At 34.1% G+C, this 144179-nt stretch overlaps 9 protein-coding genes and 1 long non-coding RNA gene across 16 annotated transcripts; 5 read left to right on the top strand and 5 right to left on the bottom strand.

Moving 5' to 3' along the window:
• Positions 1-5418: 5418 nt before the first annotated feature.
• Positions 5419-10906, top strand: LOC131653886 (ABC transporter E family member 2). 2 transcript variants are annotated; one of them, XM_058924210.1, is made up of 12 exons: positions 5419-5658; positions 5745-5830; positions 5929-6026; positions 6098-6215; positions 6301-6390; positions 7360-7664; positions 7783-7978; positions 8681-8866; positions 8950-9222; positions 9823-10068; positions 10197-10330; positions 10423-10906. In XM_058924210.1, exons 1-11 carry the CDS (start codon positions 5556-5558, stop codon positions 10314-10316), a joined length of 1821 nt encoding a protein of 606 aa, XP_058780193.1. In that variant the 5' UTR covers positions 5419-5555; the 3' UTR covers positions 10317-10330; positions 10423-10906. The 2 variants fall into 2 exon arrangements, with proteins under 2 accessions (XP_058780193.1, XP_058780192.1); XM_058924209.1 differs by having other exon boundaries at positions 10197-10334.
• Positions 10907-31013: 20107 nt separating this feature from the next.
• On the top strand, positions 31014-32366 carry LOC131653884 (transcription factor MYB48-like). The gene is made up of 3 exons (XM_058924207.1): positions 31014-31236; positions 31345-31474; positions 31612-32366. The coding sequence occupies exons 1-3, from the start codon at positions 31119-31121 to the stop codon at positions 32063-32065; spliced, it is 702 nt and encodes a 233-aa protein (XP_058780190.1). The 5' UTR covers positions 31014-31118; the 3' UTR covers positions 32066-32366.
• A 1223-nt stretch (positions 32367-33589) lies between these two features.
• Positions 33590-35496, bottom strand: LOC131653885 (ATP synthase small subunit 6-A, mitochondrial-like). 2 transcript variants are annotated; one of them, XR_009299148.1, is made up of 3 exons: positions 35306-35402; positions 35172-35214; positions 33590-33811 (listed from the first exon to the last, which is right to left on the bottom strand). XR_009299148.1 is itself a non-coding variant. In XM_058924208.1 (2 exons), exons 1-2 carry the CDS (start codon positions 35424-35426, stop codon positions 35168-35170), a joined length of 168 nt encoding a protein of 55 aa, XP_058780191.1. In that variant the 5' UTR covers positions 35427-35496. The 2 variants fall into 2 exon arrangements, 1 of the variants encoding a protein (XP_058780191.1); XM_058924208.1 differs by lacking the exon at positions 33590-33811 and having other exon boundaries at positions 35168-35214; positions 35306-35496.
• A 30839-nt stretch (positions 35497-66335) lies between these two features.
• On the top strand, positions 66336-70848 carry LOC131653883 (uncharacterized). Of its 5 annotated transcripts, none has more exons than XR_009299147.1 (9): positions 66336-67423; positions 67575-67626; positions 67826-67918; positions 68008-68128; positions 68525-68615; positions 68726-68883; positions 69004-69070; positions 69167-69223; positions 69676-70848. It is a non-coding gene; the product is annotated as an uncharacterized LOC131653883 (long non-coding RNA). The 5 variants fall into 5 exon arrangements; XR_009299144.1 differs by having other exon boundaries at positions 69150-69223; XR_009299146.1 differs by having other exon boundaries at positions 66336-66679; positions 67347-67423; positions 69004-69223; positions 69676-70847.
• A 1040-nt stretch (positions 70849-71888) lies between these two features.
• On the bottom strand, positions 71889-73231 carry LOC131653882 (large ribosomal subunit protein uL23y-like). Its single transcript, XM_058924205.1, has 3 exons — positions 73074-73231; positions 72468-72831; positions 71889-72179 (listed from the first exon to the last, which is right to left on the bottom strand). Exons 1-3 carry the CDS (start codon positions 73084-73086, stop codon positions 72095-72097), a joined length of 462 nt encoding a protein of 153 aa, XP_058780188.1. The 5' UTR covers positions 73087-73231; the 3' UTR covers positions 71889-72094.
• A 3579-nt stretch (positions 73232-76810) lies between these two features.
• On the top strand, positions 76811-77278 carry LOC131651327 (secreted RxLR effector protein 161-like). The gene has a single exon (XM_058920992.1). It carries the CDS (start codon positions 76811-76813, stop codon positions 77276-77278), a length of 468 nt encoding a protein of 155 aa, XP_058776975.1.
• A 16923-nt stretch (positions 77279-94201) lies between these two features.
• On the bottom strand, positions 94202-98229 carry LOC131653880 (monofunctional riboflavin biosynthesis protein RIBA 3, chloroplastic-like). The gene is made up of 6 exons (XM_058924204.1): positions 97737-98229; positions 97419-97640; positions 97022-97347; positions 96737-96866; positions 96352-96648; positions 94202-96190 (listed from the first exon to the last, which is right to left on the bottom strand). The coding sequence occupies exons 1-6, from the start codon at positions 98079-98081 to the stop codon at positions 95999-96001; spliced, it is 1512 nt and encodes a 503-aa protein (XP_058780187.1). The 5' UTR covers positions 98082-98229; the 3' UTR covers positions 94202-95998.
• Positions 98230-99849: 1620 nt separating this feature from the next.
• Positions 99850-103392, bottom strand: LOC131653879 (pentatricopeptide repeat-containing protein At1g12300, mitochondrial-like). Its single transcript, XM_058924203.1, has 3 exons — positions 103245-103392; positions 101611-103166; positions 99850-100667 (listed from the first exon to the last, which is right to left on the bottom strand). The coding sequence occupies exons 1-2, from the start codon at positions 103262-103264 to the stop codon at positions 101621-101623; spliced, it is 1566 nt and encodes a 521-aa protein (XP_058780186.1). The 5' UTR covers positions 103265-103392; the 3' UTR covers positions 99850-100667; positions 101611-101620.
• A 12095-nt stretch (positions 103393-115487) lies between these two features.
• LOC131653878 (UDP-galactose/UDP-glucose transporter 5-like) lies at positions 115488-122572 on the top strand. The gene is made up of 11 exons (XM_058924202.1): positions 115488-115786; positions 116707-116820; positions 116953-117045; positions 117152-117217; positions 118195-118293; positions 119430-119509; positions 119985-120097; positions 121283-121371; positions 121568-121654; positions 121730-121798; positions 122023-122572. The coding sequence occupies exons 1-11, from the start codon at positions 115673-115675 to the stop codon at positions 122164-122166; spliced, it is 1068 nt and encodes a 355-aa protein (XP_058780185.1). The 5' UTR covers positions 115488-115672; the 3' UTR covers positions 122167-122572.
• A 4804-nt stretch (positions 122573-127376) lies between these two features.
• LOC131653877 (nodulin homeobox-like) lies at positions 127377-136341 on the bottom strand. The gene is made up of 20 exons (XM_058924201.1): positions 136195-136341; positions 136033-136095; positions 134108-134169; positions 133871-133996; positions 133629-133787; positions 133256-133339; positions 133050-133178; positions 132459-132677; positions 131783-131908; positions 131582-131677; positions 131099-131254; positions 130546-130834; positions 130309-130434; positions 130154-130223; positions 129705-129768; positions 129507-129581; positions 128743-129282; positions 128631-128665; positions 128155-128288; positions 127377-128040 (listed from the first exon to the last, which is right to left on the bottom strand). The coding sequence occupies exons 3-20, from the start codon at positions 134147-134149 to the stop codon at positions 127760-127762; spliced, it is 2751 nt and encodes a 916-aa protein (XP_058780184.1). The 5' UTR covers positions 134150-134169; positions 136033-136095; positions 136195-136341; the 3' UTR covers positions 127377-127759.
• Positions 136342-144179: the final 7838 nt, after the last annotated feature.

Raw genomic sequence — 144179 nt, 5'->3', positions numbered from 1 at the left:
ATAAGTTTGATTTTAATCTTAAGATTTAGGTTGCAGGGGGATATTTAGATAGTTTATAATATTTTGACGGGCACTATCATATATTTTAGATTTTTAAGATATGTAAATTTGTAATTTGACGGGGAGCTGTTATACATTTTAAGTTTAAAAAATTAGGCTAATATCTAAAATAGGTTTGGTAATTTTTTAGAATTAACTCATTTGAAATCATTCGAGGTTTGTTAACCCATCTGGATTCACGGGAAGAAACTATTTTTTGTTGTTGTTTTATATAATGGAAGTTATGAAAATGGTTGTGCGATTTATTATAAATAGAATGCTTAAAAGTTTGTGCATATTATTAGTATAAAATTGAATGTGAATATTTATGAACTACAAAATAAGTTATATTAGGTTTGATATTTCAAACACATGAATTATAAGTTATAACTAGGGGTGTAAGTGGATCAGAAAAATCAATTAAACCGACAAACTAAACCAAATCAAAATGAAATCGAATGTTTTTTGGTTCGGTTCTAAAATCGAACCGAACCAATGAAAACCAATGTGGTTCGGTTCGATTCTCGGTTTTAGTTTTTAGGAACCATCAAACCTATGAATCGAACCAATATAAATAATTATGCTATAAATATTTTATTTCACTCATTTATTAAGCTCAAATTTTGTATCGGTCCAACCGCTCTCCATCTTTGTTTACACTTCCTCCCTATCAAGAAAACAATCATCTAGAACCAAACTCAAAAACTTAGAAAATAGAAACTATAAATCACAAAAACTTCTACTCTCACTGTCTGCCACAATTATTGCTCTCTACCGTTATTATTATGGTCGTATTCTTTGTGTTCAAATTCTTTTCCTTAATTTTCATTTTTTTAACTTTTTTGTGTCTTCTTCTTCAACAAAATTCTTTATACAAAATAGTTTTGATGTATGTTTGAGGTGTGAAACATGTTAATTGATGTATGATTTGGTGTGTTATATTTGTTAAGATTTTAAATCCCTTTCTAATCTTCTAATGCCAAGTGTCAACTTTTATATATGACTGTGGACTTATTTCATGATGCAGTGAAAAATCATGCCATTGTTTCACATGGATTAAGAGGAACTCGTAATTTATTTGAAAAAAATAGAGCATGAAATAAATTACATGAAATATATTATTTTAAAAACCAATAGCATAAAATACACTAAAAATATGATTATGGAAAATACACTGATGAGGAAAATGTTTGGAAAAACAACTTTGTAAACCGATCAACCGAACCAAACCGATTAGGTTGATTCAGTTCCATTTTTGAAAAAGGTTAAAAACTTAGCCAAACCAAACCAATGGAGATATTCAGGTGATTTTATACTTCTATTTCTTTCCAAATTCATTTAGGTAAGATTGATTTATCTTTATTACACTATCTGTCATATCCCAAATTTTGACCCTAAGATCATACATTATTTGCATTGCAATCATCAATCAAGATCACACTCTTGAGGTTTCATTTTTGGTGTTATGCTCACTTCATCTCTGAGGGGGACCATCAAGCACCAGTGTTTGTTTAGCTTGTATATGTGTTATACTAACCAAAATACCTAAAATATTGCTTGTTCTTTTTGTATGTTTGTATTTTGTAGGTACCAAGCCAAGGCATCCATTAAACAAGGCATTTTCAACATTTCTGACAGATGAAATAGATTTCCCTTTGGATGAAATAAATTTCATACAGCTGATGAAATAAATTTTCCTCTGGATGAAATAGATTTTTCATGCAGCTGATGAAATCAATTTCCCTCCTGGGTAAATCGATTTCCCTCCTGCAATTTATGCCAGATTCTCATTTTTACACTAAGGAAATCGATTTCCCTCCTGGGTAAATCGATTTCATGCAGCAAGTTTGGCAAAAATGAAGAATTATCTAGTTTAGTGATCTTTGGTACCATTTTTGGGAGAATATTCTTGATCTCATAATTCCATGCCTCCTCATGATTAAACCCTATCATACACCCTCATTTGATGACATGTGCACCATTTGATGGTTAGCACCAATTTCATTTACTTGATCATTTTTATTTCCCACTAATTTTCACCTCATTACTATAATCCCACCCTCTTACTAATTAAATTCTAATTAATCTCCAAGAGACAATGACCAATTTTCCACCACCCTCACTCATAATTCTATAAATAGAGGCCTCTACCTCTTCATTTCACAAGCTTTGATAGCCAAACTTACCTTGCTAGAATTTCTCTTGAATTCGTCTTCTCTCCAAAAACCCTCTCACCCAAAGTTCATTTTCATAAGATTAGTAAGATTCATATTGAATCTTACTAATTCTTGAACTAAACCTTCATTCATTCACTCTTTTCTTTCATTGTTCATCATCAATTGTGGAAGATCAAAGCATTTGTTGGTTATTCTTGAAGTAGATTTGAATTTTTGAGCAAGAAAGTGGTAAATCTCTATATCCATTCCATTCTTCAAGATGTGATCTATTATTGATTTTGTTTGCTACACCTTTGGTGTTATATTTGTGCCAATTGCTTGTTATTTGATGGATTTTCGTGCACAAATGGATCCAAGATTATAAGGTGTTTGGTTTTATGTGTGAGCAAGCTTTTCTCCTTTGAATGTTGTTTTTGCTGAAAAATGCACTCATGAAATCAATTTACCTCCTGATGAAATCGATTTCATGCTGATAGAATGTGGTTTTTTTTCCTTTTAAATTTGTTTTTGGTTCCAACTCTTCTCCCACTCAATTCTTTTGATATTTTCTTTGAATCACAAGTTTAGAGGTCTAATTCCTCTTCAAAGTCAATGGACTTAGAGCGTGAATAAGATCAAAATCCGAATCCGCAATATTAAGTGATTGAACTTGAAAATGGAAGGAAATTTTGAATGTGATTCCATATTTTATTTTTTATTTATTTTGCTGGTCGATGAAAGTCTTCAATATCATTTAAATTCTTTTGGATTCTTGATGAAGATGAGACCGCTACCTATTTTCTTTTCGTGCGGTATTGCTTTCGGAGAACGATCTACATATCGTTTTTCTCGCATGCATTAGCACAAAAATTGATGACTGGCCTCGTTGTTGGGTAACTTCTACATAAGTTACTTGGTGATCTGCTTAACATAGTGCAACATTCATAGTCCCGAATCGAAAAAGATCAATTATGGCAGATATTGTATGCGGTTGATTTAAGACTTATGGAAGTTTATTGTGTAGTCGCTATGATTTTATCAAGCTTCTGATAAACTTTCATCGAATTTAAATCCGAAATCATCATTCACTCACCATCGATCTTCATCTTGCTAACAATTAACTTTAATTTCCGCATTTTATTATATTGCTCTTTATATTTCTCGCTTTATGCTTTATTTTATCATTCATCATGTTTATGTTTCCGCTATTTTCCCTTTGTCCATTTGGACGTATTGTTTATGTTTCCGCTATTTTCCCTTTGTCCATTTGGACGTATTGTTTATATTTCCGCGATTTTCCCTTTATCCATTTGGACGTATTGTTTATGTTTCCGCCATTTTCCTTTTGTCCATTTGGACCATACTCTATTTTTGTGTCAAAACACTAATAAACAGCTAAAAAATCATAAAAAACACTTAAGGATATATGGACTATTGGTTACTATCCCGAGCATTGTGGAGATCTTGACCTTTTGGCCTTAGCACCTCTGGACCTTGTTATACTGTTATTCTGTCTGAAAGTCCTTGGAGTTTACTCCAAGGCATTGGGTTGTTTTCTGTTTGTGTATGCAGGTATTTCCTTGAAAGTCCTTGATGGTTAATTCCAAGGCATTGTGATAAGGAATTCATCTGTACACACAGCCGTTACTCTGCCCGATTTTCGTCAAAATTTTATGATGTATTCCAAAGGCTTGGTGCAAGTCATGCTAAAGATAATCAAGTTCATCTTGATCCCCAAGTGGTATTGTGTTAGTGTTGGTATTCCAAAGGATGGGAAATCTACCTTGACTCTTAATGTCAAGTGTTGGCTTCTTATTTTGGTTAGATCGTTCTTTCCTTAGCTTTTATTTTACGCTCTAGGATAGTCCCTTCATCTCCTTCACCCTTCTTAGATTTTCAAAATCTTCTCCCTTTTTCCAACATCTTCTTATGTTTGCAAACTCTTTTAAAAAATCTTTCTTCAAAATATCTTTTGCCTTTATTGGCATTTCTTTCAAAGGTTAGACACAATTAATTGTTGTAGTGAGATGCGATACCCCACGATCTTGATAATGATTGATATGATGAAATCTTTTCCACTCGAGAGAGCTAGTGACATACTTGTCGATTTTATCCAAGTTGGAGCCTTTCTTTCATTTGTGACGCAAATGATCCATCTGTTCTCATGTTTAAGATCAATGGCTGAGTATTCTCTCCTATGATGATAAAGTGTTTATTCCTTTTAAAAGTATTTCCTTTTAAGTGGAACTACATTAGCTCTGACTTCTCCATTACACCGATGAGGTATGTAGGCACGAGATGTAATGTCTTGCCGAGCTTATTTTAAAAAAATCAAACAAACCTTTCTTTTGCACACAATAAACACAAATTTTTTCAAAAAGGTTCCTGTGGAGTACCACAAATATGAGGGGTGCTTAAAACCTTCCCCTCTTATAATCAACACCCGTACCTAAGATCTCTTTTTGTTGTTTTTGTTTCAAAAACTTCTCTTTGGGTTTATTTTGCTCTTTTGCCATTTTCTTTGGAAATAATAAAGCGCGGTGACGACTTTCACTGAAATAACGAGTCGAGTCAAATCCAATGGCTTCGGTCTCAGATTTTCCTGCCGCTACACTATCCTTTAAAAAAACCTATAGGATGATAAAATAGAATTTCTTATTCCACCTCATGCCTTTCCAACGCACTATGCGAAATTATAAAATTGCTTCTGAAAATAAAAAATATATTTGCGGTGCACACCTCCACACATGTAATTCATTCAAAATTCGTTTTTGAGATTCGTCCCATTTTACGCTTAAATTGATTCCGAAAATGCACATCCAATATAAATCGAAAATGCATTTCTGATTATTTCCACTTTCACTAGGACTTGTTTGTATGGTCCTAAATATCTTTTTTGGCTCACATAATTTAAAATTTAAAATTTATATTAATATTTATGTTGATTAACTAAAAAAATAATACACACTTTACTAAATTTTATATTAATTAAATATTTTTATATTAAATATTAAATTAATATATAATAATCAATTTTTTTTGTTATTTTACTAATTTGTATTAGGTTAGATATTTATGACTTATATTTTATTAATTTGTACATGTTAGATATTTATGTATTATTATAAAAAAAAAGTCAAAAACATGTATTTTATTTTTATTACACTATCCTTCATAAAACAACCAAAAATGTTAACAAGCCCAATAGAATACAATAAGATAGAATCAGACCCACAAACCCGATTCAAAGACATTGAAACAAAAACCTAACTTTGCTTTCTCTTCAGCTTCGACTCCTTCTGCTTCGACGCAATCTCACGCCACCTTCGTAAATTCTCGATTAAGGTGGTGTAGGGCAACATGTCAGATCGATTGACGCGTATTGCCATCGTTAGCAACGACAGATGCAAGCCAAAAAAGTGTCGTCAGGAGTGTAAGAAGAGTTGCCCCGTCGTCAGAACCGGTAAGATTCATTTTTTCACTTCAACCTTAGATTCAGCTTTTTTGTTGTTAAGTGTCTGAATTTCGATGATCTGAGTGTAATTACAGGGAGATTATGTATCGAGGTTTCTTCTCAATCGAAGATTGCTTACATATCTGAGGAATTGTGCATTGGATGCGGTATTTGCGTTAAGGTATTCAATATTCCTTGTTTACTTTTTTTTTGATAGATAAAGAGTGTTGGGTTTATATTGATGGGTTTGTTTTGTTTTGTTGTTATGCATGGGTGTAGAAATGTCCTTTTGAAGCTATTCAAATTATCAATTTACCTAAGGATTTGGATAAAGACACCACTCACAGATATGGTCCTAACACTTTTAAGCTTCACAGGTGCGTTTTTTGACAAGTTTGTGTTAGAATGTTTTTCTTTGGGTGTTGTATTTAAAGGGTTGTAATTGTAGGTTGCCGGTTCCGAGGCCGGGGCAAGTGCTTGGTTTGGTTGGGACAAATGGAATTGGGAAGTCCACTGCACTTAAGGTTTTGGCTGGAAAATTGAAGCCAAACTTGGGTCGTTTCACTGTAAGAATCAAATTTGTTTTTTGAATATGGACAGACATGTGTGAGGTTTTATTGCATTCATTTTAACTTAGCTTTTTGTTTGTAGAATCCCCCTGATTGGCAGGAAATTTTGACCTATTTTCGAGGATCTGAATTACAGAATTACTTTACTCGCATTCTAGAGGATGATTTAAAGGTGATGTCTATGTTCTTATTCTATATCATAATGTATATGTGCAGAGATATCTTAATGATTTTTACTTGGTGACTTTATGAAACAGTTATTACGTGTTTCTCTAACCTGTAATTTTTTTTGCTACAAATTAGTTTTTCTGTATTCTTTTTATTCTTCAACCTATTTTTTAATTATTATGAACTTCCTGGAGAATTTCTATAATTGAGAAGGGGTACACAAATTCACAGTTTATCATGTTGGCATTGACTGTGATTTGTGAGTGTTGCATTGCCATGTACAAGTGTAACTACTAGTAGAGGTCTGGTAAGAAATAATGTTTACAGACCTGGGAAAAATCCTAGTCCACCCTTGATACCCGTTAGTTTATTATTAACCATATCATCAAAGTACTTCACTAATACAGATGGGAAGACCTTATTAAAGTGAATACAACCATTGTTTGGAATCTTTGAAACCTGTAGTTTGTTACTACCTCTGTCCCTGTATGTTAGACCATCTTCGTCAAAGTCAAAACACAAGAATTTAGAAAACTAGTTTTTACATTAATTGAATTTGTCAATACTGGACATTCTCTTGCCAAAATGGTTGGTGTCTTAATTCTTGTTATTTAACTAGGGGTCATTTTTGTGATAAAAAATAATTAATTCATCTTGTGATATTTGAAGAGGGACAATAGAATTTTACTAGAGAGTCTTATATATGATTTCATGTTTCAGTACTGATTCTGTGCTAGAAGTAAATGTAGAGCATTATAACAACCAGATCAGATTCCCTTATTTTTTAAAAGCATTTTAATCTTTACTTGATAGCCTAGCATTTGATGTGCTTACAGTTTTCTGAATGTTCATTAATTTAAATTGAGCTGTTTTTGTAATTTGTTCTGATAAGATAGCCTGACACTTGAAAAAAGTTTTTCCTTCCGATTTCCAAATGTGCTCACTTCAATATTCAATATATATTATTATACAGGCTATCATCAAGCCTCAGTATGTTGATCACATTCCAAAAGCTGTGCAAGGGAATGTAGGGCAGGTTCTAGACCAAAAGAATGAAAGAGATATGAAGGAAGAACTCTGTGCTGATCTTGAACTTAATCAAGTTATAGATCGTAATGTTGGTGATCTATCAGGGGGTGAGCTCCAAAGGTTTGCGATTGCAGTTGTTGCCATCCAAAATGCTGAGATATACATGTTTGACGAACCTTCCAGTTATCTTGATGTGAAACAGAGACTGAAAGCTGCACAAGTTGTCCGGTCTTTGCTAAGGCCTAATAGGTTTGTTTATTTTCTCTCAGTAATTTCCACTACAAGTATTGTCAATAACACTATTTGTACTCCTTGATTTCTGGTTAAGATAAATCTTTATTTTATTTGCAATTTGTCTTTTTTGCAGCTATGTAATTGTTGTTGAGCACGATCTTAGTGTCTTGGACTACTTATCAGACTTTATTTGCTGTTTGTATGGCAAGCCTGGTGCTTATGGAGTTGTAACACTTCCCTTCTCAGTCAGAGAAGGAATTAATATCTTCTTGTCTGGTTTTGTTCCAACAGAAAATCTTAGGTTTCGGGAGGACTCTCTTACCTTCAAGGTATTTATATAATCTATCTCCCACCTCCCATTTACAAAATATAAAGCCAATTTGGGGGTGGTAAAAATGAATATTTCAGCACTGAGATTTATTCGGTAAATTTTGTTATTCAAATAAACCCAACAAATATTTCCTTTTGTGTTGCATCATATATATTAGATTAATTTGTATTTGCAAGTCCTTATATTCTGTTACAGTTTTCATTTAGGTCTTTATTCATATAAACGTATGGCAATTGTTTCCTGTGTTGCATCATTTATATTAAATCGAGTTATATTTGTATGTCGTTATATTTTGTTGGAATTTTTATTTAGGTCTTTATAGTTTAAAGTTTTCCTAGTTTTTCTTCTAAATAAGTCCCTAATCACGTGCCTTTATATTTTTTTTAAAAACTTTAATCATGTATAAGAACTTATTGGGCGATATTATATTATCTTTCAATAAGTTAATGAATCATTAATAATAGGAACTTACAGAGTAATAAGAAAATATAAGTCACTTATTTAGACTTTAATAAAAGAACCTACAGTGTAGTTTTTATTTGACCTTTTATATTATTTTATGATAAGACTTTCAGCATCTCAAAATGAAAATATTCTAATAAATTAATTTTTGTTAATCTGAATTTCTGTTCTATATTTTTTTCTTTTTTAAACAAAACACCAAATTTATCTAATTAACCTTTCTTTATGTTGTGTCTAGGTTGCAGAGACTCCCCAGGAAACGGCTGAAGAGGCTCAATCGTATGCTCGATACAAATACCCAAGTATGACCAAAACTCAAGGCAATTTCAGGCTTCGTGTAGTTGAAGGAGAATTTACAGATTCTCAGATTGTTGTGATGCTTGGTGAGAATGGGACGGGAAAGACAACATTCATTCGAATGCTGGTATTCTTTTAGCCTTTTTTCTTTATCAAACTGCAATACCACATAATTTTTATCATGTCTATTCACCTTCTCCTTTTGTTCAGGCTGGTTTATTGAAACCTGATGTTATAGAAGGTGGATCTGAGGTGGAGATGCCTGAGTTCAATGTTTCATACAAACCTCAAAAAATTAGCCCCAAGTTCCAATCAACTGTTAGACACCTGCTACATCAAAAAATTCGTGATGCATATACTCATCCCCAATTTATGTCAGATGTGATGAAACCCCTACTTATCGAACAGTTGATGGACCAAGAAGTTGTGAATCTTTCTGGTGGAGAGTTGCAAAGAGTTGCCTTATGCCTTTGTCTTGGAAAGGTATTTTAAGTTTCATCCATCAGAACTGCACGAGATTGCTTGTGCACCTTTACTCTAGTGTCTGTTCTGTTTTTTATTTCCCTTTTAATTTCGTGAATAGCTTCATTGTTTCCTTTATAATTTCCTTTCAGACTGAGCAATTTAGTTTTGAATGATGACAAAATTAAAGGATTATATCCTTATGAAATCTATGAATTGTTATAAATGTACGCATCAACTGTTTAATATTTTGTCTATGGTTGAGTTATACTTCCCACTTTTGAGAAGTCAAATTCTTGTTGGTGATGTCTGCTGGATTTCTTTCAATACAATATAAACAAGTCAAATGCTGTGTCAAGTTCCTGGCTTTGTTGAGACCATTCTTTTTATCTCTTTAGTGTATACATTCTAATTCAAAGTAAATATTAATTGAATTCCTGATCCATAACTGTTCTACTACAGTAGGCTTCTATTTATGCTGACGCTGTGGCAAGATTTTTGAAACTATATCTATTGGCTTTGTTGTGTTTGTTTTCCTACTTGAGATGTACAATCCTATTCGTTTCAAACTAAATAGCATTTATAGTTTTCTGACCGGTTGCCATCTTCTTGTCACAACAGCCTGCAGACATTTATCTGATAGATGAGCCAAGTGCATATCTTGATTCTGAACAACGTATTGTTGCTGCGAAAGTCATCAAAAGGTTTATTCTTCATGCAAAGAAGACAGCTTTTGTGGTTGAGCATGATTTCATCATGGCAACTTATCTTGCTGACAGAGTTATTGTTTATGAGGGTCAACCTTCAATTGATTGTCAGGCAAATTGTCCACAATCACTGCTCACTGGGATGAATCTTTTCTTATCCGTAAGTGTCATTATTTTTCAAGGGTTCCGTTACTTAATAAAAATTTAAGTATAATAGTGCATGCAGAAAATTAAAATGTATGTTGTAGTATTTGTTTGCATGATTGCCTAATGTAATCACTGTTGCAGCATCTTGATATCACATTTAGAAGAGACCCAACTAATTTCCGTCCAAGGATCAACAAACTTGATTCAACCAAGGACAGAGAGCAAAAACATGCGGGTTCTTATTATTATCTTGATGACTGAGTTTTACTCAAAAGGCAGGTTTGTTTATTTTTGCATTTGCTATTTTGCTTCCGGAACACTACCTTTTGCAGCTACTGAAAACTAACTCTGTTTTCTATTGTTGCAGTCTGCTCTTTTGTCAATGCAACCGCGCAACAATTCGAGCTTTCAAGTTTTAATTTATTTGATGCATTGACATATAAGATAGATAGTCCTTTTTCCTGTTGAAAGCATCTCTTTCTCGATGGATAGAAGAGTCTGTTGCAGGCAGAGGATATGTTGGTTGATGCATTTGTATATGTTTCCTTAACATTTAGTGATGTCGCTCATGAGCAGTTTTGGTATGATTTTGGTTGGTGCATCTGCTTATTACTCAAGTTTATATCGGTCATGGTTTCAGATACCAGAGAATAATGACACCACATATTAAGTTTATTGCTATCTCGGTTCTCAAAATATATCAGACGAACATGTAACGAAGTATACTTTTACTTCCCTGGTACTGATGTTTATTGCTTAGTACTTGATTTTGATAGATGTTTTCTTTTTGAAATATATATTGCTACTGAATGGATTGTTATTTTAATGGTTATCACATACTTTTTAGATTATCACTTATTCATTTTTATGGCTGTGTTTGATGCCAAATTTGAAATTGAATTTGATGCTGCGGTGTTTGATGCCAAATTTGGAATTGAAATTGATGAGAGCACATGTCACACGGTTTCACTTTGACTCGTAGTTAGTGGTTTAAATAGATATACGTTTGGTTATAGATTGCATTGTTGTAATTTGAATTTGCCATATTTTATTTATTTATATTTTAAATTTGAAAATTTCAAAGACAAATTAATATTTTTTATCATAATTTTTGTTTCATTTGAACTTTAAAATTTAATATATTTTAAAGTTACAAATAATTAACATTTTAAGTTCTTATAACAATATTTATTTTTTTAATTGAAGAGATTAATAATGATGTGTACTTCTTTTAGTCTCATCACTACTTATTTAAATGAAACATTTTTTTAAGTAATTGACAAAAATGAGACTTATGTGAAAACTAAATTTATTTAAATAAAACAAAAAATTTATTTAAATGAAACAAAAACTTTATTTCAATAAAACAAAAAGTTGTGTTTATGTGAGGAGTTTTGATGATGGCTCTTTTATTTTTGTTGTTGTTTTATGTTGATTGCTACCAACCACTTGCATGATGTAAATGAGTTGAAGACCAAATTGGGTAATGAGTTTGATAGAAGATTTTAGGGATGGAAATTCACAGGATAGGGGAGCTAATAAATTATGGTTGTCTCAGAAAAGCTATGATGAAAGTGTTTTGAGCAGATTTGACATGAGCAAAGCAAAGTCTGTGAGTACTTCATTGGAGAATCATTTTAAATTTTCTTTGGAACAATGTCTTAAGACAAACTCAGGGATTGAAGACATGTCTAAGATTCGTTATGCTAGTGCATTTGGTTGTTTGATGTATGTTATGGTTTGCACTAGACCAGATTTAGCACAAGCAGTTAGTCAAGTGTGCAAGTTCATCTCCAAGTCAGGGAAGCAGCATTGGGAAGCAGTCAAGTGGATCCTAAGGTACTTGAAGGGTACAACAGACCGTGATATCATGTTCAACATAGAGCGGGGTGTTCCATTAGTTATGGGATATGTGGATTCTGACTATGCAGTTGATCAGGATGATAGGAGGTCTACAACATGATATGACTTTACTTTTTCAGGGGGCTATATGATGGAAATCATCAGTTCAATCAATAGTAGCTATGTCTGCAACTGATGCAGAATACATGACAGTAGCCGAAACTATCAAGGAAGCATTATGGCTTATAGAGTTAGTGAAAGAGTTGGGTGTTGAGCAAGGTGGAGTTCAATTACATTAGAATAGTCAGAGTGCTATCTATTTGGCGAACAATCAGGTGTATCATGCTAGGACCAAGCATATTGATGTGAGGTTCCACAAGATCAGGGAGTTGTTAGCGTCCGGACAAATATTACTTCACTAGGTTCACACTTCAGAGAATACAACTAATATGTTGACCAAGACAGTCACTAGTGACAAGGTCATACACTGTTTGGACTTATTACATGTTTCTCAGTGTTAAGTAGGAGGTGTACCTCCCTAGTTTCCAGGACGAACTGTTGTGCAAGAAGTCTTTGTAAGAGTTTGATACCCGCCAATGTGGAGATTTTTGAATATAGCTCATATTGTTGAGATAATTAGGGTTGTTGAGATAACTCTGGGTTGTTGTGAGTATAACTCATATTGTCGACAAGAGAAAGGAAGAGATGTCAGCGATACAAACTCTTTTCCCAACCATGAATATTGTTATGGTGTCTTTCTCATTATCTGAAAGGTTAGAAATGTCTAAGATGGAAGAGGAAATGGTGGAACAAGTTTGGAAGCCTAAATTCAAGTGATTCAAATCCCTATAGGAAGACATGCAGATGAATAGAAGATTTGTGATTAATAGGATGACCACTGCAATAGTTTCAATGTTTGGTAACTCAAAAAATGGAAAACCATCCAAGATTAGGCGATTCACTCAGGATCTAGTAAGACAATACATTGATATGCAAGGTTCTGGATCATTTAGAGATACTTACACCAACCTATAGGGTAAGTTCAGGCATCCATTCTAACCGTCATGAAGCTGTCGTTACCCATGATAGAGGAGAATAACATGCCTAAAGAAAGAAAGAGTGTATCCATGGTTACCATGGAGAAGGTTTTAATGTTACTTTAAGTCACTATCAAGTACAATGGGGAGCTTACAATGCAAAGAAGGGTGATGCCCCCGAAAAACATATCTTAATAGAAGTGGGTACTAAACAAAAAGCCTGGTCTAAATCACCTCACATAAACACCATAACTAGAACTTTGAAAAGGAGGAAATAAAGGAAGCTATCTATAGAAAAGATGAAGCAAGCTCTGTAGCTCATTGCTAAAGTTAAGAATTAGGATTAATAAAACATATCATTGCTTGAGATATTAGAAGTGTTAGGCAAACCATTCCCTTTAATAAAAGAAAAAGGACAGTTAGATGACTCGAGTAAGGTTAGGTCCTAGGCTTACGATGAGGCAAATTTGAATTTGAAATAAACACATGAACTTTATTTTAAAGTGATTAAGGATTCTCTTGCACATGGAAAAAAGATCCTCAAAGGAAAAGAGATCCACAAAGGCTTTGGTTTTGGGAAAAAGAAGTCATAATTTCTAAGAAAATATGATCAGAAAGAAGAGAATACAAAGCTATAAGATATAGGATGCTCGACCAAGAATTTTGAAAAGAAGGAATAGAGGGTTGCAAATCAATTATAAGGGTTGATATTACCTTTAAGGTATTTAAGTTGACAAGAATGGAGGAGGTATTAGAAGGTTCGTAGGTTGAGACATGGTTTACAACAAATATTTTTCTATTTATGGCCCAATGATGACCATTATTCATGCACACTAGTTACTGGATACACAACATCAACTCACACCTCAAATTTAGTCGATAATTCAATGTAGAGATACATTTGCTTACTCCTAAAAATAATTGAAGTGTTAGCTAAAATCGACAGACAAACGAGTCTAGGGTTAGTGGAATATTTCTCAAGCTATAGCAAGTTAGATGAATATAAGCACAATTGAACGTGAGTTAACATAATCTTTCTCAATTCTTATGGGTCTATCGTGGTCTCCAAGACTATAGACTCACTCAAAACACAACGAGAGTGTAATTGGATTTCATGATATATTTCACGTTAAAAATGTCACTAATTTAAGAGGTAGAGACTGTGGAGGCACATAATATGTTAAAAAAAAAAGAAGACAATAAATCAAACATGAGACACCGCATATCACAAAGTAGAAGGAACACTTATACCTTACACGTATGACGTTATTCAGTAAGTCAGTGTCTGTTGTAAATTCGATGACTTGTTGTAAGATATTTAATAAATCCAATTAATAATTCCACTTATTTTCTATGTTGTTTTTGGGCAACTAGTGGAACTTTATGTTTTATAAATTATGGATTCGAATTTAAAGGATAGATTATATAGTTATATACTTATCTTATATTCTCGATGATGTCGTAAGTATAGTTGATTTTTTATAGTATAATCTTATCTTTATCTTGAAAACTTTATAGCATTACTCACCACCACAAACATAATTAGTGTGTTAGTATAAACCAAGACAAATGATGTAACATTCCACTTTGCATATATATCTGCTTATCATGTTAAAGTGTGGCACACAAAACTGTCCTCAATTTGTATGTAGCATTGTCTAATCACAAACTCTATATGTACAAGCATGCCTTAAATTGTGTATCCAATTAGAATTATAATGATTTTTCTTTGGTTTTTACTCCACTTGAGACACTGAATGAGACCTATTTTGGGTCACAAAAACTTTGCTGGACTAATCACATAAGCCAAAAAGTATATTTGGTTTATTCAATTGTACAAGTATTGAATGATTGATTAACCTGAATTAAATGGAATACACGTGAAGAGCAAATATAGATGGAGATTGAAATATGGTTAGTAGATCACTTATAATCAAGGTTATTAAAATCGCAGCTAAATTTTTTTTATGTAAAATCATATATTCTGGAACGATTTTACATGATTTAAATCTTTCTAAAATCGGTGAAATCGTATAAAATCGTTGGATTTTACGCTTTGCCCTGATTTTACTTTTTTCTTTGTCAAAGTTAAAAATCACATGTTATATTTTGGCCCATAAATTTTCTCTATGGATTTTTAATTTTATTCACATTCATATCTTGGTTATAATACTAAAGAATTTTTAACATTTGGAGATGAATTTAATCAAGTCGAGTATGAATGTTCTAATTAATGAGGATGATGTTGTAGAAGGATTGAACTTTTGAGTAAGTTGAAGAAGAAGATGAAAAGATTTATTTTTTTGAACTTGAAAAACTTATGAAACTATTATTTTTTTATAATCTTTTGGATGTTACATTTTATGATTTGGTGGACAATTTATGTCGTTTGATACATGTTTGTGAATATTACACCTTATTGATGATATAGTATATTTTTGTTTCATAATTAAGTTAAAATTATAATTAATGCATTTAGAATATTATATTAGTATATATATATATATATATATATATATATATATATATATATATATATATATATATATATATATATATATATATATATATATATATATATATATATATATATATATATATATATATATATATATATATAAATTTAATATAATTTTAATATGAGGTAAACTCTATGATTTTACGTTTCGATTTTACCTAAGTAAAACGAGTTAAGGTAAAAACTCGATTCTGACAACCTTGCTTATAATAGCTTTTCAGTCTGAAGAGAAATATTTGGATATAGATCCTCTCCTGTTGTTTATCTCCTGCTGCCATACTGCTGCAATTTCAGCCCTTCATATGTGTTTCTTCTCTCTCTTTAAAATATATTTGATTTATTTATTTGTTTTTCATAATTTTTTATCCATTGGATCATGAGCATGAGGGATGACGGTAGAGATTGACATGAGAGGATCCTTTTCCAAAATATTTGTTTTTGTTGGATTGTCAATTCTCAACAACACTATATAAAATGAATCTTTATCTGCTATTTAAAATTTCATAAACATTAACAACGATGAATGTCCTCTATAAGAGATCTCAATGTTAGAAAATTTTATATTTAAAATTTTCATATCATGATTTTCACACTATTTTAATTTTTATAAAAAATAATTAAATGTATCTGGATCTATGATGTCGATTCTTGTCTGGTTCTCGATTTTCGATTCTAATTGTTTTTCTCTCTTCCTTCTTCGTTATGTGTATCTTTGATGATGAAGATACTTTTGTGTGTTTGTGAGAAATGAGAGAAAAAATTGAGAAGAGAGAAAGATGTGAGAAAGAGTATAAGAAGAGAGAAATATATGAGAAATAATGTAGATTTAAGATATTGATTGGTATAAAAGAAAGAGACGAGAAATAAAAGAGAAAGAAATATGTTTGATTTTTAAAAAGACAAAAACATCCTTAAATTTAATTTTAATATTTTAATATAAATATGTTTTATTAAAAATATTAATATATAATTATTTTTATATTAATATACATTATTTTTTACAAATAGTAAAATAATATTTTTTTAATCAAAATATAAAATATAAGATTTTTTATTTATTTCAAAGAGTAGAGTTTTAACTTTAATGTTTATTAAGATTAATATAGAAATAGAAAAGCTTATCTGATATAAAAGAATAAATAAAATATTAATTTTAAACTAATACTAAAATATTATTTTTAAACTGTATTATTCTTGACGCTCAATTTTTATTTATGTCCAAAGATGTAAAACTAAATTGTATGAAAAAAACAAGACAACTAATTTTTCAGCAATGAAGATATAAAGATGTTTTATGTTTTATTTTAATTTTAAATAGAAGTAGAAATATAGGAGGATGAAGAAAGGGCAAACATGGAAAGTTGTAAAATTACTCATTCTCTCGGCTCTTTCATCGTTGTTTTAAGAAGAAATAAAAAATATGTGGGTCCCACTATATTTTAATTTCTCTTCCCTATTTCTTTTCTCTTCATACAACTTTGATATTTGCTCTCTCTATTCAACCTCTCTCTTAATGTGTGTTTCGTTGAGAGAAGAAGTTGAGAAAAAAAAAAGAGGTGAGAAAGAGAGTGTGAGAAGAGAGAAATAAGTGAGAAATATAAGGCTATGTTTGCGAGTTTGGAGGGAAGGGGAGGAGAGGGGAAGACTTCCGAAAACGAATTATAAGACCATTTTATGAGATTTTTGGTGTTATGAATAAAATCAAACCCTTCAAAATCCTCATACCCAAAATTATTTTATTCTTTTCACCTAATTCTTCCTATTTTCCAAAGTCCTCCCTGTAACATCCCAATTTTATTAGCTATTTTATTAATGATCTTATATGGTGTTTTTATTAATTATTTATTTTATTTAATTATTTGGTGTGATATTTATTTAATTTGAGTTTTGTGCTAATTAGATTAATTGGACTATTAGTAAATATTATGAGATAATATGTTATTGGGTCTAAGTGGTAGAAATATGACACTAGGTAGAATTATGGGTTAAGCCCAATTAATTAAGAGAGGATAGTAAGGAAATAAGGTTTTAGAGGTTACTATCATTTTGGTTAGAAAGAAGAATATAAGAGAGAAGAGAAGAAAATAGGATTTGTGAGATTCTTGAAGATAGAAGGAGATTAACTTAAGGTAAGGGTTAGAATCCAAATGATTATAGGTTTATATAATTGGGTAATGTTGTGTGTAAAGATATGCTATGTGTATGATCTCTTATTCTCTCAATTTCATAGATTTGGAAGATGTTAGGGTTTATGTTAATTCAATGAGATTTTGTGACTTGTTCATGTTTAATGTGTTATATAGATGACCCGTGACTAGAAACATGAATAGGAACCCATAACATGTGATAAGTTGTTGTTGGAATGAGTTTTGTTGTGTTAAAATCGAATTTGAGTTGGTGTTGAAAGTGCTGAAAACGCATAGTATTTTTCTATTTCTGGTGTTGTTCGTCGGGCGAGCGTTTTGCTTCGCCGCGCGAGTACGCGTCTTGTGGTCTTCTTCGGGCGAGCGTAGAGGGCATGAGAGTGGCCAACTTTCTGACTTCAAGCGTCGGGCGAGCGAGGGTCTTCGCCGGGCGAAAATGCCCTGTTATGGCAAAATTAAAATGTTCATAACTTTTGATTCGTAACTCCGTTTTATGCATCGTTCGAAGCATTAGGAAGCTAATGTAATTATCTATATGATAGGATAGAATTGATTGACACTTGATGGATTAATTATGATGTTGATATGGAAATAACATATAATTATGAGTTGTATGTTTATGACTTGATTAGAGATAAATGACAATTGTTGGCATGTTATGTGGTATGACATTAATAATATGTGTAAATGAATATATACTATTCGAATGTGTTTTGTTGGGAATGATTATTCGAAATATGTATGTATTAAAATGTGAATCGAATAATGATAATGCAATGCATGTTATGCTAGACTTGAATACATGTTATTGATTGATGTGTGTTAAGTGATGCATTGTGTGGTATTGAAGTCATGTGGTGTAAAGTTGTGCAATGTTGGAAAAATGTGATTATGTAGTTTAAGAGGTTGAAAATCGTCTTTTTTACATAATTCTTGTTTGTGACACACTTACACTAGCATGAGTCTTTGAAAGAGGGAATGTTGAGTAATCTCGTGGAGATTATTTGCTTGTCCCAAACCTAACGAGTATGGGGTTTGAAAGCTTAACGAGTATGGGGCTTTGAGGTGGTTATCTAGTTCGAGAGATGGACAATCGGCTTGCCGGAAATGATAACGGAGGGATCCACATGCATATCGCATAGAGTCACATTTGAGTCGCACTTGTCGGTGTGAATTGTTGTTGGGTGTGATCATGTGATATGATGGTGTGGATATGAGTTTTGGTTGATATGCATATATGTGGGTGTTGTGATTTGATATTGTATACTTAATTGTATTTCATTATTGGATTACAATTGTTAGTTTTGTAATTGGATATGATTACTCGAATTATGGAACTTTTTCGAATGAGCTAAACATGTGAATCTTGATATATGGTATATGAATGCATGTTTTTGGGAAGAGTGACGAATTTGTGAAATGTATTCTTGTTGTGTTTCACATTTCCCATTATTATGTTTATTTATAATGATTTTAATTCTCACCCTTCTGTTTGAATAATGTTCATCGTGACATTGTGTAGGTTCTGACGAGTAGTGAGCTTATCCGAGGATTTAGCCGAGGAGCTTTGGTTTATCTTTTGATTAGGTAGATAGTCAAATGCTCTGGTCATGTAACACTTGGGGTTTTATTTGAAATCTTGTTTAGGTTATTTGGATATTGTTATCTTCTTCGTATTTTAACATGATAATTTGGATATGTTGTTACAGGCTATGTTGCCTAGATCTTGGATTTCTTATAGCATAGTGATTATGTTATTTTGAATTGGTAGATGAATATAGTATGAGATATATTCATTGAAATTGTTTGAATTGTATTTATTCTTCCGCATGCGATATGCATTATATATGAAAGCATGAAGTGTCAAATTGTGTTACAATATGATTAGTGCATGTTTTGTATGTTTGTTCTAGGTTTTCATTACGGTGAAAATAACATGTGACGCCCTTTTTATTATATGTATATAAATACTCTGTGAATAATTGTTATAATTTGGGGTTAGAAAAGGGGTGTTACACTCCTCTCCCTTCCCCCTCAAACTCGGAAATAAAGCCTAAAAGATTTGTTGTATTGTTTGGAATAAGAGAAAGTAGTGAGAAATAAAGAAGAGAGATTTACAATAATTTTGTGAAATGACAAAAATGTCCATATCTAAAAATATTTCATATTAATAATAAAATGCAAAAATATACTTATTAATTTTTTAATTTTTATTTTACAATTATATATATATATATATTGTTGTATATTTATTTTATTTTAATTATTTTAATTCAAATTATAGATATTATTGCGTCACTTTTTGTTTTAATTTTTAAATCAATTTTTTCATCAACATGTTGTTAATGTTACGTTAGAATCTGGGCATAAAATATGAAAATTTCTTTATCAACCCCCATGTCTTCTTGGTCACCTCTGGTGAAAAACCCAAACTACCCCTAACTTCGGAAATGCATTTCCGAAATGCAAGAAAAAGGTGTTTTCGGAGATGCATCTCCGAAAACGCCTTTTTTTTTTGAAAAAATTGTCTTATTTCGGAAGTTCATTTCCGAAAACAGCATTTCGGAAGTTCATTTCCGAAATACTGCGCGTTTTGCAGATTAAGCAAAACAGCCCCCTCCCCCTAATCATTTATCCTAATCTTCTTCCAAACTCAACCCCAAGAGATTTTTGTGCAAACCAGTTCCAAGCTACCTCAAAGGCTCCATCTACTTGCTCTATTACATTCAAAAGTCCTCCAATCTATTCAATCGGTAAGCATTTTGATTTTAAGATCTATGATTAAAATGTATATTAGGGTGTTTACAAATAGCAAAAAATGTATTAGGTTAGGTTTATACTGATATTTAGGATGTTTAGAATGTGTAGACATAGGTTTGATGTTTGGTTTAGGGGTCTGCCATGGAAGTTGCAGAAAACTTCCTCGCAGGGGTGTTTCAGAAGTTCATTTCCGAAAACACCTTCATCCCAGTTTCGGAAATGAACTTTCGAATTGTATCAGAAGTTCAATTTTTTTAGTTTTTTTCTTTTGTCTTGCATATTAATCGATTTCAATTGTTTACAGGAACATGTCAGGCAGCCAACCAGCACGCATCAGACAGGGTAGGGAGACCCAGACTGCGTCGGCTAGACGCGAGCTGGCGGCGGCGCAGCTGGCGTCGACACAGGGACGGGGGCAGGGCCGGGGACGACGTGTGCGAGTTCCCGTGAGCGAGGGAGAGGGTACATCTGCTTCAGGATCTAGGAGTCGGCTGGCTCGGCTATCTTCTTCCCGCCAGCGAGAGGAGGAGGAGGAGGAGGATGAAGAGGAGGTGGCGGCAGTGCCCTACCACGAGCCGGAGGGGGTACCGGATGTTGACCCTCCCGCCGGGGAGGAGGATGAGCAGGAGGACAGCTATCCGGGAGGGCCCTTTGACACTTCCATGCTGATTCACTACCACGATCACGTCGCTCGGCGTATCTGGGAGGGAGAGGTATTTTTTATAAATTAACCGTTTATTTGTCACCCTTTTTTATAATTTAACCGTTTATTTGTCGCTTATTTAATATATGTCGCTTATTTGTTTTTTTTTGTAACAGGAGAGAGAGCCGTTGAAAATGGTGAACCACGCCCGGAAGATTTTCAGTCTGTTTAAACAAGCAGCTGAGTGGTTTAACGACCATGTGCGAGGTTCAGGGCTTAGCGGGTTCTGCATGACGGGGTACACCACCATCAGCACCGGCATGCAGGGGGCATTTGTGGAGCGCTGGCACAAGGAGACGTCCTCTTTCCACTTGCCGGTTGGGGAGATGACGATCACCTTGCATGACGTGCAGTGTCTTCTCCATCTGCCGATTAGGGGGCCGCTGTTGCACCACTCCCGGATCCAGAGGGTCGAGGCCATTGAGTGGATGACGCTCTATTTGGGCATGGAGCACGAGGTTGCTCACTTTGAGTGCGTCACGACATTTGGGCCTCATATCCGGTTCACCATACTGAGCGCTTATTTTGAGCACCACCTGGACGCGGCGGCCGATGCCGAGCAGGAGGGTGACGAGCTATTCACATAGTATCACCGCGGCTGCGCTCTCCGGTGCTGGTACATGCATGTGGTAGGCTCTGCATGCTTTGTGGACAAGAGTGCAAGGTACGTCGACGTGACCTACCTCCGCTACTTCATGGACCTGGATACCGTTCACCAGTGGAACTGGGGGGCAGCTACTCTGGCATACCTCTACCAGAAGCTGAATGAGGCCTCCAACTGGAGGACGAGGCAGTTGGTCGGATCCTGCACACTACTTACGGTACGTTTTATTTTAATACATTATCGTATTTATTTATTTATGTTTCGTATTTATTTTTAATACATTATCGTGTTTCTGTTTCAGAGCTGGATCATCTCCTACTTCTCCCACATCCACGGCTTTCACATCGATCCTGCGTACGTGGACGCCATGCCCAGGGCCGCCAGATACGTTCTCCAGAGGGGGAACGATGCGATGGGACCATACCGTGGATACCTAGACCGCACGATGCACGGCGACGTCACCTGGAGGTCGTTCAGCGACTACGCTCAGATTATCCCCTTTGACGGCATTGCTCTATATTCAGGCTGGCTGGCATGCGGAACTACCATCATGGTCCGGTATCTCCCTGAGCGGTGCATGCGTCAATTCAGATTCGTGCAGCGGATACCCAGGTCACCCTTTGAGGCTGCTCCCGACACAGTGACCCGAGTGCAGCTCACTGCCATATGGGAGGACTGGCAGCATCATGTGGTACCGCAGGAGTACCGTCTCACTCGGGTCACACAGGACTGGCACAGTGAGGAGGGATACGTCACATGGTTCTATCGGGTGTCACATCCTCTGCTGAGACCCGACGTTCCCGGCGCTCCTAGGCCAGCACACGAGGAGATCCTGGAGAACCAGCAGGCCGAGGACGACCACGCCATTGATCTCATGCCGATCTGCCAGCGGATAGAGATGCTTGGGCGGGACGCGTTGGATCGAGGTGTCGTTCAGCAGGGCGGTCCAGAGGCTGTGGCCGTGATGGAGATGATCGTCATTGATGCGGGCCGTGCGGCGGCATACAGGCGGCAGAGGAGGTCCCAGGGAGAGAGGGTTAGGCACACCCAGTAGTGGTCGGGTTTATTTATTTTTTGTTTTCGGATTGTATCTTTAGCACATTATTATTATTATTTGGATTCAGATCGGTTGTATATATTACTTTTTTTTATCATATTAGTATTTTCACCTTTATATGTCGTTTATTTTATTTCCCGGTTTCTTTTAATTAAAAATACGAAACTGTTAAGAAAAACATAAAAAAAATCTCTGTTTCTGCATAATTCGGAAGTGCATTTCCGAAACCCCTCAAAATCTGAACAAAGGTGTTTTCGGAAGTTCATCTCCGAACACACCCCCCATGAGGTGTTTTCGGAAGTTCATCTCCGAGCACACCCCCCATGAGGTGTTTTCGGAGATGCACTTCCGAATTGTGAAATTTTTTAAAAAAAAATCAAAGCTTCGGAAGTTCATTTCCGAAGCAGGGGTAATTTGGGTTTTTCGCTGGGGGTGACCCCCATAGGGAGGTGGCTAAAGAAATTTTCTAAAATATTAGTCATACAAATATTATATTTTGGTGTAAAAATCCTTGCAATTGATTTTTAAAAGGTTAAGAGAGCTATAATTGAGAAAGGAATTAATTCTATCATGTAGGGATCCTCTAACCTTCATTCCTCTAACTTTCTCTCTATCTCTCTCATGATTCACTTTCTCTCACATGTTTTTCCCTCCAAAATGAACACCATCATCACCTTTATTTCATCCTCAATTTGCCTAAAATTACTCTAACTTTCCTTCCTAAAAGTTAGTGAATCCTTATCCTATTTCCATCACATTTCTTCTCATATAAGAGAAGACTATAAAAAGGTGTGAGTCCCACTAAAATTTATTCTCCTATTTTATTTTTCTCCACACCAAATAAGAGAAGTTGAACATCTCTCTCCTATTTCTCCCTTTGCTAACTCTCTCTTTCTAATTTCTCTTAAAACAAACACAGCAAGTCCTATAATCATGAAGAGAGAGAAGAGGAATTTAAATATTATTTTGAATTTCAAAATAAAAAACTCATTAACTTAATTATCACATTAAGATATCTTTTATTTAAAGCAAAATTTTCATTTACATGAGTCATATTTAATGGATTAATAAATTAATCCAACACTCACACTCTCTAATAATTAAGAAGTAGCCAAATAATAATAATAATAATAATAATAATAATAATAATAATAATAATAATAATAATTTTGCTAGAGGTTGAAGATGAATTCCTATGCAATCTAAAATCTTGAGTTGGTGTATTTTGAAAACTAAAAACATTGTTTTGAAAAACTCTCAAAGTCATGATGTTATGATCATCATTTTATAAAAATAAACATATTATTTATAAATCTTCTTAAAATAGAGCACTAAAAATGAGTAAAGCACTAATTTAATTCGAGTCAAGTGCAGTGGACAGAAATTGAGTCAAATGAGGAAATGATTTGAATCAAGAACTTCAAATCCAAAATTTTCCATTTGATTTGAATCAGTGATTCAAGTCAAATAATCATGTGACTTGAATCATGCTAACATAACCAAAATCTAGGATTTAAAATGAATTTTTATTCTGGTTAGTCTTTAGTTTGATTCGAATCAAACTTGCTTCTGATTCGAGTTACGAAAGCTTGTGGTTCAAATCACCCTAGTAATGACAAAACCTGACATTCACATTCATTTATTGATTCAAATCTTGTATATTCTTGATTTGAACAACATTTCAAAAAGTTGTTATTTAAAGAAAAATGAAGTGTTTGATTGAATCTAAAGTTAGTATGATAGGAATCGTGAATTCATATATTTCTTGACCCAAATAATCAACCAATTTGACTTGAACTACTTTACAAATAATTTTATCTCTGAGTTCAATTTAATGGATGCAAAAGACGGTTTGATTCAAAATGTGAATTTCACTCAATTCTAAGATATACACAAAATTTAACTTAAAGGAGACTTAATAACCAAAAATGATAAACTATAAATAGTAAATAAGAAAAACATCAAAATCAAAACTCTAGAGAGGGAGAGCAACATCATATGTAGTTGTATTCCATTGCATCTCTTTTGTTATTCTTCTAGTTTAGCATCAAACTTCATGATCGATTGTGCATATAACATACACGACTGTCCTCTTTTCACCTAGAATATGATATACTGTTGGTTGTTCCATAAACCTGATCACAAATCCTACATTTTGACATATGTCTAGCTTAGTATTTCAAAGATATCTCATAGAGCAAATAATTTGTTTGTAAAGTGTAGCACCTATTTATTCTTCATATGAATATTTGCTTAGTTTTTCTCTAAGTTTGATTGGAGTGATTGCAGCATTGCAGTTTCTCGTATGAAATATTTTCAACACATCTACTTATTTTGGTGTATAAAGATTATTTTCATGTTTTCATGAATTCTGTGCCTAGAAAATATGATAGGCTCCCAAGATCAAGCATATCAAAATCATGCATTATGTCTATCTTAAAGGTTTCTAGATTTTCTTGATTTTCACCATTGATTAACAATTCATTAACATTTATGAAGAATGTTAACAGTTTCTTACTACTTATCTCCTTACCTAGACTCTATGTTTAGAATCACTCTTAATGAAGCCTATCTTAATGAGAAAAATGTCAATTCTTTTGTTCCAAACTATGGAGGTATGCTTCAAGCCCTTTCTTAATATGGACATTTTTTATTCTTGTCTCTTGAGTTCAAATCCATGTGGATATTTGACATAAAATTATTATTTAGTAGGTCTATTAAGGAAGGTTAATTTTGTATCTAACTAGTGCATTAACCAACCTATATAAGATGTTATTGCAACGATTTTCATTATTGTTTCAAGTATTATAACTAGTGCAAATACTTCATTGATGAAATCTAGGCCAGGTCTCAGCAAAAAACACTTCTTGCCATTAGGCTTGCTTTACATAAATTTTCACCATTAGGCCTCATTTTGATCTAGTAGTCCCATTTTATATTAATTGATCTTTTGTTGAGCACCTTGTGTATTATCTACTAAAAAATTTTCTTCTAAATTTCACTGACCTTTTCCTTCATGAATGCTAACCAATTTGAATCAGTTACAACTTGTTCCAAATTAATCAGCTTTAACTTTGCAATAATGACCTCATTAACTAAATCACAAAGACTACTCGTCAATGTCTTCTTGAGAAATTCTAACTATACCCTGGTCTCTCAAGGAACAAAAGCTCCTTGCTTGCAAGTTAACGAACAAAAGTTCCTTGCGTTTACAAAACAATACAAAGAATATATCATAGAGATTTGAGCAGCATTTCAGTGTAAGTTTTGTAGAGAATCGTTGTGATCTTAAATCTTCCAAGCCTTCCTTTTATAGACAAAAAGAAATCCGTTGGAGGGTAGAATAAGAATACTTAATTCCAGCTATTTTGTCCACAACAGTCAGTTAGGGAGTGATAGACAACATAGAACCATAGTACTGCCCTTGCGCCACCATATCAGGGTAGTGAGAACATTTGCACCTCATATTATTTTCTAACGTAAACCAATATTGATCTTATCTTTTAATATTCAAAGGCTTCTGATAGTTGTTGATGAATCATGCTTAGAAGGGCCAAAACTTGAATCTTCAGAACGTAAGTCATTAAAGTCTTCAGAACTTATTCATCCAAAACCTTGTCTTTAGATTCCTCAGCATTTGGTCTTCAGAATTTTTGTCTTTAGAATCTTCATAACTTTTTCTTCCAGAACCTTGTCTTCATAATCTTCAAAACTTGTTCATCCAGAACCTTGTCTTCAGGATCTTCAGATTTTGTTCTTTTAGAACCTTGTTTTTAGAATCTTCAGAACTTGGACAACATAATCACATAGCTAAAGAAGTCTTCAGAAGCTTTTCCACAAGAGTCACGATCAAAAGTTATATCACCAACACTCATCAGAACCGTTGTTATAGAAACATTTTGTAATTTGACTGGTTCTTTGTAAACACCACTGGTTTCTTCCAGAGTCAAAGTGTGTTGAGTTCAGATCCTGATGACATCACGCACCTTATCTTCAGAGTTAGAACCTATTAGCAAAAGATACACACTAGACAAAAATCGTTACCGTACATTGCTCTCTAAGATATCATGTAGTGTCATCATCAAAACTTAAGGCCAGATGCATAACCACATTTTGTTCTTACAATTTCCCCTTTTTCGATGATGACAAAACCATGTTTTTTGATGAATAATTTATACTAGGTTTAATCACATAAAACACATTTAGAGTTAGCTAAACAGCCCCCCGGAGATTTATACTACCAAAATTCATTTTAGCTTGTTTAGAGACTCCCCCTGAGCTCAAGACTTACAAAATAATTTTGAAGTATAAACAGAGTCTAACTAGTAATGCATGGTTCTTCATCTCAGATCCTGACTTGCTATCAGAACGCGATAAAGTATCATAATCGAGTTGTGAATTTGCACTAAGCATTAGAACCAGGTTCATCTTGAATCTTGACCATGTTCAAAACTTTTGAACTTGCTGGCTTCTCATGGATCTTGACCATGTCTTCTGACTATTCTTTAAAATCTCTGAATTTTGCCTGTCTTAGAAAAATTCAGTGAAATTTTATAAAGTTTCTGAGTCAAACATTGGTTAGAAACAAAAATCTCATAACATGTATGAGAATGATCTTTGCGAATAGATATATCAAAATTATATTAACTTCTCCCCTTTTGTCAGAAATCAAAATGACTTTAAATAGAATAACAAAAAAGGATAAACTTTATTGATTAAAAAAGATAAAACACATAATTTCTAACAACAACCAAAATGTTTGTGATAAATTATAGAAATAGATATTAAAATAAATCATAACACATTTTCCTAGAACAATAGGAAAAAAGAACGACAAAACTTTCATTAATAAATTTGATAGAAGGTACAAGATGGAAACAAAAAGACAAAACAAACAAACAAAAGAAACAACAAGAGAAATCACTCCACATATTCAAACATCTCGCATTGTTTTAAATCTAGAGCATCCACAAAAATTGCATTCTTGGTATTATCAACTATCCTAACACATGAGAAATGGTAAAATCTAATAAAGAAAAAAAAGAGAGATCAAAATCAATTGTAATAATAAATATTGGAATAATATAGATTTATTTAGTCTAACAATCAAAATTAATGATACATCAATAAAGGATTTAGTTAATGCTTCGCTCTAGAAGTCACTTGTTTATGTTATACGAAAAAGAAAAAGAAAATATATGAAAGAAGTATCATACATATTTCTTCATGTTATATGAAAAAGAAAAAGAAAATATATGAAAGAAGCATCATACATATTTCTTCACATAATTATTTTTTAATTGGTTGTGAATAATTTACTCACAATTTTTTAAACACATAAATTAGATCCCCATATTTTCTCATTTAAAAACTAATAATGATATCACATATATAATTGTATAATGATTTGCCTAAAAGTACGCGAGAAACTATTTGCAAACAAAAAGGTATACAAATGAAGTGGAACTTTTTCCCTTTAATTTTAGTATTGTTATGCCCTCTACCTTTATGTGGAGTGCACATACACCAACTTGGAGTATTCTATTATTTAAAAACCTAAAGTCCCAACATATTACGTATCACACTATTAGTGGAACCACACACGCTCTAAATTCTACATTTATCAAACAATATAGTTTTCATTTCATGGACTAATGTATCAAATCTCTCTCTCCATTTACATCATTATTATATTTTTGAAAGAAATGAGTGTGCCTGTAAACCACTTCAACGATTTCTTCAAAGTTTTGTCATCTTCCATATTTGTCTCTTGTTTTCTTCAATGGCCCCTCCTTAAGTCAAGGGACGTAATGTTCCATCAAAATGCACAATTGCAAGCAAAACTATTCATCACTAACACTTCAACTCCCACGTTTTTGTTTAGAATTTTGATATCATTTTCTTTAAAATCTGAAAAAATTGAGAGCTCAAACGAAAAAGAGATATTACATATTTATTTAAAGAAAGTGGAATTTATTTCTATTTTCCTTTTTTCCTAACTCATAAAAGGAGTTAAAGCACTTTACAAAGAAACACAATCTTGAAATCTTGTTAAACATACCAATAACTCATTAGATAAATGTGTAATGGCAATAAAAACAATTGTAGTTAAGTCTACTATATACTTTGTACTAATTAATTGTACCAATTCAATGTACTAATTACTTTGTTCAATAAAGTGCTCAACTCAAGAAAAACAATCACCCCATAACAAAGTAGTGGGTATGGGTACAAGTGAAAAAAACTTTAGATAAGATGAAAGATATGGAATGACTTTTTTTGAAATTAATCTAATAATTTATCTTTATTGTTGTTCTATGTCGCTTTTGGATTATTTACACATACTAAAATTATTAATAAGTTGTTATTTTTAATATTGTTATTTTTCTTTTTTTAATAACATCCTTGATCATCTATTATTTTATTTCATAATTTTTTTAATAATTAATGATATTTTTGACAAATTTTAAATTCATTATACATTAAACTTAGAAAATGACAAACAATTATAATTTTATGAAAATAAAACATGTAGAAAGAAACGGAAAAAATATCATATAACATATACTTTTTCACATATTACATATTAATAACATATATACAATTTTAATAAGGGAAAAAGTTAACATGTGCCCCAAGGACACAAGTTAATGAGATATTTATAGAAAAGTTTTTTTGGAACTCGTGCATTCAATGTATCGAAACTTTAAATATGTCTTTATTGTATTTAATTATATTTAACTTTTTCTAATTATAGTATCCTTAACATGTGCCCTTAGGGCACATGTTAGATGACCCTTTTAATAAATATAAAATCTAACAAAATTTATCAATAAAATTATGAATATTTAGATGGAAGTAAAGATGAAAATATGTTTGGTCAAACTGACCTACGATTAAGGGTGAAAATAGGCTAATTTAGGTTAGGTTTTAAAAAAAATCTGAGTTTGACTTACGATAAATTTAAATGAACTGAGTCTGACTTATGATTAATTATAGGGTTTTTTACGTAGCCTGACCTTTTTAAAAGTTTGGTTTGTTCTAAAAGTCTATTTAAAAATCTATTTTTTATTAAGATTTTCAATTAATCCATATTATTTAAGAAGACTTATAGAGTTATAGACCAATTTATATATGCATATATAGGCCGACCTATTTAGCTTTCTTTCTAATATATATGCATATATAGACTAACATATATAACAATTTTTTCCTAATATACATGCATAGGCCGTCATATTTAGTCTATTTTAATATATATGAAAATATAGGTCCGTCTATAAAGTTTCATAGACTTTTTTAATAGCCTAAATCTGACGTATTTAATTAAATAGGTTTTTAAAAAACTTAAGTCTGGTCTTTTTATTAAATAAGTCTAGCTTGACCTGACCATAAGCCACTGTAGACCGACCTAACATATTCTCATCCCTACTTACGACATAGATTAACCAAACATAGATCGAGTCATATTTTTTTAAATAGAAAAAGGCTAAGCTTTTTTAAAAATCTATTTGAATAAAAAAATTAGACAATAATTTTTTAAATCTATCAAATTGACTTATTTAAATAAATACAGATAAATTTATTATTATTATTATATTATAATTTTATTTTGAGATGAAACATAAAAATAAAATTTAGTTATCTTGAAATTAAAATAATTTTTTTTTAGAAACATTTGTCATAAATTTTTTTCATAAATTCTTATAAATAAATAATTTTATAAAATTTATTCTATTTCGAATAAATTAATGCAAACAAATATTTAGTCTTATTTTTTTTTAATTCATTGAAATATTAATTTAATTATTTAGTTATATAAGTTTAAATGAAATTTAATTTTAAGTAAGCTAATAAACTAATAAGAGTTTTAAAGAAACTAAACTCAGATATAAAAATAAGTCTGTTGACATGCTACAAATCAAATTAAATCATTATGTTTTAGCCCGTTTTCACATAAAAAAAAAAGGAAAAATAGAATATGTAATTTATCTAATATATTAAAAAACATAGTTTGTAATTTATAAATAGTGTGATGTTATATAAATGATCCTAATACTTATTGAAAGTTATTTTTTCTCTATAAACTTCAACACCTATATGATTATATGTCCAAGTAATATAATTATAATGGATGTCATTGTCTTCGAGAATTGTCCCATAGCAATTGATTAAAGTTGAATAAGCATGTGTAGCACTTGTACGGTTGATATGCAAAGTCACTTATTATTATGATTTTTCACAATAAAAAACCAAACATTTAAAACACTACAACTCCATATATAAATACCACCACTTCACACATAGGTTCTCCCATCCCATGTACTCAAGCACAAAAAGAAAAAGAAACCATTCTCAACATTCCACTTGAAGAAGAACTTGAAGAAGAAGAAGAAAAATGGTTCAATCTGAGGAAGTACGAAAAGGGCCATGGACAGAACAAGAAGACTTCAAATTGGTGTCATTTGTTGGATTGTTTGGAGACAGAAGATGGGACTTTATTGCTAAGGTATCAGGTTTGAAGGTGGAGGGAGACACTATCATATAGGTAATGCTTATTTTGGACATGTTAGATTGTGTAAGAAGCAACCTTTTAAGATTAACCACCTCATTTTTTGTTGTAGGTTTGAATAGAACTGGTAAGAGTTGTAGGTTAAGATGGGTTAACTATCTTCATCCTGGTCTCAAACGTGGTAAGATGACACCTCATGAAGAACGTCTCGTCCTTGAACTTCAATCCAAATGGGGAAATAGGTAACTTATTGTGTTCTCTATATAGTCTCTGGACAAATATGTGTCTGGTGTCTGCCACAGACAAATATGCGTCTGATGATGATACTAACACATGTGGTTACGATACTAACACATGTGGTTACGTTTTATATATGTAGGTGGTCGAGAATTGCTCGAAAGTTACCTGGACGAACGGATAATGAGATAAAGAATTATTGGAGAACTCACATGAGGAAGAAAGCTCAGGACAAAAAGAGAAACTCATCAGCTCCATGTATAGAACATCATGTTTCAAAAGATGCTGAAGAAACAAGTTTTTATGACACAGGAGGATCAAGAGTATCAACACAAGTCAAACAACATGAACAAGAAGAGATTTCAATGGATGATATATGGAAAGATATTGATATATCAGAAGAGAATAGTGGTCTTGAGAATGAAGAATTTTGCAATGATAATAATAATAAAAATAACAACATATCATGTTCTCTACCAATGAGTTCTTCATCATGGGAGTATAATTCCTCAAACTCACTATGGGTGATGGATGAAGAAAGCATGTTATTCCCTAAGAGTGATGACCCTTATTTTTCTTACTATGCTAATTACTAATTAGGATTCTTTTGTTTGATTGTTCATATTATCATTTTGTGTGTCACTGCCACTTGTTTTAATTTAGTCTAATTAATAATAACTTTTGTATAACATGGTTCTAGTTAGTGTGAACCAGCTGTAATAATCCCCAAGGATAGATAACATCTAGTCTTGTCAAAGTTTTAGTGCTTTTTTTACTTTATGAAGAACATCCAATAAGATAGGGAGTTGGTATGTTTGGGATTAATGTAAAATATTAAGTGCTTGTACTTTAAGTTTACATCATAAAGCTTTAATCTCGTTAACACCTCTTTACTAATACAGCTGTTTTGTTCTTTATATATGCGTGTGCTTGTCTTGATAGATCGTTCAATAAAGTTTAATCAAAACCAATATATGTATAAGATGTGCTTATCATTCTTTTAGTACTATTAAGCATAATAAGTTGTCATAAAAAGCATTAAAACAATAAAAACCCATTTATATCAATAAAACTATTTTAACCAAGAAAACAACTAAGTATGTGTTTAGGTGAACTTTTGACAGGTAAAATTAAGTCTGCAAGAGATCACAAGACAAAAATACGTGAAAAAGTTTAAGCTCCAAATTGGAACGTTGAGAAAACATAGATGCAAACAGATGTTAAATCATTGTTGAACTGGAATCAGCTTCACTGATTGATCAACCAAAAATGATCGAAACAAAATATGTTGTGCAATTGGATACTAGAGAAGTAAATGGGTTTTTAGATACTAAAATAGTTGTACATAATTTCCAGCCAATAAAAGATTTTACAAAATTTAGTGACAAGATTTGCTTGGAGAAATTTGTTCTCTAATCTCTATAACTATAGTGTTGAATTTATTAGAAGACGTTTTCTAATCTCTATAACTCCAGTGTAGAGATGGAGAATCGCTACATGAAGATTTCAAAAGAAATTTGCAAAACATTTTTCACTCTTATAAACATTCTTCAATTCAAACAAATGTTGACACCTATGATGTCTTCAATAAAAAGTCAATAGCAACAACTAATTGGAAGCATAGACACACATTTTCCAATTTTGAGATTCTCAACATTTAGTGGACACTTTCATATGGTGATGATATCATTTGGTTCATTGGTTAGTTCTCAATTTGATTTGCTAACCCATTTTTAATGAACTTTTCTAGCCACATTCATCTTAAGAACTAGAACAATTTTGAACTTCAATAGTCAAGCCCCTTTCAAATGTGTAACTTAACCCACCTGCAACTTGTCTCCTCCCGCTCTTAAATCACTATTTGTGACTGTAACAACCTCAATAAAAATGGATGAAGAGAAAGAAGAGTATTGTATGAGTAGTGGCACAAAATACTTTAGAAGTACCTTGGAATTTTAAATCATATTGCTGACTTAGAGAGTATACAAGACAAATTGAAATGGTAATGTGATTACTTTAGTTTAACTTGCTAGCATTAAAAGCACATCTCCATTAGGTTGGTTTTTGTTTAGTTCTCAAGTAAAATGACAGGGTCCAAGTCCAAAATAAAAGAAAACTCATGATATAACACACGAATCTAATCATTCATTCAGAACTGCAGAGTATATGAATTTATCAGTCACATTTAAGTAAAATCAAATTTGATAAAATGGAACATGAAGAGAGTATGTAAATTATCTCCCTTCGGTTATTTCAATTTGAAAAACTAAAGCAAGCAAAGTTCTCTTGTTACATCTATAACAGCTTGCATAACCAAGGTCATTCTTCCCTTCAGAGATCACCTGGAAACACACAAGAAAAGCATACTATTCAATTAACAGAATCCAAAACCATGTATGACAGTGATAATTAGAAATGTGATTATCAAGCTCACTGATAAAAACTGATATATGGAAAATCATTAGCGAAAAAAAAAAAACTGAAGACCTGTTTTAAGAGAGATTGCCAGTCACTCAATCAAAGTGGTTATAGTTATTAGGCCAACCCAATCTAAAGCAAAAAATAAATCAAACTATTCAATATTGGTTCCGGCATTATCTATATGATCATTATAAACCTAAATTTGTTCTGAATTATCCCAAATTGATTTCTATGAAAAATGTCAAGACAATATTAAATTAAACTATGCACTAAATACCAGTGTAGTCAATCCTGTATAGCGGCGCGGAGAGGCAGGCCCTAAAAATGGGATAACGGGATAGCATAAAACGGGATGGACAATATTTGATCAGTTCTTGGACAAATTACATGAATGTTAATGATAAACATATCAAGTGCAAAAGGAAGACCAAGTGCTAAGAGAAGCGAGGGAGGAACTTGTGATCTTTCTTTGAAATGGCTGAAGTGCAGAACCTTCGATGAAGGAAGATTAGGGTGGAGTCTCAACTCAAATTTGATTGAAATACCCATAAACCATTTTAAATTTAAGGGTTAATTTTGGTTTATCAGAGGGGGAAAGGATGGTGGAACTGAAACCGCTCCAGGCCGGGAACTGTTCAACCCCTGCTACCCACTATTTACCCTATAGCAACCGCTATAGTGTTCTGCACCGATAAGGTTCTTCCCAGAGCAGCCGGCCTCTGCTCCGCTACAGCGGGATAACGCCGCTATAGTGTTCTGCCCCGATAAGGTTCTTCCCATAGCGGGATAGCACCGCTATAGTGTTCTACAGTGATAAAGTTCTTCCCATAGTGGCCGGCCTCTGCTTCTCTATACAATAGCGGGATAGTGCCGCTATTGACTACTCTGCTAAATACTTGATTCAGTAACATGAAAGTTTCGTAACCACACCGAATATAAGTTTGAAATTATAATAAAGTTTAAGTGCCACAGTATTTCTAGATTATCATCAAGGACATAAATAGAACAAGAACTAAGAGTAAGATAATACTGAAGCATGTTCTACCATATTAACTGATTATCCAAACTCTAAAAAATTAAATAAGATGAAACAACATGGAAAACACAAAATATATAGCATAAAAACACTAGAAAAATCAAATTCGGGCAAAAAAAAAACAGAAATTATACAATCGACGAATCAAACTTTCAATTATCAGCAATTGAAAAAACGAGATCCAAATTCAAATCAAACAAAAATCAACCAACAAAAAAGCTAGGGTTTGATAAACTGAGCCTTACCTCTTGTGAGCTTGAACGAATTTCGAGTTTTTAGCATCCTCCTCTATAGATATACAAGAAAACACGAATCAGATTCATAACTAAAAAACACAAAATTCACCATTCACAAAAAAAAAAATTGAAAAAAGATATACCAGTTAGACCAAGAGAAAACTTGGTGATTATAGTTCCGGTGATAGCGAATCCAACGACAAAAGGCCAATTCTTCTTCCATTCTCGCTTGAAGAAAACTGGCCATGGATCGAATTTCCTCATTTTTCTCTGTTTCTACGCTTTCTCTCTTTTCTTCGTAGTAGATCTATTAGCGTTTCATCTGTTTATACAACAGTGTTTTTCTTTTTTGTAGCTTAAGAGCTTACTGGGCTCAAATTATTGCAAGCCAATGATACTTTTACTAGACGCACCTACTTTTAAGCTTGACACCCCCTATAATGCATATTAAAAAAAAATCTATAACCAGTGTCCTTGGGTCACTCTTTAAGTAATTAAAGTAGTAAATTTTTGTACTTAATAAAAAGTAAGTAATATAATCTAAAATTAATCATTTTATTCACAATTTTTGAACATTTTCAAATTTTTCACTAAATTTTTATATTTCTCTGCAATCACTATACTAATCACAAGTAAATTTGTTTTTTTTTTTTTAATTTTTATATGTTACTACACTTTTTTAGTATGTATGTGATACAAGGATAGTCGCATTTCTTATAAAATACGGAAAAATAGCATGTTTTCTATATAAAAAAAATTGTGTTTTTCCATATTTTACTGTACTATATATTGAAGAAAATTTTCAAAGTGGATATTACATTTATCCTAAAATATGGTTTGTTGCATTTGGTGTACTTTATTGTTTGCAAAGTTTTACATTTATAATTTTGTTTTATTTTTAAATATCTCCATTTTATTAAATTGTATAAGTTGTATTGTCTATTTTTAGTGATGACCAGTGAAATTAATTGTCGTACTATAAGTTGATTGAGTGATAGTTATATTATACGCTCAACTGACGTACATGGTGATAATTAATAAATAAGGTCATATTCAAATAAAAATTAAGGTTACTAGACTTTCTTCTACTATCTTTTAATGTAGGAGGACGAATGTTGTTATGAACTCTTTATCACATAGTAGATCTCATACTAAGATGAAGATGTTCCTAATCAGTAGGATGATGAGGATGTTCAAGTCCATGTACAACAGGATGATGATTATGTTCATGAGCATGTGCCTTAGTGTGATGATAAGGACTAGAAAGGTGACGATGGATATCAAGGGGGAGGGATTCAATGACTTTGAGACATGGTAACTTTGTAACTTTGACTTATATCGCTTTTTATAAATATCATTCTCTCTCTAAAAATATAATATAATTTTTCATTACTCTAATAAATTGCCCAAAGTCATAAAGTCATGAAATAGTAAAGTCTTAGAATCCATTCCCGGATATCAGGTGGTAGATGGGTTTCTAGGAGAACCCTCTTACAATACCATGTTGACGTAATATAGTGACCAAGTAGGAGCGAGGTTATGGCAAGGAGAATTATATATTATTATTTAAATATTTAAATATTATTATATTATATGGAATATTTGATGATTAAATTAACTATTACTCTATGATTTTGTTCATGGCTGGCCAAATGTCCAAATAGCAAAGGCTGAATTTGGGGTGTAGATTTTAATTCAATGTTCTTAGGCAGTTTTTCATTCACGATGTAAACAGAATAGTTTTCCACATCCGGGACTATTCCTAAGATAGTCTTAGGATTTATTTCTGCATTAATTTACGTTTCGGATTTAAGTCAGCCAGCATATTACAATTTCAATTTTCCGATTAATTACAGGTTCATTAACTTTTACAACAATCTACTTTCTTGCTTTTATTTTCTGCTATTTATATTTATGCTTTATCCTTCAGCTATTGTTATCATTTCCAGCTTTTACCATATTTCTTCAAACATCGCTTTAAATTATATTAAACCGCCTGTCATGTTTTTGTTTGATCGCAAAACTCAGAATTTCTTTCTGTCATTATGTTTAGCTAAATAGGTTTGAGTCCGGTGTATGAGGACCGTCGTTACCGACGGGACTCGGTAGAAAATAATAGGTGCGAACTTATGATTAAAATTCTGTTTTGGTTTTAATTTCCAAGTCTAATTTAAATAGCTTTTGTCACGAGAGTGAGAAATCAATTAAGGTTAGAGCCGGCACCGCGAGAGTGTGGGGATTGAACCGGATAGTGGAAATTAGGCAACAAATCTAAATACAACGAGAGCGCTTTAGATGCGTTTAGGATATTATTGGCTTTCAAAATATATTTCTTAGTTATCGGGCGAGCGAGAGCAAAATCTTGAGATTATGAAGTATGGCTTTAGTTAATACCGCGAGAGCGTGAGGCGGAGTCTTTAAGTTGGTATAGTCTACGGAACTAAGTTATAGTCGTAATTAGTACTCGTTTTCTATAAGTCCTTCAGGAACGCGGAAATCATATCCTGGACTCGTTTTAGTACTATTTTCAAACCTTTAGCATTTGGTACTTTTATTCCCGTTCTTACTGTTTTAATCATTAGCCTTAGCTTTACAAAGCGACGATAGATTACAGTAGGTTGACATTGGTCTCTGTGGGTTCGACAATCTTTTATATTACTTCGATATTTCCGTGCACTTGCGGACGCATCAAGTTTTTGGCGCCGTTGCCGGGGACCAACAGTCAATATTGTTATTCCTTTGTTGCACCGTATAGACTAAGGCATTCTAGTTTCAATTACTATGTATCACCCAAATTTCTTCTACAACCCCCACTCCCAATATTTCAAGGAATCACAAGAATCCTATAAATTTGACCTCGAAATACTATTGGAGAATTTCAATGCGTCACTACCTGATTCTCATCCAAACTACCTCTTCAACCACCAATCCCAACATTTCGAGGAGTTTCAAGAATCCAATAATTCCAATCTCTAAACATTCATTAAGGATTTCAATGCGACACTAACTCACCCTCTATGATAACCACACTCAATATTTTGAGGATTCGCAAGAATCCCATAAATCCAAACTTGAAATATTAATGGAAAAATTTACTGAAATATTTATGATGATGAAGCGCTTTGTGGAAATACAAAATGCGACGCTAACCCACTTTGAAAAACCGCAAGAATCCCATAATTTCAACTTCGAAGCGTCAATGGAGGATTCCAATGAGACGCTAACTCACTCTAGGTTAGAATCTATGATGGAGCACTTTGTAGAGACACAAACTGTCCAAAATGAAGAGTTTAGCAAACAAAGTCTTCAAAATAATGAAGCCCTTAGGCAACTGACCACTGTGGTTGAGTCCCTCACGACTCACAACATTGCCTTGGATACTAAAATCCCCCAGCTTGAACAAAACCCTTTAGGACCCTTCCTCGAGGAGCATGTGGATTTTGTAACAACCAGTGGTGAAAAAATTGAAAATCCTAAGGAGAGTGATAATGAGGTTGAGAAGAGTAATAATGTGGTTGAGGAGAATTCTGGCGAGAAAAGAGTGGAAATTGAGAAAAATTCACCAACACCATCCAAAAGGGAGGTTGTAAAAGAGGTCGAGAAGGAAGTGTAACACCCCTTTTCTAAACCCCAAAATATAAAAAATATAATCAGAGTAATTAAAATTCATAAGAAAAAGGGTGTCACATGTTGTTTTCACCACAATGAAAATCCAAAACAAACATACTAAACATGCATTAATCATCATGTAACACAATTTGATACCTCATGCTTTCATAAATTATGCACATCGCACGCAGAAGAATTATAACTCAAGAACATTTCAATGAATATATCCCATATTATATCCATCTACCAAACCATATAGCATAATCAACTCATATATATACATATCATATGAATTCAACATTTGGCATCATAGCCCTCAATACATATATCCAAAACATCAAGTCAAATACAACTAAATAACAATATTCAAACATAAGCATAAGTTCAAAATAGAATCCCCCCAAGTGTTACATGATCAGAGCATATGACTCGCTACCTAATCAAACAACAAACTCAGGAGCTCCTCGGCTAAATCCTCGGACAAGCTCATTACTCGTCGAAACTTGCACGATGTCACGATGCACATCAATTCAAACAGAAGGATGAGAATTCAAATTATTATAGATAAACATAATAATGGGAATTGAAAAACACAACAAGAATACATTTCACAAATTCATCACTCTTCTCAAAACATGCATTCATATACCATATATCAAGTTTCACACAAAGCAAATCACATTGATTCAAAACAATCACATAGCACACAATGTGACTCGAATGTAATAATGTGACTCAATGCATGTGGTACCATATGTGAAACCAAATTTTCACCGCTTTTCGATTCAATATCTAGAATCCAAGCCACGCTTCCAATCCGAACAAGACCAAAGCCACAATTGTGAACCCAAAGTTTCACCGCCTATGTTTCAAAGTCACCAATGTGAATCCAAAGTTTCACCGTCTATGTTTCAAAGCTAACCATTGTGAACCCAAAGTTTCACCACCTATATTTCAAAGCCAACCATGCATGCATGTACAATTATCACCAAACATATGCAATTAAGATTATCATACAATCTTAACATACCACATACCATAATAATTCACACAAATGAATTATCCACTAATTGTACACAACACACATGTCAAATAACAATCACAACAAGGTACAACAACGAGTATATATTTAATCACACTCATCATGAATATCATACCACATATCATGCCAACAATTGTCATTCATCGTTTATCAACTCATAGCACACATAACGACATTTACATGGTTTTCACACAAAAACACCATAATTAATTCATCAAGTGCTAACCAATCCTATCATATCATATAGAATATCAAATTAGCTTCCTAATGCTTCGAACGGCGCATAAAACAGAGCTACGGATCAAAAGTTATGAACATTTGAAAATTTTCAAAAACAGGACATATTCGCCCGGCGCACACATTGGCTCGCCCGGCGCTCTGTGGAAGAAAATTGCCACCCTCTCGCCCGCTAAACTCTCCTGGAGAAGGCACAAAGGCGCTCGCTCGCCCGACGAAGCAACCCGTTCGCCCGACACTCCACACCAGAAACAGAAAAATGCTGATGCGTTTTCAGCATTCCAACACCAAACCAAATTCGATTTTATCTCAACAAAATTCAATCCAACAAAAATATTATCATATATTATGGGTTCCTATTCATGTTTCTAGTTATGGGTCATCCATACAACACATTGAACATGAAAAAATCACAAATCTCATTGATTTAACATAAACCCTAACATTTTCCAAATCTATGAAATTGAGAAAGTAAGAGATCATACACAGAGCATACACATAACATTACCCAATCATATAAACCTATGATAACTTGGATTCTAACCCTTACCTCAAGTTAATCTCCTTCTACCTTCAAGAATCTCACAATCCCCTTCTCTTCTCTTCTCTCTTTTATTCTTCTTACCAAAGTTATGTTATGAAAATGACCTAACTCTCTTACTACATTTTCTCTCTAATTTGGGCTTACCTCAAATATTACCCAACATCTTTATTCCACTAATTAGGCCCAATAACATTTTATCTCATAATGTTATTAATAGTCCAATTAATCTAATTAGCACAAAACCTCAATTAAATAAATATCACACCAATTAATTAAATAAACTAAATAATCAATAAAAACACCAAATTAACTAATTAATAAAATAACTAATAAAATTGGGATGTTACAGGAAGCACCTATTGTAATTCCTCCTCCCTATACCCCACCGATTCCTTTCCCGCAAAGTTTTATGGAAGCTACGATAAACTCACAATCGAAGATGTATGTGGAGGTATTGGAAAATATCAACACCAATGCACTCTTATTTGAAGTCTTGCATACAAAGAGAAAGTTAGAGGACCATGAAGCTAGGGATATCATTACTGTTAAGAGGATAAGATTAACCTTTGAGGTTGTGGATAAAATCACTAATCCCAAACTTGAAAAGCTGATACTCATGATAGATCCAAAACCACCACCACATGTTCAAAAGAATGAACCACCCCACAGAAGAAAGAAAAGAAAAGGTGAGGATGGCTCGATAAGTGGCCATGGAAAACGACTATTACTAAAATTTCAACCGAGGAGTCGTTCTCGAGAGAACCACCATGAGTGCTTGCACTTTTAAGCCGTCGAGCTATCAACGTTAAATCAAGCGCTGCATGGGAGGCAACCCACGGGCTTTTAATTTAATGTTTTCCTTTTACTGTGTGGATTTGCAGAAAATGAAGAGACGAATCTTTTATCACGTCTCAGCTACCTTCAGGCGAAAAATCTCTAGATGACAATCTTGGAAATGAGCCAGGTGTCCACGGACATTCCTGTGAATGTCGTTGCTGGTGGTGTCACCGATATGAACAACAAAAGCAAGATCAGAGAGGATTTGGCACGTAGAGGATTTAGCATTCACACAGGTTTTATTTTTTCCTTATTCACCTTTTATCAAAACATTGAGGACAATGTTTTGTTTAAGTGTGGGGGAGGAACTTTACCGCTTTCATTTCTTGCTTTATTTATTGTTTTCTAGTTGTGTTGTCGATTCTTTATACGTGATTTTCAGTCGTCATTGCATTTTATTTATACGTGATTTTCAGTTGTCATTGAATTTCCCCGAAATTTTAAAAATTTTAACCACCAATAAATATTTTCTTTTTGAAGAATGGCGCACACACTCTGAAAGTATAGAGGTTGTCACTCTTTAGGCTTTATTAGAAATACTTTGAGATGTTTCAACAACATCGATACCGTCCTGACACCCTAAACCCCCTAATTATGTAATATCAATTTGAGTACCCATTATGCCGAGACCTTAGCCTCAGGTTTTTAAAGTAGCTCTTAAGTAATTTATATTAGCAGTCGGCACCATCTTAAGCACAAACTACGTAGGGAGTCGTTTAATATAAGTGAATGATCATGTTTTTAATAAATAAATAATTTAATTGAAAAACAACCTTCTAAGTTAGGTGACGCTCACCCGATCATTTAGCCCAACAGTTGTTACGCCTATAAGGATTTAATAATTAGCACCCACTGTTGGTTGGCCCAGAGATCACTGGTACTGGACTTGGTAGGGCGGGCTACAGTACGATCCCCCACAACCACAGTTGGGAAAAATGGGACTGCACCACTTAAAAACCAGAACCCCGTGCTAAAGAAAAAGGATCATAGTCGCTAACTGATTTCCCCTACTATGTGAGTGTACGGATAATGGGCTTAATGTGATTGCATTTGAATGAAAAAAGAGCGAAAGAAAAAATGAGTGATGTAGGTTGAGTTATAATGGCATGATTCGAATCGGTTTGTATAAGGAGAGAGTCTTTGAACATTGTGTCGTTACGGTGTCCTTGGTATTGAATACTTAGTACCTATCGATCTAACATTAGCTTAGCGGCCACGTATGATTAGGAGTTGTGTCGTGCCTTTATTTAAAAAATCGCGCTTAATCATTTCTTTTACCGTGCTGGTTAATTGCTTGAGGACAAGCAATGGTTTAAGTGTCGGAGAATTTGATAACACGAAATTATATCGTATATTTGACTTGATTCGCATGAGTTTTATTTAATTTTTATTTGTTTATGTTTTATTATGCCGGTATTTTGTCGTGTTTCAGGTATTCAATTATAAAAAATGGCTACAAAAGAAAATGAGAAGAAAAGAAGAAGGAAAGAAAGAAGAAGGAGAGAAAATGAAAGAAGAGAAAAAGAGAGGAAAAAAAAAGAAAAGAAAAAAAAAGAAGAAAAAAAATATATAAACTAGGTGGGGCGCTCACCCCTTGCTTTGGTGGCCCTCACCCTTGGCACCACGTAAGCAGAAGAAAAGAAGAAGAAAGTGGGTGACGGGCGGTCATCCCTTGGCCATGTGGCCCCCACCCCTAGGAAAAACAAGTAAGGGGCGCCCACCTCTAAGGTTTGTGGCCCCCGCCACTATGTTTTACTTCTTCTCCTTCTTTTCCTCCACGTTCAGCAACAACGACTCATTCACTTCCTCTGATTTCTCAGCAAACCATTTCCTTATATTTTCTCAAGCAACCAAGTCATAGGCTCTGATATTTTTCTCAACTAACCGATTACAATGTAATATAAATAGAAGGCAGTTGGATGAAAGGAGGTCTCTCTCTTCTTTTGGGGTGTAGATTTTAATTCAAAGTTCTTAGGCAGTTTTTCATTCACGATGTAAACGGAATAGTTTTCCACATCGGGGACTATTCCTAAGATAGTCTTAGGATTTATTTCTGCATTAATTTACGTTTTGGATTTAAGTCAGCCAGCATAATACAATTCCAGTTTTCCTATTAATTACAGGTTCATTTACTTTTACAACAATTTACTTTCTTGCTTTTATTTTCTGCTATTTATATTTATGCTTTATCCTTCTGCTATTGTTATCATTTCAAGCTTTTACCATATTTCTTCAAACATCGCTTTAAATTATATTAAACCGCATGTCATGTTTTTGTTTGATCGCAAAACCCAAAATTTCTTATTTCTTTCTGTCATTATGTTTAGCTAAATAGTTTTGAGTCCGGTGTATGAGGACCGTCGTTACCGACGGGACTCAGTAGAAAATAATATGTGCGAACTTATGATTAAAATTTTGTTTTGGTTTTAATTTCCAAGTCTAATTTAAATAGCTTTGTCATGAGAGTGAGAGGTTATTTAACACAATTTTGTCACGAGAGTGAGAAATCAATTAAGGTTAGAGTCGGCACCGCGAGAGCGTGGAGATCGAACCAGATAGTGGAAATTAGGCAACAAATCTAAATACAACGAGAGCGCTTTAGATGCGTTTAGGATATTATTGGCTTTCAAAATATATTTCTTAGTTACCGGGCGAGCGAGAGCAAAATCTTGGAATTAGGAAGTATGGCTTTAGTTAATACCGCGAGAGTGTGAGACGGAGTCTTTAAGTTGGTATATTCTACGAAACTAAGTTATAGTCATAATTAGTACCTGTTTTCTATAAGTCCTTCAGGAACACATAAATCATATCCCGGCCTCGTTTTAGTATTCTTTTCAAACCTTTAGCATTTAGTACTTTTATTCCCGTTCTTACAGTTTTAATCATTAGCCTTAGCTTTACAAAGCGACGATAGATTACAGTAGGTTGACATTGGTCTCTGTGGGTTCAACAATCTTTTATATTACTTTGATATTTCCGTGCATTTGCAGACGCATCAATATATAAAACATAATGAATCCAAAAAAACTCTCATAATACTCAATATTTCTGGTAAATTGATGCTTTTGAACAAACATGCTTTCAATCTCCATTTGAGAATTACTTACACAATGAAACTTTTTTTAGAGTGGTGATTGTACATGCCAAACACAAAATATATTAGAGACAAATAAAAAGATTAAGATATATTTCCCCCTCGTAATTTTCAGATTCCATGGATATAGCCCCTGTGCATTCCAGATTGACAGTCCAGCTGGATTTTTATTTTATTTTTTATTTTTATTTTTTAAAATTAACAAAATATACATTGGTATATGTGTTTCAATAGCTGCCCACTTACTCTCAAATTATTTTTAATTCATTGGTATGTATGTTTCATAGCTATATAAACATTAACTCTGTTGTTTAACCAAATGATGTGGGACTTGTGAAGCAACACAATAGGTATGCCTGTGTCTAAACACATTGTTGCATGTGCATTAATAACTGCCTTGAATTTCTTTTACTCCATTAATATGCTAACTGTAACACCCCTTCTAATACCCCAAATAATAATATTAAACAAGTAACTCAGAGTAAACATGCATATAAATAAGGGGCGTCACAACGACGTTTTCAAAAACTAAAAGCTCTTAAAAACTAACATTCATACATCCATAAACATACAATTCATCTAGTCATCAATATAACACATCTTACTCAACACAATTCATAAGAAATATGCATACACAACGGAAATAACAATACTCATGTATTTCATAATGATCCATGTCCTATACCATGATCATGTCACAATAATATCCAAGACGGAATCATAACATCATATCCATAATACTTGGCACTAAGGCCTCCCACAACAACAATAAACATCATACAAAATCATAAGGTAGTATCAAAGCTCTTCGGCTAAGCCACGAACAAGCAACTACTCGTCTGAACCTGCACGTTACCAATCAAGGGTAAGATTCAAACAGAAGGGTGAGAATTCAAATTATTATAGAAAACATAATAATGGGAAATGCACAATCTAAACAAGCAAACATTTCACAATTTATCACTTTTCATACCAACACGATTTTATCTCCAATATAAAGTTATCATGTTGCAATACAATTACGAATCACAATCAAGTTCACAACATCATATATCAATGATTTACATATATACGCATATATCATCCATACATACATATATATATATATATATATATATATATATATATATATATTGCATCCCACATCAAATATGTATCTTTCATATATATCACATTCACATCACATTCATATCACTTAATCACATATAACAACATTTCACACCGACATGTGCGACTCAAGTGTGACTCTATGCGATATGCATGTGGATCCCTCTGTTATCATTTCCGATCATGCCGATTGTCATTCTCTCTAGACTAGATAACCACCTCAAAGCTCCATACTCGTTAAGCTTTCAAACCCCATACTCGTTAGGTTTGGGACGAGTAAATAATCTTCACGAGATTACCCAACATTGCCACTTTCAAAGACTCATGCTTGTGTACGTGTGCAACAAAACAAGACTCATGCATTTAAGACGATCACTCTATCGCTTAAACTACACAATTACATCTTTACAACTTGCACAACATTACACAACATGACATTTCATCCAATATTAAACACCAATTAGCATTTAACAACTAATCACATAATTCATGTTTATCATATCACATAATACATTCATGAAAATTGATCATAAACAATTCATCCATAACATACATTCATAATTATATGTTACTCTCAATCAACATCATAATTACTTAAACGAGTGCGACCAATCCCATTCTATCATATAGACAATCATATAAGCTTCAGTGTGCTTCAAACGGCACGCAAAAAGGAGTTACAGATCAAAAGATATGAACATTTTAATTTCCACAAAACAGGGCATTCGCCCGGCGCTCGGTGGCAGAAATGTGGCCACTCTCTCGTCCACTACGCTCGCCCGGTGAAGGCAAGGAGGCGCTGACTCTCCCGGAGAAGAAAAACACTCGCCCGGCGAAGAAAAAAAACAACACTCGCCCGACGCTCCACACCAGAACCAAAAAATGCTGATGCGTTTTCAGCATCCCAACACCCTACCAAATTCGATTCTAACTCAACAAAACTCATTCCAACAGAAAATTATCATGTATTATAGGTTCCTATTCATGTTTCTAACTATGGGTCATACATATAACGTATTAAACATGAACAATCCACAAAATCACATTGATTTCTCATAAACCTTAACATTTATCATTTCATGAAATTGAAAGATGAAAAGATTGCATACAAAGCATACATAACATTACCCAATCATGAAATCCTATAAGAATTTGGATTCTAACCCTTACCTCTTACTCTTAATCCGCCCTCTTCAAGAAATCTACAAATCCCCCCTTCTTCTCTTCTATGTTCCTCTCCTCTTTCTATTCTTTCTAATCAAAATGATAGTAAACTCTAAAATCCTATTCCTTACTATCTTCTCTTAATTAATTGGGCTTAACCCAAGCCACTACTCTTTCTAATAATTAGGCCCACCACCTATTATATTATAATCCTACTATTAACTAAAATAGCCTCAATTAATAATAATCACCCAAATCAAATAATTATCATGCCAAATAATCATTAAATAAAACCAACAATTACTAAAATATCAAATAAACTTAACTAAATTAGGCCCATTTAGCTAATTCTCTATTATCCTACCAATTAATAATTAGCTAAATTAACATAAAAATACACAATTAAATAATTACCATACCAAGCATCAATTAAATAACACAAACAATTATTCAAACATCAAATAATCCTAATTAATTAAATATCTAATAAAAATAGGGTGTTACAACTCTCCCCCACTTAAAAGATTTTCGTCCTCAAAAATTACCTCAAACAAACAACTTCGGATACGATTCCTTCATCTTATCCTCGAGTTCCCAAGTGATATTGCCATTGGCAACTCCTCCCCATATCACTTTCACCAAAGAAATCTCTTTACCACGAAGCTTATTCACTTCTCGATCTTCAATTCGCATAGGTGATGTATCTACCGTCAAGTTATCTGTTACTTGAACATCAACTAATTGAACAACATGTGATGGATCCACAATGTACCTCCTCAATTGAGACACATGGAATACATCATGAAGATTAGAAAGAGACGGTGGCAATGCAATCCGATATGCCACTTAACATATCCTCTCTGAAATCTGATAAGGACCAATGAAATGCGGCGTCAACTTACGCGACTTCAAAGCTCTGCCAACACCCGTTATTGGCGTAACTCAAAGAAACACATGTTCATCCTTCTCAAACTCAATAGCCTTCCTCCTCTTGTCATGATAACTCTTCTGACGACTCTTAGAAGCCTTCATCTTCTCTTGAATCATCTTAATCTTATCCGTAGTCTCTTGAATCAACTCGGGTCCAACCATAACAATTTCTCCCGACTCATACCAACACAAAGGAGTTCTATACCTTCTTCCATAAAGAGCCTTAAAAGGTGCCATTCCAATACTAGAATGAAAACTGTTGTTATACGAAAACTGTTGTTAAGAGAGGGTTGAGACAGGGGGACCCCGTCTCCCCCATTATTTTTGTCTTAATCATGGAATACCTTCATAGGTGCTTGGTCAGATTACAAGAGAACCCTGAATTTCACTTTCACCCTAAGTGTGCTAGACTGAAAATCACTAATATCTACTTTGCAGATGATTTACTTTTATTCTCAAGGGTTTACTCTGTCTCTATTAGTTTGATTATGCAGGTGTTTAACCAATTCTCCAGGGCAACTGGTCTGAAGGCAAACCCTAGTAAATGTAAAGTTTACTTTGGTCGTACTAGCATGGAGGAGAAAGGAAAAATTCTGAACATAAATGGCTATGATGAAAGAGAGTTGCCTTTCAAATACTTGGGAGTTCCACTCTCAAGTCGAAGACTCAGCATTTCTCAATGTCAACCTCTTGTGGATAAAATCACGGCTCGTATTCATCATTGGACTGCCCATCTTTTAAGTGCTGCAGGCAGATGCCAATTGGTGAAAAGTGTCCTTTTCTCAGTCGCTGCTTATTGGATGCAGGTGTTCCCGCTCCCAAAGAAAGTGATACACCAAGTGGAGAGTATCTGTAGAATTTTTCTCTGGAGTGGGAAATGTTCTGGAAGCAAGAAAGCCCCAATTGCTTGGGACAGAGTTTGTGATCCAAAGAACTCTGGTGGTCTGAACATAACCTCTCTAAGTGAATGGAATCAGGCGACAATGTTGAAATTGCTTAGGAATATACATGTAAAAAAAAGATAAATTGTGGGTAAAATGGTTAGATACGTATTATGTGAAAGGCAAGGATTTCCATGAATGGTCTCCACCTCAAGACTGCTCTTGGATTTTGAAGAGGATTGTAAAGAGCAAAAGTCCTTGTCTGCAGCAAATAGACTGGCAGAACACTCTCGCAGAGGAGAAATTTGTATTAGCAAAGCACTATCATAGGCTTAAAGGAGAAAAGCAACAAATGGATTGGCACACGATATTCTTTCATAATATGGCAAGGCCTCGTGCTAAATTCCATCTCTGGATGCTCCTCGTGGGAAGATTGGCTACAAGAGATAGGCTTCAAAGATTTGGCATGAATATTACTCCTTCATGTGTTTTCTATGCTGAGATGGATTCTATGGCCCATTTGTTTTTTCAATGCAGAGTGACTCGGGAAATTTGGAAGAACATCCTGCTTTGGGTTGGCTATACGCGCATGCCCCAGGATTGGGATATTGAAAAAGAATGGCTGATTCATGAAACAAAGAAGAAAGGCTGGAAAAGAAACTTGCTGAAAATGGCACTTACTGAGACAACATATGTTATTTGGAGGTCGAGAAACGATGTGATTTTCAATGATATCCCCATGGCTCAAGACATCAGTGATCGGATAAAGCAAGTAACTCTTACTCGCTACTACCTGCATAGCACCCTTAGGACCCATATTGAACATTTAAAGATTTTCTAAGAAGCTGGTTTTTTAGTTGTTTTGCTGTAACTTTATGGACTGTCTGGATCCTTGAGATCGACTGTTTTATCTGTTTTTGTGGAATAAAGATTTATCTATTCTCCAAAAAAAATTGAAAAATAAGGTTAATGAAAAAAAACAAAAAATTTAAAAAAGTTTCACATAAGCAGCTAGAGAGAATATTTGATGTAATGTGGCAGTCAGAGGTGTATCTAAAAGAATATGAAAATTACGAGTGAGATTTAAAAAAAAAAATTACCGGAACTAAAAAAAATCTCGCTAATATTACATGAGGTTTATATATTTAATCCTATATTTTTTTTATAAACAAAAAGAATCAAACTAAAGAGCATAAGGGTTGCTTAATTCGTGGCTACAAGAAAACGGAAAAATCCAGAGGAAAAAGAAACCAATCTGAAACAATCAACAAAAACAAAAACAACCATCTAGAACATTAGTTCAAAGTCCTCCTTAGATCAATACACTAATCCACCCATGAAAGTGGAAACATAACTTTAAAATTCGAAAAAAAAACTAATCTCAAGCAAATAATTTTATCAAATCCACTCGGTCTAAAAATTAAGGTATATTAAAAAGATGAAAATTTCTTCACCCACCTCCTAACCTTCTTGCCCACCCCTGGTGAATTTACCACAATACCCCTTGTTTCGGAAGTTCATTTCCGAAAAGGTACTTTTTTTATAAAAGGTGTTTTCGGAAATGTATCTCCGAAAACGTGTTTTTTTTAATATAAAATATTGATTTCGGAGATGCATCTCCGAAATAAAGTTACTTTTCAGAAAATGTGGTGTTTTCAGATAATATTACATAAAATTAAAGTTACATATTGTTGAACACGGGTAGATGGGGATGAGTCAACATTTTGATAACGTCGTCCGCCGATCTTTGAAGTTTCGCGTCCAACTCGATCGGGCCTTTCGAAGAAAATCAGTCGAACGTTGTCCACATAACCGCTAAATCTTCGTCGTTCTTGATCTCAAAAGGTGTGAACTTAATGCCTCCCTCGTCGTTAAGCGATGGCGAGCGGTACTCGAGCTTGACAACCTTTCGATTCTCGGGATAGTGCAAAAGCGTGTTGAGCGACGGTATCAACTCTGCAAACGGCGTGTCGCGCGAGAAGCGAAATTGGAACGGCATCGGGTAGCCGGTTTCAAAGTAGACGAATGCTAGGTGGGGGTAGGTTTGTGTCATTTGTGTTTTGTGGTGTGAAGAGGATGAAGAAGAGTATGTAGTATTTATAGACTTATTGGAGCAATGATGGCCCAACAAACCTTATCCTGCCTCAGGGAACTTTTCGGAAATGAACTTCCGAAAATTGGAGGCAGAGATGTATATTTCGGAAGTTCATTTCCGAATTATGCAGAAACAGACATAAATTTTGCATTTTGTTGATTGCTTAGTGTGTTGTGTAAATTGAACAAATGGAAAACAAAGATGACATAAAACATACTTATATTATATATGTATTGAATCGGTCCGATTTTACATGATAAACAACAATACATACAAAAATGGTCATTACAAACAAAAAACGATCCGGAACGAACTAAAATTCACCGAACCAATCGATGGATCCTAAGTCCAAAATAGGCACGTTCTTCGACCGCTCTCTATTTTGCTCGCTCTCTTGGCTCATCATTTCTTCAAACTCCGCCATTCTTGAAACGAAAGGATCCGGCTAAGTCTCCGCCTCATTTGAACGATGTGCGGTCCATTGACACCAAGTAGCCGGTATAGGACACCCCGGTTTCAAAAACACTTGGACGAAGTGCCGCGATAGTAGATACCAGATGCATATGATCCGGCCCGACGAGTCCAATGGCGGTCGACTATGAAGTGGAAAGAAAGTCTCACTTAGTCCAAACCTCGTCAAATCGACGTATACAATATCATATGCACTTGCTATTAGATGACCCATATCGGGGAATGACATCCACTTCGAAACCGGAGCGATACCGGTAAGTGATGGAACAAGTGAATCATGAATTTTCGCAAACTTTTCTTGATTTTCATATAGTCGGCCGTAGATGTCCCGATACGAAGTCAACTCCGCAAGAAGTTCCCGTCGGACTAAAGTGTGATTATTTTCCCCTTTACCGAGCAAACCCGCAATGGCCCGATATCCACAATTGCCGTCGCCTCCAACATCAACGATGTTATCGATATATTTGTGCATAAAAAGTGACATCTCATCAATGTAGACAATGGGTGATTTTTTTATCGGCGGTGTGCGAGGTGGCTTCGAAATACGGGCACCTTTGTTACCACTACACTTGGACTTCGGTGTCGGTGAATCCGGGAACGATGCATCAACATGTTCAAAGTAGGAAGGAGATCGTTTTGTTGACGTGTCATCTTGTGTAATTTTGGACTTTTTCGGTGCACCTTTCGTCTTAACCGGTTGAGATGGCGGTTTCAAATCGGTGGTCTCCGGAAATGCGATTTTTCGCAATTGTTCTTTTATATGCATTTTCGTTGTGTCATCCGCTTTAGCAAACTTCTCCATTATCACTTCCAACTCGTCGGAGATGGTGATTTTGGAGTCATTTTCTTTCGGCGGGTCAAAATAATCAAAACGAAGCTTCTTCCAATGGTCGGCTACCTCATCCATGCGTATTGGTGAATTCAACTTCTTCTTTTTTGCAAGTATACAAGCACATGGAAGGCCGTATGTCTTTCTAATGGTGCACCCACATAATGAACTATCGGGCCCCATGGTCTCCGACCGCTTAGCTTCATGAAACAAAAAATTCAAACCCGTTCGAGATATGTTGTAAATCAATTGGGAGAATAGAATTTGGCCCTTATACCGGTGTTCCATAACCGTCTTGCTCCGACCGAACGATGTTTGAATTTCATTGTGTTGATTTTGGAGCATTTGGTTGACGGTGTCCCATCCCCGACACAAATCTCCCTTGCTATCACCCAACCACCTCTTGAAGACCGCATGTGCGGATTCAACTCGGTTAGTCGTGGTGCAACCAAGATGTCTAACTCGATTTGTCCAAGCGCACACGACTTTTTCTCTAACTTTGTCAAGAATGGTGGATTCAACATAATGACAAAATGTCTTAATGGAACCACACAAAGACCTAAAGTGTACCAATTTCTCGGTATACACCTCTTCGGAGTATGCATCCAAAATTTCCCTCCATGCCGCCATTATCCTATCAACCACAACACCGGCTTTGACAACTTTACCATTTACATCCGGCCTATCTTTTGTCCCAACCGCGGGTTTCAACTTGCTTCTCACGTTGCAAGTTATGTGATACCGGCAAAGTAACGTGGTAGATGTCGGGAAGACGGTATCGACCGCATTCATCAAAGCATTGTCCCGGTCGGTGACAATGACGTTTGGCATAACCTCTTGATCAACTAACAAAGACTTGCAAATTCCCAAGGCCCATGTAAAGTTGTCTTCTTTTTCACACTCCAAAAAAGCAAACCCGACCGAATAAGTCTTGTCCGTCAAGGTCACACCGACTATCTCTAGAAGAGGAAGCCTATATTTGTTTGTCTTGTACGTCGAATCCATAACTAGAACGGTTGGAAATGTGTTGAATAATTTGATACTTTCGGGATGAGTCCAAAAAATATCACGCACCGTAACTTTGTCCTCGGAAGTTCGGAAGCTTGAAACATATTTGTTATCGCCTAATAGTTTCAAAAGTTGTTGCATTTCCGACCGAGGACCCATATTCAAAACTTTGAGATTGTGCCGTTCATTGTAAACTTGCTTGATATTTGAAACGCTATCCGGTTTCTTACGCTTCAAATCGGCAAGTATGTTGCGAGGCGCCACTTTGACTATCGTTAAGTCCGATATCTCATTTCTCTCTTCGCGGGACAAACGACACGCCATTGGATGTCCGTGTAACTTGACATCCAAGGCATGATTATGAATTCCACAAATTACGGTTAACCGCCACAAATCATCAACCCTCCTAGTAGCACGCAACTTAAAGGGACACCCGCACTTTCTCGATCCTGTGTCCTCGTGTTTTAGCACCCGGTTTGATTGTACATAACTCCCACCCCGTTCACAATTCAAAACAACGAAAGCTTTCCGCCTATTATTTCCGTTGTCTGACCTTAAAATAACAATTCCAAATCCATGTTTGCTAGCTTCCTTCCGAACCCAATCAATCAATTGTTCGCGACTATCGAAGCTCCGATCATTTGTAAATTCTTGCCGAACATCAACCGCATTGATCATAGGATTCACGTCGATAACATGATCGTTATTAACGTTGACAACTACTGCGTCATCGTCTTGCACAATGTTGTCCGGATGCACCATACCTAACAAATGAAAAAATTATCAAAAGTTGGCCAAAACAGTTTTTTTTTACTGCCAGGGCATATTTCGGAAGTTCATTTCCGAAATTTGTTAGGTAATATATTTCGGAAATGAACTTCCGAACCATATCAATTTCAGCATAAATTTGTTCAATCAATGTAGTGAAATAGAGGATGAAATGAGTGATGTTTACCTGAAATTGTAGCTTTCTATGCTCCCTTTAACGTGATCAACGGTTTGAAACTTGATTTTAGGACGAAAAATGGATGGAGATTGATTGGGTTTTGGAGAGGGTTTGGAAAAGTTTTGGAGAAAATGATGAAATAGTGAAGGAGAGAAATTTGTATATGCAGCAATATTTTCGGAAATGAACTTCCGAAAATATTCACGGTTTTGAATATTTTTTTATTTCGGAGATGCATTTCCGAAAACACCACTTTTTTGGTGTTTTCGGAGATGCATTTCCGAAGTCAAAAAAAAATTCAAAAAAAAAAAACTTCGGAGATGCATCTTCGAAGCAGGGGTAGTTTTGGTTTTTCGCTGGGGGTGACCCCCATAGGGAGGTGGGTAAAGAAATTTTCAAAAAGATTGAGTTTGTTTATCTTTCGTCCACTTCAATATTTTAAACTAGTTTAATTAATTTATAAATATTTTTATCTTGTAACCGGATTAGAGTACCTCTAATTTTTATTATTTTGTTTGATTGTTTTAGTAAATTTTTTAATTTGAATAGAAATTGAATGTTCACTATCATCACTTCCATTTTCAAAAATGAGAGTGGCTTTGGTAATCTGAAACTCAAGTATATGTAACCTATCTAAGGATTATTCAAAAGAGAGGTAGAATTTGGATATTTCTAATTAGTTGTCGTTGTTTTATCCTAGTTGCTTAAACGTGAGAATATTTTATTGGCTTAGTCGTGAGGATATTTTATAAAGAATTTTGGGCTCGAACATTTTCTACCCCCTCTAAATGGTAAACTAATTATGGGTTGTCCACTAAACTAATAGCAACAACTAAAAGATATTTGTATCGATAATTTAATTTTGAACTTAATTTTAATTTAGAAATTTAAGTGTTACAAATATTAATTAGAAAAGAATAAAAACACATTTAATTTATTATCTTCTAAAATGGATTCTCCTTTATTTCATGAATTAAATATGAGTCATTGAGCCATACACCACACCACTAATTAATTTTGTAAAAAAATAAAAATCTAATCTTTCATGTATTAAATATGAATCTGAGTCATGCATGTTATGCGAGAATAAATATTATATATATTAAAAATTCATATTACATCCTCATTCAATTATAAATTTTAATCTATATATATTATAAATATGGCATAAAAAAACACACAATTTATTTAATTATTATAAAAATAATAATTAGTCAAATAGCACTCTTGTAAGTTTTTTTTTTATAGAGATGTATTAGTCAATTCTAGTATCTAGTAAACAGTTTATAGTTAAAAATATATATATATATATATATATATATATATATATATATATATATATATATATATATATATATATATATATATATATATATATATATATATATATATATATATATATATATATATATTAGTTTTGTGTGTGTTGAAAAATATCTTTATAATAGATATTGATAAAAAAATCAAGCTTTATTTCTCAATTCCATTATACATTAATATAGATAAGAGTACCGTGTTGAAATTATAAAATAATTTAATATTTTGAACTGAAATCATACCATAAAATTTATATATATATATATATATATATATATATATATATATATATATATATATATATATATATATATATATATATATATATATTTATGTTAACTTTAAATAACTGATACACAAAGAATTTTTAAAAAATCTATAGTTAAATAATATTTGTGGTATACTGTAAATGTTAATTGAAGGTGTAAAAAAAAGCAAAATAATATATTTATTTCTTTGTAAAAATTTTTTTATGGTTTATTTAGATATTATAAAATTAATACATCAAATATTATGAAAAATATATTATTTATTAGTACACTATTTATATTCAAGTAATATATTTTTATATTTCTAATAACACACTAAAGTAGAAATGCATTTGACATTGTACCAAATAAAAAAGCGTTTACTTGAGCAATATATAATATTTCTAATAACACTTTAAAATAGAAATACACTTCTCATGGTTTTTTTTATTGCTTCCACCAATAAATGATTGTAATATATATTTTGAAGTATAATTATATCTGAGTCTTTGAAATTATAAGAAATATAATTTAAAAAAAAATTGCAAAATCACATTGGGCAAAACACCATACAACATGAGAGTAAAATCAAATTTTGTGATAATCACCAATTTTATATGTGTTACTCTTGATATATTCCTACTCATGAATACACCCTTCACCATTGGACACAAATTGAAAAAGATAAATTTCAAAATATTTCTCACAAGAATACTGATCTCTCAAAAATATAAGAATACTGATCTCTTTGTTTCTGGATGAAAGTCTCTGTCTTGCGTTATTATTTTAGAAAAAATTTCTCTTTCATGCTCACAATGTTAGCTACAGAGAAATTTGTATTACATGTTAAAGAGGAATTTACAGAACCATGTATTTTCTTCTTTATAATTAGTGTTGTATCAAAAATACAAATTATATTCTATATAAAAATGAATAATTAACTTTTAAAACAATTTCAAATAATAAAATAAAAAACTAATTGAAATATAAATTATTGATATATTAATTGAAATGTTATGCAATCAATATATTTGAGTCATTCTATAGTAAATATAAAAAAAAAACTATAATAATGAAAAACATTTAAATTTTAATTGAAAAGAATATTCAAATTTTAAAATTGAATTTGAGGTGGCTTGTAGGGTGGGGCATTAAATAAGTCCCTCACCATGGACCATATTTACCTACCGTTGGATTAAATGAGCTTATAGATTGTATCATGGACTACAATACATTGAATCTATTTTCTTTTCACCTTTTTTTCTCTGTTTTAATTCCCATGCCCTCTCCCTCATATACATTTTCTTCTTTTTATGTTAATACTCCTCAAATATATTCCCAACAAAGTCAAACAACCAAATACCCTACATTTTTTACTCAATCTCTGCAATTCCATCCAACCCATAATGGAAAAATGGTAACTATGGAAAATACACCCAACAACTTATTCATCTTTTTAACTCACCAATTCCTCAATCTCAAAACATCACTTTAAGAAAAACTCATAAATTTTCATAACATATTTGCAGTCACATTTTTAAGTTTTTCAAAATGAAAGCATTTTTTTTATCTTATCACTAATTGTTTCATCCACCAAAATTCCATTCTTTCCACCATTTTCTCAGATCTAAAACATCCAAACCCTTAAACCTAAAGACAACCTTCAACGTTTAAATAAACACATAATTTTTAACTTTTAATTGGAGTTAGTTAGGAAAAATGAATGATTAATGAATTTAAATTTAAAAGAGAGAGTATTTGATATTCCTGAATAATTCAAGTTGTTGTTGAATATGTGGGTGGTTGAATCTTAGATCAAAACCAGAAATTTTCATTTCAATGCTTGCAATGTTTATAGAAACAAATACTTGATTATTGTTATTTGATTAGAATTATGAGAAAAAAGTCAAATTTAGTGCGAATTAGTGGTGGTGGTGGTGGTGGTAAACCGGTAATGATACAGAGGAAAGCAGTTAACAAGACCTCTAAACAAGGAGAGAGAAAGGGAATTAAATCAAGTGTGGTATGGTACATGAGAAAATATGTGAAATTATTTAATCTAATGGTTACTAAACATGCTTCATGGTGAGGGACTTACTTAATACCTCACCCTAGAATTCACCTGAATTTGAATATAGACTAATTTTTTGTACAAGACTTTAAAAAAAGAGAAATGAAAAGCAAACTAAATACAAATAAAAAATGAATTCTCAATCATCACATGCAAGAGTGAGTTTAAGTCTTGGGAGATAAGTGAGAATTGGGAGATTGAGGCGTTGATTTTGACCATGAAATTCACACATTAATTTCCTGCGCACAAAGTATGGATTATCTTAGTTGACTATTCTCGTGTAAAATATCATTGATATCGGTGGAATCTATGTAGCACACTAAGTCATCATGTCAATTGCTAGCGAGATACTTGATGGATAACAGTGAGCTTTGATTGAAGAATGTTCGAAGATATTGGGAGGTATCTAGAAAATCCTCCAAGCACGAGGGAACTTTCATATGATTCCTCCATACCTGGGAGGTAGCCAAAGAAGCCATCCTACCAAACACCAGAGAAAATTAGGAGGATCTTCCATAACTCACTATAATACTTTAATAGGAGTTTTGAGGTAGCATTCATCAACATCAATCATAGTGAAAACAAGGTTGAAGGCATATCATTCGATGATCCAATGTGAGTGTGGTGAGAATTATTAAAACAAGGTAGGAATGATCCTACAATGTTGTGAGCGACCAAACGATATAGATGAACAATTTAATGGGTGATATTTGTCGAATTTCGATTCCTCTAAGCCCACCAAATTCATGCCGCAAACAAATTTTACTGGTCATTTTTAGCCAAGTGTTACCATCATGGATAAAATAGAATTATTATTAGAAAAGTAAATAATCGGCCAAAGACTTTAAATGTACTACAATCCCAAACACAATGAAGGAAGTCTTATCTTTCATATTACAACTGGTGAACATGGGCAAATTACTCATATTACTGTGGTGTAATATGGAAAGGATTGAGATTGAGGATGGTGATTCAAAGGAGGAAATGATTTTATCGGAACATAGAGCTTCCAAATCCATGATCAAAATATAGGAAGGTTATGTCAGTTGACTATATGTCGATACAAACTCAATTATGCAATCCATATTTTTTTAGACAAGGTTTGCAATAAGGTGGTGCATGATCTCAATGTTTGTCATCCTAGAGTGAAGTACTAGATTCTTAATGAAATTTGTGGAGCTAGTTTTATCGCACTTAATCGAGAATATTTTGGGATTAAATTTAAAATTATTTAACTGTTGTTTTATCTAGACTACATGTGCACAACAACTACTCTCAGTGACGCATTCTGTTTCATTTATGGATAATATGACACTTGCTTATTTCTTGCTATGCTAGAGGATAAGGGAGTTATCGATCATATGACATATATCGCTGGTAATTTTTTATCCAATTTACAATCAGCAAAAATGAAATTAGAGTCCCTAACTAAAGCATAATTAATTCATTTAGGGTATCATCAACCCATCACTGGCGTGCTAGTGAGATACCTCATAATATGTTTAACTATAGTGAGGTGAGATATTTAGGGTTTGCTTGAAAATGTGTACACATACAAGCAGAAAGCATGCCTATATAAAGAAGATAATTGATCATAACTTGATATTACTTTTCCTTTACTAGTTTTCCCCCTCATCTTTATCTAAATTACACAAAGTGCTCATGGGAGTTGAAATAAGTTGTGTTTTTTCTATTCCAAATATTTTTAGCATGTCTGTGCAAATATTTAGCTTGATTTATGAATGCTTCTTCTTTTGTTTGATGAATTTGAAATCCAAAGAAGTAACGAAGCTCGCCCATCATAAATATTTCAAATTCATTTTACATCATGTTAGAGAAATTCTTACATAAATAGTCATTTGTAGCACCAAATATGATATCATCAATATAAATTTGCACAATTAAAATGTCATGCTCGTAATTATTTTTAATAAACAACGTTATTTCAATCTTTTCTCTTCAAAAATTATTTTCAAACAGAATATTTTTCAAACAATCATACCAAGCGTTAAGGGTTTGTTTTTAAAATGTAAAGAATCTTTTCTCTTAGATGTAACCATTTAAAAATGTGTTCTTTACATTCATTTGGAAGTGTTTGAAATTCATGATGCATAAAAAAGCTAAAAGCATTTTATGGAATCTAATCTAGCTATAAGGACATATATCTCATCGAAATCTATGTTTTCATATTGATTGTATCCTTTTGTAACAAGTCTTTCTTCATTTTTTAAAACAACGCAAATTTAATCATGTTTGTTGCAAAAAGCTCGTCGATTTTGATAACTAAATTAGTCTTACGTCTTGGACAGGGGCGGTTCCAAGGTCCAGTGAGCCCGGACACGCGCTCGGACTCAACCCCTATTTTCTTCGTACTCACCCCAATTTAATAGCCGATTTTTAGACAAAACCAGGGGCAAATTTAGTAAAAATAGGATGTGAAAACTAAAACAGGTGAATAATCAATGGTGTAAAGTTTTTGCCCAAGCTACCTAAAATTCCTGGCTCCGCCACTGACTCTTGGAACAAGTTTCCAGTCATTTTTCTCTCGAATTGATTTAACTCTTTATTGTTTGTATTATTTAATTTTCAATTTGATATTTGTTTTTGTTTTTATTTGGATCATTTTCTTCATTTTTGTCCTTTTCATCTGGGTCCTTGTCTTCTAATAGAGTTTTCTTCAAAACACTTTTATAGTCAAAGACTTCTACCTTTATATATTTCAGGTTAGTTTCATCAATGTTAACATGAACTGATTTTCTACACTCATGATTCATTTGTTAAAAATCCAAAAAAAATTATTAAAAATGAAATATCCTAAAAAGAAATTACCATCAACTTTAGCATCGAATTTACCAAGACTATCATCTCCGCTATTAAGAACAAAGCACCTTTATCAAAAGATATAGAGGTGGAAAAAAATTTGCTTTCTTCCTTTATATAGTTTATAAGGCATTAACTTTAGAATTTTTTTTTATCAAGACAAGATTCATTTCGTAACAAGTAGTGTTTACTGTATCGGTCCAGAAATATTTAGGAATGTTGATTTTGTTGGGCATGATGCTCGCTAACTTTTCAAATGATCTATTTTTTTCTGTTTAACTAACTCGTTTTGTTAAGGAGTTCATAGAGCAGAAAAAATGTAAATTATGTTATTCTAAATACAAAAGTTCTCGAATTCCAATTTTAGATTATGTTCAAAATACAATTTATGTTATTCTAAATACAAAATGTAAATCATGTTATTCTAAATACAAAATGTAAATTATGTTATTCTAGATCCTTTATGGCACGCATCATATACTAGATTATGTTCAAAATACAATTTTGGAAGGTCGATTATCAATTCCTTGTGGACCAAATTGTTCAAATGGTTCACGTGGATATCTTATGTCATAACCTTGATTCGTTCTCTTTACTTAACAATCAACATCATTTGAAGGTAATTTATTAAAATTAAGAGTGTAAGTATTTTTACTTCTTAAGCTAGTAAAAGGAGTTTGACTGTTTTCAGTTTTTACGACCTTGCATACATATTAATCAAATGTTATTTTGTTATCTTTATCACATTACATAACTGATTAATACTAATTAACTTAAATATTAAAGTTTCAACTAATAAAAACATCCTTAATCATTGAACTGGGATGGTCACTAACATTGTCAGTTTGTTATTATCACCATACGAAACAAATCCGTCCTTTTTAGAAGAAAAGGAAGAAAATAGAATTATATTTCCAATTATATGCTTTGAAGAACCATTATCAATATATCATTTAATATTTGAGATCGTAAAACATACCAGCATTATAAATTTAAATTTTTACTTTAGGTATTCAAATTATTTTAAATCCTTTTACGTTAGTGAAATGCGAGAATTTCTAAGAGTCTGATTTAAACCATGCCATACATTTTCATTTAAAAGCAAGATGAAGAAGTGTTTTTCATGTTAAATTCATGGTTCTATATTAGTATAAAACAAGATAAAGCAATATGTCTAATTTTATCACAATAAATATAGAGTGAAGACCCATTTTGGTCCCTCACAAATATTACACGAGTCAAATTAGTCCTTCACAATAAAATAGACCCAATTTAATCCCTTATAAAATTTAACCGGATCATATAAGTCCTTCTGTCAATATTTTTTTTAAACCGGTTTGTTTCTAGTTTTAAACCGTGTCTGGACTGCCACGTTGGATTTTATTTATTTTTCATTTTTTAAATAATAAATTGATTTTTATTTTTAATTTCATTTTTAACCATTATAAATTAATAATATAAAAATGCTAAAATTGTTTCTTATAAGGAGTTGAACTCATGCCAATGTGGTTAATCTTAATCAATTCTAAATTTAAAATAAAAAATACAAAATTTGTATCAATATGGTCTCGAACCTAAGTATCTTCAGATTAAATGACTGTCAATTTAATACAATAGAAATTGATTTGTCTATTTGTAAATGATAGTCACTTTACTAACAATAGAAATTGATTTGTCTAGTTGTTATTGATAGTCACTTTACTAACCGTAAAAATTGATTTGTCTAGTTGTAAATGATAATCACTTTATAAACAATAGAAATTGATTTATCTAGTTGTAAATAATAGTCAATTTACTAACAGTGGAAATTGATTTGTCTTGTTGTAAATAATAGTCACTTTACTAGCAATAGAAATTGATTTTTCTAATTGTAAATGATAGTCACTTTATTAACGATAGAAATTGATTTGTCTAGTTGTAAAGTGAAAATCATTTAACTTGAAGTGACTTGGATTTGAAACCTCATAGGTAAAAAATTTATGCATAGAGTCCGTTAATATTAGTAGAAATTATGGAAATTACTTATTTAAAAATTACTTTAAGAAATAATTTTGGCTTTTTTGATATTATTCATTGATAACTGTTAAAAATGAAATTTAAAATAAAAATTAATTTAGTATTTAAAAAATAAAAAATTCAACGTATCAGTCCAGTCACGGTTTAAAAGTATGAAAAGAACCGGTTTAGAAGTAGGAAAAAACCGATTTGAAAAAAATATTAGCAAAAGGACTAATATGATCCGGTTAAATTTTGTAAGGGATTAAGTTGTGTCAACTTTTTTGTGAGGGACTAATTTGACTCGTGTGATATTTGTGAGGGACCAAAATGGGTCTTCACTCATAAATATATTTTGACATTAAATTCTGCTAGGCACAAATTGCTTATTAAAAAAAAAAACATGCTGGAATTGGTTTATGTTTCCCCAAAATTAATCATCTTGTAACAAGTGCAGATAAATGAGTTTCTATTAAGTTGGCAAGGTATAATATTTTTAAACTTTTTTAGAAATACTAAGGGTGTATATTTGCGCAAATCCCTTTTGTCTATTATTGTTTACAAGATTAAGAAGGAAAAATACTTTGTTACCCATCCTTCTATACAATAATTATGAATTTAAACATTGATTTTGGAGGAGGAGGTAGTTCAACTGTTTTGAGCTAGATCTATATAAATTATTGGTATAGTATTTAATCTTTCACAATATATATTTTTTGATTTTTTCTTTACCCACCTCCCTATCCCTATGGGGTCAGAAAACCCCATTTTACCCTGTTTCGGAAATGCATTTCCCAAAAAATCCCAAAAATTGGGATTTTGATTAATTCGGAGATGCATCTCCGAAAAAAACAAAAAAAATCTAAAAATCCCAAAAATTAATTTTAGGATATTAATTAATTCATATATCATAAATTTGATATAATTTATGAGTAATGAATAATAATAATTATATATTTTGATATAATTTATGAGTTATGAATAATAATTATTATATATTTATATTCTGATTCATATTTTAAAATTTAAAATAATTTTAATTAAAAAAATTAAAATAATTTCACTTATAAAATGAGTTATAATTTTTTATTTATATATTTATAATAATTATTATATATTTATAAAAAAAATTAAAAAAATTAGTGTTTTAATTTATATATTTATATAATAATTATTATATATTTATAAAAATTATTATATATTTATATATTAATTATAAATATATTTATATATTTATATAATAATTATAAAAATTAAAAAAATAGTGTTTTAATTTATAATAATTATTATATATTTATATATTATATATTTATATATTTCACTTACAAAATTAATAATTATTATTATATATTTATATATTTCTATTCTGATTCATAATTAAAAATAAGTTATAATTTTTAATTTAGTTTAAAAAAATTAAAAAAAGATTTTGTCTTAATTTTATTTAATAAATAAATTTTATATTTAACTCTATATAATTCAAAATTTACTTATGAAATTAAAATATTTTTTATTTATATAAGTTAGTAAAATAATTTTTAACTTTAAAATTATTTAGGAAATTTTGATTCACCTTGATTTTAATGATTCACCTTCATTTTATTGATTCACCTTGATTTTATACCTATTAATTGTATTGATTCACCTTGATTTTAATTTTTTAATAATTATTGATTTCTTTCGGATGTGTATATCCGAAACATTCCAAGACCAATTTGGTCTTGGAATATTTCGAAAATGCATCTCCGAAAACTCAGAAAACTCAAAAAAGGGGTGTTTCGGAAATGTATCTCCGAAAACTCAAAAAAGGGGTGTTTTCGAAAATGCATCTCCGAAAACACCTTTTTTTCGTGTTTTCGGAAGTGCATTTCCGAAAACACCTTTTTTTCGTGTTTTCGGAAGTGCATTTCCGAAAACACCTTTTTTTTTCAATAAAAAGTACGTTTTCGGAAATTCATTTCCGAAACAAGGGGTATTTTGATAAATTCGCCAGAGGTGTTTAAGAAGGATAGGAGGTGGGTAAAGAAATTTCCTATTTTTTATCTACTAATGGAAGCAAATTGTTGATAATTATAAATAACAACTTAAAAAATGATTTTAATTTAATTCAACCATTTGCAAGAATGATATGTCACATAAAGTATAAAGTTTAGTTAGAAGAATATTTGACCGACTTGAGAAATGGTGTTGTTATGTTCTCTTTGTTTTTAACCAAACAAACATCCTTCCATGTATTTCAAGTAAGTTTAACATTATTCTCGAATGAGCATACCAAGAATCTGAATTTTTTTTTTAACTTCGATAGAGTCTAAGGCAAGACTGATAAATCTAAATATCTAATACAATATAAAATCCTTAATATTATCTCCCACCTTTGCACTTATTGGAACCACATTGATTTTAACGTCCTCTATGGTGTACTATTGTCCTATAAATAAGCTTCCAAACATTCACTAAAAGCCTCTACAAACTACATCTACCTTCCCTTCATGTTTTCCTTAAACCTATGATGTCTTATTGGAGTGAAGAAGAAATTTGTTTAGTTCTAGCATTATGCTTTCTAGTATTCCTTACACTAAGGCAATGGAAATTTCTCAAATGTCTCTTGTGTAAAGCTATCACTACAATTTCATCTTCAAATTCAAATTCACCTACACCCCCTATAAATCTTCATGAAGGGCAATTTCAAGATGAATCCATTTCACTAAACTTTTCACCACAATTTCGAGGTAGTGAATTGGAATTATCAATTATAAACTCTCTTCCTATGTATCAATTTACAACAAGTGAGGTACAAGAGAGTCTAATTGATGTAGAGTGTGCTATTTGTTTGGGGGAATTTGAAGAAGGAGATTGGTTAAAAGTTGTTCCTAATTGTAACCATGGTTTTCATGTTTCATGCATTGATAAGTGGTTTCAATTGCATTCAAGTTGTCCATTATGTAGATCTCGTGTCTATCGTATACTAGTTGGAAATCATGAGTGTTCTGTGTCGGTTAACACTTGGCTAGAAATTTTGGGGATGGATGACATTACCCCTGAAAGGAATGCACATTTCCCATCACATTCACTATGATATCCAATAAATTAGGAGATTTAGGAGATTAGAAAAAAATGATTTCACTCTATACTCATTAAGTCAAGAGTTCCAACTGTACAAAAATTCAAAAGGTATAGACAATGTTACTGCCTCCGACAAGAAACACTAATAGGATGATTAAGAAATTATGTTTGGAGCATCTTCCATGGCCACTAGGATGATTAAGAAATTATGTTTGGAGCATCTTCCATGGCCACTAGGATGATTAAGAAATTATGTTAGGAGCATCTTTCATGGCCACTTTTAATAGAACCAAATTAAGTCTCTAGTACATTGTTAATATGCAGGTATTAACCATTCAAAATAAATTTAAATTTACATTGTCAACCAATCACCATCATATATTCTCCCAAATCACACTTATATATTAAGTTTGTTGTTTAACAAAGTTGAAGGATGAATCTCTAATAAATGAGATCACTCCCATGTATTCTCGCACCCAAATCACATTTTTAAGTTAGTATATTGACATAGTTATGATGAATCTCTATTAGATAAAAGTGTAAAATTATTTAAAACCAAATCACACCTTTAATATTTTTTTATTATAAGAAACTCACTTCAAAACTCATTATAATCAACTACCTAACTAATAATAAGATATACCACTAAACACCCTAAAATACCCTTAAAGCAAAATAAAATTACTCTTAACAATGTCCCATTTTGTAATTTGCTAAATCAAAACTTTATTCCAACCAATCACATTTATCTATTCGTCCAAGTGGCACTCCTTTTTCATATTTCTATTAGATGTTTCTTAATATCCATTGGGTTTGATAATTTTGTCTTTTAACCGGTTAAACAACTTCTTTCATTCATTTTATTCAAATTTCAAATACTCACTCTTTTCACACTTTCCCCAATTCTCTCTCTCTCTCTCTCTCTCTCTCTCTCTCTCTCTCTCTCTCGTTCTCTTTCTTCCCTCTCTTTCCACCCTCAAACCCTAATACCTTCTTCACCATATTTCTCCCTCATATCTATGGCCACCATCACCTCCAATAAAAAACCAATTCCATATTCGTATTTCTCATCTCATGGGCTTTCTAATGAACCTGTTAGATTTTTGTTTCGTATTATTATTTGTTTTATAGATTGAAACGTAAAGGCGCTGGAACGGGAAGAAAACAATAGAAGATCCTAACAAGCCCCCATGTCTTCTTTGTTCTCATGTATGATTTTTCTTCTTCTCTGATTCTGGTTTTCGAAGAATTTCCATAAAGCTACTTTAGCATTTGATTCATCTGAGGTCCTGACACTGCTTTCTTATTTACTTTGCAAGAGTATAAGACGATGTTTGCTTTTGCACTCTATGTTTGATATAATCCTCATTTTGAACACCAAGTGTTTGTGTAAATTTATGCGGGGTTACGATTATTTTCTGTGTTTGCTTACATTATCTTATTTTACATGGTTGCATTTTCTATTTGAGTAGTTGCTTTCAGTAGCTATCAAGTTTTTTGATTACGACTTTCTTATTGTGAGATTTGTTTTCTACTTGCCGGTAAACATTTAACCTTGCAGTTATAGCCGTCCGTGTGAAGCCAGACGCTGTTGCATTGCATATGGATGAGACATAATGGGATTAAAGTTTAGTTCCTACATAATGGGATCAAAGTTCATTTCTCTTATTTCTTCCTCACCTTATCTATATGCTTAAAGTTTTCAAACCTCATAGGCTGAGTAGGTTTTTGTCTTTAGTCTTGCAGGAAGTAAAGTTCCATTCGGGTTTTTCGCTATAACATTGTTGTTGTGTTTCTTGGTTCTTGATTATTTCTCAATTAGAGGCATAACTTTATCTTCTCAAACATGTACAACTATATATTTTTTTTGTTTCAGCCTTCGCGAAATACCGATCTGTAAAAACAATCTTTTTTGCATTTTGTAGTAGAGCAGATTGAGACGGCCTTAGGAAGGTAAAAAATTTGAAAACTAAACTTAAACTGCTTTGAACTCTAGACTTTTGGTGAATAAATAGGAAACTGCTCTAACATGCAGAATTATGACTGATAAACTTTGATTAGGCTATTTGTGTTGTTCTAAGGACACCTATTGATCATTTTTCAGGAAAGTGGAGTTGAAATGGAAGGGATTCTTTCTACAGGAAAAGTGGAATAAGGTAATATCTATGTACTTTTTCTATCTCTCAGTTGAAGTGATCATATGCTGAAAATTATCAAGAATTAAATGTTAAATAGTCAATTATTGTTAGTTCAAGGTAAACCCCCCTATTCCTCTCCTCAAGGTAAATTTTCTTCTGATCCACTTAAATTTTACTAGGTATTTCATATCAATTATTAACTTTTTTCGTTTCTCAGGATGTGTTTGCTTCTGAAAGAAGAAAAGCTAAAATGATTAATTTCTCAATTGGATATGGAAAGACTCCGCGTGGTCTTTCTAAGGATTGGAAGGTACCTTGAATTCCATCACTTATTATAAGTGCTCGCAGAGGTTAACGGGTGTAAATTTTGATTCGATTGTTGAAATACTTTTCTGTCAGGTTTCTTTTTAATATAAGTGACATTATATCTTGGTGTGAATGACACTGGCAGTAGATGGACTGACAGGATTATTTGCGTGATTTAGAGAAGGAAAAGGAAGAGCAGAAAAAGATACAAAAGGTGATTTTAAGTTTATGCTCAGTAAGTGGTTGTATGACTATTCCCCTCCTTTATTTTATCGCTAATCTCATCCATGTTCTCAAACAATAAGAAGAATTGAGAAAGACGGAACGTAAAAACCGTGATGAGTTTCCTTATTTTGGAGGTTTCCTTATTTTGCTCACATATTGGCCGACACTCGTATCTCTTTTAATTATGTGTTTGCATCATAGGAACTTATTAATGATTGAGTTTTTTGCTTCAGATATGCTTTGTTCAAGATGTTTGAGAACTTGATGTGAATAGGAATTAGTTTATTCATAGATTAAGGGTTTGTTACTTCTGGGCAAAGTGTTTATTTTGTTTTACTTATGGTAGCATGATTGACAAATATTATAAGACCTTCTTAATCTATAGGAATTTTCAAAAGCTCACTCTTAAAGATAGTCCACGAAGTGCATTCACTGACAAAGATGATCTCTCTGGACTGTAATGGCATAAACATTTGGTAACTATATTTTTAGGGATTTTTCTTATCCTAATAAGCAATTGGAAAGTGGAAACATTTTGTTGAAAAGCTATGAAAACCTATAAATTTCATTTTCCCCTGTTTTTCAGATCTATGGACCATCTAAACATAATCGTTATGGCTCTCCACCATTCCCTGGAATTGGTGATGCTGTACAAATGACCAAGAAGCTACACATTGTAGAATCATGAAGTCGATTATGATTGTTTTTGCCATTATTTAGTCTTTTGCAGAATTGAAGGAAGAGGTGAGCTCCCTGATGAAGGAAAAGATCTATTTAGAAAGGGCAATTTTCTTATCAGAGTTTTTTTGGGGCGTATGTTAAGATGCATGCTTGATTATTAATATACAAATATTGCTTTTGTAGGAGATTGCCGCTAAAAATGCAAATTGAGGTAATAAGAACTAAAAATGAGAGTTTGAAGAGGATGAAGGTACATTCGAAATTTCTCCGGTGTGAATACTTTTGAGATAGTTTTCTAAGATGTCAAGTTTGTTCGATACTTATCCCAGTTTTCTGATGGAAGAAGTTTTGAAGATAGATGCAACAGTTCTGTAAGCTACGCGGATGAAATAAAACTTAATAGGTACAATCTAGCAACAACTATGATATTCTCATAAACTTGAAGTAAACTCATAAAGTAATATAAGTGTTACTTTAGAAAGACTTTTATTCTCATAAAAGGCAGTTTTGAGAATGTACATATTGTTTATGAGAACAAGAAGATTAATTGCAAATAACTTCATTTCTTAATCATTGTGGGGTAGGTACTTCATTTCTTAATCATTGTGGGATAGGTACTTTTGTTTTGCTTATAATTGATATCAAACTGAGTATTTGTTCATTAGTTGTTTTAGTTTTAGGTAACTTTTTGTATTTATTTCTAAGGATGTTTTTCTTAACCGTGATAGTTGTAATTTAGAGGCTGGTAAAATGACTCAACTTTATAACATGTAATGATATTTGAAAATTATTGGATATTATGAATTTGGAGTTATTGAGTTAGTTTTCTAATGAAATACCAGTGGACCTTGACAGGCTAGAAGAGAAAAGAAGAAAACTCTTTAGGATTTAGTCCCTGTGGATGAGGTGGTGCTAGCAAATCTTGTTTGCCAATTTGATTGAAAATAGCCTGATGGAGTAGAAGGGAAGGATTTTGGACATGTCTGAAACTTTTGGGATTACCTGTCATAGAAAATACCCTCTCCTTGCAGTAGCTACTAAACATTAGAAAAAAAGGATTAAACATCCATAGAGAAATAACACGTGACTAATGATAAATAAAGATGTGTCATGCTTTGTATTAAGTGGTTGTGTAGTTTTATAAGGTTTTGATCTTTGTAATTCAATGTTAGAAGTTCAAATATGTTGATTCTCCAATCTTTGATTATTGTTATAACCTATTGTTCAAATACACAAAATTTGATATAAATTTATAATATGTGATCGAACCATTAATTTATTTGTAAATATCTTATTATATGTTTATGTTAACGTATGGCTTTGACATATCATATTTCTCATTATGAAAGAGAAGATAAAGAGAATTAAACTGAATAATAAAAGATATTATTTTAATCTATTAATGTAATGGTGGTATAATATGTATATATAACCAAATGTCTTAACAATCTAGAGAAAAACATTCTAACAGACTTTAACAAACTATTTAACTACCCGTTGTACCTATGGAGTCTGAGCAGGATATACTTGAATGTATGCCACATATGCATTCAACATGGGATTTCCATTCATGGATGATTTTCTTAGTGATATTATTTGTTTGTATATAAATCATGATGATTGAGTTTTGCAGCTATTATAAGTTGTTTGAAATTTTAATACTTACCTTGTATTATACATTTTGGAATCTGATACTTTTTTTGCTTGGGATTTTGTTCCAGCTAGAAAATGACTTGTGTGTTATGCACCTTGATACATACATTTCTACTACTAATATGTTTAATGCAATGAGATTCAATTTTGTTATGTAAGGTATAATAAAACTGCAGAAGATTTTATTAAATTATAAAGAAATGAAATGGTTGAGGGCTTTGAACACTAGAAGTTGTGCAATAGTTCCAACTATAATAGTAGCAACTGTATCAAGGCACAACATAATTAAGTGACATCATAATTAGATAATTCAGTCCTGAGCAAAATAGCAAAAACAAAAGTAAGCAGTGCCAATAGAGATAGTAACTTTATAATAGCAATTATATATAACAACTAAGTCAATCTAAGATCCTGAATTTTATCATTGAAATTCACTATTTTTACGGGTCACTATCACCATAATATTTTTTTATGTGAATTTTATCACTAAAATTCACTATTTTTACGGGTCACTATCACCATAATACCTTTCTTATGTGAATTTTATCAGTAAAACTTATTATTTTTACGAGTCGCTATCACCATAATAGCCTTTTGCCTATTGCATTTTCAATTTCTTCTTTTTTAAAATAACTACTATATATAGCTGCATTACATCTATGTTATGTTTTATGAATCTTAATTTAACATTCTTCATTTGAGTTTTTAAACTTCTTTTTATGCGTTTGTAATATATTATTCACCTTAAGATTTGAATTACCCGTGCGGACGCACGGGTCTTCTACTAGTTGCTCTATATGCAATTGATTTTTTTAAAACATGGAAAACAATAGTCTTGTTTATATTCTATGAAAAAAATTCAACTATTGACGTTTAATTTAATTATTATATGAAACGTTTATTGGAAAAATAGCATAGCAAATGTGCCAGTGTTAAAAGTTTTTTTAGAGCTACAACAACAAAACACACCAAGAGCTAAGAATATAATATCATAATTCCGTACATAAACTTTTGAGGTTCGAAAAAAAGCTCCAAGTGAATTTTGCAGCCATGTCCTTAAAGAATTCCAAAGTATGAGTACCATACAAAAAGGAAAATTAGCATGCTACTTAGGGAACAGAAACTACAAGGTAAATATTCAGTCAAAAGAGTTGAGGATACAATGAATTCAACTTGATTTTAACATATTTAAAATATTATCTTTCCGAATTATTGTTCAAACCAGACCATCTGTGTACTTAAAACATGTTCTAAAAATCATTCAGCAAGCATGTTCTACATTGGGGGCAATTCATAAGTTCTAACAGTCAATCAGCATGGTTTTGATGCTACAACCGTGACATTTGACATTTCTTTCGCCAAATATATCACTTTACATGTGCCTCATTTCTCAAGATAAATATTGCCACAAAATCTAAGGACAAACTTTGGATCAAATTTACTCATCAAATTTGAAATTGTAAACAACAAAATTTAATTGCAATAGAGCTAAGGTACACCAAATAACAAAACACAAATACAGAATTTAACTTCAAAATGTCTCCATCTGTGACCATAATCTGTGACCATAATAAGTCTAAAATCTAAATAAAAATTGTCTTTGATACAAAAAGCCATCACCTTAAATGATACCAATCTTGTTTGCTACATCCAAAGCATCATAATCAGGTGTCAACCTAACATACGCCTTCTTGGTGCCATCAGGCCTGCAATATCATAGCTCAAATTTAGAAGAAACACTTAATATTTCTAAGTACACAAGCAACTTTTTTTCAATAATGTGGTTTCATTCTCAAGTTACTTTTGCATCAGGTTAAACATATTAATAGTAAACATATCACTGCAGGATGCATATGTTCATTTTTCGCAACAATGGGCAATAAAAAACAGCAGTGTGCAATTAGCATACAAAATTAACAACAGTCAATCAGCCTTTAGAAATATTGAGTTACTAAACAACTAACACAAGATTAGCGGTATTAAGTCTCACTCACCTGATCAAGGTGTTAACTTTCTTGGCCTGAATGTCATACATCTTCTTCACAGCATCTTTGATTTTCTTCTTGTCAGCACGCAAGTCAACAATGAAAACCAAGGTGTTATTATCTTCAATCTTCTTCATTGCAGACTCAGTAGTGAGTGGAAACTTGAGAATCTGATAATGATCAAGCTTATTCCTTGGTGTCGCACTAATGCGAGGGTACTTAGGGTTCCTTTCCTTCGACAAAGTCTTGGGCCTGTGGAATGTAACAGTTGTCCTGATCTTCTTTGCCTTCTTCTTAATGGCAGTCCCTGACTTCACTGCCTTGGCAGCTTTCAAGGCCTGTGCCTTTGGATCAGTCTTCTTCGAAACATCACCTACAACAAAAAGTCGACATTAACAATAACAAATCTAAGAGACAATCTAAGAGACAGTAACTTCTTATACACATATAAACCAAACTTACATGAAAATGAAATAATTGATTTCATAAATTTCACAAATATATAAAATTCCAACCCCAATAAAAAATACAAAAATCAATTAAAACCCTAGGACAAGATTCAGTAGAAATTATGAAGTAATTGCATAATGAAGAAATTAGGAATGGATGAAATACCTTTAGGAGCCATTGATCGGCGAAGAAAAACCCTAGATGTGAATCTGAACTGAACCCTGAAACAGAGAAAAAGAAAATGAAACTGAATGCATTGTAATGGTTTTCAGCAAAACGAAGATAACAAGATTGAGGAGAAGAGCAAAACCTGGGTGATGGAAGCAGACAGTAGGCAAAATTAGGGTTTTCAGTATTATATGTGTTACATTTGAAATGGGCTGGATAGTAAGAATGGGTCTGGCCCATTCTAAAACCAAGAACATTGTTTTCGGTCCATTAGTATTTTTATTTATTATTATTATTATTATTATTATTATTATTATTATTATTATTATTATTATTATAAAAATTAACACTATGTGTAGTTCGAATTTAAACTAGATCTTTTACTATTTCATTCAAATACTATTTAAATATTTTTTTTTTTGTTAATATGAGCTGTAACCTTAAAAATCACTTCTATGATAGCTGTTTTTTTTATCATTAATATAAATTTTGTTGTAAAGATGAGTTTTACATTACAATTTTTGGTAAGAGCTAATATTCTAAATACTTTTAAAGTGGCGAAAAATTTAGGTATAATGATTTTTTTTGTTTATCTTTTATTTGGGTTATATTTAGATATTATAAAACGAACAGAGTGAAATTGAGTGGAACATAATGAAATTGAGCGGAATGGAGTGAATGAAATAAAAAATGCCATTATATTATTTGGATATTTTATGACGAAATAAAAAATGTCATTCCATTATTTCGATATTTCATGATGAAATAAAATTATTGTTTGAGAGTTGGAATGCATTTCATCTAGTTACCTCAGTTTCATCATTTTTTTAATCTATCCAAATATGTTCCATTAATCCAAACATACCCTTATGATTTGTTTGAGAGTTGATTTTTGAAGAGTTTTAGAAGGGAAGACTTTGGAGGGCTGCATCTATATCTTAGAAATGTGTTTGATATTTTTAATAAGTTAAAAAACAATATACTACATTAGCATATAAAATCTTTTTTTAACCTTTTAAGAATATCAAATACATTTCAAGATATAAACGCAACCTTTTAAAGTCTTCCCCTCAAAAATCCTCCAAAAACCAACTCCCATGCCCTTAAGGTCTATTTTGGTTTCTTAATTTTTAAAACGACAATTTTGATCTCTTAACTCTACAAATTGACCTTGTTTGTCATTTTCATCCAAATGTCAACAACGATGTCAATTTTTGTTTATGTGGCAAATGACGTGTAACACTCAGCTTTTATGACATCGATCAAAAAAATTGTCACTAAATAATATGGACACGACGAAAAATGGGAAACAACTTTATCATTTTTTTCTTATGACTTAGGATACCCTTTTTCTAGGGGTGGCAAATGGACGTGTATGTCCTGTTTAAATCTGTTTCATAAAAGCCTGCAAGAAAACAGAATAGAGAAGGGCGAGCATTGTTTAGGGTGTGTACATAAAACATTACCCCCTTCCCTTGTGAAAAGAGGAAAGCGGAGCAGAACGGGCTTACGGGCACTTACCTTTTTAGCTTAAACAATACAAAAATTGATGTTAATGTTTGTGCCCGCAAAAAAAAATTAGATTAGACGGGACAGACATACTAGAGAATGCAAATATAAAACCTTGTATATTCTACAAAAACTGCAGGCAAAATGGGCATCCTCAATATAATAGATTTGTTATACCACTAGTGTTATTTTCTTTCTATTTCTTGCTACCCATTTTCTTATCGTCTTCATTCTGTTAGGAGGAAATCACAAAGGCAACGAAAAAAATCCAACGACATAAACTCTCCCAAATATCACATGAGCCGACAATCAACAAAAAACACATCAAAAAACACAACACAATTTTATCATGGAAAAACCTCCGTTAACTAGGAGTAAAAAAACACGGGATTCATAGGCTACTTAAAATCTCCATTATAATCAATAATGGGTACAAACAAGGATCTCTCTAACACTAGTTAGAGGTATACATCAACATCATCAAAATTTGCAATCAATCTTTGAATACAACAAGAATCAAGAGAGACAAAATAACCCAAAAACGCTGACCTCAAAGATGGACTCGACTGACCGACTTAGAAAGCTTCGAATCCAATCACCATTGTTCCGAATGTGCTCTTATAAGTCATGAACATTATGTCAAAATTTCAGGATGATATGAGCGTTGGATTTTGCGCAAGCTCCGATTTCGTGGGACTAAACTGTGCTAAAATTAAGGTTGCGGAATTTTGATATGGCTACTGATTTTTCTCTCTCCTTACTTCTTTTCTCTTGTTTTTTTTCACACTTAAGCCCTATTCTTTGTTGTTGAATAATAACAAAGGCTTACACACACATGGGTCACTAACCCACATACAATTGGGTCTTTCCAAATATGAAGGAAAGCCCGACAAACTCCCTCAACCGACTAGTTGGAGGGCAATACCAATTCGTCTTCCATGCGACAAAACTCAAACTTTCCCTAGGAAACACCTTTGTTAACATATCTGAACCATTCACATAGTTGTGAATCTTCTCAAGCTCCATCAACTTGGAATCTAATGCATCACGAATTCAATGATAATGAACATCAATATGCTTCGACTTCGAGTGAAAGGGGGAATTCTTCGATAAGTTAATTACACTTTGATTATCACAAAAAAATACATGTTTCACATCAAGTTCCATTACAAATTTCCTCAACCATAACAACTCTTTTGACGCTTCCACGATGGCTATAAACTTGGCTTCGGTAGTAAAGAGTGCAACACACTTTTACAACTTTGATTGCCAAGTCACGGCTCCCCCGGCAAAAGTCATATATCCCAAAGCAGATGGTCTCTATTGGAATGGAGAACCTCCAAGGATCATCCAATTGACATTATTGGTGACATCACAAAAGGGGTAACAACACGCTCTCAAATAAGTAATTTTTGTAATCACCACGCGTGCGTATCTCAAGTTGAACCTAAAAACACTAAGGATACCTTACTTGATGAGCATTAGCTTATAGAAATGCAAAAAAGAAATGAACCAATTTGAACAAAATGGCGTTTGGGACCTTGTCCCCCGCCCACAAAATCATCAAGTGATCATTTGGCACACGACGGATATTTAGGAATAAACTTGACAAACATGATGTGATAACTAGAAATTAAGTCAGGCTAGTGTCTCAATGGTATAGCCAAGAGGAAGGCATTGATTATGAGGAGACTTACGCTCCTGTGGCCTGACTCAAAGCTATATGGTTTTTACTAGCGTATGCAAGTTCCAAGGACTTTAAACTATATGAAATGGATGTAAAAAGTTTGTTCCTAAACATATACATAAATGAAGAGATTTATGTTTCACAACCTCCCGGTTTTGAAAATTCTGAGTATCCTAATCATGTTTTTAATTTAAAACGTGTTTTGTATGGTCTTAAATAAGCCCCCAGGGCATGGTATGACCGACTTAGTAAGTTTTTGCTTGACCAAGGATATTCAAAAGGGAAGGTAGATATTACTCTCTTTATAAAACGTCAAGGAAATAAAATTTTACCCGTTCAAATTTATGTTGATTATATCATTTTTGGATCAACTAACATGCATCTTGTCAATGAGTTCTCTAAGCTTACGCAAGGAGAGTTTGAGATGAGTCTTATGGGGGAGTTAAACTACTTTCTCAGACTTCAAATAAAGTAACTCAAGGATGGAACATTTGTATGTCAAACCAAGTATTGTCTCGAATTACTAAAACGACTCAGAATGGACAGTGCAAAGGATATTGACACACATATGGCGACAAATGGAAACTTGGATAGAGATGAAAAGGGTAAGGATGTTGATGTCAAGAAATATAGAGGTGTGATTGGATCTCTTTTATATCTTACGACATTTATGCCCGATATTATGTTTAGAGTTTGCATGTGTGCACGATATCAATCGGCTTCTAAGGAATCACATTTAAAAGCAGTTAAGCGTATTCTTAGATACCTTATTGGTACTTCTAAGTTTGGGCTTTGGTATTCCAAAGGAAACGATTGTATCTTGGTTGGTTACTCCGATTCTGACTTTACTGGTTGCAAATCGGATAGGAAAATTACTAGTGGAACTCGTCACTTGTTTTCAAAATCCTTGGTTAGTTGGCATAGTAAAAAGCAAGTTTTCGTAGCTTTGCCAACGACCGAGGCGGAATACATAGCAGCCGATAGTTGTTGTGCACAAATTTTGTAGCATAACCAACAATTACTTGACTTTGAAATTAAATTTTCGCGTATTCATATCATGTGTGACAATACTAGTGCAGTTAATCTAACCAAGAATCTGATGCTACATTCTCGCACTAAACATATTATGATTCGTCACCATTTTCTTCGCGATCATGTTGAAAAAGGTGATGTTGTATTCGAGCATGTTGATAGTAAGAATCAACTTGCTGATATTTTCACGAAACCTATCGCAACCGAACCATTTTTCAACATCCATGGAGAATTAGGGATCGGGGACATCTCCAATGTTGTTCAGTTTCTATCATATTGCTTCACTTTACTGTTGCTCGACTATATTTTTTGAGTATTTTACATCATGTGAGTGCAACTTTCGTTCCATCAAGAGTAAGGTAATATTGTTTAAATTTCTCCTTGAAAGTAAGACTTTTATTTATGCGTGTTATTTGTCGGTTATAATTGCTTCATATGTACTCAAATGATGAAAATCATGAATTTTTGTTTCTAAAAGTTTTGATTGATAATCATTGTGTGTGTTCTCAATGTATATGCTTATAATGACTTCATGTATTAATTCTTTTACATTTGTATAAGTTTGTTCTTGTTTGAACTAACATGTGTTTTTATTATTATTTCTTATTGCATCTGTGCAAGATTCATATGTAAGCATGTAAATTGCTTGTACTTTTCTTGTTGTCGTTGTTGTGCGTATGTTATGATAACATTTTCATGCTGGTTTGAGTAGTGACATGTTCTTGTCACTATGCTAGGCACATGCGTGTGCGGCATCGGGAGTTACATTATGATATGTTAAATAGTTGTGACGTTATAGAAGCAACTTGATAAGTTTGCTCTTGCATCGCTTTCTTTATTAATCTTGCTTTGTATTACTTGATTGGTAATGTGTTTTGAGTATTACATCATGTGATTGTTACTCTTCTATGCAAAAACGTCTCTGAATGATATATTGGTATTTGTATTGGACTATGATACTTATCACGATTTGCTATCTTTCTTTTTGATGTTGTCAAAGGGGGGAGAAGCATATGCAAGAAAAAGTTGGGATGCTTACGTTTAGGGGGGGCCTTCAATGAAGACATGGAATGCATTGTCACAAGTTTTGTCATCATCAAAAAGGGGGAGTATGTGAGTGCAACTTCACATGGAATGCATTGTCGCAAGTTTTGTCACCATTAGATGTTTAGCATGATGTCAAAACTATGAAAATTTAGCATTTATGTATATTAGAAGGTATCTCAATGTCACATGCTGCACCCTTGCATTAGAGGTCTTAGGAATCATCAAAATCCACTTTGAAATTGGCCAAAAACTTGAAAGTTCATTTTCAGCTTAAAAATCACTTGCATGTGCCGGCACATACGTGTTTCAGGCCGACACATGTACTGCCATAATGAAGCTTGTAGCTTCTATTTGATTTGGGTCGACACATACACCTTACAGACCAGCACATACTAAAAGAATCTATTTTATGTGTCGGCACATATGTGCCATAAGGCGACACATAAACTATCCTAGATAAGCCTGTAGCTACTATCTTGTTTTGGCCGACACATAGACTCCTTCAGGCTGACACTGTTGAAAGTATTTTTGGGTAAATATTTTCTAATATATCGTATCCACAGAGACTGAGTAATATTGCTACCGTTCTACAGTTACTTTATAATGAGTCATGAAAAGTATTGGTTTGATTATGTGATTTCGAATTGCAATTAATAAAATAAGATTTAGATGAATAAAAGCTTTAAGACGAATAACAATGGTGAATGAGTATGTTGAGTTCTAGGGTTCATCAACCTATTCATATACAATAATCAATTAATCCAGAAGTGAATATTATTTAAGTTATTATCTTCATTCATCCTCAAAACTGATATTATGTCTAATGATCAATATAAAACCACCTATACCGTTATGATATTCGATCTCTCAGAATAACTATAAAGATAAAGGGAATGAACAACGATGATATATGAAAACTTCTTCAAAACCTCATCTCTGAGTATTAATCAACAAGTCAATGTAAAAACCTAGGGCGAAAGTATAAACCCTATCTCTCGATTGATAGTTCAACAATGATATAAAATAAAAGCAAGGTTTTTCATTGATAATAAAGCTTAAACAATTGTTCACAGGAATTAATCAAAGTAATTGCATCTTCATATGTTAACTACTACCTTAAACTCAACACAATGGGGTTTAGCTCTCCATAGCCATGAAGAACACACAAGGCTTCATGGAAGGATTCATCTTCATCAAGGGAATGTCTTCAATTGATGTTGAATTCTCCGTCGGAAGTTGTTGTTTGCTTTGGAATAGGATTGCTCTCTGAATTTCGTTCACCAAAGACCTCTCTTTTATGAGGATTAGGGCTTCTATTTATAAAAATTTGTCTTTTTAACGCAGCTGTCGCGGCTCGGCACGTACTGGTGCGGCGCGAACCCAAGTCAGAGGGTTTGGCGCGTCTCGCCCATGATTGGCGCGGCTCGGCCTTTGCTTTATCCCACTTCTTTGTGATTTCTCTTCTTCAGAGCCTCTACGCCTGCGTGTTTCTTCGTCTTTGCTTCTTAACTTCAATATCTGCACAAATAACACCCAAAGTGACGCAAGTTGTTCTACAATTAGCATCAAACCTCTAAAGTTCAATTCTAACTATAAAATCCTTAAAAAGCACAAGATATGTTCACTTCTAGCTCAAAAGGTAGTTAATTTGACAAATGAAAACACTACTAATTCACTCCTAACAAACTCTCCCCAACTTAGAGTTTTGTTTGTCCCTAAACAAAATTACTTACCTCAATGAATACAACAAAACATACCAACAATCATGCAACAAGTTTTTCAAAAAGATTTTTTTCAAATGGTTCAATTCAGTGACCACCTCAGATACTCTTCATCTCCCTGCAAACTCATAACTCCTTTCCTTTTCCTTTATACCTTAGACCTTTTCACCCATTCTTCTTTTTCACTCGTAGCTCGATGTTTCTCTTCTCTTTTTCAACAACTGTTTACTTTCAAACGTTGTTCTTCTTTTGTTTCTCTTTTTTTTTTTCAGCTACGAATTTCTTTCATTCTTTGCAAATCACAGCCTATACTTACTCTTCTTTTGAATATGACTCTCCCCAACTTGGAGATTAACCTGTATTTAGATTATATGAATGCTCCCCTACTTTCTATGAAGGTCAAAGAGAAAACACATCACCCAAGTTTATGGTTGATGGTCCAAAACAAAACTTTTTTATTGAGATCAAAACTCACCAGGTGTTTCCTTGGTGCATATAATGAAATTTATCTTGACCTCAGGCTCAAAGAATGGTTAGCAAAGGATCACACTCTCACAGAAGAAAATAAGTCTCACAATGGACTTGGCTCAAAGAACTCTCAGATTCAACAAATGCCTAAATCACTTCCACAGATTTCCACAAACGATGCGGCAAATGGTTTAGCATGATATAAACCCGTCAAAATAATCGATGGTCTCCAGCATATAGTAAATAATGGAAAGCTTTCCTCACAATGGTTAAGGCTAAGTCGATCCAACAAAAATAGTGTACCATAAATAACTTCTGTCAAGTATTTACTAACAACCTACGTTTCATGCACACACTAGGAGTTTGAGTTTTGAAAATTCATACCTGACTTGTCACTTATTGAAAAAGAAAGTGAAAACTTAATTTTTTTGAAAAAAATTTCACTCACTACCACTTTCATGCATGTTGCTCCATTGTTGGTACTTTGCTTGAGACTTTCATGTTGTTGTGGAACTTACTCATTCTAAATTGGGGACATCATAAATAAAATTAAAAATCAAACAAATATCATCATATCAGTGATCATAAACATAACAGCTCAATATCCTCCTCTAGTTGCCCCCAGAACTTATCTGGTCGTGCGCCTGCCACCCCCCAGAAGGAGATAGGGTTAGGTTCCGGCTAACCTGCAATACACAAGAGTTCGGAGGAAAAATTTGTTTTCGCACAACCGCGGCGCGACAGGATCATCCGCGACGCACGAAAGCTTCTGCCAAGAGGTCGCGGCGCGGGCCTGGGCTGTGAGGCGCGGTGATGCGTTTTATGCAGGTGCTGTACGCATTCATTCACACTGGTCAGATAATACTAAAATAAGAAAGTAATAAAATAAAAAACTTACTGCATTGTGTTGCCTTCCAACAAGCGCTTTGTTTAACGTCGGTTGAGCTCGACGATCAGCTTCCTTAAGTATTCAGAAGTTCGAGAATGCATACTTCTTGATCAAATTCTCCTCCAAGGTAAACTTTCAATCTTTCTCCATTGACTGTCCAACTCTCTTTAGTTTTGCTATCTTCAATGACAATGGCTCCATATGGTTTGACTTCCTTGACCATGAATGGTCCTGACCATTTAGATTTTAGTTTACCTGGGAAAAGTCTTAGCCTGGAATTAAACAGAAGCACCAGATCTCCAACCTTAAATTCTTTCTTTTTGAGTTTTTTGTCATGGTATCTTTTCATATTTCCTTGTACATTTTGTTGGACTCGTATGCCAAGTACCTGAACTCTTCCAGCTCGTGGATTTGTTCTTTCCTTTTCTTGAATGCTAGGCTGTCATCTCTATTAAAGAAACGTAGAGTCCACAAAGCTTTGTGCTCTATTTCTACATGTAAGTGGCATGCCTTACCATAAACCATTTGGAAAGGTGAGGTACCAGTGGGTGCTTTGTATGCGGTTCTGTATGCCCAAAGAGAATCATCAATCCGAGCGAACCAGTCTTTCCTGGATACCGATACTGTCTCCTCTAGTATATTCTTGATTGCTCTGTTTGAAATTTCTGCCTGCCCGTTGGTCTACGGGTGATACGGTGAGGCAATCTTATGCTTGATGCCGCACTTTTCCAACACTTTTGCAACCTGTTCATTGACAAAATGGGATCCACCATCGCTGATAATTACTCTAGGCATGCCAAAACGGGTGAAGATAATACGGTTTAAAAATTTCAATACCGTTTTGGCATCCGCTTTTGGAGCAGCGATAGCTTCAACCCACTTGGAAACATAATCCACAACAACTAAAATGTATTCATTAGTAAATGAGGGGAGAAAAGGTCTCATAAAATCAATACCCCAACAATCAAAGACTTCAACTTCAATCATGGTTTGAAGTGGCATCTCGTCTCTTTTGCTTATCCCTCCAACTCTTTGGAATTTATCACAATTTATTGCATGGTGGTGAGCATCTTTAAAAATAGTTGGCCAGAAAAAACCGGATTGGAGAACTTTTGTAGCGGGTCTCCATCCATTAAAATGCCCGCCACTTGGAGAATTGTGACAATGCCAAAGGATTTGTTGGGCTTCCTCTTCAGTAACACATCTTCTTAGTATACCATCCTTACCTATCTTGAACAAGTATGGGTCGTCCCACACATAGTATTTGGCATCGGATAACAACTTTTTCTTCTGATGCCAATCAAAGTCCTCTGGTACCATACCGGTTGCTTTATGATTTGCAAGATCGGTGAACCATGGTCTTATTTGGATTTGAAAAAGTTGTTCATTCGGGAATTCATCATTTATTTATGCTTCTTGGTGAGTAACGTTTACATTGACTAGGCGGGATAAATGATCTGCTACTACATTTTCTGAACCTTTTTTATCGCGGATTTCTAAATCAAATTCTTGTAAAAGGAGAACCCATCGAATGAGCCTTTGTTTTGAATCCGGTTTAGTTAGGAGATATTTAATAGCCGCATGGTCTGTGTAAATCACCACTTTTGTTCCAATGAGATAGGATCTAAATTTTTCAAGGGCATACACTATAGCTAGCAATTCTTTTTCAGTAGTGGCGTAATTGACTTGGGCGTCATTTAAAACTTTGCTTGTATAATGTATGACATGAATTTTTTTTCTTTTCTTTGGCCTAGTACCGCACCTAAGGCATAATCGCTAGCATCGCACATAAGTTCAAAATGTTGTTTCCAATCAGGTGCTACGATCACAGGTGCGGTTACAAGTCTTTCTTTTAGTTCATTAAAAGCTTGGATACATGATTCATCGAAAGTAAAATACGTACCTTTGTTGAGTAAATTACTCAATGGTTTGGCAATCTTTGAGAAATCCTTTACGAATCTTCGATAGAATCCTGCATGCCCCAAAAAGCTTCTTACCCCTTTTATGTTTACAGGAGGTGGAAGTTTTGAGATTACCTCTACTTTGGTTTTGTCCACTTCAAGCCCTTTTGAGGAAACTTTATGTCCTAGTACAATACCTTTCGTTACCATGAAGTGGCATTTCTCCCAATTCAGAATCAGGTTGGTCTCAATACATCTTCCTAGAGCCTCATCTAGATTAGCCAGACAGATATCGAAGGTTTTTCCAAAGACCAAAAAATCATCCATGAATACTTCAATACTTTTCTCGACGAGGTCGGAGAAGATTGCTTGCATACACCGTTGAAAGGTAGCCGGGGCATTACATAATCCAAAAGGCATTCTTATGTATGCAAAAATTCCAAAAGGGCATGTAAAAGCCGTCTTCTCATGGTCTTCTGGGTTGACCACAATCTGATTGTATCCGGAGTATCCATCTAGGAAACAGTAATAGTTTTGTCCGGATAGTCTTTCAAGCATTTGATCCATGAAAGGGAGAGGGAAATGATATTTTCTCGTGGCTTTATTAAGTCTTTGATAATCGATGCACATTCTCCACCCAGTGACAGTTCTTGTTGGTATTAGTTCATTCTTCTCATTACTGATGACGGTCATCCCCCCTTTCTTCGGCACTACCTGTACTGGACTCACCCATGCACTGTCTAAAATTGGGTAAATCATTCCTGCTTCCAGGAGTTTGACTACCTCTTTTCTTACCACTTATTTCATTGTTGGATTTAATCTCCTTTGCGGTTGAGCTACCGGCTTGAATTCTTCTTCCAACATGATTTTGTGCATACAATATGCTGGACTTATACCTTTTAAGTCGGCCAAGACCCATCTAGTTGCAACTTTGTTCTTTTGTAGAACTTGAAGTAGTTTTTCTTCTTCCTGTGGAGTCAACTTTGAACTAATAACTACTGGTTTCTTTCCCTCCTTATCTAAAAAGACATATTTCAGATGAGTTGGGAGCAGCTTTAGTTCCATCTTGATTTCCTTCACCTCTTTTGGTGGGTCTAATATTTCCACTTTCCCATCCTTGTCATTCATGCTTCCTCCCTTTTCTAGTTCATTCACAAATCCTTCGATTTCCCGTTCTTCCTCTTGAGTCAGCACATTGAACGAGTCAACAAGGGATCTTTCTAATGGATTAGAGAGATGTATCTCACTGGCCACATCTATTGCTATCTCTTCCGTGACATCTAGCCGGAAGCAGTCGCTCTTATCCTTAGGCTGTTTCATGGCTTCGAAGAGATTAAAGCACACATCTTCGTCCTGGACTCTTAGTGTCATGATACCATAATCAATATCTATCATCATCCGGGTTGTTTTCATGAATGGTCTTCCAAGAATGATAGGTGACTCTTTATCTTCTTCCATATCAATCACAACAAAGTCTACTGGAAACAAAAATTTGTCTACCTTTACTAACATGTTTTGTGCGACTCCATAGGGAAGCGTGGTGGATTTATCTGCTAGTTGCAAGGTCATTCTGGTTGACTTCATCTCAATATTTCCCAATCTCTTCACTATTGATAGAGGAATTAAATTGATACTTAACCCTAGATCTATCAATCCATTACCGATATGCTGGTTACCAATCGTGACTGGTAGCGTGACTCGTCCCGAATCTCTTGCTTTTTGAGGGAGACGAGAGACTATAGCACTACACTGAGCATCAAGTACAACTACTTCTTCTTCTTCTGGTCTCTTCTTCTTTGTCAAAATATCCTTCATAAATTTCGCATACTTTGGCATTTGATCAATGGCTTCGGAGAATGGAATGTTGATTTGTAGTTGCTTAAAAATTTCCATGAACCTTGCATACTGCCTAGCATGATCCTTTTTTGATGGCGCATGTGGATATGGGAGATGTTGACTGGGAATCACGTTGCTGGCTGTTTTGTCATTGGCGCGCCGCGACTGTGTATTCGCGCGCCGCGGCTCTTTATTTTTTTCAGCCTCTTTATTCATATCGCTCACTATGACTTCATTTTCTTCCTCTTCTGCAGCATGATTATTATCCTCTTTCTTGGTATCATTAATTTCAACTTCCTTCTCACTGCCTTTCTGACCAGTTCTAGTCACAACTGCTTTACAATGCTCTTTAGGGTTCTCTTGAGTGTTGGCTGAGAACGTCGCATTTGACTGATTAGCTGCAATTTGTTTAGCCAGTTGCCCGACTTGAGTTTCCAGATTTTTAATTGCTGCTTCCTGATTTTTCTGACTTGTCATTGACATTTGCATGAATTGATTCATGGTCTCTTCCAACTTAGATTGTCCTCCTTGTTGTTGCGGTGGCGGTTGAGTGTAAGGTTAAAAAGTTTGTTGTTGATACCCTTGATTGTTGGGTCTTTGTTGATACCCTTAATTGTTATTCCTCGAAGGATAATTCTGTTGATACGGCGGAGGGTTTGTGTATTGATTTTGCCTCGGTCCTTGGTTGTTGTTCATATAATTCACTTCTTCTGCCAAGACTGGTGGGCAAAATCCAGTTTGATGATCTCCCTTGCATAATTCACACTTAGCAACCTGGTAAGAATTTGAAACTCCATTAAGCTCTTTGATTTTTTGTGGAAGTTTAGACATTTGTTGTGTCAAAAGCTCCACTTGAGAAGTTAGCAATTTGTTTTGAGCAAGTAGAGCATCACTATTAGTTAGCTCCAACAACCCCGGCTTCTTCTCTCTGACAGTACGATCATGATTACTTTGTCGGTCATTCAAAGTCATTCTCTCGATTATCTCAATTGCTTCAGCAGTTGTCTTGGACATTAACGAGCCACCAGCTGTGGCATCCAATAGTGTCTTATTAGTAGGTGTAAGACCATTGCGGAACATGTGAATTTGATCGACTTCCGCAAATCCGTGCCCCTTACACTTTCTTAGCATGGCTTTAAATCTTTCCCAAGCTTCATTCAGTGATTCATTACTACCTTGAGAGAATACCGCAATTTCTGTTTTAGCATCAAAGAATCAGTTTTGAGAGTAAAACCGTTCCAAGAATTTTTCTTCCAGAGTATTCCAATCAGTCATAACTATTTCAGGTTGATCGAGGTACCAATCCTTAGCTTTTGATAGCAAGGAATATGGGAACAACCTTTTGAATAAAGTCTCTTCCTCCGCTTGGGCTACACCTGTAGTACCTGCTAGCTCGTAAAACCGAGTCAGATGAGTGTATGGATCTTCATGGTCCAATCCGGCGAAAGGACTTGCACAGATGAGCTGTAGAATACCGGTCTTCAATTCAAATGTCTGCCCGTTGGCGGAAGTTCTTGCGAATTGAGGACTGAGACGCAGACTATTTGCACAAGGAGCTGTGGCGGCCATGTTAACAACAGTGGGTTGTATGATGGCTTCTCGCTCTTCTTCAAACAGTTCGTGAAAATACAATCCTTCAGGCGACTCGACAATTGTTTCTAAAGGTTGTGACGAAGTCGCAGTTGCGTTGTCTCTTGCCTTTGCTATGCTTGCTCTTATTCGTGTTTTGCTATTCAATCTCCTAGCGGTCCTTTCGATCTCAGGATCAAAAAGAAGTTGATCGCTGGAAACTTTGCTGCGCATACACTAAATCTGCAAAACTAACAAACACGTGAAACAACCAGATTAATGGAAATAACTCAAAATAAAAACTATTGCAATGCGTGCAATATTGACACAGTCCCCGACAACGGCGCCAATTTGTTGAAAGTATTTTTGGGTAAATATTTTCTAATATATCGTATCCACAGAGACTGAGTAATATTGCTGCCGTTCTACATTTACTTTATAATGAGTCATGAAAATATTGGTTTGATTATGTGATTTCGAATTGCAATTAATAAAATAAGATTTAGATGAATAAAAGCTTTAAGACGAATAACAATGGTGAATGAGTATGTTGAGTTCTAGGGTTCATCAACCTATTCACATACAATAATCAATTAATCTACAAGTGAACATTATTTAAGTTATTATCTTCATTCATCCTCAAAACTGATATTATGTCTAATGATCAATCTAGAACCACCTCTACCGTTATGATATTCGATCTCTCAGAATAACTATAAAGATAAAGGGAATGAACAACGATTATATATGAAAACTTCTTCAAAACCTCATCTCTGAGTATTAATCAACAAGTCAATGTAAAAACCTAGGGCGAAAGTATAAACCCTATCTCTCGATTGATAGTTCAACAATGATATAAAATAAAAGCAAGGTTTTTCATTGATAATAAAGCTTAAACAATTGTTCACAGGAATTAATCAAAGTAATTGCATCTTTATAGGTTAACTACTACCTTAAACTCAACACAATGGGGTTTAGCTCTCCATAGTCATGAAGAACACACAAGGCTTCATGGAAGGATTCATCTTCATCAAGGGAATGTCTTCAATTGATGTTGAATTCTCCGTCGGAAGTTGTTGTTTGCTCTGGAATATGATTGCTCTCTGAATTTCGTTCACCAAAGACCTATCTCTTATGAGGATTAGGGCTTCTGTTTATAACAATTTGTCTTTGTAATGCAGCTGTCGCGGCTCGACACGTACTGGCGCGGCGCAAACCCAAGTCAGAGGGTTTGGCGCGTCTCGCCCATGATTGGCGCGGCTCGGCCTTTGCTTTATCCCACTTCTTTGTGATTTCTCTTCTTCAGAGCCTCTACGCCTGCGTGTTTCTTCGTCTTTGCTTCTTAACTTCAATATCTGCACAAATAACATCCAAAGTGACGCAAGTTGTTCTACAATTAGCATCGAACCTCTAAAGTTCAATTCTAACTATAAAATCCTTAAAAAGCACAAGATATGTTCACTTCTAGCTCAAAAGGTAGTTAATTTGACAAATGAAAACACTACTAATTCACTCCTAACAGACACATGCTGTTAATTTTAACACTATGTGTCGGCACACGCGATCTTGGCTGGCACATACTATTTCATTGGTAATTTTCTTTAATTTTTTTGTAATTTTAAATTTCCTCCTTTTGCCACCAAACTTCCACAACTATAAATATATCATTCATGCATCATTCCAACTTGATGAAACTATAAACACTTACTACAATTGTTTTTCACATTCAACCTCCAATCTATACGTACACACTAACAAATCACACATAATCATCTTTTATCGGGGTGCCATCTAGACGAGGTTTGATAATGTCCAATTAGGTTCTTGTGTAGACGAGAATATTAGGTTGATAATTGCATGGGGTTTCATCCGAAAAAATATCGAGTTTGTCCTCCAAGATCTTTGGTAGATTTGGGGGTTTTCGTGAAAGTCTTTCAAAAGAGGATTGCGGCCAAGTGAAAAGCCTTTGGAGATAAAGAACGTAAAGAAAGTAGCGAGAGAACGGTGAATCGAATTGAAAGGTCTTGTGTTATAATAGGTGCAATTGATCGTGTGTGAAAACTTTAGAGATACAAAATTCAAAGGAGTAACAATAGTCGGATAATCAAATCGTATCTATTGTGTCTTGGTCTTGCTCAAGATCAAAAGAAGAGAAGGGGTTGAATCAACATCAAACAGTTGGGTATGTGAGTTGCTCTTGGAACGCTTCTCTTGTAATCAAATTTTTGCATAGTAAGAAATTGTCCTAATTCCAAATTGGAATTAGAGGCAGACATACCCACACGCGAGGAGAAATTGAGGAACTACCCACACAAATCTTCGTGTTGATCTCTCTCTCTTATCTATTTACTTGCTTTAAATTTTTTAAGTAATTTGTCAAATAGCATTGCTTGAACGATCAACTCGTAAGAATTTTTTTGTGACTATTTTCGTTTTAAATTGGGTGTTACTTAGCTTATAATCAATTTTGACTGTAAGTGATTTTTCATATCAACACAACACAAACAAAAATTTTGAAAATTTGTTCGTACACCAAGTGTTTGATTAATTGCATAACTCAATATTTTTGCTTGTTATCATTGGAAATAACTTTACTAGTAATTTGGCATAAACGAATAATATTTTGATACTTGATTCAAGTAAATAAATTCAGTTTATTGTGTTGTTCATTCCATAAAGATTTTGCATATTCGAGCTCCAATAACTAGGTTCGTATAGACGGATTAATCGATTTATATCAAACCCTTCCACTTTCACTCTTTTCTGTTAATTTTCAAAACTAAATTTAATTGGATTTTTTGGCTTGGTGATCTATTTATCCCCCTCTAGATAAGGTGTCGTATTCTAACAATATTTTTTTAGGATTTTAGAGAGAGTTTCAGCGTCCATCAACCTCCCGCTTCAACTACGGGGAAATATTATAATATGTCTATATTCATTGTATGTATCATATTCATTAGAATTTAATTATATCAACTAGTCATCGATTATATTTATTAGCTATTATTAATATCCATATAAGATTTTGACAATAGTTGTATATAATTCACAAATTTTATCAATGAAAGGTAGGAAATTATATTCTTACTGGTCCAGTGGTGATTGGCGCTGAACTTAGTTGGGAGAACCACGGTTCGATCCCCCACAACTGCGATCGGGAGGTGGCTTGACTCCCTTGATGCTAGAGCTGATCCCCCGAACTGAAAAAGATAATGCTTACTGAATCAGTGAAAACATTGACAACACCATGCCAAACACGTGGGGGTTGGTGAAGGCCATATATGGATTTCTGAATTTTGCAAACAAACTTAGGATGATCTGAATCTTGTAAGTTGTCTTCATGGAGATTACCTTGAAGAAACACATTATTGACAACTAGTTGATGCATATCTCACTTGTTTAAGAGAGCAATAGTAGGAACTATTTGAATAGCTTATGGTGGAGTCCCGGGACATTGATTGAAATATTTTGCAACTAGACATGCCTTGCAAAGAGCAATTTAACTATCATCGTTTCTTTTAATGTAAAACTTCCACTTGCATCTTATTATACTCTATCTAGTTTTAATTAAGGGTAACAAGAGACCTAGTTATATTTTTTAGTAGTGCTTCAAATTCAACATCAATAGCCCGACATCAGGGTGAATGTTTCATGGCTTCACGAATATATGATGGTTCTAATTTTCAGATAGTAGGTGTTTTGATGCAGTTAAAACACTTTCTAGGCTTGAAGATATTGATCATGGATCGAGTAGTAATTTTATTAGTGGTATCAGGTGAAGGATTGACTGCAACAACGCAAATGAAACTGAATATGAATTATATCTAACACTATGCCTTAATTCATATTCAAATAATTAAAATCAACAACACCAATTCCACCCCTATAATGGATAAAATGTTCAATCTTGATAGCTTTAGTTAGAACATCAGCAAGTTGCTTCTGAGTGCTATAATGAACAACTTCTAGCACTCCATTTTAAATTTCATTACGCAGAAAATGGATCTTTGTGTCAATGTGCTTGCCTCTCCCATGCAGAACTGAGATCTTTACAAGACTTATGGTAGATTTTTTTGTCTATCACCAGTTTCACAGGCTTGCTCATCTTGATCTTCATATCCTGCAAAACATTCATCAGGGAAACAGCTTGACAAGCTGACAAACCACCAACTATGTATTCAACTTTATAGGTTGACAAGGCAAATACAAGTTTCTTCTTAGAGCACCAAGAAATGGGACTTCCCAAGTCTTCTAAGAAATATCCAAAAGTACTTCTTCTGTCAACTCTGTCTCCACGCCAATCAGAGTCTGAATAGTATATATTAGCTTTGAATCATATTTAGCACATGAAAGGAATAAAACTCCATACCTCAGAGTCCCCTTAATATACCTAAGTATCCTGACAAATAGCTTGATAATGTGACCATTTTGGTTTGTTCATAATCCTACTCACTATTCCAGCTGCATAGGAGATGTCATATTTTGTATTAGAAAGATATCTCAATGAGCCAACCAATTATTTAAAAGTTGTAACGTCCACATCATCACCTTTAACATCAAAATCCAGCTTGTGATTTGTTTCAACAGGTGTGATTGCAGACTTGCAATTCGTTAACTCAAATCTATTTATGAGTTCAAGTTCATACTTCAGCTGATGCAAAATTATACCCTTCCCAGAGTACAAAATTTCGATCCCTAGAAAATATACTATGTTTCCTAAATCCGTGAAGCTTGAAAAATTAATCGATTTTCAGTTTCCAAGCTCTAGGAGCTTGTTTCAGTCATTACAAGACTTTATGCAACTTATACACCGTCCCTTTCTGATTATTTTTCACAAATCCAGGAGGTTGTGACACCTAAAACTCCTTTTTCAAAGGACCATTCAAAAAAGTAGATTTCACATCTAAATGCATTAGAGCCCAATTCCTATTTGTAGCTATATCAATCACCAATCTTATTGTTTCATGTTTAGCTACAAGAGCAAACACTTCAAAGTAGTCTGAACCATATTTCTGTAGAAATCCTTTAGCTACTAACTTTGCTTTGTGTTTTCTAATTGATTCATCTGGTTTTAGCTTTATCTTGAAAACCCATCTGACACTAATGACTTTCTTGTTCTTTGGAAGCTCAATAAACTTTCAAGTATTGTTTCTTTCTATAGCCTTAAGCTCTTCTTTCACGGCCTTCAGCCACACTTTCTTCTTGAGAGCTTCTTCAGTACTAACTGGTTCAGAGTCTACTAACACGACACACTAAATAACTTCTCCTTCAGATTCTATCTCAATATCTTGCAACATATCAAATTTTGTGAATCTTCTTGGTATTTGTCTGATTCTTTTTGGCCTCTGAACTTGTTCAGAATCTTCTTCAGATGCTGGAACATTATCAAATGTTGGACTACCTTTAAAAGTTCCACTTTCAGAGGTATGGCCACCGTCAGATGTTGGATTACCACCAGAGTCTAGATCATCATCAGAATGTGGATCAAAATCAGATTCACCGTCAGAGTCTCCTTCAGCTTTAGAGTTACCATCAGACTTTGACTCATCTTTAGAGGCAGAATCCTCTTTAGAGGCATATTCTCCTTCAGAAGTTATCTAAGGTGTCAACAGTGCACCAGAGTTAGATTGAGACCTGCTATAATCCCACACTTCTGCTTTCTTCATAATGTTGTATTTGATGACTTTAAATTTGTTAGTGACTGGACAATAAAGCTTATAAGCACTTGCACTGTGGTACTCAATCAACAACAATACTTTGCTTCTATCATCCAGCTTCTTTCTAGTAGTACTTGTAACATGTTTCTAAAAAACAGAACCAAATACTCTGAAATGACTCACATTTTTCTTATCTATAGTCCATTTCTCAAAAGGAATAATTTCATTCAGCTTCTTGTTTGGACACCTGTTGAGCACATATACTACAGTGGCAACAAACTTCACCCCACAAGATGTTAGCGAGCTTCTTCTCTTTCAGCATGCTCCTTGTCATATCAAGCAAAGTCCTATTTCTTCTTTCAGCAAGACCATTGTTTTGAGGAGTGTATGGAGTAGTAACCTCATGCTCAATTCCATTCTCCTCACAATACTTCTTGAATTCGATAGAGTTGTACTCATCTCCACCGTCAATTCTGAGAACTTTCAGCTTCTGACCACTCTTTTTTCAGCTTCACTTTAAACTTTTAAAACTCAACAAACACCTAATGCTTAAACTTGATGAGTGATACCCATGTCATTCTTGTGAACTCATCCACAGAATACACAAAGTACTTGTTTCCTCCAAGTGAATGTACTTCAAATGGTCTCCATGCATCAAAATGCACTACTCCTAAATCATGTTTTGCTTTTGGAGTCACTTCTGATGCAAATGTAAATTTAGTTTACTTGCCTTTCATGTATATCTCACATGACTTCTCCAGCTTCACAAGATTAGGAATGTCATGTACCAGCTTCGTAGAACTCAGATGCCATAAGCTTCTTAAGTTCAGATGTCCCAATCTCTTGTGCCACAACTCACTGTCACCTTTAGCACCTTCTGCACTAATCCATTTAGTTTCAGTTGTCTCCACATTCACCTTGAATGTTCTGTTACTTCCCTACTCAGATTGCATAATCATATTCTAATCACAATCATACAACTGGAAGAAATTGTTTTTCATAGTTAATGAGAAACCTTTCTCAATTAGCTGACCCACACTCATCAGATTGCTCTTCATATCAGGAACATACCAAACATCTTTGATCAAAACAATTTTTCCATTCTTCACTCTGACTTTGACATTTTCCATTCCATCAGCATTATGGTACTTATCATCAGCACATCTGATTTTTGTCCTCTTTCTAGAGCCAAAATCAATCAGCCATTGTTTGTTTTCAGTTAAGTGATTTGAGCAGTCAATGTCCATATATCACCAATCTACCAAATGCGCAAGTTCATCATCAGAATCTCCTCTTTCTATGTTTGCTTCTTCTAACTATCTTTCTTTGTTTGACCAACAGTTCTTAGCAAAATGACCAAACTTATTACAATTGTAGCACTGAACATTTCTCTTGTCACACTTCTCCTTTCCTTTCTGATGTTTTTTCTCATTAGAGTTAGAGGCTTCAGACTTCTGAGAACCACCATGTCTTTTCTAGGCCTCAGACCAAGACTGCTTCTGATTCTTTTTACCAAAAGACGCTTTCAGAGCCTGCTCTACCTCTCTTTTAGAGTTTCTCTCAGTCATACGCAACTCCTGTGCCTCTAGACTACTTTGTAGCTCTTCAATTCTAATGGTGCTCAAGTTTTTAGAATGTTCAATTACTACAACAATGTAATCAAATTGAGTAAGAGATGTGAGTACCTTCTCAACAATAACTTGTTCCGAGAGCGTTTCTCCACAGGCCTTCATCTCATTGGTGACCATAATCACTCTGGAGATGTAATATGGTACCTTTTCATTGTTCTTCATGTTGAGAATCTCACACTGCTTACGCAGACTCTGATACTTCACTTTCTTCACTGATGTGTCATCATCGTATCACCGTACTAGTGTGTCCCACGCAGCTTTCGCCATCGTTGAATCAGCGATCTTCTCAAACACATTCCTATCCACACACTGATGGATATAGAACAACGCCTTTTGATCCTTCTTCCTTGTTTCATGTCGCGTTTCTTTGCTCTTCCGTTGCATCCGCTGCAACCACAATGTAACTGTCATTAACGAGATCAAGAACATCTTGAGCGCCAAACAACACGCACATCTGAATCATCACTGATTCCAGTTCTTTCCATCAAATACTGTAAGGTTTGTGTTCAAGCTACCGTTTCCACCGTTCATCTTCGTTCTTGTGCAAATTCGATCTCACCAACGCTCGTGTTTCCCAATCCGCATAATCAAGAAATGTGATTCTGTTCGATTTCGATAGTAAATTCAATGCAAATTCAAGAAATGAAAACAATCACACACGCCTCACGTACACTTGGGTTTCCCTGTGAATCTAGTCAAACTCCGATACCAATTGTTGGTGCACAAGATTGAAGATAAAGATGGAAGAAGAAAGGGTGTAACTAACTTCTATCTCGAAAAAGGAAACTGTAAATTCTGTTACAAATTAAACTCACATTCGGTTTATATACTAACACCCAAATAAAATGAAACTCAAATGCAAAATCAAATAAATGCAAATGAAACTGAATCTGAATTATATCTAACAAGTATGAATAGGAACGTGTGAATTTGAGATGACGGGCACAAGCTCATTACTTGGTGCAGAAATTGAACACTAGGGAACCTCTTGTTCAGTTTGCATAATAATCTTGAGTTAGTTGATGGGAAGTAGAAGGTGTAACTGAGATGGTTGTGGGGAGGGGTTAAAGAATGTCCTGCATAGTTTGTAGAGGCAGTGGTGTGGATCGCGTGAGGGTGTCATAAGGGAAAATGTGATCAAAGAACTTCACATGTCTAGTTGTGTATACTCTATGAGAAATCAGAATTAAACATAAGTAACTATACCACGATTCAACATATCCTATAAAAATGTATGGTTTGGGTCTTGGTTAAAGTTTATAAGAAACATAAGAACGTAACCAAGGAAAACATAAGCAACCAAATGAATGTAAATGAAATGGAATTGGACATTTATCACGTAGAGCCTGAAAAGGAGATTTCATGTTAAGGGTTGGGGTTGGCAACCTGTTTATCAAGTATGCTGTTGTTTTGAAAGCATAAGAAAAATATTCATGTGGAAGTTTTGACATGTGAAACAAAGCTCTTTTATTTGAGGGAGACATGAGTGTTTAAGGCCACAACTGAGTTTACATTAGAAGTGATGAGAATTTCAGATGTGGTAGAGAAAGATATGGCTAAGGCAGATTGATATGCTTTTAAGCAAAACTAAAGATTGATTACAGGTATATATAGAACATACATTTCTTGTACCTGAGAATCAAAGTGCATAAAAATCAGCCTAAACATTAGCTATGACAATTGTACTGTTATCCATTGACTAGCAATAAATTTAGTAAACTGAATACAATTTCCACAAATAAATTTCATCTTTTGAATATATTTTTAACAGTATGAAAACTTATTATTCTTTCGTATTTATGTGCGGCAGTGCATGTGTTCGAAACTGCGACTCTGTAGAATTTTAGTATGGTAGCTTATGTGTTTTCAGGGTGAAAATGTCTTTTGGACACGAGAAATGGCTTCCAAACGCAGTTCCAAAGACATGTGAATTTCGAGTATTTACAATTGAATCATTGAGTTCCTGTAATGATCCTTATATATCAGACCCATAAATATGACCCATTTTGGTCCTTTTTGTTTCTAAGTACCGCTTATTTTGTTCTGTGATTGGTGTTAACACAGGAACACGCCCTATCACAGCCAAACCGTATCCTTTAAGACCAATAAACTTTGCCGGATTGTTGGTCATTAACCTCATAGTTCGCACTCCAATATCCCTCAAAATCTGCACATTCATTATGATTCAGTTAATCATTTTTCAAGCGAAAGCTATGAAGTACTGATGACACAGACACTATACATGACACGGACACTGATACGTGTCAGACACACCTTAGTTCAAAGGAGTCGTTACTATAGAAGGTGAAAGTGATTGATAAGTCTAACCTGAGCACCGATTCCATACTCACGAGCATCAACAGCTAAGCCCAAATCTATGTTTGCTTGGACCGTATCACGACCTTGATCCTGCAAATTATAGGCTTGAAGTTTGTGGCCTAACCCAATGCCTCTTCCTTCATGACCTCTAAGATAAACTAGTACTCCTCTTTCAGCTTCTTCAATTAACTCCATTGCCAAATCTAGTTGGTTACCACAGTCGCACCTGGCTGATCCAAATATGTCTCCAGTTAAACATTCTGAATGTACTCGTACTAGAACATCTTGACCATCTCCTATGTTTCCCTATGTAACCAAAAAGAAACTATAATCGAGAAAATATAGTTCTGTGTTTAACTTCACAACAAAGCATTTTTGTGAAGAACTTTGTTACCTTTACAACAGCCACATGCTCAGTTCCATCTAACTTTGAACTATAACAATATGCTTGAAATAGACCCCATTTTGTTGGAACATCAGAGACATAAGTTCTTTCAACTAGTTTCTCTCGCTTTCTCCGATACCTTGACATAAACAATTATTACGAATTAGTATTCATATTAATTATGATCAATTTTTATTAAGCACAATTCATCTGATAAACGCGGATCCTCTCCAGTGACCAGATATGGTTTAGAGTGGATACCGCGTGCGAGGACTAGTTTCCAAGATTGCTTACCTTATCAAATCAGTTATTGAGACAATTGGCAAGTTATATTCCAATGCTAAGCTTTTCAAATTAGGCAAAGATGCCATATTTCCATCTTCAACATCAATAACAGCAGTGAGAACAGAAAATGGAGGCAATCCAGCCAATGTAACTAAGTCGACCGAAGCCTCAGTATGACCAGCTCTTCTAAGAACTCCGCCATTTCTATACTTAAGAGGAAAAACATGACCTGGTTTTCTCAAATCCTCGGATTTAGACTCCGGAGACGATAGAACACGTATCGTTTTTGCTCTATCAGCAGCCGAAACACCAGTGGAAGTTCCATATTTTGCATCCTACAATAACAATTAAATGAGCTACAAAATAGACACAATAATATAAAATGTGATAGTTTAATACTAGTTACCACTGTGATAGTAAAAGTAGGGGCAGATGAATCTTCTTCTTCAGTCTCTGGTGACATAAGAGGAAGATTCAGTCTTTGAAGATCTTCTTCTTTCATGCCAACAGAAATTATTCCTGATCCATGTTTAATCATAAAAGCCACATCCTTGGTACTAATAAGAGATGCAGCCTTTATAAGATTTCCTTCAATATGGTTGTTTTCATCATCAACAACTACTACAAACTGAAAACAGAAAAAATGTTCTCAAGTTATTACATATATTTCGAGACATATACGTATCAGTATCGTTATCATGTCTATAACAAACTTCTAACCAACCTTTCCTTCGCGTAATGCGTTAAGCGCATGCTCGATGGAGGAGTACCCTTTAGAAGGACAATCTGGATCACCTTCGGCTTCACTCACAAAGAAATCATTAGTTTCTCGTGTTATTTCACCGGCAAATGTTTCTAAGATTGCTCCATTTTCGTTTCTCTTCAAATCACTTTCATCAAACATGTCTTCATTTCCAACTTTAGAGAATCCAACAGCATAAAAAGCCAAGTTTCTCACGTTGTTCTTCCATAGACCAAATCTTGCGCTATGTGGAGTAGCGCATGAACGATGCAAGGTGTGGGTGATGACGTTGGAAATCAAAGGACGAGGGAATGAAGCAGAGTCCATAGGTAGAGGACTATAAATTTGTATTCTTAGAAATTTGATGGAAAAAAATGTATTAACTAAAAAATTGTGGTGTTAATTATTTAACGTCAGGCATAATATTTAAATAAAATGGAAAAATTAGTACACCTCTTGTTATGGATGTGAGTGATTCCAGCACGAAGCATTATCCATTATCCAATGTTTATTTTTCTGGTTGTACTTTAGTAACACGTAAGAACTATTTTTGTTGAGCTTAATAACAAGTGGCGTTGCATGATATATCAGAAACAGTTATGGTTAATTAATTTTTGGGTCCTACTTTGTTACCCTACTAGTCCAACCTTACATTTTAAACTGAGATAATATTTGGACTTAATGATAATGTTGATCATTTTTGTTGTTTGTTATGGTTCTCTTTATCGGCGGGCTTACTTCACTTTGTTGCAGTGACTAATTGCAGTTATATCTTTCATAGTGACTAATTGCAGTTATATCTTTCATGGCTAGTGTTAAGAAGTGTGGTTAGGCCTAACTCAACCCTACAAAACCGGCTTATAGGGTGAGGATTGCCCTCACTTATAAGGACATGTCCAGGCCATATATTGTCCAATGTGGGACTCTTAACACACCCCCTCACGCCCAGGACTAGACAACTGGAGCGTGGAAATAAATGGCGGGTGGCCCGATAGCGGAAACCATAGAAGGTGGCCCACCGGATCTTAAACGAGGCTCTGATACCATGTTAAGAAGTGTGGTTAGGCCTAACTCAACCCTACAAAACCGGCTTATAGGGTGAGGATTGCCCCCACTTATAAGGACATGTCCAGGCCATATATTGTCCAATGTGGGACTCTTAACAGCTAGCTTAATACATGGGAATATGTTATGACTCAACGAGTATTTTAAAAATAGTTTTCCTGCAAAATACATGCATTCTGACAGTAGAAAAATGTCAAACTGTTATTACATGGAAGCAAAGTATTAGAAAAGTACATCTACATTTGACTAGAAATTTAAAAAAAGAAAATTATAATCTCTTTGGCCTGGTGGTCCTATATAACATATCAGACACAATCTCATAGTGTCACCCTTTTTGTGAAAGGCCTTAGCACAGTGTCACCATTTTATACAAGCACTTGAGGAAGTTTAGGCCATACTAGTTAACTTGCGATTTTAAAAGGAAAAGATGATAAATTGCCCTGATGAACTAGTCTTTACTTTTTTGAATAAGCAAAATCATTCATAAAACATGAGTCAGGCTCAAGATAAGCCAAGAACTCTCAGTCTAATATACACAATTCTTCTTTCACTAAATTTCACTTTTACTACTATGCTACACTTACCCCTCACCATATGTTGCTTTTTTTCTAAACATACATAGCAATGCATCCATCATTTTATAGCCATACTGAAATATCTATACCACCAAAGCAAGCCACAATGCCAATATGATCTTGATGGGCAAACACCACATGTCCATAATACTGATGCCAATATAATCTCGATGGGCGAACAGCACCTGTCCACGATGCTGATGCGGAGTTAACTGATAAATAGCATCTTCCATGCGCCCTTGCGATCCACGACCTTCAATATCACACTCAATAGCTTATCATGCACTTCAATTTTAAGCGCAATGAATGCATATGTACACTGTGTTTATGACTTAAAACCACATGTATCAAAAAGACATACTTCATTTAAGCAAAATTTTAATCGTGTCAAATAAATCTTCCAAGAATCTAATTAAACATCAAAATCAGCAATTTTAATCAAGCTTCTTACAAGCATGCAAGTTCTAAATTCTAAACCATATTCCAATAGTCAATATTTCACTCCGATGTGTAATAAGTAGATTATGAAGCTGTACTGGGACCTTTGTTACACATTATGCAGCATTTTAATTTAGCCATACAAACACACTAAGTCATTTTTAGCGTGCTTCAAATAAACTCCAAGCTTGTGTATGTTGTTTACAAAGGTTTTGGAGTTTCAAGCTTGTGTATGTTGTGTGCAATGTTTTTCAAACCATTCTTCAACTAAACTACCTCTTAATAATTTCAATTATTATCATTGATCAAGAAATTATGCAGCAAAACAGATTTTGCATGCTTCCTTGCGCTCTAGTGCCACTAGTGTACTTCTAAATAGTATTTACAACTTAAGTACATATTGAATCATGAAATTGCAATGAAAACCCATGAATTAGCCTGAAATATTTCTTGCATTGAAAACCCATGAATTAAACCACAAAAAACTAGAACATCAAGTTCCCTTGTGAAAAAGATAGTGGCTGATGATAAGGTATGTATCAAAGGTATTGATGAGAAACTTTGCTAAGATCTGTGACAACCTCGAATTGTTTGTTATTTTTTTTCTTTCAGCATCTTTAAGTATACCGGATGTGAGAACTAAGAAAATTAAGATTAGTAAAGGATGTCAAATCTAATGTAAAGTAAGGTGACATTACCAGTAAGTTTTTAAAATTGAAATCTCTCATTCTTTGAATTCATTCATGATGTGGCAGGTTAGCAGCAATGAGGAAGCAGATGATAGAGAAACGTTTTTTGCCATCTTAATGAACTTGAACATACGCATCAAGAAGATCTGCAGAGCAAAATGTCAGACTTAATCAAACAATTAACTAAGGGGAAATGATAACTCTGACAACAATTTTTTGAGGTAAGCAATATGTTCTGCTCCAGTAGACTGACATTCCTAATTTTGTTTCTATAAAAGGAATTATAGCCATTTTGTTTCTATGTATGACTATCAAACTACGCACTTGTTGTATTTGCAGCAAACACAGTTATCTCTATACAACAACATTCTTTCTAGTTGCATTCATATGTGACATTAATGATAAATAGTAATATGGTGTCTGAAAAAAGAATGATGAATTGTTAATTGTCCTTTGATTACTTAAACAACGTTTGAAACAAGCCATACCAGATCACCTTTTTTATTAGGATCCAAAAAATGATATTTCTACATTTTAAATTTTAAATTAAAATGGAATATTCAGACAAACCTCATTTTCAACATGCTTCTAAACCTATATCAAAATTAAATGGTGTACAGCATTTAATGGATAAGGGATCAAAAGAACTGTTGAAAAAAAATAACCTATGGGATCCTATACAAAAGCCTATGTTTCCTCATTAGTGCATACACTCCTTAGGGAAGATATCCCCTCCTTGGAAAAAGCTTATGAAAAATGTCGTAAACTGTTTTCATAATTTCTCTCAAACAATCTCGCAAAACTTATGGCAGTAGATAAGCTTAAATAAGTCGATCGAAACAGGCCCTTAGTTACAAACTCAACCCAACAACACTCCTAAGACAACAAGTATAATATTCTACCAAATTTTATCAATTTCGAACTCACCAATCTATCGGCCTGTGAAGTATAAATACATTTATCAAAAGAAACAACAATAACAAAAGTCCTTTTCCAATTAGGTGAAGCAGCTACATAAATGAAATGATGAAATAAAAATGAAACATAAACTCAAAATAATAACAATGTATAGGTAGAAAAGCATCTTACATATTCGGCATTACAGTAGACCTCTCGTAATCATTTCTCTAAGAAGTTTCTCTGCTTTGTCATTTTCATTTTCTTCAAAGAGAGAAACAATAAGTATTTCGTAAGTTATAGGATCTGGAATACAACCCTTGTTTTTCATTTTTGCCAGTGTGGTCAATGCTTCATCAAACAAGCCCTTGTTGCAAAATCCATTTATCATAGTGTTATAAGTATAGACGTCTAGAGTGTATCCTTTGACCAAAAGATCTTCAAAAACTTTTTGTGCATCCTCTAGTCTTCCACCTTTGCATAGTCCATTAATAAGAATATTATATGAGACCATATCTAGTTGAATACCCTTCTCTTTAATTTTTGTTAAAAACGCAATTGCCTTGTCAAGATGATTATTTTTGCATAAAGCATCCAATATAGAATTGTACGTAACTATACTAGGTGGTTGACATCTATCCTGCATCTCATTGACAAGCTCTAAAGCATATGATATTCTCCCAATCTTGCACAAACCATCAATAAGAGAATTGTAGGTTATTGTATTAGGAATAATATTTTTGTGATGCATTTCTTGAAAGAGATTCATGGCTTCGTCAACCATTTTAATCTTACAGAATCCATTAATCATGACAGTGTAGCTGTAAACATTAGAATTCACACCCATTTGGGCCAAACTGTTGAATATATCATTGGCCTTCCATACATCATTTACCAAACAATATCCATCCATTAAAGAGTTAAAAGTAAAAACATCATGCTTGACGCCCTTTTTCATCATCGCAGCTAACACTTCCTTACCTTCTTTCAACTTTCCTTCCTTACAAAACGCATCAACCAAAATATTAAAGGTATACACATCAGGGTCCATGTTTTCCAATATAATCTTATTGAACAAACCAATTGCATCTTTCAATTGACCCATAACGCATAAGCCGCAAATTAAAGTATTATAAGTGACAACAGTAGGATAAATCCTCTTAGCAAGCATTTCAAAATATAAATCAAAAGCCTCCTTAACGAGTTTATCTTTACACATACCATCAATGATTGTAGTGTACATTACCGCGTCAGGCCGAACCAACTTCCCATCAACTCGTCTTAGTAATTGCAAGGCGGCTCTTGTTTGTCCAGCCTTGCATAACCCATTAATCAATATCCCATAACAAACTTGGTCCAAATGAAATCCCTGTGCTACCACCTTGTCATGAAAGCACAATGCTTCATGGAGCTCTCCTTTGAGACAGTGACCCTTCATGAGTGTAGTCAAAGTTACAACACTTGGCTGATAACCCTTCTTGAGAATGTTTGCAAATACAGAAAATGAAAGAGAGTTATAACCTAATTGACAAAAGCAATTAATCAAGATGTTTAAAGTGACTAAATTAGACTTAATTCCGGTGTTGAATTCCAACATTCGATGAAGTGAAACAACAGTGGAGTAATGATTGGCTTTGACAAGGGAACCTAAAATCTTGGAAAATTCGATGATGGATGGAGTAGGATTCTGATTGAGCATGAAATTGAATGAGGAAACGAGATTGTCATGGAATTGAGAGTATAGACGCCTTGAAAGGAAGCATGGAATGAATTTATTAGGGTTTTGAAGTTGAAAATTGGGAATGAATAGAGAGACAATAACGTACCTAGCCTTCGAAAACGACATTGATATGAAATGGAAGCTTCTTAACTCACGACAAGTTTTTGAAATACTGAGATTCGTGATTCGTGATTCTGTAAGTACTACTTTAGTTCAAAAATGAAACTAAATTAATCAACTTTTTGTTCACTTTTTTATACAAAAACTAATTACTAGCATGATTACATTAGTACCCAACTAAAGTCTTATTAGAAGGCTAATTTAATATCTCTAGTTGTAAGTACTGTTTCATTAACTTTCTAATTCAAATTACTTTTGAATGCTTTGAATATTCAAATCATTTTATTAACCATAAATTACTATGTTCTCATATTTAGAGAAATTCTACTAAAGTTATTATATTCCGAATAAAACTATCTACATTCTAAAGCAAATAAATATAAGGGATGTTAATCTTTTGATAGGGAATAAAATTATCTACATTCTAAAGCAAATAAATATAAGGGATGTTAATCTTTTCATTTTTATCAAAAGCGTCACAAATTTTCAAGAGATAAACAGAAAAACCAGATTCAGCAAGGTAAATCTATCATCTAATTGAAATTTGTTAATGGCATTGTTGTTCTTCCTCTTCACCATAGTTAAAAGTTTGTCGGCCATTACATTGTTCTTACCTATTTTCAAAATATTCATGGCATTTGCAGCTTTCTATTCATTCAATTGTTATTTCAATCAATTTCTTTAGTTTATGTGCAGAACTTTGGGAAACCAAAATCAACTATCCAACCCATGTTAACTGTTCAGAACTTCAGTTTTCGTTCTTCATCTTCTTTCACAAGATCATTATTTAGCTTTGTTATGATTTTTACCATATCTATCTCAAAATCATATTACATCTTGCCCATTATAACTAAGAATTATATCAATTGAAGTCATGTGACTTTTTTTCATTTTGACTAAATCATTCTCAAAATCATGTCTATTTCAATTTTTTTACAACTATCTTAAACTTTATATTATTATCAACTTTATCTTTTTATTGATTATAATTGATTGACATCTCATCTCAATACTATTTCAAATAATATTATTTAAACATGCTAGCAATTTGCACTTGTCTTTAATGTTATGGGACACCATAAGTTAGATCCAAGCAACAAAACATGCATAAATGTTAATTTGCATTTGATAAAGTGACACTTAGATCTAGACAAAAAGACATACATAAATTGACCCTTTCAACGATGAAATATTTAAAATATTAATATATATTCCAATCTTTTCATTGTAATATTATTGAAGAACGAGTTCATTCTTATCTCAAGATAATTTATTATTTAGTAGGTGTTGAATTATCACTCATTTGCAAGGTAAAGTATTTCCTATAATCTAATTGAAATTTGTTAATGGTGTTATTATTCTTCCTCTTCGCCATAGTTAAAAGTTTGTCGTCCATTATATTGTTCTTACTTCTTACCTATCTTCAAAATATTCATGGCATTTGCAGCTTTCTATTCATTCAAATGTTTCATATTTCAATCAATTTCTTTAGTTTATGTGCAAAATTTTGGGAAACCAAAATCAACTATCCAAACCATGTTAAATGTTCATAACTTCAGTTTTTCGTTCTTCATCTTCTTCCACCAGCTTCATTTTCGATTCGCTCCAATCTTGGTTTTCCACTTGCGGCGCTTACGGAATCTTTTGGTATTGCTTCGTATTCTTCTTCTTTTTTGGATTTGGATCAGTTTTTTTGTTACTTTTTCCGAATCGATTTTTGTGATTGAGAAATCTGAAGTGTTATTTTTATTTGATTTTTGAAGTTTGTTGTTGAACACAAAGACGAATGAATTGGTTGTTGTTAAGAAGATAATGAATGCTTTCGATAATCACATGGATGCAAAGCGTACTTTGCGTGAGATTAAGCTTCTTAGGTATTTAGATCATGAAAATGTGAGTTATCTTACTGTCAATATATAAAAACTAATTACCTATATAATTACATTATTACCCAACTAAAATCTTATTAGAGGGTTAATTTTACGTCCCTAATTGTAATTATCGTTTCATTAGCTTTGTGAATTCAAACTACTTTGAATACTTTAAATATTCAAATCATTTTATTAACTGTAACTATTATAATTACGATTATGCTCTAACACCTAAAGAAACTCTACTAAAGTCATTATCTTTCCAATAAAACTCTACATTCTAAAGTAAATAGATGCAAAGGATGTTAATCTTTTCATTTCTATCAGAAGCGTCACAATTTCTCAAAGGACGGAAAGAAAAACCAGATTCAACAAGGTAAAGTATTTTCTATCATCTAATTGAAATTTGTTAATGATGTTGTTGTTCTTCCTCAATAATGAATGAAAATGATAATTTCTGAAATATTGTTTCTTTGTGATTGTGCATAGTAACAGTGAGTCTAAGGTATGATATATGGGATTGAGACCCGGTACTAAAAATCTCGGGGTGCTTTTGCAGACGCTTTGTTTGTGCGACTACAAAAATCAATTTCCCAAAGCACACACTAAGAAGTTCAGTGGTGTGTCACTAAAATTTTTCTCGTGCAACTATAACAATTAATTCCCCACAACACAAATCACACATTAAGAAGTTTATGGGATATAATGGCCCATCCCCTAGAAATATCTATCTATGCTTTTCTCGTGCAAATATATCAATCAAATCCCCATGGGATATAATGGCCCATCCCCTGGAAAATAGCCACTTCACAGGCCGCAGTGGGTTGACCACACATCTACCTCAAACCAGGTTTTCACCTTAAAGAGGAAAGGGGAACCGACCCTTGACCCAAAATAACTCCAGTTAAGTCCAATAAACTTCGATGCAAGATCTCGTAAGTTTGCATGGAATCTAGAGCTCTGCACCCAAGATCACATAGATACACCTCACGCAGGTAAAAATAAGCATCTCAATTCAGAAAAGAAAATATATACTTGTATATTCTTCCATTATAAATTACTATGCATACAATACATAAAGTAAAGAGTGGTCGGCATGGCTACTCCAACAAAGAGACGCCCTCCCCAATTTTTAGCATTTGATTTAGACGAATTTTCTCCCTCGAGATAAGAAAAGGACAGTAAAAGTGCTCCACTTGTTGCAAGGCATTCTCAAGGGGACAAATCTCTAAGTCTTACTTGTAGCCCTAAAACATGTATTTTTACTCTGAAAAACCTTTATGGTTGTAGCTTGTTACCTCTAACAAGCTATTCTAGTGAATATCTCTATCCTACCATTTACAACCATTTTTATCATGAAATCTGTTTGTCGTTGGATCTCTCACAACAACAAACTTTTATCTATTTCCAAGTTGATCAATCAAATAAAAAGATTTATAACAAGTTAACAAATGACAAAACCAAGGCATAAACAACACATCACTTCATATAAATACTACATTAAACCAACTATTCACGACTTAACAAACAAGTTTTTAGCTCATAATGAGCAGAGTACAGACTATCACGCTGGTTCTTAAGCTAGACATTCTTAAATACAAAGTAAAAAAAGAAAAACAACCTAAGAGCAAATTTTTTTTCTTCTTGCAACAAATAATCAATAAGTGACTACTTATGTCGCCCCAATTCAACAGAATGCTCATGGGGTAGTGAGAAGAAGATACACTATGTTTTCACTCAACTTTTTCCTTCACTGGTGTTATTTTCTGTGTATTTCTCTAACAGATGCTAAACTTTTTCCTGAATCTTCAAGTGTTGCTTTTATAGGTGCAAAAACTAGGGTTTTTGCCATTTTATTGGATCATGGGCTTGAGAATAAATCAAATAAGACCCAAGGTTAAAAGACAACAAATTCCCTCATTTTCCTTCTCCTCTGTACACAATCAGAATCAGGTACAGACATTGGTGTGGGACAAAGTGTAGCATGGCAGACTGTAACAACATATGTGTAGGCGGCGCTTGTCTTTTTCTGCATGGCGCGCTCTCACTGGGTGTATTATTGTTGTGAATTCAATACCAAGAACAAAGTATAATCCAAGGGAAGAATAAAGGACAAGGAAGAAGAGGAACACAAGAATTGGTTATAACTGCTTTTCTTTCACTTTCTCTTAAAACAAGATTACAAGTTTACAAGAATAACAAATAACCTCTCTCACCCTAAATTAGGATTTGCAGCTTAGCAATGATGAGAGACTAGTATGCTATTTATAATAAAACCTAACATACTAACTAAAAGGCTTTTCAGCAAGGCCCATTACACAAGCCAACTTAATAAACAAGCTAACTTAACAAATTAGGGTTTAAACACTAAAACCTAATTTAACATGCTAACAACCCTAGCATCTTCGACACCTGCATGCTCGACCCATCTTCGACTACAGCATGCACACTTCGACACCAGCATGTGAGCAACCTTCGACGTCATGCTTAACCCTGTCGAACTGTCGAACCAAGAAGCTACCCTTCGACCATACTAGAGTTCGATCCAATATCTCACAAATCTCCACCTTGGACCTAACTCTACAACGTCAAGGAACAAACTAGCTTTCTTCATGCAGCTTTATCAACTGCATACAGTGGAAAAACTTGCAACTCGGCAATGTCTTGGTGATCATATCAGCAGCATTGTCTTCAGTCGAAACCTTCAGCACTTGGACTTCTCCACGCTCGATTACTCCTCTGACGAAATGCAGCCTCACATCAATGTGCTTAGTTCGCTCATGATAGGCTGAATTCTTCGACAGGTGTATTGCACTTTGACTATCACATTTAACAGTGATACCTCGACCTTGAAGTTTTAGCTCCTTTGCAAAACCTTCAAGCCACAATGCTTCTTTCACAGCTTCAGTTAGGGCAATATACTCCGCTTCAGTGGTTGATAGAGCAACAACCTTCTGAAGTGTTGCTTTCCAACTAATTGCAGTGCCAAACATAGTGAAAACAAATCCAGAAATAGATTTTCTGGAATCCATACAACCTGCATAATCAGAGTCGACATATCCTTCTATTACTGCTTTACTATCTTCACCCAAGGCTCCACCATAAATTAGAACTCTGTTCAGAGATCCATTTATGTACCTTAAAATCCACTTCAATGCTTGCCAGTGAGCCTTTCCAGGATTCGCCATGTACCTGCTTACAAGACTTACTGCGTATGCTATGTCGGGTCTAGTACAGACCATAGCATACATCAAAGAACCGACTATATTAGCATATGGGATGCTATTCATATAGGCTCTTTCGACATCAGTACTGGGACACTGATCAATACTCAGCTTGAATTGAGGGTTTGTTGGAGTCACAACTGGCTTCGAATTTGACATACCAAACTTTTCAAGAATCTTCCGTAGATATGCCTCTTGAGATAGGCATAACTTCGACTTCTTTCTATCTCTTCGAATGTCAATTCCAAGAATCCTGGAAGCAGCTCCCAGATCCTTCATATCGAACTCCTTATTGAGTTCAGCCTTCACCCTCGTCACATCTTCAACATTGTTGCTTGCTATGAGAATATCATCCACATAAAGCAACAAAATAACAAATGAATTACCAGGTCGAAATCTGAAGTAAACGCAGTGGTCGAACTGACTTCTAATGAAACTTATGCGTGCCATGAACTTGTCGAATCTCCTATTCCACTGTCGAGGAGATTGTTTCAGCCCATACAAAGATCTCTTTAACTTGCACACATAATCTTCCTTCCCCTTTTCGACATACCCTTCAGGTTGCCTCATCAGGATCGTTTCATCTAAATCACCATACAAGAACGCAGTCTTCACATCCATCTGTTCCAGTTCAAGATCGAACTGTGCCACCATGGTAAGCAACATTCGAATGGACCTATGCTTCACAACAGGAGAAAACACATCATTGAAGTCGACACCTTCTTTCTGAGTGAAACCCCTTGCAACTAACCTTGCCTTGTATCTTTTCGACGTCACTCCTTCAATTCCTTCCTTAACTTTGAAAATCCATTTACAGCTGACTAACCTTGCCCCAACAGGTTTCTTGATCAGTTCCCAAGTATGATTATCATGAAGAGATTTCATCTCATCATCCATGGCCTTCAGCCATTCAGTCTTATTTCGACTCCTCATAACTTCCTTATAGTCTCTAGGTTCTTCGTCTAGAACCTCACTTGCAGATATTAAGGCATAAGCTATAAGATCTGCATATCCAAGTCTCTGAGGTGGCTTGATGACTCTTCTCGACCTATCTCTCGACAATAGGTAGTCATCGTCAGTTTCCTCAACTTCAGCATCTTCTGCTTCTTCTTCGACTTCATCTGGGATATGCAATTCAGCATCAACATGCTCCACCTCAACAGGAATCTCTACCTGTTCCAGCTCTTCGTCAGATGTTTCTGTACTTCGACCAACATCATCAGTTTTCTTAAAAGTCATTTCAGCTTCATTGAAAACTACATCTCGACTGGTGATACACCTCCTGTGACCTGACTCTAGGCACCATAGCCTATAAGCTTTGACTCCTTCAGGGTATCCCATGAACATGCATTTCAGAGCTCTAGGTTCGACCTTGTCTTGCCTAATGTGAGCATAGGCTACACAGCCAAATACTCTCAGTTTGTCGAGATCTGGTGGATGTCCCGACCAAACTTCTTCAGGTGTCTTCATATCTAACGCTGTCGAAGGACATCTGTTTATCAGATATGTTGCTGTCGAAACAGCCTCAGCCCAGAACACCTTCTTTAACCCCGCACTAGTCAACATGCATCTGACTCTCTCCAAAATAGTTCGATTAAATCTTTCAGCCAAACCATTTTGCTGTGGAGTACCTGCAGTAGTTCTGTGCCTTGCAATACCAAAGGCAGCACAAAAACTGTCGAATGCCTCATTGCAAAATTCAAGGCCATTGTCGGTTCTCAACCTCTTGACCTTCCTGCCAGTCTGATTTTCAACCAGAGTCTTCCAACTTTTGAAATTCTCAAAAGTTTCATCCTTAGTCTTCTGGATGAATACCCATAATTTTCTGGAATAATCATCTACTATGGATAGAAAATACCTTGCTCCTGAATGTGATGGACACCTTGCAGGCCCCCAAAGATCAGCATGGATGTAATCAAGGGATCCATGTGTTCTTTGTTTGCCTTTGTTGAACTTCACTCTGCAAGATTTTCCAAGTACACAGGGTTCACAAAACTTCAGCTTTTCGACTTTGTCTCCACCAAGCAGATTTTGTTTCCCTAATTCGACTAGACCCCTTTCACTGACATGGCCCAATCTCATGTGCCAGATTTCTGTTTTCGACAAAGGTTTCGTGGATGCAACATTTGTCGAACCACTTACAACTTCAGCCTCAAGGGTATACAAGCCTTGTTTCTTCACGCCTCTCAAGACTTCCTTCGAACCCTTCATGACTCTTAGGATACTTTTCTCTCCTTGGAAAACATATCCTTTCTTGTTGAATTCACCAAGAGAAAGCAGATTTCTCTTCAAATCAGGAACATACCTGACTTCAGTCAACAACCTTATTGACTCATCATGGAGCTTGAATCTCACAGATCCAACACCTGCAATCTTGCAAGCCTTGTTGTTTCCCAGCAATACTGATCCACCATCTTGATCACATAATTCCTCGAACAAGTCTTTGTTTGGAGTCATGTGCCAAGTGCAACCTGAATCCATAATCCACTCCTTCTTAGAGTCACTGCTTGAAACCACAAGAACATCAGATGATTCGAAATCATCTTGAACAATGGCAGCGTTGCCATTATCCTTACCTCCATGATATTTCAAGCGTTCAGGGCACACCTTTCTTGTGTGACCCTCCTTCTTACAATGGTAGCATCGAATGCCAGATGCTTCGCCACTGTAAGTCTTCGACTGGCTTTTGCCTTTCTTCTTGTCGAACTTACCATCCTTTCGTAAGAGTTTTCCTTTAACGGCCAAACCTTCGCCAACAGTCGAAGGTTTATGCTCCTTTCGTTCATTCAAGTCCTTAGAGTACAAGGCTGATTGAACTTCTTCAAACGTCAGGGACTCCCTTCCATACAAGAGAGTTTCTTTGAAGTGAGCATGTGATCGAGGCAAAGAACACAATAGTAACAGCGCTTGATCTTCATCATCGATCTTCACATCAATATTTTCAAGATCAAGAATCAGCTTGTTGAACATATCCAACTGCTCAGCCAATACTTTGTCTTCAATCATCTTGAATGAATACAAAGCTTGCTTCAGGTAGAGTCGATTTACCAGCGATTTGGTCATATACAAACTTTCAAGTTTCACCCATAACCCTGATGCCGTCGTCTCCTTTGATACCTGCCGGAGAACCTTATCACCAAGGCTCAGCAAAATTGCGCTGTGTGCTTTCTCGATCATATTCGTCTTCTCCGCTGCCGTCAATTCTGCATTCATGGCTGCCTCTCCCTTCAACGCTTCCAAACAACCCTGCTGAACCAGTAGAGCTTTCATCTTCAAGCGCCACAGACCGAAATCATTCACTCCGGTGAACTTTTCAATCTCATACTTTGTTGAAGGCATCTTCTCCACGCTCACCGCACCAATTTGTTGTGAATTCAATACCAAGAACAAAGTATAATCCAAGGGAAGAATAAAGGACAAGGAAGAAGAGGAACACAAGAATTGGTTATAACTGCTTTTCTTTCACTTTCTCTTAAAACAAGATTACAAGTTTACAAGAATAACAAATAACCTCTCTCACCCTAAATTAGGATTTGCAGCTTAGCAATGATGAGAGACTAGTATGCTATTTATAATAAAACCTAACATACTAACTAAAAGGCTTTTTCAGCAAGGCCCATTACACAAGCCAACTTAATAAACAAGCTAACTTAACAAATTAGGGTTTAAACACTAAAACCTAATTTAACATGCTAACAACCCTAGCATCTTCGACACCTGCATGCTCGACCCATCTTCGACTACAGCATGCACACTTCGACACCAGCATGTGAGCAACCTTCGACGTCATGCTTAACCCTGTCGAACTGTCGAACCAAGAAGCTACCCTTCGACCATACTAGAGTTCGATCCAATATCTCACAATTATGTACTACCTTTTATCCTCTAGTGCAATTGATCTTAGACATTCAATTCAAATACTCTTCTAATGCAACTTCAAGCATTCCTCCAATTCAGATTTCTTCAATGCATGCCCTAGGAATCCAATTAATTGTATCTCTATTTCTCTTAGCTATTTCTAGCTTTAAGCTTTCTTTTTTACTCCCAGTTGTTGTCACTGACTGTCTTGCCTCAACTCATCATAATTAACCTTGCAACAAGAAATAAACATATAAAAACTATAAAAGAGAGCACCTATTGTGCTATGTGTAAATTACTATATAAATAACAAAAACGCAATAAATTAAACTAACAACTAACAAATCAACAAGCTAAGACAACTAATCATGACTTATAATAACTTATGAAATGTGGGTTATCATGAATGCCCTAGGAATCCAATTAATTGTATCTCTATTTCTCTTAGATATTTCTAGCTTTAAGCTTTCTTTTTTACTCCCAGTTGTTGTCACTGACTGTCTTGCCTCAACTCATCATAATTAACCTTGCAACAAGAAATAAACATATAAAAACTATAAAAGAGAGCACCTATTGTGCTATGTGTAAATTACTATATAAATAACAAAAACGCAATAAATTAAACTAACAACTAACAAATCAACAAGCTAAGACAACTAATCATGACTTATAATAACTTATGAAATGTGGGTTATCATGAATTTTCTATTTTTAAGTCTTCACTATCATATCGTCAATGTACACTTCTAAGTTGTGCGCTATCTGCTTAGAGAACATCGTGTCCATGGGTCTTAGGTAGGCAGTGCCTTCATTCTTAAGTCTAAAGGGCATGATGTAATAAATATTGTCATGATTGGAAATAAATGTTGTATTGGGTGCATACGTGAGATGCATCTTAATATGATTCTATCTTAAGTAGAAGTCCATGAAACTCAATGCTTTTTAGCCTAAAACACCATCAATTAGGCGATATATGTTGGGTAATGGATATAAAAATTTCGGACATGCAGCGTTAAGGACAGTGAAATTGATGCACATGCGCCATTTGTTTGATTCTTTCCTTACCAATAACATATTAGCTAACCAAGATAGGTATTTTACCTCTATTATGAAATCGACATTTGTCAGCTTTTGCACTTCCTTATCAGTAATTTCTCTTTTCTCTTTGTCAACCTTGTGTTTCCTTTGAGACACTAGTTTCACAGTGGGATCAATGACGAGCCTATGACACCCCACTCTGGTATCTATTCCTAGCATATCCAAGGGTTCTCAGGCAAACAAATCAATGTTCCTTACGAGTAAGGCGACTAACACCCCTTCTTTAGATTCAGGTAAAGAGGTACCCAACCTGGTGACTTAGTGGTTCAAGGGCCCAATATAGACTTCTTTTAGATTTTTTGTTGAAGTGAGACTTTCGTTTTAGGTCCCTAATCTAGGGTCCCAACCCGCTACATTGGGTCCCTAATAAGTTGAGAGCATTTTTCCGAGAATAATGTTGTAGGGAGACAAATCGTCCACCACAAGATACTTCACTTTAATTAATTTGGTGCTTGCCTCTGGATCAAACATTATTCTGAATGTTATGTGGACCTTTACCTGTACTTGTTCACTTGGAATGCTCCGATGTTGTCTGGGTCGAGGCGGAGCCTTTGGAAAGCACTCCAAAATAAGATATTTGTTGTGCTAATAAGGTCGATCATCACTCACTTCACATCCCAATTATCATACTGATCTATGATAACCACGAGATCATTGTTGCGGAGAAGAACACCAATAACATCTTCATTCGAGAAAGTGGTTATGGATTCTCACTTTCTCCCTAGGTTTTGGTAGTGTTGGCAAGTACAATGTTTGCTGCTAAAACCTGTCTAGCCTACTTTCTTCGAGAGGAACTAAATTCTCCCCCATCGACGAAACTCCCTTGCAACATTGTTAACATTGATATAAGAGTTTTGCTTAAAATTCCTCGTGAGAAGATGGGGAAAACAACAATGAGTGTGACCCAAGTCAGTTTTATCGGGCCCCCACGGTGGGCGCTAATTGTACTTGCTAAAAGCACAATACGCGACAACCCTTAATGATTAAGGGCTGTCAGAGGCTTTAGAGTATTTTGTAGGGTTTAGAGCTAACACACGTAAGGAGGTGAGAAGATCTGAGTCTCTAGTATTTACATGAATATGTGATTGTCCTTCTCAACTTCATGGTTGAGATATTTATAGCAATATTGTGCAAGGATCCCAAACTTCTTGAGAATAGCAACCACTTTTGAGTGAACGTGTGAGTGGATAGTTAATCCCATATTATTTAGGATATCGTGGTTAAATTTCCCATGACTTCTTCCACACTGTTAAAGGCCAAAGACACATAACTTCCTCCATTTTCCCGCATCAGGCGAGATATCTCAGAGATAGATAATGCAATTAATTAACAGACGATCAATCTACAAAACAAACAATCATAAGACTTTATAGACGAAATGATGCATTAGTAGTCTCCAAGTCACCCCTCATGCTTACGCTCGTTACCTATGGCCTCCTACAGGTTTTTTCATTTTTTTTATTAATCGTTTTGCGATCTAAGGTTTATTCTTCAATCTAATTTTCACCATGATTTTCGCACAAATGTATATTAATTAATTGTAATTAATACATATAAAATGTCATTTCATTCCACCTTTTTCTCTTTATATTAATACTCGGTAAATTAATAAACTCTCTAAAATAATAAATTTGTCCAGTCCCGACTCGGGCCAATGTAAAAAATTGAAAAACTCGATAAAATAATAAAATAATAATTTTTTGGGAGATCCCTTTATAATTTTCGGTCCGAAGAAAATCATAAATTAATAATTCTTAGAAACTGGAAAAAATATATTACACTATATTGAAATATGATTCAATAGTTGTTTGTTTTCCTTTAAGAATACATTGAACACATTTGTTCCTCTTGTTTACATTTATTATACTTCAAAAGTCATTATTTATTTCCAATGCATATGAACACAGTAGTTACTAATTTACCTTGAGTCTCAAGGTTCGTTGCAACATAATTCTAAGAGGCATAGACTAATTTGCCTTTTTGTTTGACATGTACAGTATAATTATTTAAAAACTCTTTAAATTAATAATTATTAATTTATCGATAAATTAATAACTCTCTAAATTAATAAATTTCTCCGATCCTGACATTATTAATTTAAAGAGTTTTTACTATATTATGAAATTAAAGTAATTAATATTTTCATTAATAGTCATGTAGAATACAAATATATGAGTTAAAATCTAAGATGGCGTAGAAAGCCATGCGCATGATAATGAGGTGGTGAACTCACTCTTCCTCTCTTTCCCTTTTTAACATAACAGAAATACACAAACACACAAAACTTGGTCTAAGAGTGGGTCCCACAGTCGCTACACTCAATCCATCAATCCGACGCCGTTTATGTTCTTCGAGTTCCACCTATGGCGGAATCACCATCTTCTTCCACCACTGTTAGCTTCAGAGATAATTTATGGAAAGGCATTTTCGCTGTTTCCGGAATCATGCTTACGCTCGTTACCTATGGCATCTTACAGGTTTTTTTTTTGTTATTCGTTTTGCGATCTCCGTTTGTTCTTCAATCTAATTCTCACCTTAATTATCGCACTAATGTATGTTAATTAATGTATATTATTAATTTGAATGTGCTAACTGTTATTACTGTTAAATTAATTGGTTTCTGTTACACAAAAACAGTATTATTAGTGGCTAATCTTTGTTTATCGTTTAGTTTATTATAAAATCATGAGTAGCATTAGCAACAAAAATGATTGGTTGGTAAATTGGTAGTGATACCCTTGGTTTAACTATTCCCTAATTTCATGCTTAGTTAGCTCTATAATTTTATGCTCACTTGTGATGACGTTTAATTTATTATTTTTTCAATGTCGACGTGTCAGTGTCGGTGTGGTGTTTCCGGTGTCTGTGCTTCATAGCTACTCCCTCTGACCATTATGATAAGCAAATATTCACTTTTAGATTCATTGAATAATGAACATATCTTGTTTTTTATGTACACTGGATACATTCATTGTTCAATGAGCTTAAAAAGAGAATCTTTGCTTATAATAATGGCCGGAGTATATAATATTATTTTTAGAATTTGGGGTGGGCACCTAAGGGTGTGTCAGGTTTGAGGAGAATGGAGGCGAGGGATAATCTACTTGGTAGGTTACGATGATTGCCTCTACTTATAAATATATTGTCAGAAACTCTTAACAATTAATAGACTGATACAAAATTACTTTATAATATGTTTTAATTTAGGGTTTTGGAGGATTAAGTATACATTTTTTTATATATTTGAGATATTTTTTAAAAAAATTGAAAGAATGACATGATAGATGGTCATATAACATTTTAATCGCACTTAATTCGTTTTTATAAACATTTTATAGCTTTTTTTAGAAAAGAAAACAAGATTTGTTTAGTGAGTTATAGATATTTGTTCTTGCAGGAAAAGATTATGAGAATACCATATGGAGCAGAAAAGGAGTATTTCAAGTATTCACTCTTTCTTGTTTTCTGCAACCGGATCATGACGTCTGCTGTTTCTGCGGGTTCTTTGCTGGCAAGTATATACATTATACGCATGCTAAAATACTCAAATCTTTACAAGTAGTTTACACATTTTACGGTATTTGAATTGGGACACAAATTTGTTGTGGCTCCATTTAATCATAATTTTCAATATTTGTTATAGGCAAGTAAAAAAGCATTAGATCCAGTGGCTCCCATTTACAAGTATTCCCTTGTGTCAGTATCAAACATACTAACCACAACTTGTCAGTATGAGGTATGAGACATAGTTTTGTGTGCCTGTTAATTTATAAGAAATTGGTAACATTAATGGATATAACTTGCATCCATATATACTGAAATGACCATTTTTATTACTCCAGGCCCTCAAATATGTCAGTTTTCCTGTTCAGACTCTTGCGAAGTGTGCAAAAATGATACCAGTTATGGTAGGTCAACCTTTCATGCTGCTCCCAGTTATTTAAATTTTGTTTATGTTGATGACTGAGTAATTTCAATATACATTACCCCTTCTCTTTTATTTATCTTGTTCCATTGATCTGTAGCTTATTTTTTCACTTTCCCAGTCACTACTGCTTCTGTTGACGAAGAATAATAATAATTGAAAATCGAATGTTCATGCTGTCTTCGTATACGTGTGCGTCCTCAATTTTGTGTAACTTCTGCTATTATTGTGCCCTTTCTGGGCTAAATATATGGGGAAAGGGCAAATTCATGAAGGCTAAAAAGTGTTAAGTAGATACTTGAATGATTTTTTTTACATCAGTCACAATCGTGCAATCATTCAATGATCTCAAAAAATTGCTTGAAAATAGTTCTTGAATTGGTGTCGAATACTTGGCCTGATCTCCCTCACAGATTAAACGAGGGAGGGAGGAATATTTCTAAACATTGAATATTCGCACAATATAAATTCTCCATGACATGAAAGAATCATGTAGGCTCCAGATTCTAGACTTTGATGCTATATACGATAAATAAAATTGATCGATTCATTTTTTTTCAAAGTTGATGCAGTCTATCCATGAAAGAGAGAATTTGGTGAGGCAGACTGGCAGAGAGTTGTGGTGTGGGGGTTGTAAAGATGTCTAAGAGATTACTGAACATGTTTCAAGAATTATAGAGGATATTTTACTTGTCTTACAAGTTGTTTATTAATGTAAAAGGATATTTTATATACAGATTGTAGTATAACTTATATTTTTGGTTTGAACATTTATTTCAAGGACTTCCCATTTTTTCTTATGAATTCTACAGTAGTAGAGTTTTTTCATAGTGAAGTCGGTGTAGATCTTAATTTGTCTCTCTTACATCATATGTAAAATTCCTTGAACTTGTTCCATGTTTTTGTAAAGATTGACCTATATACCTTTAATATGTATTCTGTCTTTTGTATCTTATGCAGGTCTGGGGTACAATTATCATGCAGAAGAGGTACAAGGGACCTGACTATTTGTTGGCTTTTTTAGTTACCCTCGGCTGCTCAGTATTTATCCTATATCCGGTAATTGTTGGACCTTTGATCCTAATAATTTTCTGCTGCTTTACTATCATTCTGTCTATACGTGTCTATGTGGCTGAGGTAACAAAGGTTACGATTTAAAAGGAAAATATTTTCATGAAATTAAGTGTTCGGTAGTTTAATATCAGAAACAAGAAAAGTTTTAACTCTCCCTCACTCGTGATAGCAAGAGGGCCAGCAATAGGTGCTGAAGGACTGGCACCATTGATGTCATAATAGCACTACCACAATAGCCGAGTGACTCAAGCAACGAATGGGGATTGCAATCATTGGTCTATTCTTGTTGAAAGGGATTTGGATTTCTGATCCCAATAAGGAAGACCCACTATGGTTGATGATCAGTTATTATAAAAGTAGCCATCAACAGATATTGCATTGCATACAGTTTCCATCCCCTACGTTGAAATCTAACAGAATAAGTATCATGCAAAAATGCAACTATGGAGGGCTCATGAACAATGGCTGTTCCTACTGTTAATATTTCAAGCACTATTCACTTCCTAACTTCAATTTTTGTTGGGGCTTTGGGTACCTCAACTAGTTTGAGCTAAGGGTTAAAAGAGTTGAAAAAGTTAAATGACTGGGGATCAAACTCTTGGTGAAGGAGAAAATACCAATATAACAACTACTAATATACTAACATTTGCATATGCAAAAAAAACAACCTTGGTTTACTATTCATAAATTAGGACTAGAAGGAGAGAGGACCATTTCTTGGTTTGCTACTCACAAACACCCATTAGAAATGAAAAAAATTGCTTCTAATTATAAAACTCCTTTCAAATTCTAGATGTCTTTATTATTATTAAAATTTCCCAAGATATAACCCTCATCAATAATACTAATTTGTCTTAGAATATTGAAAGTTGATACTAAATTCATTTAAACACAAAAGATAATTTAGTAATATTCTCACACAAAATGGCCACATTAACTACACTACCAACTTTTTTTAATATATGTGAAATTTGCAATGGGAGCTTATAATTAGGGATGGAGGAAGTATTTCTTTCTTACTATCGAGTCTTGATTAATTATATAGTCACTGATGCATAATCACCTAATATGCTGGCAACATTCTTTAATGAGCTAAAGAAATTATTGTGCTTTTATTGTAGGCAGGAACAGACCTAAGTCCATACAGCAGAGGAAGGGAAAATACAGTTTGGGGCGTTCTTCTAATGGGTGGCTATCTTGGGTATCACTGCTAAACTTAAAATCTATTCCTATAATTAGTTATTTTATGTATTATTATATACTGTATGGGAAAAAAGTCCAAAAATTAATTCTACCTTCATTCATTGTGTACACTGAAGATATTTTATTTGTGTATCTGTTTTCTCTGCTGGCAAAAAATAATGAAAGTACATTGTCGCCATAAAACTTTGAATAAGTTCCTGTGTATAATTTTTACTTCTCCATCTTAAAAAGTGTAAAGTTATTATGGGCAAATATAGTCATTGTGAACTGTATTTGTTGGTTTGAGCTGTACAGCCGTACAGGTCATTTGAAGCTGCATTTTATTGTTAAAACTTAAAACCGCCTTTTATAGTAATCTGCATTTTGAACTTTCTTCCAGGTTCTTGAATGCATGCTTATTTCAACTTATTTTAAGAATTTATATGGTTCATAAGCAAGTCCTCCATTGTATCGGTTTTTTTTTTGCGTTATAGGTTTGATGGCTTTACAAGCACATTCCAAGATAAGATGTTTAGAGGCTATGACATGGAGATACATAATCAGATATTTTATACAACATTGTGTTCTTGTATTCTTAGTCTGACAGGTTGGTTTAAGAAATTCAGTGAATTTTTGTATTGAACATTATATTTTGTCAAATTTTCATTCATATCTGATAGGAGTCCTACATTGGATGAGATTTGGTATTAAAATGTGTTTATAAGTGGAGGCAGTTTTCAACTTATAAGTTGGTTTTGTAAAGTTGATTAGGCCAAATCCGAATTTTAATAAGGTATTAGAGTCTATCCAAGATTCATTTAGTTGGGCCACCTTCTAGTAGGTTACTGCTATCAAACCACTCGGTTCATGCTCCATATGTCTAGTCCAGAGCGTGATGGATGTGTTAAGACTCCCACATTAGATAAGATATGGCTTGAACATGTGTTTATAAATGGAGGGCAACCCTCGTCTTACAAGTTGGTTTTATAAGAATGAATTAGGTCCAACCCAAATGAAATGAAACTAAAGAAAATGAAACTGTGACTAAATTGGAGCAAGCTCCTCAAAAGATGGATAGACATGAAAGAAAGCTATCCTGGCCTGAGAGATCCAACCTCTCTTCTCGGTAACCGCCACACACCAATTTCCTCAATTACAAGATGCCCCCTCCATTCTCCAAGTCTGTTACGCCCTCTAATAAACTCCCTCTGATTCCTGATCAATTCCGGCCCACTCCCCTTATGCCACCAGTCTCATTCAGTTATATTGTAACCCATTTCTAGTGGGTATTTTCAAAACATTGCATCCTATCCTCCTAGCTTTTTTGAGTTTAAAAATGTCTTACTCGGTAAAGTAACGATTCATTTGCTGTAGTTATACTTCAGGGCAAACAATGTTTGCGATGGATAAAAAATTCTAAAAGTCTTGGATGGTCTGCTCAAACTACAGTATATAACTTGCAACTGAAGACTAGAAGTTATTAAATACAATAATGTTTGACCCTGGCAATCTTGGCAATGTTGTTTCTTTTATTTTTTTATCCTTTCTTTCTCTTCTTCTACATGCTTGAAGTTCACCAAAGAAAACTCCCCCCAGTCCCAACTGCTAAAGAACTACTAACCAGTAACTATTGTGACAACCAATATTCTTAGTTTTATAAACTATCTAGACTTATTCAATTCAAATAGTAATTTTTTCTTTCTGAAATGTGGGTTCTCATATATTTTGGTTTAGCTTTGTTTCTCTTCAAGCTTCAAGGCTAATCTAGTGATATTTGATATTTTTTTTGAAGGTCTTATTGTACAAGGACACATGATACTAGCAGTAGAGTTTGTATATCGGCATCATGATTGTTTCTTTGACATAGCATTACTTTCGACTGTAAGTAAATGACATCTGTTTTAATTTTATATTGCATTCTCATTTTCTGTTTGTTTTAAGATATTTTTTTTAAACCTATAGCAATATCCCTAAATAAAATAATTTTCTTCTTTTTTGGCTTCAAAAACAAAAACAAGAATATTTCCCTTTTTGCTATTTACTTCGTTGAAGTTTGTTTTATTATTGGGTTACACAGGTTGCAACAATTAGCCAATTTTTCATTTCCTACACAATTCGCACTTTTGGTGCTCTGACATTTGCTACCATAATGACCACAAGACAGGTAAACGTAACTATCATTTTCCCTATAATTGTGTACTATTTCAATGTTTGTAATTTTTTATTCGAAATGTTGCAGTTGGTGAGCATTATGCTGTCGTGTGTGTGGTTTTCCCATCCTCTTAGCTGGGAGCAGTGGATTGGAGCAGTAAGTTTTTTACCATTTTTGAACGTTATAGTGAATTGAGTTATGTTGCACTTGCACTCTAAAATCACACCATTTCTTTATTCTTGCTTGCACTTGATTTGATTAAAATTAAAACCGAACCCTGTCTATTGATCAAAGCTTACACTTGAATGTGTGATCCAATGATACCAACCATTATCTTGATGAATTTAGTGCTAAGCATTGTAACGCCATTACGTTGTCAGGTCATTGTCTTCGGCTCCCTATATGCAAAAAGTTTCTGGAAGAAAGCACCTCAGAAGACAGCATCCCCAAAAGCATCCGCAGTAGAGCTTGTTCAAAATGAGGAATCGAATGATTTGAAGGATGATTTGAAGGACAACCCGTGACTGAGATAGAGGTAAAGCATACTGACCTTACACCTGACAATGTCTGAAGGGATTCAATTTTAAGTTCAAGAGATACACATTCAGTATTACAGAGGTGGTTTGACTTAAATTCAGACAGCACCAAGTGCAGCTAGATTCCTGGATTCTGACTATAGAGAACTTGAAAAGGATGTTATTAACCCTACAATTTCCCACAGGGGAGATCAATTATGGACCTTACTAAAGCCAAAAGATGTTTAATGATCGAGATATGTATAATGCTTTGCTCAAGCAAAGTTGTTTTTGTTCGGTTTTTTAGATGTGTTTGAGGGAAAGATGGGAGGATTGTGGTAATTTTTGGGGTCAATTGTTTACTTAATTTAATATCATTATTGGTAATATATTTTATTATATCATAATCTATAAACTAAGTGTGCAAAAATATAACTTGCATATATTGTCGCAAAACTATAACATGCATTACTGAATGGATTTTTCAATCATACAAACATCTTGACAACCGTGGGCATGCTTTTTTTTCTTCATTAACCTCTGTTTCTAACATGTGTCTTTTAATATTAATTTGCACTTTGAAGAAAAAAAAAAGCTTCGAGTAATAAGCAAAATTCAAATGTACCCTCACTTTTCATTAGGCTTCTCGTTCATTTACTCCCATTATAGAAAAAGAAGTAGTTAATATTGTGAATAAGGATAAGGGTTTGTTCCTAGAATAAGGGTTTGTTCTCATTAAATGTAATTTTTAGTGTAATTACTTGTATAGCCCTGTAATTTCTATATATACAAGAAATAATAATCAGAAAGGTTTACGCCGGAATTTGTGACATGGTATCAGAAGGGTTCGATCTAACCTGTGAATCCTTGTTATCTTGGCTGAACAGCGACACCCACTGAGTCGCTCTCGAAATCGTATTCCTCGTCCGTATTTGTATTGAAACTGCCGTCGTGATCTTTCGTAAGTTCGTTACTGTTGCACTTTCGTAATCTTGATTCAATTGTGATTTACGATTTTGTACTCTTGGCGATTCTGTTCCTTGATCGGTGACTCTTCGGTGTACGATTCTGTACTCTCGGCAATTCTGTTCCTTGATCGGTGACTCTTCGGTGACTCTCGGCAATTTTGTTTTGTGTCGATTGTCTGTGGTTTTATTTATCACGATTTCGCTACTGTTCGTTTGTGGTTCGCGTTCGTTCTTGTGGTTCCTATTCGTTCGTTTCTGGTGTTGCTACTGTTTGGTGGTGTTGCTACTGGTGTTGCTACTGTTTCGCTACTGGTGTTCCTCCAAGTTTCATATTTCTTCAATTGTTACTATTAAAAAAAAAAAGAAGAAGAAGAAGAAGAAAAAAAAAAAATTTTTTTTGCACGTGCTCACAGAATTGATATATAGTCATGGATATGGGAAACGAAAAAAATTGCTTTTGTGTGCGTTTTACCGGTAAGAATTATCCAACTTGGGAATTTCAGTTCAAAAATTATGTGAAGGGAAAGGGATTATGGAGTCACCTCGATGATACTTCTAAGGCACCTACAGAAAAGGTTGCATTAGATGCGTGGGAAATTAAAGATGCTCAAATAATTACTTGGATACTTAGCACCATTGATCCTCAAATGATCAATAATTTGCGTTCATTTTCAACTGCTCAAGAAATGTGGAATTATTTGAAGCGTATTTACAACCAAGACAATGCAGCTAAACGTTTTCAATTGGAGCTCGAAATAGCCAATTACAAACAAGGTACTTTATCCATTCAAGAGTATTATTCTGGTTTTTTGAATCTATGGACAGAACACTCTGCTCTTATTCATACTGATGTTCCCAAGACTGCTCTCGCGGCTGTCCAAGAGGTCTATAACACAAGTTGTCGAGATCAGTTTCTCATGAAACTTCGTCCAGAATTTGAAGTTGTCAGAGGTGCCTTGCTTAATAGAAATCCTGTTCCGTCTTTGGATACATGTGTTGGAGAACTTCTAAGAGAGGAACAACGTCTCATTACTCAAGGAGTCATGTCTCATGAAGCTGCTGTTTCTGAGCCTATGACTGTTGCATATGTTGCTCAGAGTAAAGGTAAAGGTCGTGATATGAGACAGGTTCAATGTTTCTCTTGCAAACAATTTGGCCACATTTCTCGGAGTTGCATTAAGAAGTTCTGTAATTATTGCAAGCAGCAAGGTCATATTATATCTGATTGTCCCACACGTCCTCCACGACCAACACAACGTCCGGTGCAGGCATTTCATGCAACTACAAATTCTGCCTCTGGTCCTTCTGTTACTAGTGCATCTAATGTTGGTACTCTACAACCTGAAATGATTCAACAAATGGTACGAGAAATTCCGCTCCACTCTACTTGGGTTCTCTTTTACTCAGAGTCAGTATGATTCCTCTTTATTTATTCATAGCACATCTGCGGGAATTGTTCTGCTTCTTTTGTATGTTGATGATATGGTTATTACTGGTTCTGATCATGCTTCCATTCAACGACTTAAGCAACAGCTACAGGCATCATTTCACATGAAAGATCTTGGTAATCTACACTATTTTCTTGGTCTTGAGGTCCATTCTACGTCCAAGGGAATATTCCTCCATCAACATAAGTATGTCACAGATTTAATTTCTATGGCTGGTCTCCAATCGGCTAATCCAGTGGATACTCCTCTTGAGGTTAATGTTAAATATCATCGTGATGATGGTGATCTCTTACCTGATCCCTTGTTGTATCGTCAACTCGTGGGTAGCCTTAATTACTTGACTATTACTCGCCCTGACATATCTTTTGCTGTTCAACAAGTAAGTCAATTCATGCACTCTCCTCACCATCTTCACTTGGCAGCAGTTCGTCGCATAATTCGTTACTTAAAGGGAAGCTCTCATCGTGGTTTATTCTTTCCTATTGGAGTTGCTCCTAAATTGAGTGCTTATAGTGATGCCGACTGGGCAGGGTGTCCTGATACTCGACGATCTGTTACTGGTTGGTGCATGTTTCTTGGCTCTTCATTGATCTCATGGAAAAGTAAGAAACAAGCCAGAGTCTCTAAATCTTCTACTGAGTCTGAGTATCGGGCCATGTCTGCTGCTTGTTCTGAAATAATTTGGCTTCGTGGTCTTTTGGCTGAACTTGGATTTCCTCAAATAGAGCCAACTTCTCTTTATGCTGACAATACAAGTGCCATCCAAATTGTTGCAAATCCCGTTTTTCATGAACGCACCAAACATATCGAAGTTGATTGTCACTCAATCCGGGACGCGTATGAAGACCGACTAATATCTCTTCCTCATGTTAGTACTCAGTTGCAGGTTGCAGACATTCTTACCAAGGCTGTTCCGCGTCCACGTCATCAGTTTCTTGTTAGCAAATTGATGCTTATTGACCAGCATCAATTTGAGGGGGGATGTGAATAAGGATAAGGGTTTGTTCCTAGAATAAGGGTTTGTTCTCATTAAATGTAATTTTTAGTGTAATTACTTGTATAGCCCTGTAATTTCTATATATACAAGAAATAATAATCAGAAAGGTTTACGCCGGAATTTGTGACAAATATAACTGAAACTTGAAGCAATGATAATTACAAAAATAGTATTGTGGCTGGGGGACGTTGTGGATTGGAAGCAATCAACGGAGGAGGGGGTGTATCTACAGACACTCAATGCTAAAGTAAATATCGGTCGTAGAGGCACAAAGTTTTATGCTAAAGTAAATAATGGTCGTAGAGGCACAAGGTTTAGGGTTAGAAAAACAAATACCTCACCCTTCTACAGAGGAGGGTATTTATAGTGAACTACCTGCGCAGGGCCAATGGTCTTTATCATGGGCTGAAAGTTCAAGCCCACAATGGATGACTACCAGGATTTCTACGTGCACGTGTGAGCACCACATGCTCACCATCCTGGATCAATTGTCCTGTGATCTTTGAAGACGTGGGCGAAGTTACCTGTTACGGGAGGCGATTGTCCCGTGATCTTCGAAGGCGTGGGCGGAGTTACCTGTTACAGGAGGCAAAACCGTCTTGCTTGCCACACAAGACATAGGAGACAGTTGATGACGTGTCCTCGGGTGATGAGCACGTGAGAAATGTGCTCTCCTCTGGCCCTAACGGATTGGACCAGTGTATTGGACCATCCTCAACGCGAATGTAGATTGGGCTTTGCCCGACAGTGGGCCAGCTCAAGGTACAGTCCAGAACAAATACTAAAATCAAACTTATATTTTTTAAAATCCAAATTAAATGCTAAAATCAAGCTTATATTTATATAAAAAAATTATAAAAAAAACTTATGAAAATGACATAATTCTTTTAAAGTTTTTCAAAGCAATAGTTTCACAATTTTTTTTTTGTCATTAGGTAAACTTAATTAACTCAATCTCATTTATCTTTTATTCTATCCAAACATAAATTAAACCATTTATTTAAGTAGGTTCAAATAAATAAATTTGTAAATAGATTAACATGTGTCAATGAATCTCTGAAATAACAAACTAAATTTGTCAAAACATAAAAGAATTACTTATGATATCTTAATGATGGATACCACACCCTCGGAAAAAAAACTCAAAATACTCCCTAGTTTTCCATGCTTTCAAATATGTATTTTCGAATATACCCCAATCTTAAACATACTCCAAAAAAATTTTGATGAGAAAGAGGGCCTAAACTCGAGAACAGAAAAAACTAAACAACAACTAATCTATCAAAAGTGCACCCAGGAGAATCCTTTTGAAGAAGATTATTGATATGATTAGGAACCTCTTCAAAAATTTGATGACCATTCTTCAACAATCTCGCGTCTCTAGCAAGGTTATCTGCTAAGCTATTAGCTTCCCGAAACGTATGCTCTAAAATAACCACATTGTGTTTGGCTATTAACAAGCGAATTTGATGAATTATGCTTTAAAATACCCCAATCTTAAGTGTGACTTAGTTTTAACGTCTTGAGTTAAGCACATGGTGCAAGAAAGGTGCATTTTCGAAATCCAATGGGCAAATTTATTCAGCCCATTCTCACTCCTCATTATGGTATCCTTTAAAAAACAAGAAAAAACAAATTTGAGTCAACTCTGAATTCAAATTTATTTTCTTCTATTTTTGTCAAACTGACTTAAGATTGGTTTTTCATTTGATTTCCATCTTTTGCTCACTCATGATTGATTTTCTTGAAAAAAAATTAATCCTTTTCAAGCAATTCATTTAAACAAGTAACCCTAAGATACAAATGAAATCTTAACATAAAACTATTACTTCTAACATAAAATGGGCTAGATTTGTAAAGGTAATTTACAGTGAATTTACATCCACTATTTCCTTCCAAAAACACCACTATAAGACCCTAGCAAACATTTTTGTAACCGGCTATGCCCCTTCTACTTTCTACAAGTCCCTTCTCTATTCAGCATGATTGTTTCTTTTTGGTAAATTTGTTATTCTCAGCTAATGTCTGTCTATGGAAATATAAGACATAAATACATGGATTTGGAACTTTCTCAGCTAACTTCTATGGAAATAGAAGAAATATAAACACAGGGATTTGGAACTGCATGGAATATTGATAATTACAGCAGGCAGCAAAGGAACAACTGCAGGCGCTGAAGCATCACGAACTCAGTCTGATCGCAACACCATCATTTTGTTCGTAGGCCATATTACTCTCATGACACCAAACTTTGTATGAGCCTCTGCAAATGTTGAGCCAATGGCTTCTGACGTGAAGGGTAGCTGCAACCCTTTATCAACCCTGAGCTCACAAACATCAACAACACAGACTCCGAATCCATCTACGGCGTTACCATCTAAGGCCTTCCCATACCACTCACCCTGCACCTGAAATACCTTTCCTCTGCCAATCTCCTCTCCTTGCTGGCCGACAAGCATAACATAATGACCTGCATAACCACGATCAAATTATGGACATCTACCATTTACAAATTCAGAAAATGAGGTCTAGGTTGATCTAGTTTCACACGACTAAAGATATTTTCTTCCATGTGATGCATTACCTGAACTAATAGGTGAGTCACGGGATCCAAGTACTGCCCCTTTCTGCCTGTCTGAGACTGGATTGTCAACATCAGCTGTTGCTGGTCGAACATCCTTAGCTGTGCGAGCTAGCCTAGCTTTTCGATTATTCAACCTGATATGGCAGAAATGACATTCTATTACAACCATTGCTTAATATTCAGTATCCAAATAACATTTCAGACACCAAAAAATATAATTGTATAATAGTATTCAGAGACCATGCTTCATATATTGACACCTTAATTGATAATAGATCAGCTTCAGATAAGAAATTAAACAAAGACTCAGTAGAGTTTTGGTCAAGAAACTTTATATATAAATTGATTCTAGATATTTCATTATCTGATTCTGTATAGCAAATAGGTCATGTATCAGTTCCTGAACAGAGAAGCATGTAGTGCAATGAGAACAATAACTTAAACAAACTAGTATATGAAAAGCTAATAAGGCATACCAATTTTTAAGCTGCGACGATGTAACCTCAGAGCCCTGAAAAACATGCAAGAAAGTCTCAGCAAAACATGTCAATGAAATTCTACTGAATGGCTGAGTCACATTTAACATACATTCGAACTTAATTTATCAGCCCATGATTGAAGTAAAGCTGCATTTCGCTGCATATCAGGTTCATCCAAGAGTGCCCTCTCTATCGTTAACACCTGTTCTTCATTCATAATAGTTCGCTTTCGTTTTTTCCTCTGTGCGAGCTCAATCTTTTCATCTTCTGGATTTTCAGCTGCAACTTTTTTAAGACGCTCATTTGATTTTGAAAGTTCGCCCTTATCCATATGAACAGCAACACTCTTTCCTTTTGCAGAACTGGCATCTGAACCACTTGTTTCAATTCTATGAGCATCCTTGTCAGTATCTCTTGCTCCTCCTGATGCTGTTTTACCAGATATGCCTTTATTTTCTACATGATTTTGTCGATTTAAGCCATTGCCTTGAATTTTGTCTTCAGCTTTGGAGTTATGTTGTTGCAAGTTTGGATATGAAGAATTCTCCGACATTCCTTCCTTGATCTTACCACCCTTCTTATCAAGATCAGCAGGCTGCTTACCAGTTAAAGTTAAAGGCAATGAGCGTCCCCCAGCACTTTGAGCCTCCTACAGGAAATCAAACTTCTCAGATCACTTTGTTGAAGACAAACTACATGGTAACCATATAATCCAATAATCCAATTTGAAAATTGGATTATTTGTTTATTTAACAGTTTAAGGCATTTTGTAGACCTAAAGCGGGATTATAGTTAATTAAACTTTTGAACATTCAGCTAGACAATGTTTATCATTTAATGTGTTAAGCCGAAAATAAAAATCATTGCAAATACCTGGTACCACTCGTTGATGTTGAGTTTAGAAAACTTATCCCAAGATGATTTGTCAAATTTGCTATCTTGAGTTTTCTGGTAGAATGGTTGGGCACATTTATACATCAATTAAGAAAGGCAATCAATGACCAGAGGAGAAAAAGAGATTGAACAGAAAAAGACAATATTGACAGTTTGAACTTAAGTACGGGGATTTACCTGAGCCAGATTTCTCCCAGATCCATTTGAAGTAAATCGTGATTGCAATTCGCCAAAAAACACCCTACAAAAGTTCACAGGTAGAAGCTGTTTACTTACCGATGAAATTATAAATTATAATGCTGCAACTTCAGGAGTAAAATGATTGGCAGAAAAATGTTCCATGCGCTAACGGGGAGTTGAAGTTTGGGAGGGAGATGACAAAGAACAAAGTCATCATTATCCTTGAAAATACTTATTTAAAATAAAACAATTAAGGAACTCTTCCAAACCTCTTTCAATTTTAATCAAGTGGCATAAGGACTTGACATATTGCTCATGCATGAAGTAATGTATTGAATATATGACTCATGCATGAATAATTATGCAAATAACATTTTAAAATCAGCCATGCTAAAGTAATAGGGCAAAGTGCTAAAACGACATTTCTGAGAAGGACAAGTAGTAACCTTAAAAGTTGTATATCCTCCACATTTAAGAAGTTCGGAATCAGAGATTCTGCATGACTTAACAACGAGCCTACAAAATAAGGTTAATTGTAAGAAAGTATAGATATGTTGCTCATATTTCTGCAAGAATAATTATATAGGAGAACAATCATTACGGAGGTTCCTGCTAGCAGTGGCAGCTCTAGGAGCATCAGAATCAAAAGAAAACTCCGGCAGCAAGTTAGATAGATCCATGTTTAAGCACTCGAGGACTTTGAGCACAAAAAGGTTCCTTTCTTGCTCTGTAGATTGAAATTACCAAAAAAAAAGGTTTATTTATATGAGGAAATACATCTTTCTATACAACAATAATATTTGGCCAAAAATGTATGGAGTGTTGACAAGGAACCAACCTTCACAAACATTGGGAACAAAACAATGAAGATTTGCGAAGAACTTGATAAATAATGATGTTCTATTATGTGCATAAGAAGCTTTAAGCATGCTGTTTGGGGTTAGGTTGAATTCCAAATCTGTGGCTTCCTTTACATCCAGTGAAGTATTATGCAAAACCCATCCAACTGCAGCAAATATATCATATTCAAGATTTGCGTCCTCCTCGGTGTCAGGAAGGTTTGATGAGCACCAACAGGATAAAAAATCTCCATGGGGGAGTGAAATTATTGCTGTCAGAACTTCAGTCTGGAATCACATGCAAAGAAACAGTCAAATTACAACCACAAAATGCACATATGACAAATCGAAGGAGATGCGTATATATTAGACATTGTCTTGGATAGAACATTATGGAAGAATTTGATTCATGTAGCCGACCCCACTTAGTGGGATAAGGCTTGGTTGTTGTAGTTTTACAAACAAAACATAATGATGCTTGCTAGTTGCTACTACCAAGTCAATAATACTAAAACAGGTTAACTCTCTATTGTCTTTAAAGAATAGACTTACAAAACACTGTATCATGTAAGATCGAAAATTTGAATCATCGGAGAAAATGTCAGCTAGACGCATTGCATTGAGCTGTACAAACCCCATTGGTTGACTTCTGTCAGCAGTGAGTTTCCCGGGATTTCTTCCAAAGTCTTTCTTCAACAAGTCAAAAACCTATATCATGAGAACCATATTAAAAAGCAAAAACCTGATAATAAAGAAATCAAAGTGCTAAATGGCACAAACACATACAACAGACAACCATAGAACAATGCTAATTTAAAGATTTTCTGAAGAACTCATACTTTCACTCAGAAATTCCATCCCAGATGACGAGCAACATGCCCATAGATAATAATGAAATGATGAGAGTGGCAGAAAAATTCAATAAGGTAAATTATCCCGCTATAACTTTTGCAAGCCAACTATCAGCTAAATTCCACTAAAACAGTGCAAATTATCTTCAACAGATCAAATTATTGCCATTTGCCAAAAACTAACCTCTAATGCAACAGATTTTGACAATTCTAAACTCTTTGCTGAGCTAGCTACTTCGTCAAGATAAGATATGTTTTCTGCTTCACACAAACTCAGCAACTGAGAAATGAAAGCAGCGAAAGTATTGTTAATGATATGCATAAATTAATAAGTAGATTAAAGATAAAAGTAGGGATTTATAGCAAACTTTTCCATTTGACTTACAATAGAAAGTATTTTAGCTTTAAGCCTAGAAATAGCTGCTGTGATTCTATTTGATGCATGCGGTTGAATGTGTAACTTCAAGATGGATTGGGCAAGCAAAAGAATGCCCCCTTTTTCACACAAGTCCTGTAATTAAATGAAAATCATGTATTAAGCACAACTTTTCCGATCAATAAAAAAATCAATTCATAAGATTAAGCACCATATGTAAAATAGTTTATAAAGAATGAGCACACATTACAAACTGATGTTGTGGGATTGGGTTAGGCTCAACCAACTAAAAAAAAAACCAAAAATCAACTGAAACAAACAAAACCATAATATAAAAGAGCTATCCAATTCCTCCACAGACCTAAATTACATTTCTAAAAGGTAAAGCACCACAATGAGTCAAAAAGGTATAAATTGGTGGTGAGAGAAAAGGTGGTGTAGAAGATAGTAAATGATATAAACATATAATGGCTTCCTTTATTGAGACAACATATATAACTACTCGAATTTTTACTAGAAAAGGTATTTAGTGGGATTTATTTATTGAGCTTTCCAATTTTAATAAACTGTATTGCAACTGAGAGACAAAGGATGCAAATGGGCCTCCAATTTCATACTGCTCTCATCTCCAAAAAAAAGTTTAGATAGACTGCTCAAATTTATGTAGTAAGTTTAGTTTGGAAACCTTATTCTTAAGAAGGCGTTCTTTAAACATTTTTTGCTGACATAATGACTGAAGAAACTGTAAAGAAGCTTCACACTGCTGGCAGAGATGATAAACTCTTCTTTCTGCTGTCAGATTTGATTCCATGGAAATATCCTTATTATAAGCTACAAGTGTAGTCTCAAGAGACCTAACAACCACACGAACTGATACAAAAGCCGCATCTATAAATATGTCAACCTGTCACAGAATTCACGATTATCCATAGCAAAAGTATCATCAGTTTATAAATAAATAATATGACTTCCAGAAAATGTAGTAAGAAATAGAATTTGTCAAGAGAAGTGAGTTTCAGAATGTATCAAAGACACATAACAGAAAATCAATTTAGTTTGTCAAGGATACCGACCATAGAACCTATACATTTACAATGGAAACTAACTGAGATATTGGAATAATGAAAAAGAGATTTGCACATGGTTTTTATGATTTGAAATAGTCACAATAGTATAAAAAAATATCTCTTCTTTAACCAGTTACCACAAATGGGCACAAACAAAATACTGTTTTTGTAACAAGCATCTAAAACAAGAGGTGGAAGTGCTTTTGTACCTTGGGGTGTGCAAGCAATACATGCACAATATCTCTCCACTGTGTTGAAATAAACCCGGTTATTAGATATAAATTGCATGCTACGAGAGTTGAATGCATAATGTGCACATGACTAAGAGCATGGTCTTCCTGCAACATACATGCAAAGCTCAATATGGAATAACAACACAGAAGATCAACATTTAAAAAGCAGAATTGAGAAAGACCTGTCTATAACCAGCAAGAACAGTTAGCATGAAGAAAACCACTTCAATTAGCTGTCCCGCCACTTTTACATCATCTAGAAAAATCTGTAATCATATTCTAAAACAGTAAACAAAAATAGGAACCACGGATTTAATACTCAAATTAGGAAAATGAATATCCATAGGACACTGTCAATTTGGTACACTAAACAGAGTCCAGCGCTGGCCAGCAAAGCATTATTTAGTACACTAAATGCTGTTCAAACTTTTGAATTTTCTTTTGTTAAATATCATTCTTCAACATTCTGATAACATGTCTTTTCCTTGCAATGAAAAGTAATACACAACCACAAGAGTGGCAGAATACAATAAATGTGAATTAAAAAATATGAACCTGCTCAAATTTAGAGTTACGGGAAGATAAATCACACAAGGAATGCAATAGCCGAACACCACATAACAAATATCTGAACAAGCTCTCATCTCTTTTGGATGATATTAGCATCGAAGCAAGGTGCGCTGGAAGCAATCCCGCAAGCTTTTCCAAGTCAAGCTATACACACCACAAGCAGAAATAAGAGTCTTTGACAAAACACAAGATGTAAAATCGCATTATAATACTGAGTGTGAAACAACCTTCAGCAACAATCCTGTCTCAGTACGGTAGTTGATAGTTAAATTTTCGGAATCTTTCAATAAATTGTTAAAATCCTGAGAGGTAACACCATGTAATTGCTTCACTGATGGTGTCAATTTCAACACCTGTTCAAGCAAATAAATATATATATAATTCACGCTTCAGCCATTGAGAAGGGTAAAGGGGGACAAAAGAGCATTGTGAATCCATGTTATATTTAAGTGGTGAACACTTACCTGTACATCATTGCTTGATGCCTCTTCCTCTGCAGTCTTCATTCTTGAAAATCAATCGAAAACTGAGGAAGCATATGTTAGCGCGACAGATATATATAGCACAAGTAATCAGTATGCATGGGCATGACTTCTAGGCATTAAAACATTGCTAATGTAATGTTTCACTTTGGAAGAAAAGTAGACAGTTCACGCCGACCATACAATGAAGAGTAAAAACATACTATGAGATTTTCTGAGTAAAGCTTAAGCGTTAGCTGAATGATACATATAACCAAAATACAATTTAGCAGAAGAATGGAGAAGGGTCATAGGTTTTGGACAGTGTTGTTAAATAGCAGTTCTATATCATGGCAGAATTTGAACAAATCACTCTTGTTCGACAATTCGTTGTTTAATATAAAATATTGTCAAATAGCAGCTATAACGGGACTATAGCCTATATTTTACTTTACAGAGCCAAAGTTAGTAGTCAGAATTGTTAGAAAGTTAGTGGGTGGGGATCAAACCCAGCACCTTATATTTCCTAACCCCCAAGTCCCTCACCCATTACGATCAAGCCACCTTATGACTCCTGGAACCATAGCACTGTTACATAGCGGAGTTTGAACGAACTGCTATTTTCCGCAATCCGCCATTGACAGCCCTGAGAAATCAATAATCATACTTCCTTCCTTATCTTTGCTATTGTATATCTTCAGTACAGATCAAGAGATAAGTATTAGACAATAAAATCTTCCATTTCTTTCCTAGATTCTGATCCGGTTCCATCATAATTCAAATGCTATTATGTTAATGGCCATTAATAGGCCACCCCATGAAGCAATTGGATAAAAGGAATTAGATTCAAATCTTTTTAAATAAACTCAATTAATTTTATTATTTAATGAACTCTTTTTCTAGCAAACATATCCACCACCCATGAATCTATGGATTCTTGTTGGTATGATTCATGATTTGCCCTAGGCATTAAAAAAGGGAGAGCCTCGCTCAATCTATATTTATTTAGCCCCAATAACAACTCTCAAAATTTATGAAATTTAATTGGATCTCATATTCTCATTTTTAAGAAAGCAATTTAAGCCAACAAAATCTCAGTTAATTCCACAACAGTATAAGTGGAACACCAGTAACAATTATAAACCCAAACTAAGTTAGAAAATGTCAATGCCCAGCCCTACTTTTACAGTTTCTCTCTAAATTTTCTTCATTAAAGGGAGAGAGATGGTTTGGGTAATTTTATGACCTCGAATCACACCTCTTTGTCATTTCCCCCCTCATTTCATCTAAATAAGTGGTTCCCAGATAGATCTGGATTTTTTCTTTCGTGATCTATTGTCTGAGTGCAGCTTGTTTTGTTCGTCGCTTTGGCACAACCTTGTTCGATTCTCCGCCTTGTCGCAGTGTTCGTTTCGGTTCAGATTAAAACAGATCAACTTTGATTCATTACAAATCATATTCAATCAATGACTTTCCCGTCAACGCACAGATCCAGAGACATGAGTATTCCGGTCACTTTAAACATTCTGATTTTACCATTTTATGTTATTAATTTGGTGTTCTGAGTTTGTTCGCAAATTCATCCATTCTCCCGACGTCAAATTGAAGTTGTTATCGATCAATTCAACCAATTGAATGAATATAATTTTGTTTTAGTAAAAATATTTATAAAACCAGTCCATAAAACAGCACATTTTATTGCATTTAAGCCAATTCCCCTAATTAATGCAAGCCTAGTTAGACTCAAATTAACGTTTCATGAAAATGATCAGTAGCAAATTAACCATAAAGCAGTGGGAACAAGCAACGATATTATGAAATGATTAAATGATAATAATGCATAACAAAAAAAAAAAACATTTATGAAACAACAGAATCGTAACTAACGTGATGAAAAATTGCAGAGAACGAAATTGAAGAAAACGAACCTGGAAGAGCAACAAAGCAAGTAGAACGATGAACCTTTGCCTGGGTAATAATGCAAGCCACAACTACAAGAGAAAAAAAATCAGCAAAAACAGTTAAATAAAAAATAAAAAATAAAATTAGTCGTTGAAGAAGAGAAAGAAAGTTGAAAAGAGAGAGAGAACCTGGAAGTAGAATTGCAGAAGAATGTGTTCGAGTGACGGAAGAGTGTGAGTGACGAGTATATATATATATAATGAATTTAATTGAAAGGAAAGTAGAAAAGTGAAAGATTACAATGAACTGAAGCTGGTTTTATGCAAACGGACACCAGATTAATTGTGTTTTTGTTTTTTCATTAAAAAAACTTCTAAATGAATCTACTGAGAAATTAAATAATTGATTTTATTAACAAGTTTTTTACTTTATTCTTCTTAAAATAATGAACGAATTTGACCAATTTATACTAAATTAGGAAATATATAAATAAAAAAGAGAAAATTGAGTTTTTAAAAAGTTGTCAATTATAATTATTTTTTTTTAAAAACTGAGGATTTTTTATGATTTTCTCTTATTTATAATATAATTATTAATATTCGATTCGTTTTTATCAATTTGGGGCTGATTTGAGACATAGATTTTCCCTATGAGATTATTGATCTTTTATTGAAATCAGTCATTATTTATTTTTTTTATAATTTTTTTTTTTTAAAGTCAGGTGACCTCTCATAGACAACTATGGTAATTCATGTGACCATTTATTTTCTTAACATAAATCAATATTATATTTTATGATTAATTTCTACCTAAAAAAGATTTTAAAATATCAAAAATCTTTTTTATTTTCTTCTACTCAAATTCTCAAAACTCGTATAATTCAAAGAACTATGTCACTTCCAACTCATGCTTTCATTCAAACCCATAAAATTACATCATCATCATTATTCAACATCTTGAAATAATTAATGACTCAAATTTTTTAAAATTTAAGATTTTCAAAATTCAAAAATAAATTCATAATTTCTATATTTTCATAATCGAAATTTTAGGAAAATCTCATATTTTCCTAATTCTAGATTTTAAAAATCTAATTTTCTAAAAATTTATTTCCTCTTCGTCTTTTTTTCTTCCCTAATCAAAATCGATTTTTCATTGACACATTAGAGCTCTACCGTAATCAAATACATAAATTATTGTTAGGAGTGTTCATGGATGCGGTCGACTAATCGACTCAAATCAAACTAACTTATAAATTATTCGAACATCGCTTATTTACGGATATATTCAATTCAACCCGTATAGTTTTGAATTAGATATCGGTTTAAGTTTCTCAACCGATAGGCTCAACCTGTTGATGTGACATTAATGATTTCTTATTTTTTTTACTATTATTTTAAATTAAAATATAGAATTAAAATATTACTACAAATTACAATTTTGTCAAAAAAAATTATTCACCACCAATACTACTACTACTAGTCCAATAAATTTAAGATTAAGTGTTGTCTCTCATTTATTTTATAGAAATGATCAACTTAAAGGAGTTTTCGACTATTATTAAGTGTTATGACATATGGATAAATTTTATTAGACATTATATGATATGTTTCATTTATTTATTTTTTATTTTTTTTAGAATCAAATATATTTTGATTAACCAAAACAATTAAGTACATAAGCGATCCAATATATCTAGGCCAGAGAACAAAGCAATGAAAATAATCAAGACTTAACTAAGCTACATCATCAATATACCAATATGAGCTCTAATCTTAGATTGATGCCGAGATAAATACACAAGAAGGGAGGCTGAATTGTATTCTTGATAACTTATACTCTTTAAAAATAGCTTCTGAATCTTGTGAGTGCACTTGCCCAATATATGCTTTACATGATGTCAAAACTTAGGAAATTATTAGCTTTTATGTTCATTGAACAGTATCTTTGAGTCATTATGTGCGCCTAACCATTAGAGATCTTAGAATGCATCCAAAACATGTTTGAGAAAGATATCATGCATTAAAAATGGATTACATTGCATCAAAAATCAGTTTCAGGCTTGAAAAATCATTTTTCACTCTAAAAGAAAGTTTATAGGTCGATACATACAAGGTACAAGTCGAAACATGTACAGCTGCATTGAAGCCTGAAGTTTCTGGAAACAGTGTTGACACATGCAGCATTTTAGGTCGACGCATACTAAAGAAATTTCTTTCATGTGTCGACGCATACGATTTTCAAGTTGACACATGTTCTGCAATTTTTAAAACCTAAAGTTTATGTAATTTTGTGTCGACTCATAACCTGCTACAGGTCGACGCATGTGTCAATACAGGTCGACGCATGACTTACATGTGTCAACACATACTGTTGTTTTTCAGAAAATTTGCACTTTTTCACATTTTTGGATCTCCCTTTTGCATCCAACTTGCACTGCTATAAATACATCATACATGCATCTTTCCAATTTGATGAAACTATAAACATATACTAAGATTGCTCATCATCTTCAAACTCTATGCATATACGCAAACAAAGTATACATAATCATTCATTGTTTGGGTGCCGTCTAGACTTGGTTGATAACGTTTAATTTAGGTTGGTTGTAAAGTAAGATTGGATTGAGAATCATAGGGGGTTCCATCAGAAAAACTGTGAGGGTTTTTACTCTAAGATCAAAGTGAGGATTTGGTGGTTTTCGACAATATTTACGCAATTGGATTCGATCGAGTGAAGATATTTCAAGAATGGGTGGTTCTTGCAAAAGAGCAGCGTAGGACGGGGAATCAATTGGTAATCTTGGGACAACAACTCGCAATTTGGATTCGATCGAGTGAAAGATTTGAAGAACGATGTTTCTTGCAAAGGAGTGGCGCAAGACGGTGAATCAGTTGGTGTTTGTTGGGTGACTTGATCAAACTCAGATCAAGGGAAGATAAGTGCAATGATCAACATCAAACATAGGGTTTGTAGGGTTGGATTGCTTGACATCTCTTGTAAATAATTTTTTGCATAGTAAGATTGATATCTCAATTCCAAATTAGAGTTGAGGGCAGGTATAACTGTAGCAAGGACGATCGGTGAGCTGCCTAAACAAGTCCTCATATCCTCTCTCTCTATCTATCTCTTTATTTCTCTTGCATTTAAATTTCCATTATCAAATTGTTAAACATATTGATTGAGCGATTGATTTGTAGTAAATTTTTGGAATTTGTTTTGATAATTGTTGGGTTATTGATATTCTTGCAATCACTTTAATTGTAAGAGGATTTGAGTATCAACAAACTTGAAAGAAATTTCTGAAAAATCAATCCCACACCAAGTGTTCGATAATTTGACACTGTATTGTTTTGTATTTAAATTGATTGGAAATTGATTAGCTTGTGGATACTTGAACACTTAATTTGAGAATTCAATTGTTAACATTGATGGTCTCATTGTCATACCATCTACTGTAGCGCATATCCGAGTTCCAATAACTTGTTCAGTTTAGACGATTTTTGATCTAAATGTGAAACTTCTGCTGGCCAAAGTTTATACTCTTTTCAAAAATCTTTAAAATTGTAATTTTGAATTAGGGGATCTATTCACCCCCCTCTATATAAGGTATCATCGTCTAACAAATCTGACCAAGTTTAGATTCTAAACTAGAGGATGCAACAGCGAAATATTTAAAGTACAGAAGCAGTAAGTAAATTACTCACAATAATTATCCTGGTTCCTCCCAAAATGAGAGTAGTCCGGTCCCTTTGCCACGCAAGATCTTTTTCACTCAACCAGAACCTGATTACAATTTGCTTAGACACACCCATCCAAGACTTCCTACTCAATCTCACCAGAAAGAGACTTCTTGCCCAAACACACTGTTTAGGACTTCTCTGTTCAATCTACCTAAAAGAGACTTCCTTGCTCAAGCACACATGCAAGATACTTCCTTGCCTAAACTGCCTATTCAGGACTTATGTGCTCAAACACTAAGCTGGGGACTTTTTACAACTTCTAAACAAAATGTTTAGAATTACAACAAGATGTATGCAATATATAATCAGAAGTACAAATAATATGGCACACACAAAGACCTTAGTTTTTTAGATTTCTAAGATATACACATGTAAGAACCTTCTTAAGAATATGTGCAGACACAACAACTATGTACAAAAACTAAAAGCGTAGAACAATTCTTGTTCTTGTTGTGTCTTCTTGTTATATTATCTTGTTACTTCCTTTTTGAATCTTCATCTCCTTATATAGAGAGAACAAAAGAGACGTTGAAAGTTGCTTGCATAAGTGTCATTGCTGATGAAGCAGTTTCCAAGAAAGAGACGTTGGAGTTGGTATGATGAAGATCTTCATCTTCTGAATAATCTCTTTACCCTTTGTGTCTTTCTCAAGTAAGGTTATCCATAGGCATGAAATGGTAGAATGAAGATATCATATCATTCAGTCTCGAGCCTTGTGATAAAACCTCTAGTTGACTTTCTTTATGATTCCAACATTCTAATAAGATGACAATGCTTTTGCACAGAGTACGGCTAGTGACCGTTTGCACTTGTATTCCAACAAGGTGCTTGAAGCTCAGTTTGAATATCAGATGTTGAGTCTTTTTTGGCGTTGAGGTTTTATTTGAAATCTAGATTATGATCATTTGGAATCTAAATTTCATGTTTCTTTTATACAAGCTAACTTATTGGGTTAGAACTAAGTTAATAACTAGCTTTAATGAACATGCACACTTAATCAAACATTAGTATACCCTTTTGTTTTTTTAAATACTTTTGTTATCATCAAAACCCAAGGAATATGAGCATGAATAGATTGTGTTACAACATAAGTTTCATTCGCACTCGGCATATCAAAGTATAACTTTTGGCCATATATAATTATTATTTACAGTATTGCCAAAACAAATACTGTTCTTATATTTCAAACCTTCATAGACTGTTTTCTTAAATGCAATCTTGAGCAATTGATGTTAGAAATTTGGTATGATAATCCTGGATATCTTCGAAGAATCGTGTTCGTTCACTTTTCGAACAAAGTATTTCGACCCTATTCTTGTCTGGGTTCACGAAATCTTTGCGGGGATAATTCTCGAAGAGCAATCTGTTTTCTGACAATAAAGAACATATCAGAATGTAGAGAGGAAGTATGATTTCGTATATCAAAATCAAGGCCAAATGACTCCTTATATAGGAGACCAATAACAGAAAACGAACAGACACACCTTTTCGGAAAAAAATGGTCATGTCTGTTGGGAAAGGGTACAACTATTCAAACGAATTTTTCCAATGGGGCGCTGCCCCTTGGACCCCGGCAGGGCGCCGCCCCGCACCCCACCAGGGGCTACGCCTCTTGGAACCCCGTTTCTATTATTCGTATTCAATTATACGTTTGGCTCGACGAGCGTGCACTCTGCACTACCCTAACTCGTTTCAAACTTAACGCATAATTGCATTGGCCTATAGTAAATCACATTACTTCCAAAATACATTGATGATACTAAAATCACCAACAATTGAGCCCTCTAACCTTTACCTTTGCAGCATTGGATGAACCAATTCATTCCAGTTTGCCATTCTCCTGTAGAGTATGGCTTGATTTGTATCCAATCTAGTACATATTTCCATATTTGCTTCATAGTTGGACAGTCAAAGAATATGTGTTGAAGACTTTCCTGTTAGGACATAAGTAGCAACAATCATTGTCAACCAGGCTTAATCTATACATTCTTTCTTTTGTTGCAAGCCTATCTTGACACCCAAGCCAAAGGGTAAAGTTGGCTCTCGGTCTTGCCATGTTATCATAAAAGACTTTCCTCCAATGTGCAACCTGTAGCACTCCTTCGAGGTCATGGTAGATTTCTTTGAGTTTAAGTTTTTTGTTGGTCTATATTTGCTGCCATTTTTGTAAGTGAAGAACCCCCTCCCTTTGTCTTAGGATAGCTTTCATGATCCAATACCAGCTTCCTAATATCGGTATTGTCATTATATCATAACTCTTAATGTAATAGGCATGTATCTACTTGATCTAAAGGCTATCCGCCTTTCCACTCAAGTTCCACGATAGCTTGATTAAGTTAGCTTGATTTCATTCACTTAATCAGATCAGGTTAACACCACCTTGATTCTTTAGAGAACAGACTTGTGTCTAAGCCATAAGGGACTTCCTAGTGATTTGTTCTCCTCCTGTCCATATAAATGTTCTACAAATAACTTCAATTTTATGGATTACCTTTTTTGGTAAAGGTAAGCATTGCATCCATTAATTAGTCATTGCATAAATAACACTCTTGATTAATTGTATTCTACCTGTAAAGATCGGTAACCTAGCATTCTAGTGTCTGATTCTTACAACAATATTGTTAATCAAGATCATACACTATTGCACATAGAGTTTTTTTTGCTAGTTAGAGGAATCCCTATGTGTCCAAATGGCAATGGGCCTTCAGCAAAGGAGGTGATATCATTGATCTCGTCCTTGGTGTTATATTTAACTCCATCATAGAAGATTTTACATTTATCAGGATTCACTCTGAGGCACATGTTGCATCTTGAATTTTCCTCCAAAGGCACGAAAAGGTAGGCTGTAATACGGTGAACTGACTTTATTTGAAATGTTGCGGATAGCAAGAGTCGCCACCGACTTTTATTTTATCCAATTTGGAAAGGCTAAAAGAACAGGAAAGCCCTTTTGAAAAGATTTTGAGTTCGGGGGGTAAGTTATACAAAGGGAAGGTGTAAAGCACCCTTTGCATCCATGGGCTCTTAATTGCTTAGCTCACTTTGTTTATTTGAATTGTTTGAAAAGTAATGTATGAATAGTAAAAACTTTGAAGAAAGAACTTTAGCTTGTAAATAAGCGTAGTCTTTTGAAAGTATTTGAAAATTAGTGGGAAAAAGAGTTTGAATTTGAATTTGAATTTGAAATAGAGCAAGCAATTAATAGCAACTGCCCTAAGTTAAAAATCGTTCTTTTAGCTTTTCAGGCGAAAGGGTCTATCCATACCATGAGAGGGCAGGAAGTCTTTCAATTGGATGTGAAGGGTCGTCGAGAGTAATCGTTCGCCACGAGACTGTCCCATGCCATAAAAAAGGCAGGTAGTCTAAGGGAAAGATATAATAGTCATTTTATTTTTCAGGCATCATGCGAGGATACCTTAGCAATTGGGACAATTATTTTCATAAGGCAACCTCGAGGGAGTTTCAATAACTTTGAAGGCAACATTGCTTTAGATATCCTCGGAATCGAGGGACTTGACTATTTAGTACACTTAGAGGCAACAGAATCTTTAAGGCAACAAGCAACAAGAGGAATTACCCTAAAGGTGTGTGGGTGCAACAATCACGTGATTAATATTCAGATAATCTTATCTTATAATTAGTGATCTATGTTAATTCAAGGCTTGCACTCCCTAGGATTACTAACCACAACAATTAATATTACGGAAATTAAAGGCAGAAAATAAGTTCCTACGCTATTACAATAAACACCTGCGGGGATGGGGGAAATTAAAACAGAAAATAAGAAATATAAATAATTAATATAATTATTTTGATTCCCGTCCTGATCTTCCTCGAACCTTGATTGACTCTGATCATATGAGAATTAACAGAAAATAATGGGGGTGAGTGTAGGAGAAATTCATTAACAGATGAAGTAAACCCTATTTTGGGCAAAAGGGAAAAATTAGAATTAAAACAATATTTAAATAAGAAAAGAATTAATTAAAAAAAACTTAGCTTTCGATTGTTGGCGCGTAATCGGAGGATACCGGAGCAACCCTGAAAAGTCAGACAAAGAAGCGAAAAAAGGGTTAGTGCATCGACTGATCTAAATTCTAATTGATTAGAAACCTTGAAAGTTTACAAACCCTAACCCTAAACCTAAAAGGATTACTTAAGAAAACTTATTGTGACCCCAGAAGGTTCATAAGGCTAAAAATGCGCTAATGGATAACACCTACCTGGTTTATAAATGCATCAAGGTTAACAAACCTAAAAATTATTAATTGATAAAAAGCACATGCAAAAATAATAATTTTTATAGTTTAAAACAATTATAAAATTATGGAAAAATCGGATTTACGATTAAAAGTAAATAATTATAATATTAATAAAAAAACTAATTTACTAGAAATAAATAAAAATATAAATAATAGTAATCATAATAG

Source organism: Vicia villosa, linkage group LG2 (assembly GCF_029867415.1).
Source record: "Vicia villosa cultivar HV-30 ecotype Madison, WI linkage group LG2, Vvil1.0, whole genome shotgun sequence".
In the NCBI taxonomy this organism is placed as follows: Eukaryota; Viridiplantae; Streptophyta; class Magnoliopsida; order Fabales; family Fabaceae; genus Vicia; species Vicia villosa.
The sequence above is the reverse complement of the archived record's forward strand: the minus strand, read 5'-3'. Positions and strand labels throughout refer to the sequence as shown.

What these genes read in the sequence shown, in the direction of transcription:
- LOC131653878 (XM_058924202.1), top strand. Translation starts at nt 115,673, where the DNA reads ATGGCGGAATCACCATCTTCTTCCACCACTGTTAGCTTCAGAGATAAT. An exon ending in CCACAACTTGTCAGTATGAG is followed by an intron (nt 117,046 to 117,151) that starts GTATGAGACATA and finishes TTATTACTCCAG; the next exon opens with GCCCTCAAATATGTCAGTTT. An exon ending in CAAAAATGATACCAGTTATG is followed by an intron (nt 117,218 to 118,194) that starts GTAGGTCAACCT and finishes TATCTTATGCAG; the next exon opens with GTCTGGGGTACAATTATCAT.
- LOC131653879 (XM_058924203.1), bottom strand. Translation starts at nt 103,264, where the DNA reads ATGTCGTTTTCGAAGGCTAG. An exon ending in ATGTCGTTTTCGAAGGCTAG is followed by an intron (nt 103,167 to 103,244) that starts GTACGTTATTGT and finishes CTTCCTTTCAAG; the next exon opens with GCGTCTATACTCTCAATTCC.
- LOC131653882 (XM_058924205.1), bottom strand. An exon ending in AAAGTTAACACCTTGATCAG is followed by an intron (nt 72,180 to 72,467) that starts GTGAGTGAGACT and finishes ATGATATTGCAG; the next exon opens with GCCTGATGGCACCAAGAAGG.
- LOC131653880 (XM_058924204.1), bottom strand. Translation starts at nt 98,081, where the DNA reads ATGGACTCTGCTTCATTCCCTCGTCCTTTGATTTCCAACGTCATCACC. An exon ending in ACGCATTACGCGAAGGAAAG is followed by an intron (nt 97,641 to 97,736) that starts GTTGGTTAGAAG and finishes TTCTGTTTTCAG; the next exon opens with TTTGTAGTAGTTGTTGATGA. An exon ending in TCAATAACTGATTTGATAAG is followed by an intron (nt 96,867 to 97,021) that starts GTAAGCAATCTT and finishes GTTTATGTCAAG; the next exon opens with GTATCGGAGAAAGCGAGAGA.
- LOC131653886 (XM_058924210.1), top strand. Translation starts at nt 5,556, where the DNA reads ATGTCAGATCGATTGACGCGTATTGCCATCGTTAGCAACGACAGATGC. An exon ending in TCTTTGCTAAGGCCTAATAG is followed by an intron (nt 7,665 to 7,782) that starts GTTTGTTTATTT and finishes TCTTTTTTGCAG; the next exon opens with CTATGTAATTGTTGTTGAGC. An exon ending in CAACATTCATTCGAATGCTG is followed by an intron (nt 8,867 to 8,949) that starts GTATTCTTTTAG and finishes CCTTTTGTTCAG; the next exon opens with GCTGGTTTATTGAAACCTGA.
- LOC131651327 (XM_058920992.1), top strand. Translation starts at nt 76,811, where the DNA reads ATGGACAGTGCAAAGGATATTGACACACATATGGCGACAAATGGAAAC.
- LOC131653877 (XM_058924201.1), bottom strand. Translation starts at nt 134,149, where the DNA reads ATGAAGACTGCAGAGGAAGAGGCATCAAGCAATGATGTACAG. An exon ending in CAAAATCTGTTGCATTAGAG is followed by an intron (nt 131,255 to 131,581) that starts GTTAGTTTTTGG and finishes CTCATGATATAG; the next exon opens with GTTTTTGACTTGTTGAAGAA. An exon ending in TCGTCGCAGCTTAAAAATTG is followed by an intron (nt 128,289 to 128,630) that starts GTATGCCTTATT and finishes CTGCCATATCAG; the next exon opens with GTTGAATAATCGAAAAGCTA.
- LOC131653885 (XM_058924208.1), bottom strand. Translation starts at nt 35,426, where the DNA reads ATGAGGAAATTCGATCCATGGCCAGTTTTCTTCAAGCGAGAATGGAAG. An exon ending in GTTTTCTCTTGGTCTAACTG is followed by an intron (nt 35,215 to 35,305) that starts GTATATCTTTTT and finishes GTATATCTATAG; the next exon opens with AGGAGGATGCTAAAAACTCG.
- LOC131653884 (XM_058924207.1), top strand. Translation starts at nt 31,119, where the DNA reads ATGGTTCAATCTGAGGAAGTACGAAAAGGGCCATGGACAGAACAAGAA. An exon ending in CTTTATTGCTAAGGTATCAG is followed by an intron (nt 31,237 to 31,344) that starts GTTTGAAGGTGG and finishes TTTTTGTTGTAG; the next exon opens with GTTTGAATAGAACTGGTAAG. An exon ending in CAATCCAAATGGGGAAATAG is followed by an intron (nt 31,475 to 31,611) that starts GTAACTTATTGT and finishes TTATATATGTAG; the next exon opens with GTGGTCGAGAATTGCTCGAA.